The sequence below is a fragment of the Caloenas nicobarica genome, chromosome 10 (assembly GCF_036013445.1).
Source record: "Caloenas nicobarica isolate bCalNic1 chromosome 10, bCalNic1.hap1, whole genome shotgun sequence".
Taxonomy (NCBI): domain Eukaryota; kingdom Metazoa; phylum Chordata; class Aves; order Columbiformes; family Columbidae; genus Caloenas; species Caloenas nicobarica.
This window is the reverse complement of record NC_088254.1, coordinates 9,773,609-9,898,802: the sequence shown is the minus strand read 5'-3', so window position 1 is coordinate 9,898,802 and position 125,194 is coordinate 9,773,609. Positions and strand designations below refer to the sequence as shown.

The 125,194-nt window shown below is 39.8% G+C and overlaps 2 protein-coding genes across 2 annotated transcripts; both read right to left on the bottom strand.

Annotated features, from left to right (window-relative positions):
• Positions 1-5,933: 5,933 nt before the first annotated feature.
• On the bottom strand, positions 5,934-16,476 carry PYGO1 (pygopus family PHD finger 1). Its single transcript, XM_065641876.1, has 3 exons — positions 16,362-16,476; positions 11,771-11,856; positions 5,934-10,046 (listed from the first exon to the last, which is right to left on the bottom strand). Exons 1-3 carry the CDS (start codon positions 16,408-16,410, stop codon positions 8,925-8,927), a joined length of 1,257 nt encoding a protein of 418 aa, XP_065497948.1. The 5' UTR covers positions 16,411-16,476; the 3' UTR covers positions 5,934-8,924.
• An 18,341-nt stretch (positions 16,477-34,817) lies between these two features.
• On the bottom strand, positions 34,818-119,379 carry PRTG (protogenin). The gene is given in 20 exon segments (XM_065642016.1): positions 34,818-35,216; positions 36,317-36,421; positions 37,415-37,580; positions 38,494-38,614; positions 39,840-40,022; positions 43,636-43,806; positions 44,571-44,698; positions 46,389-46,575; positions 47,120-47,215; positions 71,943-72,131; positions 73,329-73,634; positions 74,644-74,808; positions 78,693-78,940; positions 79,575-79,734; positions 80,315-80,473; positions 81,594-81,731; positions 82,021-82,154; positions 83,157-83,301; positions 118,107-118,409; positions 119,292-119,379. Coding segments are annotated over 20 exon segments (3,591 nt in total).
• Positions 119,380-125,194: the final 5,815 nt, after the last annotated feature.

Sequence of the window (125,194 nt, the reverse complement as noted above, 5' to 3'; positions counted from 1 at the left end):
GGCAGTTCAGCAGCTTGTGTGCCAGGATGAACTTTTGACTTGCTAAAACTTGGCGAGATTAGTTGACAGAAAACCTGGCTGTAGGTCCTGGCCCACTGACTTACCGAGACCTGGTGGATGGAAGGGCCCGAGCTGGTGTTCATGGCTCACTTAGGCAGAGCAGGAAGGAATGTGGCTCTTGTTATCCAACGATGTCTCCATGAAGAAACAAACTGCTGTTAGTTTGAGAATTTCTGGTAAAAACTAGTAAAAGCTGAAGACTGATTTAGCAAATCACTGAAACTTCCAGATGTTTTCTAAAAATACTCAGGTCATACTGGCAGCTCCATGCTGTTGCCTCCCAATATTGTCTACTTGGCTGTCTTTGCCAAAATGTCAGGAGGTAATTTGCACACTGTTGCTCAACCTTCCTCAAACACACAGTAACACAGTATCTACCAAAATAAAGTCCATTATATATAGAAAGCCACTGCTTCTGGGGAGTGTTAGTTGAAAGGCAAGCCAAACACATTTGGATAAAGATTCGGGTATGTTTAAGTTCCTCAAAAGTAAGTAAGTACTTACAACTACTTGGAAAAAAAACAGAACCAAAAAGTCCAGTTGTCCCACTTTTCTTTCTTTTAAAATATGACTGAGAAAAAAATAAGTTTAATACTGCACACATTAACTGAGATTTCTGGTGTGTATCACTTGATTTAATTTTTGTGTTCTGTTACCTATATTCCAAAGCAATGTCCAAATGGCAGTGTTTAGTATTTAGTATAATACACATAAGCAGATGTATAAGGGGTTTAAAACTTTTTTCAGAGCAAGAAATTCATCGTAATTGGTATGATTTCTGGGTTATTCTCCACCCTCACTCACATCGATATCATCTGGATGAATGCTTGCATGGATTGGAATCTGAGAACTGAATTAAATTCCCCATTCCAAGAGCACTCAAAAGTACAAGAGAAAAGAGATTTAACTTGAAGTCCAAATGCTTTAGGTATTTTTTGGCACGTGACTTTTTTTTTTTAAACTTTGCATGATATGTATTTCAGACTTACAGAAGGAGCTGCGCTATGGGATAAGGAGCCTTGCTGTCAGCTGCAGAAGACTTCTGTAGTTTATAGTTCTGAACCTAGACTTAAACCATGACGTCTCCATAAACAGACTGCTATCACTCAAAGAAACTGTAAGAGAAAATAAATAATAAAAGCTGAGGAAAGATTCTCACTGCGAGAACAAAACTCCTCCTATTTGTTTTAAACCTCTCTAGTGTTACCTTTATTAAATATCCTCTAGTTGTCTGTATTGCAAGACAAACTTCAGGCAAGTGCAAACATGAAGTTCTAAACATCCCTTCTGTGACCTTTCTCTACTCTAAGAGATGGTCTTGTTTCCTAGAAAGACTCTTAGCTTGTTTACGGTTCTTTTACACAGCTTTATCTTCCTTGCTGACCTCCGAAGCTTTCCCAGCTGAAAATGGAGAGGCCAAAACTGCACACCATAGTCAAAATCCTATTTGCCTGCTTCCTAGATGAAGTAATGGAAGAACTGGGGGTAGGAAGAGATAGTGTTTTGTTTAGTTTTAAATCTGGGTGTTCCAATAGCAGCATTGGCTAGAATGATTATAATATAATAGTAACTCAAAATCTCCTACCGCTCCAGAATGCAGCTGTAGTCGTCCAGAATGCACCCTTCAGTTTTGGAGATTTCATTCACAGACAGTAAGAGTCTTAGATTTGTTGAGTGCTGGTCTTCTGCCTTGGTCATCCAGGCGGCATTTTTAGTTTAATCACAGAGAATATACTGGAATGAAGCAGCTTATTATTTATTCCTGCCAGAAAGAACATACTATGTCTACACACTTCACAAGATAGGACACAGTTATGGTCACCTGTATTTGGTATTTTCAAGTCACACAAAATAGCTCCAATACATTAACAACAACAACAACAAAATCTGTTTACTTAAAAGCTAGATCTCCAATGCAAAGGTATGTATTTCATTCATAGAAGACACAGTAAATGTCACTAACACATTTCTAAGTCAAAGTAGCAGATTTAGCTGCTGAAAGACACTAAAGGGATTGAGCAGAGACTTGGAACAACTTTAAAAGTCTTGTATGGATATATATCTGCTGAAACACCACCTATGTCATACACATTGCGAGCTGCTTTGAACAAATACCTGAGCTCTCACTATGACACTTCTGCAAAACACACTAAAAGAGAGGTCCATTCAGGATCTTTCTTCTGTTGGCACTAATTCATCATTCAAAAGTGAAAAAAACTTTCTACTGAAAGGAGATCAAATTTTCCCTGGAAAACTTTATTCTTAAATTCCTATGTCATGTGCTATGAAGGATGGAGATTTATATTTCAGTCATATCTTAATAATATTACTAATAGTCTGAACCTTCCAGTTGCCAGTACATACATACAGCTCTCCCAGGGGTTATTCCACTTCTAATGGCTTCAGAAGTTTTAATATATGGAAGAAAAATAATCCTTTAAACAGTTTACATTTCCTTTAGTTTAATGAACAACCTTTTTTTCCTCCCATCCTAAGTTCTCTCTCATTTCTCCCATCCCTCCATATTTTTTAAGAAGAGCAGGAACATTTTATGAGATGCTATTTATTCCAATGAAGTTTTGCATGTGTGAATTGGGACCAACAATACCAGTTGCTTTTAAAAATTGTTGGCAAGGCACTGATTCGGTATGTGTTAGTTCTGGCAGTTCAACAAACAGGAATAGCTTAGTAATAATTTTATGAATTAGAATAAATAATTCTTTGCATAATCTCAAGTACAGAAATCTCTAAAAAAAAAAAAAAACTCTCTTCAGCCAAATGGTGCCTAAACTTTCTCTCCCATTCTATAAGAAAGAAATCTGGTTTATGGTGCGAGACCCCTTCTAATCTGCTTTGAAGTTACTTCAGATTAATGCCTTTACAGAGCAGCAGACCTCTCCCAAGAGAGACAGGAGCTGTATTTTCTGATCAATATGACCTCATACTGCTTCTTGCAGGATTACATCTAATCCAAATGCATTCCCACGGGCAAAACATTAGAAGAGTTAATCTAGACATTACATCATCTTCATAAAAATCAACAGGCAACTTCCCCGCAAAAATTATCTTTATTTTAAAAGAAACTGAAACCAGACAACAGAAAGCAACGAAGTTACATACAGTGCTGGACAAAATATACCATATACATTTTCCAAGAACACTTGAATCAGATTCTGATATATGTCCTTCTAAAGGTAAAATATCACATTATTAACAAAAAAAAAAAAAAAAAAAAAAAAAAATCAACAATCTTAATCATCTTATATTTTGCATTGTTTGGATGGCAGTAGATTGGTAACTTGCCTTTTTCAACTTGTCTTTAACAATGAAAAGAGAATGCAGACAAAAAAAATTCCAAGTCAGAAGCCCCTAAAGTACAGTGTCTGCTCTAGAGGTCACATACAAAAGCTTGGTGGAGAGATTGTCTTTTAAGCAAAAGTTCCTCAATAACACCATATTATTTCACATTTCAGAAAAAGCTATCAAGAAAGGAGACAAAAAAAATATTTAAAATTAAATTATCTGAAGTTCAGATTTAGACCATCCTTTAGATGATGAGACAAGTGTCTAGGAATAGACACAACACCTCTTGTTACTCCAATCGCAAACGGTATCCAATACAGCAATTCCTAAGTCACAGTGCACAAACCTCAGAGTAAAAAGGTTGAGTTGGATCAAAAAATATTTTGAGACAGACAAGACTGTTTGAACATGAAAAAGAAAATCAATGACATATGGCAAACAATACTAAAATAGGTTTTCCCTATGGTGTTGGGATAAGCCGTTTCTGAACCAGGAAACTAAGGGCGACATTGAATACTCGAAGCTATAGGCAGCATCTCTAAGGGGCTGAACATCATTCAGAGCTCGTTACCTCGGGACTGATGACACACAACACTAGGGCACTAAAAGGACCCTTTATTTCCATATAAAGCATAAGCCAACAAGAAATCAGAGGACTTCCATACAGAAAAGTGAATGTGCATAACTCAAATTGTAGTGTAAGATAGTTATATTGCCTTAAGAGTTCTGCTAAGTACACTTAATTTTCCAGTTTTAAGGAAGAGTCTATTCTAATATAGAAAGCTTCAGACAAAACTCAGTAATTGCAAAATAACTTTAGAATACAGTTCTACATACTCCTGCATGTATCTAATCACATCCAAGAGATTAAAAGAATCACATTTTGTAAACCAAGTAAAGAGCGTTAGAATAGAATTTTCACACCCTTGAGCTTATTACCAAATGTTCACCCATTTGTCAGTGGATAATATTAAGAAATTCATACTAACAGTTATGGCAACAAGATTATAATGCACATAAGTGATGAGTGTTCAGAAAGGTAGTCAGTTTTAATTGCCATGAATTGCTACCATCTGTCATACCTCCTTCTATGCAAGATACCACGCCAGCTACCAATCCATAAACAATAATATTTCACATACTTCATAGAGTAGCTTAAACCACATCATGATATGAAATAATTGGTATTACATAGTAATTTAATCCCTGGCCACAGGGTTAATGTTGGACAAAGTCTGGAAACTTTTTTCCAATTTGAATTACATACATAAACTTTGCCACACACCACAGCACCAATGCATGTATTACTTCGGACATGCTCCAATTTAAAATCGAAACAAAAAAGTTGTTGCAAAAATACATGTCACCAATGTGGAACACATTCAAGATTGTATAAAAAGTACTGAACTGATATCCCAAAACAGGTATATTTAAGCAGTACATAAGGAAAGATTAGTTTTAATATGAAACAGTCATTTAAGTCACATACAACATGATAAGAAGCATCACTTCCTTTTTTAAAAATGTTACACCAATACTTCTACTGCCAGGCAATGTTTATTTATAAAATGAAAGGGATATATTTAATGCAGGTGTATTCTTGTATTAAGTTGGAATAAAGACAAATGTTAAAGGGGTGCTACATATGAACACCATTGATTTTGTAAAAATCTCAAACCATAAAAACCATTTCACTTGCAAATATCATAGGTCCCAAACTTCACACACTTTGCAATGTTATTGGCTGTGTGCGTGCGGTTCCACTGACTTTGTTAATTCTCACATGCTTCAAGTTAAGCCTGCAAAATGTGATTACAAAACTGGATCTCAGATGAAAAACTTCAGAGGTCGCAAAGTATATTCTTCTTTGAGCAGCCTCAAAATTACATTTTTGTTTTAAATCAAGCAAACTTTATTACTTTTCTCTAGTCTCTTTCATCTGAAGATCTCAAATAATAAATAGGCCTCTAAACACCCTTGGGAAGTTAAGTGTTAGTCCGATCTTCTGACAGAAGAGATTGAGGCAGTTAACCTGCTTGTCTCAAGTTGTACAAGGGATTACTAAAACAGCCAGAAACAGGATTTTTGATATCTACCCTCTAGCGGCTAGCCTATATGCAGCACTGTCACCTACCCTAACACCAATAAAACAAGTATATTAAAGAGAAAATTACATATTTTCTCATTTAACACTTGTCTCTGGAAAAAATAAACAAATAAACACAAAACTAAGTATTAAGGACAGTTCAATCCAGTTTATACCTATTTATTTTAGCCTAGGGGAAAGAAATTTTTAAAAAAATAAATTTAAAAAGGACATTTTGGGCAATATAGGCTGCATTTCTGACCACAACAAGGAGCTATTTAAAAAGGACACAGGCATTTCCCACAAAAATGTTAAGGTTTGTAAGATTTACAAAATCTTTGCAATATTTTTTGTGTGCAGCACCAGTACAGCCTAAATCACTAATAATGAAAGAAGCACATGATAGTTCAATACAAATTGTTTCATGTAGAGTACTACAAAAAACCTCACCTATTCTAATCAGCCCTCCCTCCCGCCCACCCTTCTATAACTAATTTCTAATTCTAACCAGCTGACATTTTCCTAGTACCTTACTAACAAAACATGGTGGTTGTTTTTCCTGTGCATACTTGAAGTACTACTAGTCAATACATGCAGAGAAAAACAAAGTATAACCCTCTCTCAGGATAAAGATTCCAGGTATGCCAAGTGTATCAGTAGGGCAAGCATGTTGGCTGGATGACTTTCGGAGATCCTAATCAGTCATAACTCTATGATCAGCATGATAACAAGTTTGGTTTTGTTGTTCTTTTGGTTTTATTTGATACAATTGGCATTTGCTAATGTCTTGAATTCGTAGGTTAATAAACACAGAAAATGTACTGGGTTACAAACCCAACATAGTACCAGTTTAGGAAAACAGAACTAAATTGTTAAGAGTACCTTTCGCAAACATACAATTTAAGGCCTTATAAAATAATACTCCAGTTGATTTTAAGTTTGTAAAAATCACTGTATTTAAATTCTAGTATCTTCCTAGCTAATACAGAAAACACTTGCCTAACTTCATGTAGGGTTGAGGAAGAGATTAAGAAATACATGGCTATTTTAAATACAATGTCTGCTCCAAAATGTTAGAATATTAATTGGACTTTTACGAACAGCTGCCCCAAACATCATCTCACAACAGGAATGGCGTGTGAGAATGGGAAAGGTATTGTCAACAGCACGCTTGAATACCAATATCATCATTGCAGGTTTTGTTGAATTTTCACTGAGCAAAATTTTGTATTTAATTTACACATTGCTGTGGGTCTGAACCAGCTCCACTACCTTTACAGTGCAAATTGTTGCAGAGATTAAATTGATTCCCAGAGGAACAAATCTATCTAAACAAGGTTTGGTTTAATTTCTACTTTAGATACCAAAAGCAAGTTCTAACAGTCAGTCATTAGGAAAACTACTGAAGAATAAATCTCTCTAACAGAGGTTGTGCTTAGTTGGGTTTTTTCGTTGTTTGTTTTTAAATATGACACCTCTAACAAAACAAGTTTGAGTTTAGTCTCTGTACTAAATAAAGCAAATAGTCATGAAGACAAAAGCCCTGAATCTGCCTTATGCTTTCTTTACATCTCCATACAGGAAATCCAATAAATATTGTGTCATTTAGACCTTGGACATTATTTCCTTTTTCCTGATGAAAGGCAAGACAAACAAGGCAGGCAATACTGCACTTCTCCAGTAAAAGAGTATATAAAACTTTTAACTTCTAAAATAAAATAGGGACAGTTATGTAGATCTGCACAGTATCTTACAGACCACAGTAGAGCCCGTTTAAAGCAAAACACAATGGTGAACTAGCAAACAGGCCTTTTCACTCATGAGCATAGCTTACCATAAGAACTCTCTCTTTATATAGATGACTCGATTCTATATAGGCTCCTACATCACTCTTCACCACAGATCTGAACAATTTATCACAATAAGGAACATGACTAGAATCTGTAATGCTTGACATATGATTTAACTGCTGACAGTCTAGAAGTTTCCAGCACAGTGGTATTACAAGCAGAGTCTGCTAGTACAGTGCTACCTTTTTTTTTTTTTTTAAGTTAAAACAGCACTTCTTTCTACAGAAACGCTCGTTTTCAGTTGCATATGCAACTTTATCGCCCTGCTAAGGCTGAAGTCTTCAAGGCTAGATGTTTCCCCACATTAAAAAAATGGGGGGGGTGCATATTTGAGATCAAGATTAAGATCAAATTACCCATATTAAAATAGAATGCTTAGCATCACACATGAAGTTCTAATGCTATTCATACTTGTCAGTAGGATATCATTTCGCAAAGAAGCTAAACTTCTGATTCCTTGCTCCTAATGCCAGCTAAACACACCTGATGTGTGTTCTTCACCCTAGGTTTTCCATCCCCTCACCGCAAGACTTGCTGAGGCAGTTGTAGGAATTCAGTTTTAAGACTTTGCTGGCCAAATTATCTTGCAATTCACAGCCCGTGCTGAGCACATCCCACTGCCTTGCACCCTCCTTCATGCCAAGTGGACTGTGCAAGCTCAGAATAACAGAGCATGCTCCAGCTGAAAGCCCTAGAAGATGGGCAGGACTTTCCCTGCACTAGTTCATTCATGACTCTCCGGCAGCACTGAGGCAGGAGACTAGAACCATCAATGAGAAAGGATGAGAGGGGTGCATGATTGCACAACCATGACAGATGCAGAGACTGTATCCTGATGTATGTGCTTTGGTATTCTCTAGATTTAAAGCCCTGGACTTCACAAACTTGCTGTGTTCTTTTTCCAATGTAATCATATTTGTAACTATTTCCAAATACTGCAAGACCTAGCAAGAGTCTTCAGCAAGTATTTGCTGAGAAGTCAAAAGAGATCATTGCCTTTTCAAGTAAACACAAATGTGTAAAAGTTGGCAGGTTTCCCTGTGAGTTACTAAGCATGAAGTCATCAATTTTTGAATAGTGTGTTAATGCTTTACTTCAAAAATAGGAAAAAGCACATATGATTTACCCTAAAATAAAACTATTAGTACTGCACATTCCTCCATGTCATCCCTACTAAATTAAAGGAAAGGATAGCAAGAACATCAGTAATGGACATTGACCCAAAAAAATAAAACGTAATGAGTATTTGCAGATATAGTACAATTAAAGCCAAGAACTAAATGCCAGTGTTAGCAAACATATTAACACTAGCAAACTACAGGCTATTCATACAGGCACATTTTTGCCTTCGATAAAATTATCAATGCATATCCTACTTCTGATAAATTGTCAGTTATGTTTTACAGTTTAGTGAGAAACAAAAAAAAATTCCATCCTGTAAAACATGTGCACACATAAAACTACGAGTACAAAAGCTAAATTGGCAGTTTATGAACAAAAACAGACTAGGGAAAAAAAAGATGACAGCAATCAAACACAATTGATTGTCTGCAGAAAGTGAAGTACCCAATTTGTAACCAAATCTTCATAGCAAGTATTTCAACCACTACCACCAATTCTCGTTGTTAGCCATCTGTATTCAATGCAGGTGGCCCTGCAGTCTCTCTTGTGCGCATTAACTGGACATCTTTGTCAGCCATGCAAGTATCACAGCCCCATACTGCTGATGCTTCTGCTGTAAGAAGGCCATAAGCTGACTCAGTCATGCCTGTACAGATCCGATGAAACCATTTTTGACAAGAGGCTTCACACAGGATGGCATCCTGGTCATCATTAACTTCATGTGTACAAATTCCACATGGATAGACAGGTTCAGAGGACGAGTGACCATGACGACTGGGATGAAGGGGTGTTTTGCTGCTCTTTTCAGAGTTGCATCCTTCAGCATTACCTCGAGGCTGGCGGGACTTACTCTGAGTCCCATTTGAATGACCAGCATTAGTGTTATCAGCACTGTTAGAATGGCTATTATCCTGATTTACCACATTGTTTCGAGTAACATTTTTGAGGTCACTATTCCCTTGACTCACAATGTCCTCTGTCCTGTGATGATGCTGATGAGCAACAGTGTTCTGGTTGGATGCTTTACTTGCACCTTGACTAAAGTCTTGCTTTTGTGCTGATGGTTTTGTCTGATTGTAAGTGTTTGGTGGAGGAACAAAAGAATGGTTTGACTCTAGCTGAGAATTTGGAAAATTTGGATTGTTTCCAGGAGCAAAGTTAGATGGCACATCAGGGTGAGGCATCTGACCAGAATGGCCAAAGTTCTCACCAGGATTTGGTCTGAAATGCTGACCAGGCATATTGACATTTTGATTTATCTGACCACTACTATAAGGCGGTTGATTCCCAAAACCTGGGTTATCATGTGGACCGAAGCTGAAAGAGTGGGGTCGACTAAAACCCATTCCCATGGGGTTTTGAGGAAGGGGATGTGGTTGGTTTCTGAGGGAGTAAGAACCACCATATGGCGAGGACACTCTGGGCAGCATGTGAGGTGGCATTCTGAAAGTGCTATAGCCTCCAAAGCCAGGATAACCAGGATTACTAAAATATGGATTTCCTGAAGGAAGTGGTTTATAAGACACAGTATTATAGTTGTCATCAAATGGATTTGCAGCTACAAGGTGGTCAGAGCTTGGATTCGGTGGTGGAGCATATTCAGATGGAGGAGGAAATGATGATCCCTAAAAATATTTTAAATACAACATTTACATTAGTTTTAGTATTTCCCTGCAAGACAGACCAACCTCAAAGGTCCTGAATTAGCAGTACTACTGCTAAAAGAACTGTTCAGCTGTTGTGTAAAGCTTACCCACTGTACTCTGCCAGGCTGTCTGAAATTTCAGTACAGAGGCAAGAGAGGGGTTTGGCCTCCAGATAATATGGTGATTTATAGTTATCTCAGTGTTTTAAAAATTGTGCAGTTGCACAACCATGTATCTGAAAATACTACTTGGTATGTGACTTCTGTTTCTTAACATTTCACGTAAGAGAAGCAACAGTACGGAAAGCAATGCGTCACTTCAACACATGCAAAAAATATTTCCAAATGTTGAAGAGCAGATTTGAAGCATTTCCTTAATTTCATTTTGGGTTCATTTTACACAAGATACATCTCTTAAGATACCTCATTTCTATCAGGATGTACAAACGTAATGTTACTACAACTCTAAAAAAAGATATATAGGAGTCTGCATCTAGGAATTTGCTATATTCTGTGCACCAAACAGAGGTGTCCCTTATGAACATTCAGTGATTGTGGACAGTCTGCAAAGCATAGTCAGTAGGTACAAAATACAAGGATTTCTGGTTACAGAGCATAATCAAGTGTTTAATGGAGCCCAGAGGCTGTTTAAATGTCATCAGAGTGGCTATACAATTGAATTTCATTCTAGACTAGCCTGTGGGGAACACCTAGCTGGTTTACCCTCACACTAACTGTGCTCACAGAAAGCATTTCCTCCTAAATACTAAAAAACTAAGACTGAACATTTCCCTCCCACCCTCTCCAAAATAAAATTTAATAAATAAATAAATAAAAATTTCTGCTGTGGTGCAAGTTTTGAACTTGGTGAGGAAAGAGAGGAAACTAATCTGCATGCCCTCTACAGTTATCACCATTTCAGAACACACTCCATCAAGAAACAGGTCTGAAACCCTTAAATCAACTGAATATTTCTCAGAGTAGGTTTCACCATGACTACTTCTAAACAAAACAAAAATTAAGAAAGCAGATCCACATCTTAATAGGATCTGTTTGACCTGCATAAATAAAGCTACTCTCACTGGGCAGTACGGAATTAATAGATTCTCTCAAAGCTGAGTGAACACGCAAAGGAGAATTCTGCACTACAGATATCTAATTGCTTTAGATGTTTTGTATTCAGGCTTCCTTTTCTGGAAACAGAAACTGTAAAGAAATGCCAAATTGCAGGGATTCACTGGAAAGGAGCCGAACCTGCCTCAGAGCTTTTGCTTGAAAAATCACTTGGGGAATGTGCCAAGCATTAACAAACTGTACTGATCCATTAGCCCACAAACCTACACATACAGGAATAAAAGTAAGAAGAAAAGTAGTCTCATGGCAACTACTCATGCTGTGCAGATTTCTACCAATGGCTACAAAGTAACTAAAATAAAGTCTGTCTCAGAATCAAATCCATATGGTAAAATACAAGTTGTTGCGGTCTCACTGTGCACCTCTCTTTATAGGTCTTTGGCAACCCACAGAGATTAAAATAATTTCAGTGACAATAACTACTATTATGAAGATTTTAAATTCATAGTACAACTGAAATATTTTGTATGCAATTGCTATTTGTGAGAACAGACATACTCTGAACAACAAGGGATAACCATACTGAGTGCACTATTTATTAAGAAATCAAAAGAACTAAAGAGAATTTACCTGTGTATTTGCTTTGCGCTTTTTCTTATCAGGGCTTCCGAGCTGAACTCCTGGTCCTCCTAACCCATCCAATCCACTGTCACCACCTACAAAATTTCAATCAGTGCAATACTGCATTAGTTTTCTTACAGACTGTATTTTAAGTTTGCCCCTGTCTGTCATAGCAACAGGTATCTGTTACAAATAGTGAACTTGGATTAAACTCTGGTGCCTTACATTGCGAGTCCTTAAGGAGCAAACATCTGGAGGTGAAAGTTAGCATGCCTCACACAGAGCTGTCTTGCTCTATTACCACTTTAACATCCAATTCATGCTCACTACAGTTGGAATAAACATCTTCATATCCGTCCCTTGTTTCTTAACATCTTCACCAGTTACAAGTATTTCTTGTTTGCATGATGCATAAAACTTTCAAAAGAGCTGCTTAAAATCATGGCTAAGTTTCACATGCTATTTTACTTACACAGACTCAGCATTTACCAAACTCACTGTACCAATATCCAACAGTACGTTACAAGACACCACAAAGGATAAAGCAAACGCTAGTACATCCATGAATGAAAACCACTGAAAACCTGCCATATTGTTTAGGTAGATCTCCAGTTTATCAGACCTAAATTACACTAAATCCAAGAATTGATCAAACAAAAAGATATCTGCCAAAAATGAGAGAAGTTCTAAGTGAACCTGCCCTACTCGGCAGAAACTTCACAGAATGATTGAGCACGGCCGCTCTGACACAGAAAGAATTCAAGAACATTCATTTTATCGATCACTCAATCAGACTTGACTCTGGGCAATAGAAAGAGATATCTGTACTTCACCTGAGATTCTTTGTGACCTTTCATAACAGTGGGACAAGCTCTCAAAATTGTATAAATCATGGCTTTTCTTTTTAAAACTCTAGCTAGGCCATAGAAAAACAAACCAAGCACCACAAAAGTTCTAGCATATTCCTTATTATCCCAGGTGGTCTACCTTCATGGGGCTCAAGCGGACTTGCCATCACATGGGAGTGCAAAGAAAACTCTGAGCCGAAGTATGAAAATCACTTTTGGGTGATATGAGAGCAACACACATTAAGATACTAACATCATTACATTAAGAAACTGTATGTTAGTTCATTTTTTGCCAGGCTCATTAAGATAACAGCTTATTTGCTCTTAAAAAAAAAAATCTATATAGTAACAGTATAGAACAGTAAGAAGTTGGCAGTACAACCTAAAAATTTTAATGGTATTTGTTTAAAACTAATATTCAGAATATGAGCCAAACTTTATCAAGATGCAAGCATTCAGCTAAACACATAGGCTTATCTTTATTACCAAGGGCAACCTGAAGATAACTGTGAATTATCAATATTATTATGCAAAGAAGCACAATGTATGATGTTACACCGCTCTGTGTTAGACAAGCATTCCCAGCAGACAGTTAAACCAGCTTTAGGACTGTTCAGTAAAGTAACAAAATCTCCTCTCACAGGGAAGAAGCAGACCTACTGTATATAGACTGAAATAACCAGCAGTTATTTGAAATACTTCTGATGAAAGAAAGCCTGACAAATTTTCACTCCTGGCACTTCCTTCCCCCTCCAGCTCCTTTTTTGAGGTCTTAAGGGAATTTACGAGTCCTACCTCAAGAAAGAATCCAGTTTTAACTCTGCTTTAATGATTTACTTTCGGCTTTGGCTACCATTGTTGAAATTTAATTTCAGTTTTCATTATACATAAGGAAGATATGTGAGCATCCCAAATCAACACCTATCAAATTCTAACTCTGAGTTTCGAAGACTAGGGCATGAAGTCACAATCATGTTCTCAAAATAGACTCATACTCAAGCAGAGCCTAAAATAAAAAATAAATTTTAAAAAAAATTTAAAAAGGAGAGGGGGGCCCTTTTTACCATGATTTAGAATTTATATATACTTAGTGTGCTATGAAGTATATTTATATATATATTTAAGTATATATATTTTTATATATTTATATTTATATATATATTTAAGTATATATATTTATATATACTTAGTGTGCTATGAAGCAGTGCCACTGCATCAACTGTAGACACTAAACAATCACACCATAAAGTTTTACATAAAGAATGATTAAAAAAATCTCCCTTATATTCCAACTCTATCAATCATCTTCTTGATAAACTACTTGCCCAAAACTGTCCCTGCACTTCACATTAGCTTCTTCTCCAGCATTCCTACAAGTTTATCATAAATTAAGTGGGAGATTGTACAGTGAAGACCATTCCTCACAACTGAATAAAATACACTGCTATTCATGGCTCTGTACTCTTAATACATAAATTACATTAACCACTGATGGCAAAATATTACAAATACCCAGATTTCTTTTAATAAATTCAACAACAAGCAGCACAGATATCAGTAAATCTGTGGCCAAGTAGACTACTGAGGATCATAGGCAAGTGCTGTTTTACAGTAGCATAAGTTAAAACTTTATAAAATTATATATACATTCCCTCTCCATAATTCTTCAAAAACATAAGCATATGAAGACTAGAGTTCCAGTGATAAGTTCCACCGATTTCTACATGAATTACATGGGTGAAGCCATTCATATGCCCAGGTTTGCAGAAACGAGTCCTACATCCAGAGAGGTACAAAGCTTTTGTATTTTCAGTTCTTGCTGTATGAGGCAAATGATTTAATTTAGCCCTACGAATTTATATTTTCCCTGTGGATTTTATAATTATTTAATTTATACATGAAAGGAAACAGAATGTTAGTCCTAGCATACATCCAAAAAAGAGTGAATACGGGTCATTTTCATGCAGCCAAAATAAACTTTCCCGAAAGTCGCTTTTGGTACCTACCACACAGACTTCCATTAAAAGGTGTACCAAGCATTTTGGAACTTTGCACTAAGGGAGCAAAAAATTATTTCACTGTCCGAGACTAATTTTCCAGGAAAAAATACAATCCTTTTGACTGGGATATCATATATGTAATGCATCTAGAGATAGAAATACATATCTGACAATTATTCCCTTATTAAATAATAGATAAAATGTATTTCAGCCAGTTACATTTGGGAAAAGGAGAAGAGATAAATCCCATATTCTTTTTTACTTCATACATACATAAGATAGACATTTACAGTGTTGGTCAGGAGAACTGCAACTTGTAGTTATTTATGTATTAAGAGATTATGACTTTGCATGTAATTTATGCCATACTTAACATACTGCAAGTACACTATGGAGTATTTTCATACTCACTGACCAATCTGTCTAGGTTTTTACAGGATGGATGCCAGAGCCTTTGTAAACAGTACTTTATCTCAGTACAACATTTTCCCAGGCAACATAAATGGCCGAATAAACTTTTCATTATAGACAGAAAACAAAAAAAGAGTCTAATTTCAACCAGATTTGGTTGAGCCTATTCTGTGGCCCTAATCTAGTTTTGATATTACGCTGTAAGTGCATGGAACTTGGTGTGTAACTCAGGCATGTGAAACTACATGTTTAAATATTTGCAGAATCAGAGCTTGAGAATGAAGGAATCTAACGAATCCCAGTCTCCTTTGTAACACTGCTGCATATTTTCATTCTCTCATTCTCAAGGTTGCAATCCCACTGTTACTAGAACAGTTTTAGAAAAGCAAACTGTAAATCAACGACAATATGCATAGCAGAATCCACACCTTTCCCCACTTACAGACCATAAAAAAAGCTTAAAACATCAAGAACAATAGAATTCCAGGGGCAAAACAGGAGGTGAGGAAAAGAGAAGCAATAAATTGCAGATCTTATAGTTTTGCAATGATTTTCACCCAACTCAGTCACCCTGCTGTCTTTCATAATTTCATTCAGACATGCATTTCTGGTTTTAAGGACCGTGAGGACACAACTACCGCTATGTACACTGATGTGCTACTGCCATTAAAGTCAGTTGCACTGGCAAAGTCAGAAGAGATACCGTATTTCTACCCTTCCCCTTACGCATTTCAAAGCAATACATACTTCAAACCTGACTAGAGCCATACAACGGTGCTATTAACAAAGAATAATATTTCTATAAATGTTTCATTTCCCGAAAAGAGAAAAACAAAACCCCAACTAGAATCGAGCACAAGAGCAAGAAGAGGGGTGGAAGAGCACACACTCAAGTGTAATTTATGGGCTCTGCATCAACACTAACTCGGACATGTGGCACTGCCGACGTATTCCCTTGCACCAACACTATGCACGCTGCATACTAATGGGCAACACACCCAGGAAAACACAAGAGACACAACCACGCGCCCGCCCGCCTCCCCTCGCGGGTCACATCCGCGGGCAGAGCGAGCCCCGAGTTTTGCATTTCAAGGCCCGGAGGCTGCGGGAGCCCGCGGGGCCCGCCCGGGCCCCACCGTGCAAACTTAGCGCGGCTCCCGCCCGCCCGGCCCCGCCGCCAGCCGCAGGGAGGCACCGCGGGCGGCCGGCGGGAGCCCGGCGGGCAGCAGCGGGCGGGTCGGGTCCGGCCGGAGCGCGCACCCCAGGGCACAGCCAGCGCTCCCCAAGGGAGTCAGGGCCTAGCACCGGCCAGCCCCCGGCCCGGCTCAGCGCCCCCCGTACCTCGGGATCTCTTCAGCGCGATGGGGTCCTTCTCCTGTTCCGCTGACATTACAGACAGCAGCGCATGGCTCCCAGGGCGGCAGGAATCAGAGCTCTTTGATGCTGCCACCGCCGCCGCCGGCCCGCACCCCGCCCCCTCCGCCCCCGCCTCCTCCGCCCCCGCCCCCGCCCGCTGCTGCCGTAGCCGCCGCCGCCGCCCCAGCAGCGGAGCTGCCACACTTTGCAAAGTTTGGGCGCGGGAGGGCTCTACGGCGGCCCGCGGCGGGGGCCGGGGGAGGCGGGCCCCGGCGAGCGGAGCGCCGCTGCCCGGGAGCTGCGCGGGGGCCCGCGGAGCGCCGAGCTGCGCCGGGCAGGGCCCCCGGGGGCTGCGGGCGCCCGCCTCGCTCGGCACCCGCCGCCGGGGCTGCCAGGCCCCGCGGCCCCGCACAGCGCCCCCGCCGGCCACCAGCGCCGCTCACCGCGTCGTGACCCGGCCGCCGCTGCCAGCCGGCTCCCGGGCCCCCAGGGGCAGCGGCGGCAGATCCCGCGGCCGCGGGGCGCGTGGCGGAGCTCCCCGCGCTCCCGCCATGAGGGCTGCGGGGCGCGGCCGTTCCCGCGGGGCTGCCAGCCCCGGCCGCGCCCCCCGGCCCGCGCCGCCGCTCGAAACAAAGACGCCGCGCTGGGGCGGGCTCGGCCGCCGCGGGCCTGCGGCCGCCGGGACGCGCTGAGCGAGGCGCCGGCCCCGGGGCGGGCTCGGGGCGGCCGCGCGCGGCGGCTGAGGGGCGGCGAGGCCGGCGCCCCGCGCGCGACCGCCGGGACCGTTAGTGCGCGTGAGGGCGGGGAGCGGGGCGCGAGCCGTCGCCGCCCTGACTGGAAGCGGCGGGAAAGGCGGGAGCGAACGCTGGGCCCGCGCGCGGCTCCCGCCGGTCGCCCCTCGGCCACGGTCACCCCCGCCGGGCGCCGAACGGGCAAGCGCTGCTCAGGTCTCGGCGGGGCTCCCAGGGCTTTTAGCGGCTTCACCGCTCACCTCTCATGCGACACGCGTGTAACACGTTCTTCTCGCCTCCAGGCTGCGGCGCCAGTTCCTCCCGGTCCGCGCAGACGTTTGTGCGAAGTGCCGAAGCGCCGTGCTCCCGCGGCCCACGGGCAGGTAGGTCCACACCGGCCGGAAGACCTTCTTCAAGGAGGGGCTCCCTCCAGCCAGGTGTGACCCTCCCGTCTGGCCTCTGGCCCGAGGGCAGTGCAGAGGAGACCCAGCCCCCTGGGCCCAACTGGTGGCCCTCGCAGTGTCGGTAAACCCTCCTGAACCCTTGAAAAACACATGGTAAGTAAATCACTGCTGGTGTCACTGTAATTTTGTGGAAACACATTCTGCCACAATTTACCATCTTCTGAAGCGGCTGCATTTCAGACTTGTTACAAATGGATTCATCATCCTTGGTCAAAGCTGTTAATCGGCTGTATTAAAAATAATTATCTTTTGAATATGGATTTATCCTCCCGTAACTGCGATAAAAACACACAGCTGTAAAGTGTGGGTTTTGCTTATATACCATACTTCTCAATACCTAGCAGTGCTGTTTTGTTACATACCTTCTTGTCAGATGGATAGTTGGTACCTTTCCAGTATTTGGAAAACTTTTCCTGAGTGGAAAATAAAGTGATGTTTGTGTAAAGATTAAGGCGTTGGTATTACTATAGTTTTGCTTTTACATTTTGCATGTCTAACCAATAAAATGGAGAAAGTCGTTCAATGTTTTTTATGTCGATTGCTGTCCTTCCCTAGACATCGTTTTACTTGTCCACAGTCTCTTTCTTTGCGACAATCCCTGGATGCATGTACCTCAAAGTATTGCATATTGCCAATATTCTCATGGGATCTGCTGGTTAATTTTGTGTGATTTTGCCGAAGAGAAGTATAGCCTGTTATTAGCAAGGTGAGTCTGAAATAGTCTATATTTGGAGGAAGATGTGTCTTATCTGTGAAGAGATTTGCAGTTTCTGTGATGGAGCTCGCTGTAGGCCTAGATGATTCTCCCAGGATCGCAGGAGCTTTTGTGCAAGGCTGCCTTGTAATAGCGTGTAGACTGTAATTATGGATGCGCAGATTCATGTCACTGAGTCTATAAAGGTTCCTAGGGGGAGATTGTCTGCATCAGAAATGTAAGCAGGGAATTCAGATTTAACCCAGTGCTCAAGCTGCAAAAAAATTGTCTGTTTTGCTCTTCATCCAAATTCAGCTTTAAGTTGTACTCAAGTCTTTAGTGAGTGGCCTGTGAGAATCCTGTTGGACCGACTTTACGCTTCTAAACCTACACTGGAAAGTGCTGATGCAGTGTCTGAAGGGAACTAATTCACTTGCTCAGGTGCCTGCACCAGCATCTCAAATGTTCCCAAAATGTCTATGAAAGTTCTTACTATCACACACCATTCACCACCTGATAGCTTCGCTGCTTTTAGTTGTCCTTAAAATTACTCCAACATTTCTTCTTCTCAAAAGTTGGCATTAATTAAGAAAACTTAAGGGTACTGAGTAGCCACCTTCCATCACCTAAGTGAAAGTTACCAAGAAGAGAGAGATGGGCTTTTTACTGACCTGCATAACAGGAAAATGAGATTCGGTGGTCATAATTTGAAATAAGGCTCCAGCTGTCTATGAGGGGGTGAGAAATTATTTTGCAGCTAAGTAAGCTGCAAAGTAAGGACGAGAAACTAAACGAATTGTAGAATCTCCATCCTGTGAGGTTTTCAAGACCCCGGAATAGCCTGGGCCACATTCAGCATTAACCTTGCTTTGTACAGGAGGTTGGACTCAAAGTCCAGACCTCCCAAGGTCTCTTTGAACTGTAATGATTCTATCATTCTGAAATAATTTTCTTCTTTTTAACAATAACCAACCACACAGAAAGCTCTTACGGGAGCTCCTTGCGGGAGTACTGGTTGTGAACAAATACTCCTTCAGTTTAAAACTTTGTAACTCACTCTGACTGGATGAAAAGGCTGGCTTTCCTGGGATAACAGTAACTTCAATCGCATGTGACACATCAGGCCTAAAAATGTTATTAAGTATAGAAGAGCTGGGTTTTGTAACTGCTAGGTTCCTTTCCTTCTGAATTCAGGTTAAAAAGAAGGCTACTAAAAGAGCCTTTCTTTACAAACTGCCAGTAGGTAAAGGAAGTTCTTTTACTAATCGTTGTCAAAGTGTCTGAACATTCAACACTGCACTACGTTATTAGGAGGAAATATCAATGAGACATGGATCCACAACAGAGCATTAACATTTAAAGGGTTTTTACTGCATCTTCTCACATGTACCAGCTGCGTATTTTGGAAGCAGAGAGTAACATAGAAGCCTATTTTGACAACATGTAAACGTATTTCTTTACCATTAACATATTTGCATATAAACACCTCAGGGAAATTTACTGACGTTTAAGGAATTCAAAAAATGAAAAACTGAAAGATTCTGTTTGATTTTATGAGGGCCAAGATTTCATCCCAGAGGATAAAATTAGGAAATAAAAAAAGATAGCATGACACCAGAAGGAAAAAAGCTGGAAGCTGGCTGAACTGCGTAACTCCGCCAGTACCAGGGAAAATCAGAAAAGTTCTCTTCTCATGTAAGCCATGTATGTTGTAAGATAAAGCAAACACAGCTTTAACCTGTCAAGTTATTGTGATTTATCAACTCATCACAGAAGATTTCCTACACAGCGAGACAGAAATGGACCCCTGTGTGATGGACATGGAGCTGGGAGTCCAGCAGACTCACACAGAAGAGCAGTACATCCAGCCTGCTCGGGCAGTGTCAACGTGTGGCACACGCACAGCAAGATCTGGCAGCATCTGTGCAGGTTTTCAGGCTGTGAACACAGAAGCCAAGCAGCCAATCTCCCTTCCGCCTGGCCAGAAGGTGTTGAGCTGGAGAAAAGCAACACATTTAAGGAAATCTGGATTGTGTTAGCCTTAGCTCATAACAGTCTTCCAGCATCAGTAGATTTGATTCCCCCATGTGCTATGAGGGGAAAAAAAAAAAAAAAATCAATAATTGATTTTTCTAAAAAGGCCTCTTTTCATGTTACACAAATTAAAGTGCTAGTTCTACATACTTGTACATGTTTCACGATACTACTGTGATAAATAGGACTATATCAAGGTTGGAGGGAGTTTCTGTAAGGCCTGTGACAACACTAAAAATCTGGTTTTGTTGTTATGCTAGAGTTACACCTCTTCCTCCAGACTCGTTTGTTCTTCCCCTCTGCATCTCCCTTTTTCAAGGTAGTAAAACTAAACACATGCATGTTTGTAAGTTACACAGAGATGTGGGGTTTATGCCTTTTTAGTCTAGCTGTTTATGCAGCTGGTACTCCTCTGGAAAAAATGTGTTAACCAGGTCTCTTCTAGGTCTATCAGATGTAGAGCATCTCTCTGCCAGTCTCAGGGATTGTAACTGGAACAATTTGAGCACAAGTCATTGAAGGTATTTTAGTGCAAACCGCTCACCTACTGGTGAATGCTACATCTGTTAAGGTGATGTAAACCAGGTCTGACGAGCCCACATTGTTTCATTTCTGCTTTTAATCGGCAAAAATTAAGACTGTCTAAACTTCTGCATTAACCATTTGTCAAAAATTAAGACTGTCTAAACTTCTACATTAACCATTCATCCACATATTATAAAGTACAAAACAAAATCTAATTCGTTGTCTGTTCATGTTTCAGTTTTAATCTGGAATGAATATAAAACTGTTCATAGGGAAAAAATGCAGATCAGATTGTTTTATGAGTTAGTCCATTAAAGGATGTAAGATTTTTTTTTTGTAGTCCATTGCATTAGTTTTCTTCCATAAGATGCACGATATATCTTGGAATCAAGCAAAAAGCCTGATAATGATCATGCCTTTGTCTAATCACATAGCAAATAATTGGCTGATGAAACACGTTTTTCTAGGCTTTGCAAGAGAAGTTATTAGTGGACCAATCAAAAAATGTCTCAGAAATGTGCACATAGGGCATTCTATTGTCATATCTATACTGGAACAAAATTTTTAAAGTTCAAAGCAAGCTCTTAGTTCTGAAACTCAGCAAGATGATTTTTTTCCTTTTTTTTTTTTTTTGTGTGTGTACACCTTTTCAACTTCGAGTTAAAATATAGCCATGCTCAAGTATTTCAGGAAAAAAAGCTTCTATGCACTCAGATACTCTTGCCAACAACACGACTTGTAAAGTTGAAACCTACAATTGACCAACAGTTTTAAAATATAGCATTTTAAACTATAACATTTTATAGTCGATATGTAAAAATTAATAAGTATAGTACCTAAGCATTTAAAATACAAAGAAAGACATTGATTATCTAGGAACTTAAGTTTCATTATTGTATTTGTTTATATATACCAAAGCACAAAAGTTTTGACAAGAAATCCAGTATGTGTGTATATACATACATTAAAAAAAAAATCATTTGATCTTCAAGTCACCAAGGAACATATTCCCTTTTACCTCTAGGATAAGTAGAAGGGACCTTTCAGTTCACCACACTAACTTTATCGATATAATACATTTTAAAAGGGACAAATAGGTGTTTAACAAACCTTTGTGGGCTGCTCTGCAAAATGGACTACCTACTCAAAAAAGTGGTTGCCTGTTGAGCAATGTACAGTGAAATGGGGACACTCTGTGGGGAAATTAAAGAAATGCAATTTCTCATGCTTTCTGGATTACCATCTTTAATCCTTTATATTTTCCTGTTTATCATGATTTGATGAAAAGAGAGGCAAGCACTTAATTCCTAGACTTACTCAGTTCTCTCAAGAGTCCTTCCTAGTTTTCTGCAAAGGCCACGCTGATCTTTACAATAATGGATTATAAATCTGCTCTTGGATCCAGACACTGTCAATGACTTTGCTGAGTCAAAGTTACAAAGTTTGTGTGCTGTAAAAACCCAAGGCTGTCCTATGCATCGGTGCATTTGTAAGTAAGTAAATTTAGGCAAAGACTCCTCCGAGATTTGCATTGCAGAAATGTCAAAGTGAAATCTTTGCCTAAAACGAAAGGAGTGGTAATGCTGACTCTAGAGGTAGCAGAGGCTTTTGCAGAAGCAGGTCTCCAGGCTCAGCACGGTTGTGTGGCTGTTCTCTTCTCAGCCCTGTGCCTCTGTAAGAGCCCAGGACAGGCACAGAGCTTCTGAGCCACGTGTATCTGTCTGCTTGCATGAGAGGAAGTCCTCTTTTCTCTTACACACCATGAACAACTTGTTTACAAAGTTTTGCAAGTCACATTCATTTGACAAGATCTGTATATTATAGAAAGTTCCACACACAAAAATGCATTCGTTTCATTTTATGGACTGCTTTTTATAGTTTTGGAGAGTGCAGCTCATAGGGCACTGTCTCTTGGATACTTCAGACCCATTGAATATTGCTGACTGAAGTCCTGAATTTCAAGCTCTAGGACTGCTTGTCCAGTCAAAGTTAAGTACACATGGACAGTGCAGCTCGGAGTGTCAGGCAGAGTCACTAAGAGAATAGCAAAGCCTCCCCTCAGCACCTCCAGAGACTCTTCTGGATTATATGGTACCACTATGTGCAGCTTCTAGCCACACCACAGTTGCTCTAACCCTCGTTACAGTTGAATAAATAACAGCTTTCTGCACTAAGGAAGAGAATCAGTACCTCATTGCGATAATCAAAGAGCACACAAATAAATGGATTTAATCCATGCATTTGTTATTCACTGCCTTCAATTAAAACCAACATGTATTAGTAGTGAGACAAAATACTATCGCTCAACTCATGGTTACAAAACTCCAATTCATATTTAGAGGGCAACCGTTTCTGAAGTTACTGCACCAGTTTCTCTTCAGAAGACTCTGTATTGAGGTTTATGGGGTACATCTGATCTCTCTAGGAAGGACACGGATAGTCAAGAATGGGGACAGATTTTAGCAAGAACGTATCTGTCAAGAGGAACAATTAATTTTACAGCCACCTCAGTCAAATTATATCACTTACCCTTCCCTCCATCCAGATTGGTAGTTGAGTTAATCAACTACAATTGTATTTCTTTGAAATTAAGAGCAGGATGCTCAGAAGCCAGCTATATATTAAATAGCAAACAGGACCAAAATCTTAGTACAAAAATATCATTAACATTTGTATTGGCTGTAGGTGGCATGCTTTTGGTAGCAAGGGGGCTGCAGGGATGGCCTCTGTGAGTACAGATCAGGAGCAATAGATTAATCTTCCCCAAGCTAAGCCTGTTTTGCCTGTGATGGTAATTGGTAAGCAATTTCCCTGTCTTTATCTTGACCCACGAGCTTTTAAATTGTATTTTCTCCCTGTTTTGTTAAGGAGGGGGAGTGAGAAAGCAGCTTGGTGGGCATTTGGCAGCCAAGGTTAACCCACCATAATGTTACAGACCTTCTTACAGTAAGACAATGTATCTGCAGTAATTACCAAACCTTTCCACAATTAACTAGTAACAAGGAAATGTAGTTAATGGACAATCAAGGGAACTGCTACATGACAGTATGTGCTGTGTCTCTTTTTTTTTTTTGGCAACTATAGCTTAGTCCATTTTTAAGGAAAATATTTACTGGAATGCAGTAACAAACCCTCTATTTTGAACAAGCAACTTTGAATAATAGGGGACCTGCTGGGAAGCAGGAACCAACTACTGTCTGAATTTGAGAGTTTGTAGAATATGAAAGGAAAATACAGCTAAAGCAGGAAAAAATATCAAAATGAAATAAAAGATATCACAAACATACCTTTGTTAGAAAATGCAGTAAAAAAACCCCACCACTATGAAATCTCAGAATTCTGCCATCCTTTAAGAGGAAATAATGAATCAAACTTAGTTATCTCTTTCATTTATTGTGCAACAAAACTAGGGAAGAACACAAGAAGAGATAACTAAATATGCTTAAGAACACTGTGACCTAGTTACATAGATGCTGCACTCACCCATTACATCTGAGAGCAGCTTTCCTAATCCCCAGGCTAAAATTCATATGAAATCCAGGATTTCAAGAAAAGAATGTGGAACTAGTTATTTAAAATATATGCACTATCTGTCCGCAAACACCAAACTGGATTAAATTGCTTGACATGCATTATGTCTAGTGGGTACAGTTCAAAATCTGAAATTTACAGACAGACATTTTAGGGTGCTATACATCTGTTCCTATGGGAATCCTGCCATTTAGTTATCTGCAGCTGCATGGCTGGGCTGTAAGTTTTGGTCCAGCGGAGCTACAGAAGAGAATCATCACAAACTCTTAAAACCTTGTTGAATGCTAAACCAAGTGGTGGAGTGCTCCTGTTATTAATAAAAGGCTGTTTCCAGTCAACCCAACTACAAATGGCAACCTTGTCACTTAGTCTGAGACTTCTAAATCATAGACTGTGAAGCAAGCCAGCGCACTCTGCTGGGTGACAGGGTGCTTATCCCATCTCTAGGCAGTGCTCGAAAGCTAACCACAGAGGTAGTCCTGGCTCACTTAAACCTCTGAGCCTTTACAAGGGCAGAAGTGGACTCTTCAGTATTGTCTGTGATTCTGGACTGTGCTACACTGGCTTCTAATATGCAGACCTTCTTCACTGATTTTGTCTTACCATATGTAGATCACAAAGCTAGAGGTACACTATATAAAAAAATAAGAGGGTGCTTCCCTGTTTAATATAGTAATTTTTCTGTAAAGTGTTGTAAAAGCCACTATCAGAAATCTTTCCTATTATGAACTAGAGTTTGTCTTGCTTTTGATTTTGCAGAAGAATTTTAATTGAAATATTTAGAACTCAAGCTTGGAGTTAACTTATCCTTTGAAGTTAGAAATCTTGATCTCAAGGGATTCATTCTGCCTCGACTGTGGGTTTTGTGTAAAGCAAAGCCAGATTGTTTTATTTGGTAAAGACTGAGCAAGCTGTTACTGACTTTTAAATATTCAGGATCTATTCCAAAGCATGACGGTTGCTAACATGAATGACATAATTTTTAATGGCTTTTTAAAAAAATTTTACAGTCTGTGCTGTAAACTACCTTACTTCCAGCTTCAATTGCATGATCTAATATAGGGAAGTCTATAAGCAAGTAGTTCAGTGGGATTGTTTTAAGCTAATATGACTGTAAACTGCAAAAAGTGAGGAGGCAGCGTATATTAAGCTCTGTCACTCATTTTCTGGTGATAAGCTTTCAGCAAATCAGAGGGGTTAATTTCCTAGCCCAGCACACCAAAATGCAAATTGTTAAAGGCTATTGTGAGCTGTAGTATGAGCAACACTTTTCCTGCTTTCATGTGGTGCAACCGCCTGGCAGCCTAGCCAGAAATCTGCTGCTTTACTCATGAAAATCTTTTTTTCCCAGTGTATTGCCATGCAGATAAAAGGAAATTCAAACCCACTCTATTAACATGACCTCTGGGGAGTCCCCAGTCTATTGCCAGTTAAAGCAGAATCCGGTGTTTTGGGCACTGATTTAAAACTTCCCATGGAGTGGTATAATAAGAAGCATATCTTCAGTCACCCACAGAAATTCACTTTCATCCTTCCAAACTGCTGATGATTACAGTATCTAGCATCTCCTAGACCCACCTGGATTTTTTGGTTAACTTCCAGTGACGCTTGAGCCATCTGTCCAGGGAAATCCTGAAGAACTTGGACCACTTTGCAGCACTGCCAGAAAAATATCTTGCAGGCCAGACGAGGATTCATGCCTGATAGTGAGGGCAGAATTCTCTCAGAGAACAGCTGGCACCCAAACGTTTGCCGGCCCCCGGACCTCTATTGCCAGCCAAGGGAGACCCTACAGACTAGGGATATCTGTGCATGGCACATATTTCACTGAGGCACAGCTAGATTCTGAATTATTTGCATTTTCTGTAAGTCTTAATGGTGCATTCCTGTGTAAATAGGATTTAGATTACGGGATATAAATAAACCTTACACTCCACTTTCGGGTAGAAAAAATATGGTACCTCTTTGTCAAATCTGAGCTTCTTTATGTGAAGCTCTAGCATGCAGGTATGTGCAGAGAGGAGGGTTCAAATCCCATCCTCTTCACTGTGTGGGGAGGAAAAGGTGAAGCCAAGTCTTAATACCTTAATTATAGAAAGAGTAGGACACTGCGACATGGACAGCCACAGCATTAGTACCTACAGCTTCCCTCTTACTGACAGAGGGTACACTCTGCTGTCCAGCACCAATCCTGAGACCATGATTGCAGATGAAGGAAAAAGGGGAGACAAATTGGGCTGCACAGTGCCAAAATGTATTAGAAATAAGATATGGCATAGGTTAATCCTACTGATAACAAATGCTTATGCATCCCCCCTAAACAAAAAACGCAACTGGATTTACTTGTAAATATTCAGAGAAATAACTTAAGGAAAAAATGAAAGGAAAGCAGATGTCTTTTTTCATAGATAACAAAATGCAAATTCGGGCTTTAGGTCAAAAGGAGATTCCAAATCTGCAGTTACCAGAGCTCCAGGTTCAGTGGAAAACTGGGCTGTTTTTTGAGATATACATACCTAGTTTAGACCTTGAGGCAGCCAGTTCCTTTAACACATGGTGCTCTGCACAGGATTAGCCGTGAAATACAGGCACAGACTCTGCTTCTTAACAGAGATGCCAGTTTTACCTGCTGAGGAAAAGATGAGGACAGGTAGAGGAATTAGCTCAGGCAGCTTGCTTGCTGGGGGCCAAGCAACCTGCAAAGCACCACAGAAAGCTGGCCTTTGTATTCCAAGGTATTGGTCCTTTTATGCAAAAAACAGATAAGCAAAGACTGTAGATTGCTGTTTCTTTGTTCAGTTTATCAGTGACATCAATGCTGTAATTTCAATTAAGGTGGCCATTCAAATAAGTGGCCCACAGAGCTCACCTCTCTGAAGCTCAGACTTCCAAGTTGGTGGCAGACTGCAGGCATGCAGCACAGGATCAGGTCACAAACTAGGGCTGCTTTAAAGCTTTCCTTTGCAATAATAACTCCTTGAAAGATGGGGCTTTAGTCTTTATTTATTGGTATCGATAATGAGGATTCTGGACTGCAAAATTTAACTGTACTAACCAGCAGTAACATAATCAGGAACTGCAGTTGGTTCCTGTTCTCACCTAGAAAAAGGACAGCATCTCTGGTGGACTACACTGGTAGAGCTCTCGAGCACTGGACAGTCCAAGACTGACCGCTCCATACCTATTAAAATTCTTTATACATGTATTTACTATATTTAAGATTTATTCATTTTTTACAGGTGCTCTGTTAAAATACTTTATTATTTTATCAGCATTGGTCTAATTTTCTCAGTTACCTCTCAATAACAGTATTTCACTGTTCCTATATTTGAACATAAGGAATGAAGCATTTTGGATTAGTTTGTTTTATAAATAGTCACCACAGTTGGTGCTCTAATATTGCCAGGGATAAATGTCGTATAAGCTACCCAGCTAGGCAGAACTGTTCTATAAGCAAACTCTGCAGGTAAGAACAGCTGCGATTCATAAAGAAGCATGATGAGGCTTTTCGGATTTCCTTTGTCTTCTGAGAATTCAAAAGGAAAGAAAGAAATAACGGTTCTACTGTAGAATCCATGCAGTTCGACTCACCAGCATGAAATGCTCCTGGAGCAGAAAGGCTCTGTCTCCTATGGGCGCACATACGAACACTCGTAAGTGACAGGGTGCGTGCCTCTTAGAGAGGGTCAAAATAAGAAGTAAAAATAGATGTATTCAGAAGCAGCCGTTTCCTGGACATAGAAGAAAGTTGGTGAACACTTATTTAAAATCTTCAATTCTTAGTATGGTGATTTCAAAGCTTTGAAATACCTGTGAAATATATTTTCTTTCCTTTTAAGTATATTTGGTGCCAGTGAAGAGTTCCAGTCTTTTAGGGAACGATATAGATGAAAAGCCAAAGTCAAACCTACCTAAGTATTGAGAGAGTTCAGATTCCATTGCCGGTTTGTTTTTATTTCTCCCTAAAGACCCAGTAAATATCAGCAGTAATTACTGTGGTTTCATTTCCAGTAGTGTAAGATATGCATGGGCACCACTATTCTAAATCCAGCTCTGTACCTAACTCTCTAAACCACCTGGCCAATTCTTCAGTTGCTTTCAAGTGGCAATCAGTAATCAACCTGCTAGCAATAGAAACCTTTTAATCCCTTGAGAACATAATTTCCTCAGTAATTTAACTTGACTGACTTTCATCTAGAATGTAGTCCTTTGTAAAAACAGCAGTTTGCCTTTTGACCAACAGCAACTGCATTTTCATAGTCTTGTCATACACTGAAATACCAGGTTCAGCAGTTAGCAGGTGTGAAAAGGCTGGGAAAAAAACTCAGGAGTGCAAGTTTGTCAACAGCTTTCCAGGCTTTTGGGAACAATTGTGCTGAGAACCACATCTCCCACACCCAAGGGAAATAAACCAAACCAGAGATCTTGCATGGGTGTTTGACAGTAGGGGGACACAGATGGAGTTTTTAGGTGGGAAATAATTCCGGGTACATAAATGATACATGAATATGTGTTTGGAAAAGCTCTATGAATTTCAATGATAAGGCATGTGCAATTTACTCTCTACCTCTTTTTACGACTAAGTGCCGACATCTCCCTAGCCACTCAGCCTAAAAGGAGGCACTGTATTATATATCTTCCTTGTTTTGAACCTCTCATCAGAGACATCAAAAATAAAATATTTATCGAGTAGCACTTTTACTAAGGAAAACTTTTATTTCAACTGTGCAATCAATCAGTAATTAGACGGCAGTTTCATAAACATTTGGCATTTAAACTTCTATTACTTTTTGGTATGACCTTGGGGTAAGTATATAAACAACCCTGGAGGGGAAAAATGAACCAACACACTAGGTAATATTTACTAGAATGCTAGAAAAACAAATCCACATTATTAAACAAAATAGTTTTTAAAAGACATTAAAAAGTTACATTCAAATCAGGGCAAACATTAGCTTCCCTCATGCAATGGACTTCACAGAGCTGATCCCCTGAGACAAATATAAAATTAATACAATTCAGCTCCATCCTCCATTAGCCAGTCAGCCATTGCCGCCCTTGGAAGAAGATGGCACATGGAGTGAAAGGATCCAGACCACCACAATATGAGATACATACCTGGCTCCTACACTGGCACTTCATTCACAACTTTGAAAAAACCCAAAAGCCAAACAATCAAAAGCAACATCTGTATAAGTCAGTTTTTCATATACAGTCAGTCTTTACTGAAAACACACCAGGCAGATGCAATGTGGGTATATGCAACCACAAAAAGCTGAAAACTTCCAGAAGGAGCACAGCTCGCAATGGAACTAGACCGCCCAACACAGCAAAATCTTAAGCATGTATTTACATCCCTTTTGTGTCAATTAGGACCAGTCTCAGTCTAAATCTGGAGGAATTCCAAAGAAATAAACTTACTTGCATTTGACTGAAACTGAATTTGTGTTCTTTTCATAAGGGCCTCTATTAACAGAAACCAATTTGGGTTTTGACTTTCGTATTGAAGAATAGTATTCTGTGAAACACATGCTCTAAAATATACAGTTACACAAATAATATATTTTTAATTTGTGTTATTATAGAGAGGCACTCCATATTTCCTGCAAATTCATTCACTTTAGAAATTGCTTGGTACTAGCAGAGCTGCAGTTGCAGCAACTAGTAAGTCTGTAACAATTGTTCAAGCTAAGAACTACCTCTTCAGCAATTACTAGGTATAATTCTGCTTTCAATTTTACCAGAATAACTTCAGTAAATTGATTTATGTGAAATACCACTAGAGTTACACCTGTGCAGCTCTCTCTTCATTTGGTGTAAAAGAGACTTTTGGCTAAACATGGAGTGCCCTACAAAATCTACCAACATTCCCCATGTTAGGCAATGAACTTTTCCCTTCATTAACTTCATTCTGTAACAAATAAAATGAGCAAGAGTTCCTGGTCTTAGGGCTTACACGTTTGCTCAGAGTAACATCTTACTGAGACCTAGCATTCCAAAGTAACTATTCTTGTGTACGCTCAGGTTGCAGCAAATAGTAAGTCATTCAAATTGACTCAGTTTGCAATGACGAAGAGTTAAAGTGACTTGAAATACTCAGTATTTACTACAGGCTAAGACTGGAATGCATGAAGACTTGCAGTGGACCTCTGATGTATGATAACTTGTTATCTTACAAAAATCCATTTGCCAATGGGAGTTTTAACTATGTAATAATGCTGTCCTTTAAAAATAATAATACTGCGAAGACTTAAAAAACAAACAAAAAGCTGATTCGGTCTGTCCAGACCATGCAAACCAAAATAAAAATTAATTCTCCCACTGGCTTAAAAAACAAACAGGATGAGGACTCTGATTGGAATAAGGCAAACAAGATTTAGCTCATAGTCTAAATCAAGCAAATAAAACCAAAGAGGGAATGAACTACGAAGAATAATTAAAACAGGTAAAGAAATCTCTCAATACTCTTTTCTGTTAAAATCTCATAAGTTATACAGAAAATTCACAGCTAATATAGGAAATTATTAAAAGTGATATGTAGATTTTTCAAGTTTCTCTCACAAAAGTAGAGCTATGAAAAAAAAAATCAACTGATAGGCCCTGTTCTACACAGCATACACATTCCCAATTCTCCTGCATAATTCCTGAAAGATGAGTACTGTTTATTTGTTACATATGAAGAAAGGACACAAGTGTAACTGTGGGCAGATTGAGCTTTGGTTTTGGATCCTGGGCCTGCAGAACAGGCATTGCTATCACAACTGAGGGGCAGAGTCCTTCCTTGGAAACACAATGAGCATGATAAGCCAGTTTTCAGACTTCCTCTATAAGTTTTGATGCTTTTCAAGTCACATCAACTGTAATGTTTTTGCTTTCCTTTTAAAGTACAAGGGTTACATATGCACTCATCACACCAGCCATGGTTCTTTAGTTCTTAATACACTTAAACAAAATCAATTCACATAGTGTAACACTAAATTCCACATTTATGTTCATCTTCCAGAACATAATCACTTAAATTCATAATTCATAATTTAAAAATTATTTTTTTTTTCTCCAGGACCCAGTTTCTACAGACATAACCAAGAAAACACACTGGAAAACTTGAAACCATTCTGCCTGCTGTGTTCTGCCGGCTCTTTCTAGGCAAATGGAATGAACAAAGTTTACATATGAAAAACTGATTTCCTCAAGGAAAAACTTTGAGGAAAATATCTGTGATATCATACCTATAATTATGTGTGTTGGCTTCAAGGATATGAAGCATTTAAACTTTGAGCCCAATTTTGCTCTGTTACAATCACGAAGGATTGATTCTGCTATTGAGTTCAATAGAAACAGTATCAATTTCTATGCAATTTTTCTGGAGATTCCTTTGCTTACATTGGTGGAGTTTTCAATCATAAGACAAATGTTCTCTCATGAAATCTTGTGATATATTAGTAATAGGCTGTGAATTTTGAGGGCAATGTATTTTTTGTTCTGTAGTAATCTTGACTATGTGACAAAGGGAAGCACATGAATGTAGACTGGGTTGTGGAGAAACATATTTGGTTAACATAAACACAAAGAAAAAGACAGAATAATTAATGTCTAACTAAGTTTGCCTATATGCTGAGGTAACCTTAAATATCTTTGGTTTTCTTTATTTGCTGACAAAAAGTACCTTAACAAAACATAAAGTGATGAATACAGTTCTGGATGCACTGCTCTCTAATACACTGAGTATTTTCAGCTCTTCAGCTATTGAAGTTAGAGCATCTATATTAGACTTACAACTTCTATATGAAGTCTGTTTCTCTCAAATTATCCATGAGTTAAACTACAGTGTGGGTCTCTGGAAGAAAAGGTTTAGGATTTAAAGTATTTGCCAGTAATGAAGGTCCTAAAATTACATATGATTATCAGTACTTACAGCAAATAAGTCTTTGGAGAAGCAAACAGTTACCCCCTGCATATCAGCTCTTTCTGAATGAAACTAACAAAAGAGGCTACTCTGAAAGATGAAGTGTGAAACTTCATGCTACAGTTACACATTCTTACTCTAGTTTGATTAATTCACACTTTACCTAACTAGAAACTGTACTCTGCTGTACACTAAACATTCTTCCTGATGAGACCAAAAATAAATCTTTGGTGAAAAGGTTTTATTTTTCTTCAGCAAGCAGATAAAAAACTGTTCAAAAATAGTTTTTTTTAATACTGTATTGTTAATCAGCTACATGCTGGAGAAAAAAATTATGCTTCCAAGTCTTTGGAGATATCTGCTGGTATTATTATAACTTTCTTTAAAGGCTGTTGTAACAACAAGGTAGTTAAAATCGCAGAAGCATACAACTCATCTATGCAATCAACCACTACAATCAAGAAGCCCTATTGTTTTTTGTTAGTAACTACTTACACAATAAAACATATTCAGCTTTTCAAACCTACAGTTTTTAACTAGTTCAATTATTTTTGGACAATATGTGGCTTCCTGCTCTTCTACAGAAAAGTCTTTGGTACAAGATTATTTTTAAAGCATTTGAGTCAACACTTATAAACTGGTGAATGTGTACTGTCTGGTTCAGAACTAGCAAACAGTTACAAGGTAAAGAACTACAGTAACTTGAGGCCGATTCATCAACACAAACAGACATAACAGCAAGGCTTACTGACGGCTTCTGACCGCATTGTGATCCAGGAGGAACAACACACAAGTCAGCCTGGCTACCTTAAGGGTGACATCTTGGCCCCAGTAAGGTCAATGGGAGTTCTGACAGACTTCAATAGAGCCAGGAGTTCCTATGGTTGCTTCTTCACAACAGCACATTTTCAACTTTTTTTTTTTTAAGTAAAAACATATGCCTATTTTTTTCCTTTTTTTTCTTTTTTTTTTTTTCTTATTCTGAAGTAAAATAGGGGAAGAGGAGGAGTGGATGGAGAAGAAGATTAGATATATTAATAGATACAGGCAAGTTTATAACATTGGATGATTCCAATCTCCTCCCTCTCTCCCATTAAAAAAAACAAAACATCATACCCTGTCAGTTTGCTCCACGTTTCTGTGAGGCAGCTCAAAAGTAATAAACTGTTCCCTGAGTACAGGAAAAAACAACAACAAACAACCCCAAAAAACACTAGAATAACTTTTAAAGGAGGTAGTATAAAACAGGAATTGCATGGGTTCAAGGCAGTAGCAGTACTCACCTCTTTCAACAGACTCTTCAACTAAAGCTCTGGCTTTTTTATTTCTCATGGTAGCCTAATCAGAGTTTTAGATTGGCATGTGGGTAAAGTCACTCCTTGAGCTAAAATTCCTGGTTAACAGCACACTAGGTGAAGGCAAGGAGCAGGGTTGCATCCAAACCACAGCTCTGAGACATACTGTGATGCTAGCAGTGTTTATCAGCACTGAGAGCTGGGTAAAAATGAATTATAAACTCATGATATGGTTTACTTAAAACATCTAAGAAGCATTTAAGGCATCTTTCTGTACTCCAAAGCAACTTTATGAATACTAAAAAGGCATAAGGCAAATCAGTAATTTCATAACATATAATGCAAGGCACCGTTGCTCAGAAGTACTGCGATACTGGAATACTCAGCATTATTATCTATTCTGTGACTCTTGGGCAGAGCCAAACTGTTTGGAAATGCTGAATACTTCTTCATTTTGCCATGCTTTTTAGCATTAACTGTCAATAAAGGGGCAACATTTGTCACTGTGAAGAACATCCCAGAGCCCTAAGGATATAGCATACATCCTGTCAGCAGTTGCTGGCACAAGTTTCTGGGGGAAAGGCACTGTCCTAGGCTTACTGGGGTTATGAGAGGTACAAGAGACTTCATGTGGCTGTATATGTGGAAGAACCAACTCCAGTTTTCCAGTTTTTAACATCCTCTGTGTCAACCACATTAAATCATTACTTTTTATACTCTGAGGTTTCCTTCTTTTTAAAGACAGAGCTTCAGCTAAACAGTCTTGTTCACCTACCTATACAACTCCCTGATCACTGAGCGCACACACGTGCACACGCAACACACATATATTCTACACACAACTGAAAATGAAGAAAAAAAACCCCAACAAAACACCTCAAAATAAACCAACACTACTAGGAAGTATCATCAGTTCCATAGCTGAGACCAACTAGAACACAAATGAGGTAAAGCAGTCATCATTCAGAGTTCACCTCTCGGCAAACTGAGGTAGATAGTCAGCAAAAGGGCCAACGGCCTTCCCTTTGCTCCAGTGACATATTTTTAAATTTAGTCAGAAATTTTCACTGTCCTTTCACATTTGTTGACCACTGAACATTCAAAATGAGTTTAAAAAAAAAAATCAAAACCAACCAAAACAAACATTCAACAGAAACATGGGATCACCTGCTACATTAGTCAGGCTTTCCACAATAGAACTTTGGCTCCCTGTTCATTGTCCTTCGAACAGACATACACTGCTAGAATGTCTGGCGTGGCCCTAAGGATGGCAGTTTTGCACCGCAGAGTGTATCTGAAGAGGTGAGGTAGGAGTCTGGTCAGCAGCGACTGGCAGAGGAGACTCTGTGCAGTTACTTATGGCAGGGCTCATCATGTTTGTCCCCAAGTCACTGCTTACGAAAGGACTAGTGGCGGGAGGTGTGTCACTTGTCACAGAGGAGAGGTGTATCTCATCATTGGATTCGTGGGAAAATCTTCCAGAGTCACCAGTCCCGTGGCTTCCTTCGCTGTTGGCCGAATGCTCTGTATCAGCAGCAATACTGAAAGGCACCTGGAAATTGGACTGCTGGCCAGGAGAGCTGGGTGAGCCATCCTCACCGATCAGCACAGTGGTGCCCGGCTGATACAGACACACTGCCTGGGCAAATCTTCTCTGAGGCTACATAAAAAGCAAAGAGAAAAAGGTTATTCAGCCTCTGAAAAGCTCAGCCATAATTTGAATTTTTACTGCATTTCCTATCTCCTATTCCACCAGAGTGCCTGCAACAGCATTGGCTTGGAACAGTCTACGCTTTCCTACAGAAGGTTAAAAAGAATCAATCTCGAGTCTTGCTCATACTTTTCTCTTCCATAATAGATGAAATAATCCCTTCTAGCTAAGCATGGCTAATGAAGAATGATTTCACTGGAAAGACCTAAATGGTATTTTAAAAACATACTTGATAGAGCTCTCTCTCTTCCCTTCATACATATTCTTTAAGTATTACTCCTAGGGTGGTAGCAAATATTTTGCTTATAGAGGCATCAGAAATATGCAGCTGTTTCTGGAAATATTTTGGAATACGAATTTACAACATGGGTATCAAGACTTCCTATTCCTTAAACATACAAGAGCACAATACAAGTTACAATTCAATAATCATTAGTTAGATGCCCTGTAGGTGTGAATTTGCATGATAATGTTCAGGATTTGGTTTAACACTTCAGTTTTAAACTGTTTTTTTTCTCATCTAAACACCAAATGTGTCCAGAATAATTTCAGAAGCCAGACAGTTCTACTCAGATTCTCAGTTTCTTCAGTAAATCATTTGGGTAAATAATTTAATTTCCCTCTTTTGGTTTCTCTTCAGCAAACGAAGTTTTAGCTGTCAGGCTAGGAGGGGATTATTTTAATTTTTATTTATAAATACATAATTAATTTGTATTTATATTTATACAAAGTCTCTGCAGATGCAGTACTGTAGATGCTATGCATAAATCCAGTACACAGAAATCCTTTTGCTCACAGCTAAAAGGGCACTGGCAAGAAGCCAAGCAGTTCACTGTAAAGAGTTACAATATCTGGCAACTTGGGACAATGAAACTTCCATAAGACTTCAGTACAAGGTAGAACACCATCAACCTTAACACAACTAAAACCATCCAATTAAAACAGACTACTAACTATGCTTTTCCATAAACAGACAACTATGTATCTTCCTTTGCCAATGCAAGTTATTACAGTAAAGATCGCGCATCTCTGCCCATTAGAGCAATTACCTCCTCAGTCTTTGCCTTCTTAGTATCTTGGAAGAACAGCCACCTTTTCTTGCAGTTAGCCTTTGTGACAGGCCCATAGCTATTAATAATCAGATCAGATCCCCCCTACAAGAGTGGGAGACACACAGACATTTTATTTTAACAAACTAAATTTCTACGATATTTGAAAATATTTTTCTATTCCTACATATTGGCTCCATACTGAAAAGGAAGACAAATTAAGTCACAGTGCTCAGTCACTTTTTGTGGTCTGGTATTCATCTACTGCTCAAGACAAATCAAGACAAGATCCACTAAATCTGGCAAGCCTACAGGCCAGACCCAACAGCTCTAATGCTGCATAAACACAGCAAAATATTCCAGCCACTGCTCTTGCTCTACTACTTTGAATGTGGTCATTCACAGACATAGTGTCTGTGCCTGTACTGGGGTCCATTTCCATTTCCCAGCTCTTGCATGTATCCTCAGGGAGCGGCTCCACTCAAGTTTGCAGCATGTACAGAACACACTTTAAATCAGTGTGTCTGCATGTGAAAGTAGGGCCAGTATGATTTTGTCACATTGAAATCCTGGACTGTAAGGTTCTACACATCCACTGATCCATCCTGCCATCTAGTTCAATTGATAATTTGACCAAATAAGAATTTTTAAATGTAACATTGTCTTACCAGTAAATATGCAGAAAACCAGTATTTTCTTTAATACCTGTTTAGTGTCACACTTGACTAGATTGTGCACAGACACTTACCGAACCAGGTGCTGACAAGGACCCTCTCACCTATCTCCTTGGACTAGCAGAGGCCACCTAGTAGCCCTAAGTCTATGGAGGTTTTAATTGCTTGGTACTGTGCCAGAGCCAAACTCTGCAATCTGCAGAGTACAGTGCAAGACAAGTGCACTGAATCAGATCTCTAGCTGAACTTTAAGATGAGTCTTGAAAATTTGGCCCGGGATTGCCAAACTTGTGCTTATCCCATTTAAAAAAACCTGCTGTGGATTTGCAGTGTATGTATTTTACTCTGGATAAGGACTCAGATGTTATAGCAATGAATTCTAAAGAAAGATTTCTGTTTTGGGAGTGAGTAAAGCTCACAGTACCTTAGCGTCGATGAAGCTGTTTCCCACCATCATTGGCAATAAGGATTCTTCATTCTCTGCAATTCCTTCAGTACTCTTCTCCACCTCATTAGCACTGGCTAATGAGATGCTGGTATGTGACAGCTGGTCAGTGCTTTGCTGCACAGGTTTAGGAGCAGATGTTTTCCTGCACAATGTTAAACAGGAATAAAATTGACCCACAGGAATAAAATATTTAAAAAATCTAGGATAAACTTTAAAGCTATTATTAACCAAATAATATTGGTATATTCTTGGCATTTACATTTTATTATATTATACTCCTAACTCTCATGGAACTTAACTGTTATTGCTTGTGATAGAAATAACATCTGCTTCCAGTTCATCATATACAGTAGGCTACAAGCTTATGTGCAGAAAGGAATTGTCATGATTACTACTATTACTTGGCGGAAGTAAGCAGTAATAATATTAAGACATTTCTACCATGCTACACAGAGACTGTCTCCCAATCCATGTTTTTTTTCTGCATGTATGCTAACATGCCATTGTTACTAAAATATACTTCCAGACAGTTTTAAAATTTATTATTTCAAGGAACTTACATTTGTTCTGATCCCAAAGTTATGGGCAGAGTCACTGGGCCAGTTTTGCCCAATAGCAGTTGATAACACGACAGACAGATGGTGGCTTGCACCACTACAAAGAAAACTGCATCATGGAACTCCTTTATGTCAGAGTTCCTCTTGTCCAGCAACACCAGGGGATTGAAGCCTTGCAAACCAGGTCTGGGCAGGCTGGAGGGTTAAGCAGGAGGAGCAGATGATGTAAAGCGGCATGCTTATCTGACTCAAAAGAGGTTTTTTTATTTGGAAACATGCCTCATACTTAGTTGTCAAAGCACCACTGACTCACTCTGTGGGTTCTTCCTTCTTTTCATTGGAGAAGAGACTCGAGTAGAGTAAGAAGAGCCAACAAAGTGCTTTGTTTTCACTGCTGGTAGGAATAGGTGAAGAGACAGAATACTTCAGAGAACTTAGCACTCTTGGAGAAGGCATGTCCCAAGAATCAGTGCTCAGTCTTGAAGAACATAAACATACCTGGCTTTACTGCGATAAATTAAGATCAGGATGCAGATAAGGATGCAGGTCAAGGCTATGCAAACCCCAACAACAATGCCAGTCATTGATTTCTGGTCCAGATGGTAATAGTCATAATAAGCTATAACAAAAAAAAACCATAGAAAGGCTCAGTAAATACAAAGAGTTACCTGCCGCTCCCTGTCAGGAAATTAATAGGGTTACAGTCACAACCACAGAGGCAAATGCTTCCTTTTAATGAGATTTCCAGATCTTCTCTGTCATACATTTTGACACTTTTGAAAATAAAACTTGTAGACCAAACAGGAGAGTATGCAGTTATGGTATGGGATGGGAAGGACTGCCCCACACCACAGCCGCTTTGGTGAGCTACAACATGGAGCAGAAGAGCTCTCTCCAACCCCTTCCTTACAGGGTGCTACTAGACAACAAAGGGAAAAGGCTTGGAGAAGTCTAGCCACTGTCACCTAGGAGGGTTCACTTTGGTTTATGCTTTGATATCAGATGTCTGTTAACCTAATCCTGAGGGTGTGACTCTATTTGCTTATTCAGGCCTAAAATACAGCTGCATACCAGGAAGGGAGAAAACCTAAGCAAGAAAAATCCCTGTGTTTCAAATCATGATTAAATGTGTAGCAACAAGGAAAGGTTAAAAGGTTCACGTACCTGAATAATTACTAGCTCTTGTCTCCCCAAATAGCTTTAAAATCTGTAACAAGTCACCAAGATAAATCCTCTTCTACATCAGACAAAGATAATGTGTTCCTCCGTTCTTATATGGAGAAACCACTGATGTTACCTTAATTTCCGCAAGGTAGCACATAGTGTTCCCCGAAGCACTGCAGGTGGGGCTGACTTCTTTGGTGAAAAAATATGCTGGTATATCACTGCCTGACAGGTTTATATGGGTTGCTGGAATACCAGGAACCAGCATATTTCAATAGATTTATCTGAGATGTCATCTCCCTGCTGGGTTGTCTGGTTCTAACTGACCCAGTGCTACTGGTATTTCAAGCCAAAATAAAGCCAAATAAAGCCAAATAAAGGACTTAAAGGAAGTGCCTTAAAAGAGTGGCTGCAAAGTTGATATGATGTAAAATTCAAATCAGTTACATATTCTCATTTGAAAGACAAACTTCCATCTTCTGAGCAAAAGACTTAAACCGGTTCTGAGTTGAACAGAGATAAAAATTCCATAATGGTTTCATGTAGAAGAAAACACTACACTGTAAGGATTGCCTCACATAAAGCAGAATGGTTTACTCAGAAAGCTTAATAACCTAAAACAAACAGGAATCTTTTTTCCTTGTACGTGTGACAGCAGTAATCAAAACATTGCTACTGACTTGAGGAATCTCCCAAATCCAAGCGTTTAGGTCTCTGATTAGACTCCAATGTCTCCTTTGGCAGGACAGCAAGTTCTACTGCATTTGAGAAGGGTCCTTCTCCCACTTCATTGGAAGCTGCTATTTTGACCAAGTAGACATTTCCCACTACAAGGTTTTCCAGCAAAGCCATGGTCATTGCTCCTATGAAAAGATTCGATAAACAGTTCCAGTTAGACAAAATCTCTGGGATTTAGACATTAGGGCCTACACTTTCTTTCCAATACCGTCTCTAAATCCCGTTTGAGGACTGCAATCACTTCTGTACATTCTAACCTGCATATACAGGGTACAGAATGAACACTGGGGTTGCCTGCTCGTCCCTTTTGTCTTTTCTCTCTATACTGCCTGAACACAGCACACTGTGAGGTGCCAATATAGTTCAAAACCAAGAGTAAAGTATTGGCTACGAAACACAGCATACTAATCCTAAATCTAGCACTAGCTGCATTTCAGCTTTTATGTTGTGATTGCACCTGTGAGGAGATGCTCCAAACATTAAACAGACTTCCAGGCAGAGAAAGAGAAATGTTAGACCTCTCTCACACACTAATCTATGCCCCTCTCCTGCATCCACTGTACCATGAATGTGAATGAAAATTGTCATAACAAAATAATTCGGGTTCAGTTTATCAAATTTCAGTCTAGTTGGTAAAATGAACAGGACAGATTTGGAACAGTACATTATAGCACACTTTTAAAATAAAATTAAACCCTATTAAGATCGGCATAGGCTTCCTTGATTACTGTGCATCTAAGTTGTGCTACTAAAAATATTACAGAAAAATGTCTTTCTAACATGCTAAGGATTCATTTCTTAAAGTCCCTGGAGGCAGGAAAAACAGATTAAGAACATAAATAGGATTCACTTGCATCGTCCTTCGACAGGCAAAACTCCTATTAAAGTCAATGAGAGCTTTGCCTGTCCAGGGACTGCAGACTGCTGCTTAAAATTCAATTCCTTTCTAAGATGCCTGTGTCTCTTCCTACCACAGAAATCTACTGCCTTTCTTTCCCTAAATAGTGGCAGTTACAAGACCAAATCTGTCCCTTGTTCTCTTTCACGTATTCCATTCACTTTCTCAGATTTAAGTCTAAATTTCAACCTTTCGAATCAGTTTCAGAAGTCAGAATTTATAGTATCATGGGAGCGTATAAAATATAAGGTCATGTTCATAGAAAATATTATACATTTGGCAAAAGGGAAACTACTTCAAAAGCTATTTCAGCTCTTCCATAAAAAACACCCATTTGAAGTAAAATGTGAGGTATCTGTAACCAAAGGAGCTGCAATGTTTAGCATCAGCAAGGGCAAAAGGTCACGTTTCAATATTACAGGCTCTTTCCCACCAGCTCCTTTCAAATCTGCTGCATTGCTAAAGTCAAGTAAGCACTTTGTAATGATTTACTGCACACCAAGTGTGTAAAGGCTGTAACTTCTGATCCACTTGAAGAGAACTAGGGAAATGGGGGGAGGTGGCTGGAAGATACATCACAAATCAGCAACAAACGTTTTCTAATTCTGCCATGGCTATCACAAGCTCAGTCAAATTACAGGGTTTAGTTTTTTAGGTTGGTGCATTGGTAGAAACTTTCATGCATAAGCTAAAGCCCATGCTAGGGCTTTTATAGGTGGGGGTAAGATCGGTTTGTGAGGTTTTTTTGCCTTGGTTTGCTGATGGTGGTGGTGGTTTGGGGGTTTGGGTTTTTTTTTTACTTTTTTATTGGGGGAGTGTCTTTGGAGGTATGGGAAAGGAATGGGGTTAAGATTTCACAAATCTTCTATACAAGTTTAGTATCAAGCAAAAGAAGGTGATTTATTGCATAGGGTTAGCTGATCTTATCGGAATAAATGCATTAAAACCCCCAAACCCTGCTTCTACCTCAAATTACCTATGAAAGGACTGTCATGGGACTATCACAGTATTTGCCCAATTTTACCTCTACATACTCATTTTCTTTCAACAGCCTTTTCATTTCTGCTTTAACAAAGAGCATTATAGACTGTCCTAATGTGTCAGGATGCCCAAATTCTACGCCACACCTCAAACCCTAGTATTTCTGTCAAAATACAAAATTAGTGACTCTAACATTAATGGGCATAGTAATACACTGAGATTTATAGCTGTCCATTTGCTCATTCCCTCCAATGCTTTCACTTGGGAACACATGAAAACGTTTACTGTTATTGCCACCCCGTCATCCAAAATATCTACGGTAAAATACTATTTGAGACATGGTTCAGTTTCACAGTCAGGGCTGAGCTTAAGTGTATATCTGAAAGCAATTCAGCCACTTTGCTGCATACAACACATACAGTGTTTCATCAGCAAAATGTCAAGATATATTCTTCATATATAAGCCCTCTGTGCATTTAAATCTTCTGGGTTACTAGTGAGTAAAAATTAATATTAAATTTGTCCTTTAATATTACAACTTTACATCACTGTTTCTTTTAACAGTTTAATGGGACATCTTTATACCACTGTTTCTTTCAACAGTTTTAATAGTGAAAAAACCATGGGCTCAATCTTTCCTCTATAGTTAGACCTCATTGATATTTCAGATCAGTTATTTTTCACATATTTTCCTTAAGATAAGTAGTCACTTCATCACAGTTGACCATTCTATTTGAGGCCAGCTCAACAAATACCATTCTGCTCCAGCAAAGACAAAGTGGCACTGGCACCTTTCAAGATGGCTGTTGGTCCTAGGTCCTCTCTTCAGAAGCAGCATGAACAACTGCCATCTTTGAACTAAAACAGTTCGCCCTCACTGATGGTAGAGCAAATTGTCCTCTGTGAGTGCACTCATTAAGCTTTATGAATTTTCTACACATAAAATGTAAAGCCTCACTCTCTGCTGACAACCAAGCTTGCAGCCATGAAACAACTTGGAACAACAAAATAGTAACTCTTCCTGGGCAATCCTCTTAAATAAGCTACTCAAGCACATGACTTTACTCTGGAACACTGAGCTTCCCTCTCTGGTTTAATACATGTTTAGAACATTATCTGTTCTGAACTGCCTCTCTCTATTTTGAATACCAACTGAACCATAAATGCCTTTTTCCTTTTTTTCTGGCTATAGTAGAAAGCTGTTCTTGATGCACCTCTTCAAATCATAGTATTATTCTGGAAAGTGCCTATAAAAACATAGGGTATATTTGCATCTAATCACAAAGATGTGACTGCAGTTCCTATCACTCTACCTGAGTTACTGCTAGATTAGCTAGCTGGGGCTCAGCAGTAGAGTAGAGCCAGAGAGTTAAATTGAATATGCAGAGGAATTTACTGGGGGTAGAGGAAAGTTCATTAAGTAAACTGAGCTAACTGGATTGGCAGTGATCAAAATAAACATAGAAACCTACACAGCCACGTTTATAAATTTATTTCTGGAGAGCAAGGCATCTTAGAGACTTCGGATTTCGAAGAATGCATTTACAAAACAAAACCATCACAATCACGCTTGCAACAGAACTAAGATGGATATAATTGATTTATGAGACATTTTGGTTCACATGCACACATTGAGCTCCAAAAAACACAGACAGCCCCTCCCCTCTCACCTTCTAAGTATTAGTTGTTTTTTAATACATTTTCATCACAACCACGGGAATATTTCTAAACTAATTGTAACTTTTATGTGAAAATCTGTATGAATTTCTTTCTTGTTGTAGTCCAAGGGAGCTGAAAGTAACAAAGCATCTTAGAAGTAGCATCATTGTCTGGTTCATAGGTTTATAACTTTAGTTTACCTTCTCTGTGCAACACTTGCCATTCCCCGGCAACCCAAGACTTCCTGGATGCATAGAGGATGGTATATCGTGTAACAACTGTTTCAGGACCATCAGGTGGCTTCCAGGAAACCAAAGCTGTATCATCCTCTATCAAAGTCACCTTCACTCCTACTGGAGGGCCAGATGGTGCTGTGAGAACAGTAACACAATGCTATTAGGATAACCTAATTTACATGCAATTAAATTGCTCAGAAAGAAACTCATGAGCAGACCTAATGACTACTGCTACATCCCAGATAAACAACATATAAACAAACACATGCTCGCTGCTCCTCAAGAGAAACTCTCCTGTTAACTCTGATCTGGTGAATAGCTTAGATCTTGTAAAAGCAAATTTCATCTTTTTCCTTCAACTCCAGAAGGAAACTGCTACTGACAAAAAAATCACATAATTACTCTGCAAAGAGGTACATCCCAAAGATTGCAATGCTGAGAACATGAAACTGAAGTTTTTGATTTTCACTGACCAAGCTGACAGAAAAGCAAACCAGCAGCTATGGCAGGATATGTTTAATATTCTTATGGTTTCTAAAATTTCTGGGGTTTAAAATATGTTTCCATAATATCTATGAATCAGCCCTGTCTTTTCAATACATATTTTAAATTTCTTACTCAAGTTAATTTCATTCAGCGGTTGCTAATGGTGTAAGTATATCACATTTTACATAAAAGTCATTGCTGATTTTAGCTAGATTTTGAAAAAGAATTTCACAGTTCCAAAACATGGATTTTCCTGACAGTATTTTTCTCTCACCAAGAGCAGCAATATCTGTATCTCGGAGGAAAGTATTTCTGTCTCCTATAAACAGTTAAAATTAATAAACATTTTTTCAGGCCATTTGGTTTACAGAGCTTTGTTTTTAGAACCACGTGGTCCTCTCCTGGTACCCTACCTTCTGGAAGGGTTGTATGGTAGACTACTGGACTCCAGGGACTGGAGAGCTGGTCCACGTGCAGCCGAACTGCAAATTCATACATGGTTTTTGGCTCAAGACCTTGGACTAACATGTGAGTCTCTGACCTGTACAGATGAAGGAATAAAATTAATTTAACAGCAGCAGTTGACTTGAAGATCCCAAAGTCAAATGATATCTCTTAGTCACTGTGAGTAGATTCTCACTGTCAGTTCAACACAAGACAAACCAGTTCAAGTCCAGATATGTGGTCAATCCACGCTGTCTACCTGAAAATGTAGTTGTACAAACACTGGAGGTCTTGGGAAGATATTGTATCTGCTGTCAGTTGACTTGAGCTCAAGTTTTTATAAAGGTTATTTGGAAAACTGATGCACAAGCAAGTCCAAGAATATTATGTCCCAGATCACCAGTAGGTATCCTAAACTCAGCTCTTTCCACATTTGTCCATAGGACACTACACTTCAAGCTGAAGTAATACTTAAACCACAACCAGCACCACAGCTAAAAAGGCACATGCTGTTGGCTGCGTTAGCTTTTCCTGGATCTGATTCTCAGTCCCCAGAACAGACAAAGGCTATGTGTGCAACTTTCACTTACGGCCTCCATCACCTCATGTTTAGAGGCTCTCTGTAGAATATGAATGTTCCCTACTCATCTTGTAGTCATATTTGGCAATTTATTAGTTGCAAAAATGTATTATATTAATTGTAATATTGCAATTTACTATTTAATCACAAAGTTAATTGTAGATATTCTGCTTTGTTTTGATTCTGGGGGCAAGGGGAAATTCCAGGTGATAATACCCAAGTCAAGATCAAATCTCAGTTTAAAATAGCATTAGTCTACAGATATTGCTTTATTAAATCTCATTTAGTATTTTCATCTTCCATATTGCAAAGGCAGTCACCAATATTTGCAATGGTTTCATCCTATCACAAAAAGCAGCATTCATTGCTATGCTCCATATTGCACGCTAAGAATTTTACATGGTGATCATACTGTGTCTAATCATTAAGTCAGGAGTTGTACAGCAGGGGAGGTGTTCTTTGAAGAGAAAACCATTGATATTAGGATGGAAACTATCTTTTAAGACAGCATTTTTCTTATTTAGAAGGCTTGAGTAAACCCAGGTATTGAGGGAGCTACACACACACATGGATTCCCTCAACAGCACCATGGCCCCCAGCACAGGCAGTTGCAACGGAGCAAAGTCTTCTGCTCCCAGTACCACCTGGACAGAGAGTTGAACCCCAACGGCCAGGCAGAATTTCTTCCGTGTTCTACCATTCTGTGGCTCATGCCTTGCTTCTCTGAAAAGCAAGCTGTAGTTCCTACTCAGCTTTCTCCTGGCAGAGCGCCACACACTCAGGAATGTGGCATTCCCACAATAACATGCTCGACCCCTCAAAATTCAAAAATTCTTGTTTCCAGTCTTAAAATCAGACACTGGATCAAGTCCTATCCTTGCCCAGAAATGCAATCTATAAAATAGGTAATCTCTTTTGTTTGATGGAAGAAGAGCTTAAGATTAAATTCAACTCAGCTAGAAAGCCATTAAAAATTCAAGAACTCGTCCAGGGATTCAACACAGGTAGAAAATGAAGCTGTTCTATGAACACAGCTTAAATAACCCAAGAAACAGAACTAGCAGTCACTGGGCAAAACACACAGTCCTCTAAGGTAGAGAAAAGTCTTTACAGTAAAAGGCAATTAAGAGAGGGCAGGAAGAGTAGAAACTGAGTGGGAAGGATCTGTAAATGGCAAACCAAGACTCATTAGTAGTGCTACACTCACGTTTGAAGGTAGAGAACCAGAGAAGCATTCTGCAGCCCCACTGGGTTGCAGCGGATCGTGTAGTTAATGACTTGCGCAGATGTAAAGGCGGGCTTTCCCCAGTGAAGGTAGATAGATGATGAAGTGTTAGCTTTGGCATAGAGGTGGTGAGGGGGTGGCGGCGGTGGCACCATGCGATCACGGACAGCTGTTTAAAACAAAAAAGGAGCACGGATTATTTAACAAACTGTATACAGATACTGTCAAGATTAAGAGATGGGTCTGAGCCCACAGGTTGATTCAAATCTGTCCCTGCCCAGCACTACCTGGTATTCAGACCCAGAAATGTGGTTCAAGCTATTAAAGATCCCTCCTAACCCAATACATGTCATATATTCCTTCCGTAGTCCCACTTGTTTAGTCAAAAACAGTCAAAACTACAAACAGGGACAAGGGAGATAGATCTTATGAGAGAGAAATCTGTCGTAAGATACACGATACATCACTGGTTAGATGATGCAGACAACCCAATAGAGGAGGAAAATGTGCTTGGTAGCTATCTTGTTTCCCCAGCTGCAGTTCATGAGCACAGGAGACTGAGTTGCCGGATGACTGGGAAAGTATTTGTGATCTTTCTAGTTCTCTGTTTTACACTGAATTAATTGATTATTTATAGGTTAAAAACACAGAGCTGCTGGGATCGTGCAACAGCTCAGCTCTTAATAAATTCTTCATGCACCTACAACACTTACAGACACATCCTGGAGTGCTGACAGTTTGGTCTGCCTGATAACCTTCTTCCATGTTGTTATATGCCAGCAGCCTCACATGATACTTCCTTCTAGGATCTGCACAAAGAGAAAAGGGATAATTAGACTCCAGAAAAAAATATGCATTTGCAGAGTTCAACAGATAGCCAGGTAACTTGGTTCTTCTGCAAGTTTGGTTCAAAACTTGTCTGCTGCAATTAGCAGAGTGATGAACGGGCTGGATGCCTGGAAGCCCATCTTTTCTCCAGTTCTGTGAACTTCCCTCGATCTTTTCCCAGACTGCACTAGAATCAGTCACATATCTCCCACTCTTGCTTCCAACAGCCTGAAACTGAAGTTTGTAACAGAAATCAGTGGGAGTAGGATAAATATCACATTTCTATCTGTAAGAAAATCACACCTTCACAGCTACATAGATTTAATAGCATTATTTAGCATATTGAAAGTGCTTTCAGTCTACAGTAAAGATTAGTTAAAAAAAACAGCACGAGGTTCACAGAAACCAACATTTATTTCTAACTAAGCAGGCTGTAATGAAGCTGGGCAACCAAAGCACATGCAAAAAGACGGGACCGAGCAAAGAAATGGGAAATGTTTTCATTCCAGGTTCTGAGACAAGATACACTGTGAAACAACAGTGACTGTTACTAATACCTTTGACTTGCAGCTTCTGCTTCTACATGTTTTCTTGAAAGCTGGCTCTGGCTTTCTGAGAGGGTCACTGCTCCTAGGTGAAAGGGCCTCCCTATTTCCCTTTCTCTGGCCATGTCTTTGGGTACCCATATTGCAGTTTGCTGCTTCTCTCAGCTCTGTTAACAATACAATGGCCTCGATCCAAGTGAAAAATCACTAAATAAATGCGTTAGAAAGGGGCCTGGAGCTTCCTGCAGGTGGCGACGGCATGGGGTACCCACAGTGGTGAGGAGTGCAAACCACCGGGATGGCTGCACGGCTTCTCTACAGCCTGCTCCTTCCCAATGCTGTTTGCAACAAACCCCTTCCATACAATGACAACTTGCAAGGTCCTTGCTACTAGTACATATGAGCTTCTCAGCTAAACTTCACCCCAGTACTGATATAGATATTAGGACATTTTCCTCTTCTCTTGTCATGAACCTATTTCTTTCTATTAAGATTTTCAGAAGGTCTAGACAGATGTTATACAACTGTGCTGATCTTGTTTCTTTCTTTTTTCCTTACCCTAAAATACCATATTATCCCTTCTCAAAATACGCTCTCCTCTTTCCCATTTTAGCTGAGATTTGACACGGCCTCTCTCATGATATAAACAGCAACACAAACCCCTGATATTTCCTCGTGACAAACAGGACTGTTTTTCACATCAGGTCGTTAGCTCCCTCTGCAGCCTCTGCACCAGCAATACAATCTTAACAACTCTTGATTTGATCTTTCCATAAAGACGGCATGGTAATTTTATAACAACACATTTTGTCAAATCTTTTCATATTTATTTTGCAACACACAATCTTTTTGTGCTGTAGTTGCCAATATCATCTTTAAATGAGATATCACTAGGTAGAGTTTACATCTCTGTGTATGCTTATTTTTAAAATACCATTTTACCAAAATCTACGTATAGGTGTAAAGGCAAAGGGGCTCTTCAATTTGGATTAAAGTATTTCTTTGATGTGTTTAACACTAATGGTAGAATAGGCAAGAGAAGCCCATTCACATCTTTCAAATAGACTTTAACATCACAAGTAGACAATATAAATAACAAAATGTCAAAAAATGAGGTTGTTTTAAACTAGAGTAAAATTCTCATTTGCTTTGAAGATTTTTTCACTTTACAATATCACTATCACGAATGACATCAGCTGTTCCTAGCCGACAAGTTACAACCAGAGAAAAGATGGACAAAAACACATGGGCTAACCTTAAGCATGTGATAAAAGAAAATATAGAATTTTAATACTGCAAATTCAGAAAGATAGTAAGATATTACATGTAAATCATTACAATCTCTTAAAAATTTGTAAGAAACAAATGACACGTGAAGGGAAGGTGCATTTAAAAAACACTGAGCCCAAACAAAAAGGTAACTGCACTTCAGAAATACCAAGTGATTTGAATACACCAAAATCAACTTATGGTGATCTACTGAGGTTAATTACAGCATGCAGCTCAGGAAAGCAGAAATATATACCTTCCCGGGCTTCTTAACCTGTGGTAGGAATACATACATTTAGCATATAACTGAAATATTCAAAAACGAAGCCAAAATTTTAAAAAGAGGCTATCAAGACATCTTTAAGATCTCATTAGGATTATGCTTTGGAGGTTGTTGTTATAATAACCACCTCTCCCACCCATTCTTAGAAAAAATTTCAATTCAGGTACTATTTAGCAGACCCTCGAACAGATTCCACCAAAACAGGCAGCGTTTAGCCAGCCAAGTGTCACCATCTATCTTTTTCTTTCCAAGTTCCTGCAGAAGAGACCCCTGCTGCATTTCCGCAAGAGACAGGATGACAGACACGACAATTTATCATCCTGCCGAGCACCTTCAAAAACACTGTGCCCTTTGAAAGTGGTCACCCAGAACTGATCATCTTCACTGTGAAATGAAGAATAGCTAAGGTCTAGTGCCCTGCTGAGCTGAATGAGGAGCCTGTGAGGTCTGTTTATCATCACCGCCTTTTTTTTTTTTAAAAAAAAAAAAAAAACCAAACGCAAAACTGAATTCCTCATTAACACTTGATTGGGGAGGACAGGAAGAATAATGGGATGTGGAAGAAAGGCAAAAAAGTAACTTCCATGAAAAAAAAAATTAAAATGTCTTTGAAGAAAACTACAAATTAAAATTCTTATTTTTATGTGTCTTTACCACTCTGCATTTAGAAAAAGCGCAATATTGAATAGCATTCATCTTAGTCTTGTGTAATGCAAGAAGTTTCAAAAAGAATTCTCCGTATATAGAACCACCTGTTTAAAAATAAAATCTCTCAACTAGTCACTACCATTTAAAAACCAAAGTTATCTGCACTTCAGGACATTGTGGTTCGATTGGTGGCAAGACTAGTTCAATCCAAAAGCGATGTGAGAATTTTTAAGCTGTCCCGCATTACTGCTTCTATGGTTGAAAAACCATCTGCTGGTATCTGTAACTGAAAGAGCATCTGAGGAGGGCTGCATTATATACTGACCTAGAAAAGCCTAAATGTTATAGTAATCTAAAAAGAATAATATAAAAGAATTTTAAAGACAGAGTACTGAACAGTGAAAGAAATTTAGGTGAAACTCACTTCACAGATTACATGTGTAACATTAGCCAAGACCAGTTCAAAGTACCTGCTGGGATGCTGTTGCATGTTGATCATGCTTCGCCATATGCCAAACAAGATAATCAACAGCCCAAGATCTGCCTCCAGTTCCAACAGATACTTGCACACTATTTGTTTTATGAAGTACCCTCTGTTTAGAATATTTTTAACAATTGTTAAGTTTCTTTTACAGGCTTATGATTTGATTTACTCTTCAAAGGCAATCCCAGTACAAATTTGGCATAAAGACTTTTATCTACCAGTTCATCAGCTGGATCGAACATTCAAAGCCAGACACTGTTAAAGAAAAAACAAGCTTCAGGAGCTTTCTTATCTTTAACCAGCATAGATATCCTGAATAGTTTACACATAAATCATTGATAAATGATTGGGGATAGCATGGCCACCTGGGGGCCTGACAGTCTCAAATTCAGTGTCTGCCATCCATGCACATTATACAGCAACAAGAGGCTTGAGGGGCTCAGAAATCAGGGAAGCAAGTATTGAGACCATCAGTCATGCTCATAACAGACCCAGGAGTAACACATCCTTCCACAGAAGATCACTGCTGTTCAGAAACAAATTAGGTACAGTGATTTACTCAACCCATTCAACACATAAATTCAGTTTAAGTAAAAAAACCCTCACATCAAGATTTCACACCTGCATTTTCAAAATTTCTCTCAACAGCCTGGTAACACTGAGTCATTTCAATTAATTCTCTTGCAATTACCAGAATTTGTGTGGTGGTTGAAGGCTTGTTCCCAGACATAAGGTGAACAGGAACAATTTTGTAGCCTGTTTACCAAATGGCTGGATTTTAAGTTAATTTCTTTCTGTTGAATGTGGTTTGGGGTTTTTTTGGTTGGTTGGTTTGGTTTTAGTGCTGCTGGCATTAGATTGTTGTAAAATTGTCACAGTGCCTATAGCTTTTTAATAGGCATTTTTATTGTTACTACTTAAATCAGCTGGTAGACAGAAAAACTGCATTATTTGTACAAATCAAGAGGCCAGAACTGATGTTGATATAAACATGCTAGAGCTAATTCATAAATTTTATTACAAGAGTGCCTCTGGAGTACACAGAGACTGTCTTTTCAAAGACATTATAGGCTGGATGTGATGAGCTTGCAATAGCTTCACAGAGTACAATGGATCTGCCTCACACACCCTTTTCATAGAACCAAAACCTGTCAGTCTTAAAAACACATGAATAATAGTTCAGCCAGAGGCACAAATTTTGCCTCTGGTAATTACACTCCTATAAAATAACAGTAGGAAAAAGCTAAATATGACTTACATTAATTCAAATTATCAAAATAGATACTGTCCCAAAAATCGCTGTTTTACAGTTCACGTAGGATCAGCATAATTTTCCCCTGGCAGTTTTTGTAGGTAGGTCACTGCTCCCTGCTGATACTCCTCTGGAATCCCATATCCTGTCATTCACTCTCCCATAAACATCTGCAGTGAGCCCTGCAGATTCAAACCTGATGGGTCTTTCGGCAGCAGGACACGTGGGGGAGCCTTCTCTTTGTTTTGCGAGTCTGTGAATGGGTTTTACACCCTCTAGTAAACTACAGCAACGCTAAGTACTGCAAGTACGAGCAAAAAAATTAAGTTAAACTATCATTTAAAACACAGATTGTAACCTGGAAAAAACATGAAACATTACAGTAGCTGAAGCCTCGCAAGAGTTCAGATGACAATTTTTTACTTGTTTATTTTACTGTCTCACTACATCCCTGAGATATAATCTTAGAGATTATGTTCAGCTTCTCAGGAAGCAGATAGTAAGCTCAGAGAAGTTACTGGTGTTAACGCTGTAAAAACAGATTCTTCCAGAAAAATATTCCAGTGCACTCAGATGTTCCAGTCCTGCTTTTGTGACAAGTCGTTTCATTTCCCAGCATGGAGAGAGAACCATAGCTGCTTATCTGTCTGGATGCAAGAAACTGTGAGGAACTGCAAAACTATTATGAAGAATTGAGGCTTGATTTATTAGCAGTTCTGTTACTCTACAGCTCATTACAGCATCCATGTTTTATTGCACCAGTTCAAAGTTATTCAGTATTCTTTACTACTGCCATCAGCCTTGCTTCTACGTAAGTCTTCCATATCCCTTTCAGTAAGGGCAGAAGTTGCTACTACAAAGCAGCTGTCAGTCAGAAGTACTCATCCATTTTCTTTTCCAAAATGTAACATTTTAATACATTCAAGTTTTATCTATTTACTAGTTACACATGGATTAAACATGCAGAGCCCAGTTTTAAAAGCTTAGGAAAATATAAATAGTCTAGTAAATACCCACACAATGGTAGACACAAGCAAGTACAGAGTTGATATTTTCTCGTGACAGAACTAGGTTTAGTTGGTGTATTCAATGGAATTCCACTGAGTTACTGGTTCAGACTTAGTTCTGCAGTTCTTCTAAAACATTCAGACAAATACACAAAAACATATAAAACAATCTGCCATTGTTCCACAACAGAATAAATGGCGCTTCTGTTGACCCTTACTGGCCTCTGAAATACATCCACTGAAGACCTAGGTTTTGCTGGGATGATTGTCCTCTGTTTTGAAGACACTTCCCTAGTGATGCAGGTGACACAGGGAGAGGAAGGAACATCTCTCCAGTCGATGTGGTTAGTTCCATCTGGTAGAGTTATACTTCATTACTGCCAGATGGTGTCCTCATGCACTTCCAAGGAACACAGCTGGAAAAACTAGCGGCAAAGATTAAATGCCTATATTAGCGGTTAAACAAAATGTGCTTCTAGTCACTTTGCAGCTGGTGAAGTACTTTCTCATGCAACTACCTTATTCTAAAATGACCAAGATTGCACAGACTGAACTTTCAGGAAAAGTTACTAAACCCAATAATGTCACTTCCATATTCACAATGGAACAAAAGTCCCATTCTCAATACATTCTATTAGATAATTAAAACCCCCTGAACTTAAAGCAGCACAAAACTAACAGCACGGCAAATGAAAAGTCCTAATCCATCCTCCCTTCTCAAAAGAATACAGAGAAATGCATGCAGCCTGATTACACTTTAACACCATCTTCAAATTAGTTTTCTGCAAAAGACTGAACTGCATTTGTGCCATTCAGATTTTGATAATTTGCCTTCATACAATTCTTCTCAAATTTACAGCATTAAAGATAAGTCTAAAACTTGTAACAGGAGGTTCCACAACCACATTGTATGCACGAGACTGCACATTGTATGCACTCTGGGTAACTGTTCTTGCAGCTGAAGCTTATATTGAACACAAAACGAAGAGTCGTAAATCAAGAGTGTTATATAGCTGTGTTTGCTGGTATCAACACAGCCAAAATTTTGGCTTTCTGGAAAATGCTTCATAGAAAGCATCTATTTACGGGCTACTTAGCCAAGGTTACAAGAGAGTGTAATATTGCAACCCCTAAAAGCCCTGTCATTGTTTCCTTCAGCTGCTGCATGTTTGTGAAGCTCTGAAGGCCTTGAAAGGAGCCAGAGCAGAGCCAACAGGTCAGGGCTAGATAAAATTAAGAAAGAATCCGAGGTCAGACCATGAAAGGATTTTTTTCCCTCCCTCTACCCCTCCAGAACAGTGAGTCCACCTCTAGCAGCCTTTCATTCAGTCCTGATAAGAAGAGACAGCACTCCACAATCTGGATTTCAGACTTTTTAAGCCCTCTTTGGGGAGAGGAAAAGATAAGGAAGCCGAAAGAAAACGGACATTTTACTATCATTTACTGTTGACTCATTAAGTCCGGATACTTAGTACACTTTCATACCAGTTTTGAACATCCCAATTCTCAGCACTTTAAAATGAAAATATCGAAAAAAATAAAAGTACTGGGGGCTTTGTTCTTGTTTCTAAAAGCATCAGGATTACGCAGAGTTTCTAGAGAAAAAAAATAAAGTTCAGTGGCTTGATGTTCTGAGTTGAATTCAGTGACTAGAAACCTGGAAACAATTTCTTAAGCTACATCCAGTATGTGATTCTTGCAGCTGGGGAAGGGGATAAGAAAAATATTTCAGTTTTATTCTAGCTTACGTACAAAATGCAAGTAAGTCTTTTTTCCTTTCAATTAAAGGTATCCAAACCACACTACACTCAGAAGGCTGAAAAACTAGTTGTTCTAAGGACAAAACTTCTGTGGCCAAATGTCCATTTTTAGTCTTTTGTGCTGCTGGATTTTTTTGTGTAACCTACAGGTCCATTGTTGGGTAGTGGTCCGTCTGGGTAGCTCATTGGTCTGGTTTGCCAGGGTGACTGCGCTGCCCCCAAGCCCGTCCCTTCAACACAATAAACTCCAGATAATTATTCAAAGAAGAGGCCAGCAGCATGGGCTGCTCTGACATCGGGTCATGGCCTCTGACATCGAATCTGGGGCTAGCCAAAGTCTGCTCCAAGCAACAGAGGGCCAGGGGAATTATTAAGGGGGAAGGGTGGGAAAGGAAGAGCACTGAGAAATACTATCCTTAAAAATGTACTTTTGAAGCAAAGTAATGTAAATACAGCAGAAACTTATTAGGAAAATAAGCAAAAACATTTCAAACATACTAGACAAAAGGGACAGAGAAAAGCGCATCAAGCCAAACAGTAACATAACGCCAGGAAGCAGAAGGATTATACAGATTCAGGTCTGTTTCTCTCAGAAGCAGGTATTCCCTCACAGATTTTCAGTACTGGATTTTATTTTGCTTTTCTAAACGCACTTTTACCTTGCTTTAGTACACATGATTAAGCAAAGAAACAGTCTAGCAATCCGGTTCTATTATGGTTTTTAAAATCTTGTCAAGGCGCTGGGTATGTAATTTCTAAGTCTTATTACTAGCTTCAGATAATTTAATTCCATTTTTAAAGGAGCTGGAATTTCAATTGATCACCAATTTTAAATAACAACTTTATAGTACCAGATTAAAATAGTTTGAGAGGTTACAAATCACCAACATTTTACATCTCATGGTTTCTTTTTCAATTGAAAGGTAACTTTAAACAGTTAGATGGAACAAAGACAGTCTGTGACACTTATGTTTTTCTTTGCAAACCAAATAACTGAAGTAGAAACTAAGCAATTTGTTCTTTGTACAACATTGTAAAAGTTTATTTTGGTAGAAACTAGAACACATGACATATGTGAACTGATCCTGCTACACTGTCTGGCTTTCCACGGCTTTGGATGGCTCTCGCTTATTTGTCTAAATCTGAAAAGGGTCTGTATCCCCTTTGTAGCTTTGCGCTATCCCCTTAGAGGGCCCCAGGACAAACAACACCTCACACCCCCTTGCAGTAAAAACATCACCTCTCCTACTGCCCACCATCAGCAATAGCAGCTTTATACAAAAAAAAAGTGTGGGGGGAGGGCTAGTGGGGCAGGATGAATTCCCAGCATCCAGCATTTTGGCCTTTTGGAGACCATGGAAACACGAGAACTACCCAAATGTCTCTAATCTTTTTAAAAGAAGTGAAGCAAATCTCAAGGATTTTAATTTTGCTCCATTTCCTTACAGTCGTTGAACATTACCACTATGCCTGCAACATTTTCAATCCGTCCCAGTGTTTCTCTTGCACTTCAGAGAACTGTTAAATTGCACAAGCAAAAAGCTCTCTTCCAATATTATTCTAACAACACACTCTCTAACTAGCAGACACCCTTATGTTAACTAGCCTGGCTCACCGTTTTCAAAGTGAGCCCTCAAAAGCTAACTTGAAAGCAATACCAGAGGCCTGGACAAACACCTAATTTTGATCTTTTGTGCTCGTCTTTTCTTCTGAGAGACCTTTTCTTTTGTTGCTGCCCAGTGGAAAGCACATAGCTCATTGGTCCTGCTTTGAAAGATGAGAGCACTGCCCCTCAGTCCACCCCTCAGAGCACAATCACTTTAATGGAATTATGTAGAGAGGCCATCTCTGGAAGAAGAAAGGGAGGGTGAGGGGGGAGGAAAAGAGTGTCCGAAGAAGCCAGCAGAGCCTTAATTATCGCCAGTCACTAACACAGATATGTCCACTGAGAATTCACACAGTGGTCCAAACAGAATGTGCCACCCCATACAACAGGTTCCCTTACAGACAGCAGCTGACCCACGCACGAGTGACAGAAAACAGTGAGATAAACATTACGGCAGAGGCTGGGGGCGTGGTGGGGGGTGGTGGTGTGTGGAATAAAATCCAAAACTCGCACACCACACAAATGCAGCTACAAGCATGCCTCAGAACAGGAGTGTGCTATAAAAGGTTCTTTGCCATAAGGTGGAAGACATTGAAAAGATGCTCTCCCCAGTGAAGACCAACATTTCTGGGTTGCAGACAGGAAGGAAGTTCAGACGATTTGCCTGACCTTCATGCTAAGAGGAATGCTTCCAGCAAATGCAGCTAAACACAATGCAATAAGCACTTGGTTTAACATCTGTTTAGGTACCAAGCTCTATCGTACACACACAGTGACTGCCCGACATCCAGCATCACCTTACAAACAACACATTTTTACACAATGACAAAGGCAATCTGTTCACAGCTCCCAAACTTTCCCCTGAAGCTATGAGATAAATTTTCTTTCAGAACCAACATTTTCTACTGGTCTGTCATGGCCTCCCCATGCCATTTTGACCCTTTTGTGCAGCAAAATGAAAACACTATCTATCATTACTTGCACCACAGTGACTTAGGAGGAGGTGCACTTTTTCATTGCAAAAACATCTGTGCTCTGGTGACTCCTCTCAGATCTCAAGCTTTAGGAGCCGTGCTCTTGCAAGCATGACTGCAAGATGCAAAAGTTTCAGGTAGGGCAACTGATGGTCAGTCTGGCTCTCTCCTTGAGAGGGTGACAAGGAACTGCACTAAAACACATTCAAATTGCTAGGTGTAAAACAAGTCAGCTGTGACAGCAAAACAAACAAAATACATGCAGGCAGAAACCACCACTATATTTTTCTTAAGTCAAATATTGGCTGCACAGCCTATATCCAGCTGCATCTATAACTAGGGCCCAAACTTCAGCAGGACATTCTGTTATTGCAGGTGTCAAGGGCCACGTGTGCTCCCGCACACACAACACTCCGTTTGATTTGTCAGACACCAGGTTGTGGTGGTTTCACCTCCTAGACAGATAGATCTGCGCTCTGTGTCCATGGGCTTGCTGGCACGCACAGTTCTGTGAGCACTGAGCTATTATTATACAGACACTTTGCAGATGTAAATAAAGCAGATGCAGATGTAAAAGAAGGTCAAAATTTGGCATTCATTTTTTGAATACAGGATGGAGGAGCAAGATAGCCTAGAAGACTGGTAAGTTTTATAGTGAATTTGCTAAACTGACACATTTGTCACAGACTGCCAGTTGGTCTGATATACATTTACTGCTTCTAATATGACAACTCTCATAGTTCATTTGCTGGAGTTAAATTCAAATGCACTAAAAAGCATTAAAATAAAAGGCTGGCATCAAGCTTCATTTGTACACTACTTTGCATTAAAAGTATTGCACTTGTGAAGAGTTCAACTCAAATGCCTTAGCTCAGCAGGTAATTTCACCCGAAGCGTGGTGGCATAAGGACACAGGTCTCATTCCTCTGCCACGAAACGCACTGCGGTAGCTCCTCCATACATGAACATGTCTGTTAACTTTTCCCTCGCTATCTTCTTAGACACCTCATTCTCTACAGCCTCTCTGACTGGTTGCGTATCTTTGACATTTAGAAAGGGTATTCATTTTAATTACATTTAGATTATGCTGAACAACCTCCCTAGTGGTTTGGCACAGCAGTGTTATTTTTAGCCTTCACATTTTCATACAGCACATCCTGGATTTCTAAAACATGCCCTGAAGAAAATTTCCATTTGTAATTATAATAATATAAGTATACAGAAACCTACAACATCCTTGGCTCAAATATGCGCTGCTGTTATATTCAACAGCACCCTGGCATGAGCTATTCATAATGAGTTTTGTGGTAGGAATATGCTCAAAAAGGTTTATTAAAAGAACACAGTAAGTGACAGCTTGTCACCAGGCGATGAAGCCTGATATACTACATACTTATATTTCTTCTGGAATGCTTACGCTAAGCTTAAATTAGGTACAAATATCCACCTAGAAGGCCAGGAAAATTTGTTTCTCTGTAAAAATTTTCCTAGCTTTTCATCTCCACACTGATGCCACTTAAAACCACATTTCCATGGTATCTTCTGTTCATCTCTTTCCAGGACAGGACTCTGCTCTTCTAAGATAATTTACCAGAAGGATTACTCAGTCTATACAAGTGGCAGCAGTTGTGCAAGTTAATGTTGTTGTTGTTGCTTTTAGTTAAATAGTCTTCAAATAAACCATTAACATGTGTTTAATTAAGACCAAATTTCTGGAACAGTATTCTTGAAAGCACCACAGACAGATCTTGCAGGTGGTGTAAGAGAGGTCAACATGTGCATTCTGAATTTGGACCTAGTATTCTTAGGAGTTTAGAGTAATTCTCTGAGCTGGGTTCTGAGTACTAACACCCTTTACAAAAATCTTGTTTAATGACCGTACAAAGATGCATCTAAAGAAGAGTAGCTTGAAAGATTTCAGGCTTCCTGAAACTTCCAAAAAGCTTTTGCTCTTCTGGCTGACAACACAGCACCTATTATTTCTTTCACATTTTGTGGTGTTTTGGAAAGACAAAAGTGTATTTTTCCCTCACTTGGAAATGGATTACAACATGTTTTTAAAGCAAATACAACTTACTACAAGTAAACACTACTGTACTTTAAAGGATGCTCAGAATAGCACAGAATAGCAATAACAACATGGAAAAGTAAGTTATAACTTATCAGAATCTGGAATAGAATTTCACAGGTTGAGTCCCTTTTTCCAATAATGCTTCTTATGTGTGTATTTTCTGTAATTATATACACGGGAATGTGGTCTGGCTTAATTTTTTTCTTCAAAATTATTTTAACTTTTTTTTTTAAATAAACCACTTCTCACAGGAAGCAATGGTGTTTTCATCAAAATGTTTCACCATGGACCAGTTGTAATTTAAATCTTTTGCCATACCTGATGTATTTTTGAATTAGTTTTGTGAAAAAAAAGCATTGAACACATGTCAAAGTGTATTAACAAAATGAAAGATACAGAGTAAAAGACTGGTAGACTATTCATAAGGAAGGTTATTTTTGTTATCTTTCCTAATGCATTCAAGATTTAAATGCAAGCTATATTACTATCTAGATTGAAAAAGGGAGAACAAAATTACCTTGATGTAATTCCTCTGCATATGAAGTTTATACAACACTTAGAAAATGGAAAGCAGTCTGACTGATTGATTACTTCAGTAAAATAAACACGCAGCTACTTAACTCTTAGCTAGCTATCTTCCTTTGTACAATTAAAAGGGTTTCTCATCATTAATCCAGTTTTACAAATGCTAAGTTGAGCCTGCAGTTTGATGAGCATTTCAAACCAGCATTAGCCACCGCTGCTGCTGAAAGCAGCCACCCTGCTTCCCCGCACCCTCCAGCCCCTCACTCCCGCCACAACCTTCCTTTGCCGAGTTATTTTTCATTCCAGCCAACTTCCCGCCCTGTCCCTGGGCAACCACACAAGTGTTAATGCAAGCACAGAAGAGAAGCAGCACAAATTAGTACAGACAGGTACACAAGGAATGGGGGGTGTTTTCTTCCCAAAGCGCCAGCTTTTGCTACTTTACTGTGCTGTGAGTTGCACTTTGATGAACTCTGAGAACTCAGCAACGTGCCGAGGCACCAGAGCGAACTCTTGGCAGAACCACCTGGCTGTTCCCAGCGCCGGCGCGCTGGTTAGGACACAACGCAGCCACCGTGAGTCTGCTTCATCTTATGTATCCTGGTGAAATCATGAACCTCAAACCTATCGACAGAAAAACTCCAATGATAGAAGAGCCATGTCATGAATTTATCAATAAAAGCAGCGTCCCTCGAGGGGGAGCTGTTATCTAATAGACTGAATGCAAAGCTGGAAATCTGGAAATTTACAGGTCAGCTCTGTCACCAATTTCAGGGATATCATATCGTACTTAGTTTAAAACATCAGTACCCGAGCAACTCCACGAAAAAGTCCCTTCTCTTCCTCATGTTTCAGGTACCCAGTTTGTAAGAAGGGGCAGTGAACACTCATCCACCAGTGAAACTCATTGGAATGGTTACAAAGTGCTGAAATACCACAGCATGTATTATTAGCAGAAATAACAAAGAAAAGTGGAACTATGATTTCCGTCACAGCGCTCCGGGCAGCATGCTTCAGCTGCCTTGCGCAGGGGCGCAAGGGACAACACAGGGTCTGGGGTCCCACAGGGGAGACTCCTCCTGGCTTCAACAAAGGGGAAGATGACCCTTCACAGACAGATCCTCCACCAGTGAGGCTCAAGAAAAAGAGAGAGAAATAGGCACTGCTGGCCTGGCTGGAGTACCCTGGACTTGTGCCTGCATTCTGAATCATGCTGAGCAATTCACTTTTCTGTCCTACAACTTGACTGTGCTTTGGTGCTTTTCTTCAGGTATTTTAATAGGTTGATTGGACACCTGACTGGGCTGTCATTTCTGAAGGACAGGGATGATTACCACTGCATATATGATAGGGCTTTTCCAGCCACAGCCTGTGAATACCTGTCTGCTCTGCTTGGATAACATACAAAGATTTAATACATGCAAGCCAGTCCTGAGCAAAGTTTTCCAGCACAAATAACTGGTAGGGAGTGCTACAGCTATGGGTTGTCCAAGGCAAGTGGTTGTCACTGAGGCAACAAGAACTGATGGGAAACTAAGAGAAATTAGGTATGGGCAAGTGAGAAGGAGTAAGAAGGCAGACAAAAGACATAAATAGGGAAAAAAGGCTAGATTAGCCCAATATTAACAATTATCATGAAAATAAAAATGAATACAAAAGACTAATGCAGTAAGAGGTATGCTTCTGGTAGAGAAGTGCTGGACTAGACTAAGGCAAAGAGCCAGAAGATACCCTCTTTTCCTCCCAACAGTCTCTATATACACATGCAAATGCAAACACATAGATACAGAGCAACAGGCTGTGAGCACATCTCTCCCTGTGGCTTAAATATGCAAAGGAGAAAGTGGGAATTGGTAGGTAAATGGACAGCAGGCACGGTACAGCAACACCTACCCATCTGCCAGACACACCGTCCTACCCCACTGCTTCTGAACATCTCCAGTCAACTGCCTTAAAAAAAGCACTGGGAGCTGATATACAGGCCACATTTTCAGGTTGTATTTGCATACCATGTTTTATGTCTCCTCCTTTGTCTGAATATACAGATGTGTCAGCTGTACAAAGAGCCACAGCATGCACAACTGGATGCACCAAGAGGCAGAAAACTCTTGATCTACTGATCAAGAATATATTTCCCTGTCCCAGCTTCTACTAATGTGTCCAGTAACAAGTATTTTTGTTTTATAATGACAATCAGCTTGAATCAGGGTACAATATTCAGCTACAATAATGGTAAAAAACACTGTGGAAGTGAGTATAAATGCTGAAATACACTTTTAATGCAAAACCAATTTCTACTAAACTTTTTTTCCATATGTAAAAAAAATCACAGGTTTGGAAGAGAAGTTTCACAGCAAGAGCTGCTTCTTCCAACACAACTTTGCTTTTTTTTCCCCACTTTCCACATACCACCCCTTCATTTGCCACAAAAGTGTGACTCCAGGTGGCCTGGAAAAAAAAAAAAAAAATTGGCTTTTCCACAATTGTATCTTTTCCCAAAATAGAAAAATGTTTCTGTTAGAAATAATGCCTTCATGGCAAATATATAACCAAGGCGTTACTCAAGGCAGGAAAGCTACCAGAAAACATACCAGCTTAGCTTTAGAAGTGCATTTACTTATCACTAACACAGAATTTGCAAAGAGCCCCTACTATTACCTTTCCCATACAGCTATCACAAGTGGTGACATGACCCAAAAAAAGTTAATGAAAAAAACCTCAGGAGAAATGAGATTATAAGTTTGATCACAACATCTGGATTGTTGTTACATAAAGGAAGGAAAAAAAAAAAAAAGGAAAAAATTCAGAAATGTAGCTATCCCTGTACAGAAAATGTTTTCTTCTGTCCACTCTGAAGTCTCTTTCATGTGCTAATGGTGGCATTTTTTTAAACTCTTCCCCTTTGACTTACTCAGACCTTTAAGGACCTCACACATCTAATGGTTCCTCACATTCACCAAGAACAATCAAGAGAGGTCTGGGGGTTGACATGCAGTATGATTAATGGACAATGTTGATTTAATTTCCTATAACAGGAGTTTTCTCTAAGCTTTCTCCAAGGAGCAGTTTCTTTGCAATCCAGGACTTAAGTATTTTACTAATGAAGTCCAATAAATAGCAAATTAAATAATGCTGTCTCCCAGAGACAAATCCTCTCATTTCAGGAAAAAAAAACCCAAATCACACAAAAAACCAAAACCACCACAAAATGACAACCACCATATTCACAGTTCTGTTTAAATCTAAAAAAGGTTGTCTAGCAGAAATGTACATAGTTGTTGGGGGCTTTTTCATTTTTGTTTAGTTTGGTTTATTTAGTTGTTTTGTTTAAGAAACTGGAGCAATTCCCTGGTCATTCCTGCCATTGTTAACTGCTTGCTCTTTTTTACTCTTCAAACAGTGGTACATATTTGTCACTTTTACATTATAGCTATTAAAATAAATATTATTACATTTTCATTGTAATACTTAGAAACATTTGAAAAGCAACTTTGAGGGGATTTAAAATAATTTATAACTTTCTTGATGTAGAGAGTGATCAGTATGTCCTTTTCATGAAGCAAATTTTAACCTTCAGCTCCAGCAAACGAACAATGAAACACTATTTGCATCCATCCTAACTGTTACTCAATCAACATGACACAATTTCCCAACTGAATTCCCACACAGGTTTAGCTTTAAATTGTGGAATTTCTACCCCAAGAATGCAGAGCAGCAGAGAGCATTTCCTGCAAGATTCTAATCGCTTTCCCACCACTGAAAATTCTACCTTTAAATACTTTGAAGATGACATATTTTGCTTTATTATAGGCCAGCTAGTTGTCTTGCCAGAGTGCAAAAAGTCTCCTCGTCCTGCTCCAAGCCTTTGCAGCACCCTTGATTCCAGTTCTTTGAGTTGTGACATAGTTTAATGTCCTGAGAGAAACAACTGCATCTGACTCAGTTATGAGGATAGTTGATAAAGAGACAAACAAGTCTCAAAGCCAGGCAAGAACCCTCCATGCTACTCAAGAGGGCTCAGGGAACATCATCTCTCCTGCTGCCTTACCAAATCTTTACATTTTACCTTTACAATTGCTACAAGGCATTGACCCATGAAATAATGAAACTTCTCTTGTCCTGACAGCACCCACGATCTCTTTAGAGAGCCAGGCTTAACTGGCCTTTGCACCCTGTTTTGAATGTACTGTACTTCAAAAAAAACAAACTTTATTCTGCATTTGGGCATCTCCTCCCTCACCATGTCCTTCCCCTTTAAAGAGCCACTAGCTTGGGAAGTTAAAATGAATTACTGCAAAAGTCAAGGCATGTTTAAATGAGGATGTCAGGACTATTTTCCCAGATAAATGAGTTCAAAATGGAACAGTTCAGAGAGCATGTTCAAGAAGGTTACAAAAAAAATATATTAGGCAATCCTTCCAACACACAATCTCCCTGTTTCTGAAATATCTTAACTGTCTAAGAGAGCAAGAATGCTCTTTCTGCCCCAAGATTAAGTGCTTAATGTGTAGACTAATAATATTCCATGAGTTTTAGAGCCATTTCATGACTCTGTGGTTAATTCAAAGAAAGCCTAGAGATTCTGCTTAGTAAGTGTCTGTCATACGCAATGTTTTAATCAACACCAAAACCAGTTATGCTGCTAATGCAGATGTTACAGACCGCAGTATTCCAGCACCTACTGAAGCTGATTACTGGCTAAACCTATTGAGAGGCTTGATGGTGTAACTTAAAATTGACAAATACATTAAACATCAATTAAAGCCTTCCATTACAAATGAACTGTATGAAAATAACATTTGCTTTCAGAAAACCAAAACACGTGCAGAAGCAAATGTGATGTGATTTTAAAAAAAAAAAATAAATCAAATTTCTTTAACAAATGCAAAGTTAAATGCTGTCAGAAAGAATATTGCAAAGTAACAGTATTTTAACAACAAACATTGGAGTGAAAATATGTAAATATGTAATTATGATACAAAGCAGCAATCGTGAACAGTGCAAGAGAAATGACGGCAGAACTACCCAGGAAGCAAGGCACTACCTTTTACAGATGTGGCACTTGAACTGTGCAACAAGCACGCAACATTAGCAGCTGATAGTTAACTGGCCTCTCCTCAGCAAATCTGCTCAGAACAAGCTGATATTTATCTAGGATTCCCACTCAGTCGTGTCTAAGAGTGCTTAAACAAAGCTGAGCCACAGATACAGTTGTAATGGATGCCATGCCAATAAGCTCTAACAAAGGAACACATAGCTAAACATGAGATTCAGTTTTGCTCAGTGAGATTTCAGTTTGCAACCTGAGTGAAACCATTTTTCATGTGAACAGAGCAGTTTAGTATTTTTCTTCCGTAAGGGAGGCAGAAGCAAGTGGGTGAGACTGTGAATCAGTTTGTTTGGTCACTCATGTCAGTATATCTGCACTGAGCAGCCTCCTGATATTCCCTGCTCGCTTGTCCTGTACACGTCAAGCTGCACATGAGCCAATGAGTACATGATCAAAAACGCTGCACAAGACAGAGGTTTGATTCCTTCCATGCCTCTGCCACCCAACCTAGCTCTTCCACAAGCAAAACCAGAAAATCTGAATCTAAAAGGAACTCTCTGCTACGAACAAATCTAAAAGAACTTACTAGCACTGACATACATTTGAAACAAAACATGACATGATAGTCTGTAAATTCCAACAACAAAACAGAACAGAAACCAGTTCGATGTCTATTTACACTTACAGCCTGTAAAATGCAGTATGGTTTCTTACATAAAAGAGGTAAAAGCTTATCAAAGCAGCATTTGCTTTGATGTTTTGCAGGTAAAAAAAGTTACAGGGTAATAAAGACCTCTCCCTTCTCTCTTTTAACCTGTAAGAGTTCTTCCCTCTCCTCTTTTAAACCTTGAAAGAAAAAAAAAAAAGGAAAAAATTATATACAGATATGCCACATCTGCATTTGGAGGACAGGCCCATTTAGAGCGGTGAGAGGTCTGCTTTTCATGAGTACAAAGTAAGGAACGTGTCTCTTGTTCACTGACATGTAGGGGAAGCGCACTGTCATACCAGAGCTTGGGGTTGCTAAGTACAAATATACATAAACTGCCATGTCTGAGAAACAGAGGTCACAGTTAGCTGAGGAAGAGGCTGCTTTTAAACATGGCCACTCTACTTCTAGGGCTTTTGGGTTTATTACTGTGCAATATGACCAATTCCTCCTCCCCTCTCTCAGCAAATCCCTTATGCTTTAGCTGATAAGTAGCAGAAGCAAGCCTGTTGCACACAATCAGAACTGACAGATAAGAGGTTTAGTTTAAGGATGTAATCAGCATGAGTAAACACTAGACTGACCCAGCTGTAAACAGTGGAAATAAATCATAATATTTGTGCTGGTCACCTACTGAGCTATTAGACACTTTTCACTACGTAACAATGGCTGCAGTATATAGAGCATAGTGTTCTCATCTCCTTTTCCAAGCAAGAAAGCTGAGCTGTTAGTTGATCTTTATTAAGAACTAAAGTAATTTCTGATTTTTTTTTTTCTAAACAGAGCTGCAGTTTGTTCAAATCAACGTTTCATTAACTGTGAATGTCTGACCTGATATAAAATATCTCAAGTAGAAATAAAGTATGTCTGTAATACTAGATTATATTTTATTTAATGGCATTTGAGAGCAGTTAACTACGAAGTAAAAAAAATCTGAGTGTTGAGAGAGACGACTTGTGTTTCTTTCACATCATTTTATGAAACTGTGGCAATGCCTGGCTCTTTGAATTTGTATGGGAATCCCAAACTATATTTCCATAATAAGTTCTAACCAAAAAGCAATATTAATTCCCACATACATAATTTTGGATATCCCAGAATGTTCAGATACAAGCATGTGGAGATTACATTTTGACACCAACAAAATCTGGGATAAAACTGAAATTATTGCCCTAGCTATCAGAAATAGTTACATTAACACATGTAATGCTCTTACAGTACTCCTCCTCAATATTACAGCATTTGCAATTCTTAATGAGAAAGCTGTCAAAGATGTCATTAAGTTTTTTAAATTCACATTTTTCTAGCACGTCCACTTGCAATATGGTGTAAACGAAACCACTATGTCATATCTGACCATCACATCAACTGCTTTACGAAACTTCATAAGCACTTTCATAGAATTATTACAAGAGACATTCAGGTGACATGCATCAGGCAGTTTAATTGGAGAAATTCTTTGCATTGACTCGTCTTACACACCTTTATTCAGTTTCCATAGACTGTAGAATCACCTTGTCATCTTTGCTGCCCTGGACTGAGGCTTAACTATGATCACAGTTGTAATGTGATATAAATAGATCGAGGGGAAATCAAACAACTGAAGGCCAAGTCTCTGGGGGAATGCGAAGTGCAGCAGGCAGTGGGCTAATTCTTCAGCACAAGCACCCTTTTCAGAGGAGAGTGCCACGCAGGGTCACAAAATGTGTTTTGGTGTCATTTAGACTTTGACGAATTCTACACTTGGAAATACAGTCCAAGTCAGGGGGAGGAATGCACGTTCCCTTATTTCTCTCTGCAACTGGAAAGAGGTAGGACACAGAAGAGTTTTCAGGCAGGCAAGTTCTCCTGATTAAGACCAAACAAAGTTTTTGGAATAAATTGCACAAATGAGTCTGACAGAATCCAATTATTTTTCCAGAAGAACTAGATCGGGGCGGGGAAAATGCCACCAGGTAACGTAACACTGGAGAGCACCAGGAAGAACAGCAAGGGGTTGTGATGCGCCTCATATTAAACAGCTTGAATGACGCCAGCAGCCAGCAAGCGCCCCAAGCCCCGGGGAGCCGGGATGCTGCTGGGGGCTGCAGCTCCCAGTGCAGGACACCCCACTGGGCAGGCTCTCCTGAGGAGGGGCCTTCACCCGGGAAAGGCCAAGGTACATGGGATCCCATGCTCCAGGCGTTTTCAAAGCCAACAGACCAGTTTTTCCATTCCCTAAGGTGTCTGCCTGAAAATGGTTATTTACTGCGATATCATCTTGTGTGCAACCGAAACAAAAGAGCACCCAAGGTGCACTCATCTCTGCCACTGCCTCCTTGCCTCGGGGTTTCGTGTGCATTTATAGTGAGACCCTACGTTAGTCTTGTCACCACAGTGCAACTTTCTGAAATCCTCACTGTAACTACAATCACTCAAGTGGGCACAGCTCTAGAACACATTGCATTCCGTCATCACCAGTGGCATTCATCTGATTAGGAAAAATACTCCTTGTTACTAGCATAAGAACTGAAACATTTAAAAAAAAAATTCAGAGGAAGAGACTTCCAGGCAGCTTGAAGAACAGCATTATTATCTTACAGCATCAGGACTAATCATATTTTCTTGAGTTTGTGAACCAAGAAGCTGAGTTTGATTTTATTCTCCCTAGATGTAGGTGCCAGAATGAGATTCCTATCAGCATTACAATCTAGTTTCTGGCTCAAATAAACCAGATAAGATCAAAATGGGTTCTTCTGAGTCACTGCCCTTCTTGTATAGGTTCTAACTTCCTACCAGTCATATAGCTGCAAACATAGTGAGCTGTGACAGGCAAACAGTCCACCTAGCACAGCAGTGAGTACCAACAACACCAAGGCAGAGATGCATATTCACATGCTTAAAATACTCTTTGAAAAAAATAATTTGAAGTCCTTTAAAGGGGGAGATGAGCTTCTCCGGACACTTCCTTTGTTTTATCTTGCAAGCTTTGCCAATTCCCCTCCTGTTAAATGGTAAGAAGATTCCCAAACAACATTTTCTACCAACAAAACTCATTTCAACTTCTGAACACACATGTTCTGAAACATTACAGAAACAGAACCTGTACCAGCATACTCATCGAGTCTCACAATGAAAGACCTTCTGTTAGGGAAAACTTTCTCAAGCAGAAGGAAGCAAAGGAGGAATTAAAAATAGAGGCAAAAATGCATGGTATGCACCCAAGAGTCTGCTCCTGTGGCAAATTCAACTGATAATGGAATTTTACACTGGACTAGCAAATGGCCTGATATTGAAAAATAAATGCCAAGACCTTTAACACAAACAAATGTCTATGTGAAACTGTGGATATTTATTTTGCGAATGGCAGCCCTGACTCTGATCAGATCATTTAATTCTACTTACATGGTGACTATTGTGCTAAATAATCCAGTTTAAAAATACACAAAAGTAACTGGCTAGACCTACACCGGCGTAAAAGAGGTCAGTTCTCAAAAAACACAGTAAGAATCAAGAGATTAAAACATACAGAAAACATTCACATTGCTCTATTTCATGTTCAATGATTGTAACATATTTTACACTAGCATTGCTGATTCTGCTTTACCTACCACACTTGTCCCCCCCATCAAGAGTCCTACAGACATTTGCAAGTTATTTACACTAATTATATCAATGCGATCAACAATCAACGCAATCAACAGTGTTTATAATACCAATGCTAATGTTCTCTTTGATTAGAAAATATTACGAATTCTGATTTTGGGATGCACTTCAATTGCCACAGAGTAAGTGAACCTTCTTTAAATACACAGATTTTGCACAATTGGCAGTCGTACCAACATTTGCAGAAAGTTCCATGGAGAGACGTATTGACTTGCTGCAAATGTCACTAGAAATCTATCTGCAGTTTATCAACTATGCAAGAGAACAGGGAATGGTAGAGCAGCCTTAGGTCATGACAAACTAGGACATGAAGAGGGAATGCTTGGAAGCCACATAATTTCTGTGGTGATAGACAATGCATGAGAAACTACTCCATCTTTGCCACTGGGAAGCACCTAATACTATTAGCTTATTCTTCCAAAATAGGAACAACCTTTTCTTTTGACCATGCTATCCAACATTTATGAAACCAAAAATCTTAAAACACACTTTTGCCCTTCAGGTTTCACACCTGCAGTATTCGACTAATTCCTGTAGCTCATAATGAAGACATTTATTTTAAAGAGGCTGTCAATAAATCAGTAGTTTAGTGTCCTCAGGAGAGGCAAATGGATGACAGAACATTAGTCCTCAAAGCCTCCATCTAGTTCATGAAGATACAGTTTATCATAGTCACAAAACAGTGGCTTGCCTTGTTTTATCTCAAATTCTACCAGGTAGGACCACTTCCTGATAAGTAATATTTAAAATTTGAAATGCAAAAATAACCTGGTTCCAATGATTTAGATTATTCACAAGAAATAAACAGAAAAGCAAATCAGTCCTTTCTTAATGCATGGATGTTGCTACAGTCTTTGTGGGTTTACATATTGCATTAATTTTACCTGTTATAATTCTCCACATGCGCAGCTGCCACAGGCAGAAGAAGGTTGTTTTCTAAGACATAATTTAGCGCAGGTAAGTATTTCAAACAGGCAGCTTCTCAACAGGCAAACACAGTAGTCAGACAGGCACTGTCACTATGAGAAGTCTATGTGAACTTCCCAGGCTTCAACACATGTAATCATCCTAGCAATGGAAAATCATGACCTAATCACACTTCCTGTGCCAAGTGAGTATTTAGTAGCTGTAGCAATGAATGCCCTTTTCTGTAAATGCTACAAAGCAAACAAAGCTAAGAAACCAGCAAAGAAACTTACACAGGAAAACTTCCCATGTTTGATGTACACTTCAAATAACTCAATACATCCCATTAAAAATAAAAAACCACGACTTCTACTGAAGTTATTTGAAAAAAATACTCTTCAGCGGGTCTAACCTATGGCAGTATAAATTACACGTGTGAAAAACACAAGTGATGGCAATCAGATGATAGGGAACGTATCATGTTTTGGTCACCATATTCAGCTACTTAGATTATGATAAGGCATAAACACTCAACACATCACGTGCACCATGACTGAACGGTTAACTCAAGCACAGGAATTCTTCCATGCCTATACCTCTTGTAATTCAGTTAACAATGTGACCATGTGAAAGCTGTCATTTCCCAAACTCACTTTGCTTGTTTTCTCCTCTGTCTACGTGCTTACTGGAAAGAAAAACCAATAAAACCACACAATAAATATACATTCTAACAACATTCTGTAAAATAATATTTTAATCCGAGGAGGATTAGTGTACTGAGAAAAGCCATACGATGTGGATCACACAGTTAATAAGTTTGCATGTGTCTGAAATTACTGCTTTGTAACTGCATAATGAGAAGACCAAAAAAATGCATTGATGTCCTAGGACACACAGACACCACATCCTTTCAGACCACTGCTCTTTTGTCTCACAGCTCTGTTAAACAGTCAGCTGCTCTGGCTAGAAATGGTCACAGATGGTCAGTTGTCCACTTAACAGACCAGGATGCTCTCCTCAGATCTCCTCTAAAGTAGTACCTCAACTGTATGCAGCAGATGAGAATATCTCACCATGGTCAAGAGGCCATTTGACCTAGATAAGACTGCAGGTCAATTTTGATAATTTAATCAAGATTAATTCTCTGTACTACCCCTAAGTAAACTTTCTCAACGCACTTCAAACACAAAGTGTCAAGTTCAGTATTACTTTCGCTGATTACGTTATAGATCATATCTTTCTATGAAAAAAATTCTCAGTTATATATGTAAACAGAAGCACCTTCCACCCAGGGATAATATCAACACATCTGTACTCATAGGCATTGCAAAAGCTACATGAAGGAACAGAGTCAGGTGATCAATGGAAAGACTCCAATGGGACTCAGCAAGCTCTGTGCCCTAATCCTTGTGCTCAGTTCTGAAAATATTTACCAGTACTCCTTAAAAATATTAACATGATAATAACATGCACAAGAGCTACTTGCTACTATGTGGAGCGAGCAGTGCTTGTTGTGCAGTATAACTGAGATGAAGGCTACAAATAAAAGAGAAATAGGCTAGAAATACCAGAGAAAAATCTTTGGTATTTTGTATTAATCTTTCACTGTTACTAGATCAGGTATAAATAGACAAAAGCTGAAAAAAAATTAGTATTAAACTGAATATTAAAAAGATATCATCTACTGGCAGTATTTACTAACTAAGTTCTGTATCTTATGATAAGTAGTTCAGTGTCCTTCTTCCAACTTACACAATATTTACAAGATCTGGTTACCTGAGTGTTTTCCAACACATATTTTGGGAGAGGATTATTCCATCAGCAGCATAACTCAAGCTTGCAAAGCTTATTGCTGGGAAAATAGCTGGCCAAACCTAACGTCCTTGCCTTACAGGTCTAATGATTTAAGCCCTCTAAGACATCCTTTGACTTCACTGTATTCCAGAACAGTTAAGAAATATTTTATATACTCACCTAAACCACTGACAGTATACTCAAGATCACTGGCATCCAGCAGAATTGGCCCATTCTCCTGTTGGCCTTCTTCCTTGTAATACAGCTTGTACCCTTGAATAGCTGCCGTGTCCTCAGAGTCCTGCTGCCACTGTACTGTAATGGTTGTACAGTTCATCGGCTCCAAACGCAGCTCAGGAGACTTTGGTGCTGGTTTTAGAGAAATATATATAATATTCTTATATTCTAGGAATAACTACTTTTCGCACAAACATCTGGAAGCCCATCAGTCCAAAGTTCGCTCAGGACTTCGATTCTAGCTCATTTGTGTACTCACATAATTATTTCCTTATTGTGATGTCTGACTCCCTATAAGATAATCTAACAACTTGATTTAGGATAAATCAGAACAGAAACTTTTTAAAAATTCTGCATCTTAATTAATTAAATGTATAAGGTGGTTATTTTCAAAGAAAAACAAAATCACTCCCAAAGATAGTTATAAAACTACCTCCTGTTTTAAAGTAAGCCAGAGCAAATGTGATTAACAATAACATCACAATTCATCAAGTGCTAATAATTGGCTGTAGTAGTCAAACCTCAATGAAATCCAAAGTGGATGGATGAGGATTACAGGTAAGAAACAAAGTTACAAATTCAAATCTACATCTTTTTCAAGCCATTCATGCAAAGCTGAATGCTCTTCTGCATGACATTACTAATGTAATCCAAAGCTCAATTATAACGATTTAAATTAGACTTCAAATATCAAGTCAATTTGCATATTCAAAACATGTATTTTGTTTGTAATACAGACATACATGCATCAACTCACATCATTTATGTACCTGTACACACTGCTAATGTATGGTGTCCTGCTTTGCAGAAAGGTATTTTACACAGAACAACAATGGGGATTGTGACTGGGGTTGTTGGATTTTTTAATTCAAATTTTATAGAACAGAAAAAAACTGTGTTATCATTGGAAACAAGTCTACAAGCTAAAACATTTGAGCAGCTCACAAACATGGATTAAAGTTTCCTGCCACTGTGTCAAATATGTGAACATCAACATATGGAAACAATCAAAGATTGACACCAAAATAATATATCAGCTTTTCCTTCGCCTGTCACATAAGGCCTTTCATAAGACAGATTAGTTCCTCTTCAACTTTTGATCCTGAAACTATGTATTAACTGCACATAATTTATTAAAGGGATCAGAAGGTTTTGCAGACTATGCACAGAATCATGGCTAGCACACTATTTTCTAGATCATGAGAACAAGAACACGTAATGGGAGAACCCATTTCACATCCTTGCACTACCTATCAGAAAAATGTGTAGCCTTCAGATGAAGCCTGCAATTAACCCCATCTCTAGGCTGCTGGTAACATTAAGAACTACCTTTCACACTTGTAGCTTTGGGAGTCCGGTGGGAAGTCCACAAGGATGCCTCTCCCCAGCCAATCCTTGTTGCAGCCGTGATACGAACCAAATAGACACTGTCAGGCCTCAGGCCTTCGAGGAGGTACTCATCTGAAGTCCCTGGGAGCTCCAAGACTTGGATTTTGGTCTCCGTGCTGAGGCGGAAAGACAGACGGTATAGGACCACCTGACCTCTCCTGTACTTCGCAGGAATTGGCAGCCAAGAGATGAGAATATCTGTAGGACTCCTGCTTGTCAGGCTAATTTCAGGAGCTCTTAAGGGAACTAAAAAGGAGAAGATAAAGCTTTTCAGCTCAGAGAAAAGAGAGAGAGAAAATTCTCAGCTGACACCTTAGTCTATGATGAGGTACCAGGAATGTAACAGTAAATAATCCAAGAAGTTTTGTAGATTCTTGTTTATTTTAAGGATAACTTGACACTATTCATACTTCTCACCTTCTGCATGCAGTATAGCCTTAGCAAGCTCCTTTCTATAAGGCCCTCAACATTTTCTTCTCTTATTGCTGCCAGCAGTAATCAAAGGCAATCAGCACCTTATGATTCTGACAAACTGACTGTCAGGGTTAGATGCAGCAGCTTAAACGGAGAGGCCAGACAAGCTGTACTGCTGAAGACTCAGTGCATGCTCTCTTCCACCAACCACGTAATGAGGGTAGTAACTCCTGGCAAAGAGATAGGCAGACAAGTGGAACTGGCAATGTTCCATGCTGCCAAAGCTTAACCCTGTCAGAATTTATTAATCAGTTGTAATTAGCTATACTAAAGTTTGCTGTTGCCATGATGTTCAGATTAGTTAAATCACTGCACAGAAGTCAGTCATTAGGGTCATTTATGAAATTCTGATTCTACTAACATGCACATAGACAAAAATAAATGGTATAGCAAATTTTTATTTCAAATTTTCCTTTAAAATTTGCTAAAGATGCAGTGAGTGTGCAGTTTGATTCATGTTTCAGATGCCCAAGAGAGAGTCAGAGAGACTAAATCCTAGGCTATCATCGAATTCTTAACACTGAGGGAGTTCTTAAAGATCTAGAATAGCTATTTATATGATTTAATGAAATGTCTTTCAATGTAGAAAAAGACACAGTGTAATATACAATGTCGCCCTGTCAGAATGTTATTTTGTTCTCATTCCTTTCATTGCACATATCCAGAAGTTTCTCTGATACCAATGGAAATTTGGGATGCTCAAGAGGCGTTGGCGCTGGATTGCACATTTCTATTCAGTGCAAATAAAAATGTTCATCAAAATCACTGGTATTTGTCTTACCATCTTCAAGAGTGTGCTGAGTCACATGATCTGACATCTGACTGGCTCCCAGAGGCATATAAGCTACAATATAGAAGGTGTAGTTGCTGGCTGGTTCTAAGTCATCAATAATGTAATGGGTTGTATCATTTCCAATGACCACTTGGTACTCTTCGTTATTTAAACCTGGCAAAAAACAAGGGTTAGACAAACAAAAATTCCTGACAATCCCTAATCATCACAGTATCTTGGCTTTAAGATCTTACAAAGTCATTTCATGTTCTTCCCCAGCCCACCTCTATTTTTTCAACTCTACTAAGTAAAAGCTCTTTTATGCATAGGAGTAACTGTGTCTTGCTGATTATAGTGTTTTAGGATTTTCCTGAATAAGGGATGCTGAATGCAGTTCTATACCCTATTTAGAATTAGTCACAACAAACTGTGCCCAATGTACAGTAACACAACAGCCAAGTTCTAATAGCCTTATCATTCATACCAGGCTTCTAAATCTATTTGTTTAGAGTCAGCGAGGTTTTTTTTCAAAACCTATTTACAGAGCCTTTCTATAGCAGACTGCAAGGAATGCAAGAGCTCCACTCCATCGAAAACAAAACAAACACCACCACCACCACCCCCACAAAGAAACAAATAGAAAGAATTTCTGGATCTCATTTTAGCCCTGTGAATTGTACTACATTTGATTGACATGGTTTTTCTTTAATTTGGAGAAAGGCCAATAAGAACAGGCCAGAACGAGCTTCAAAAATGTTTAGCTCCTTAGTGAGTTGTTAAAAAAATTCTCAGCAATTCACATTAAAATATGCATAGCAATGCATGCAGCAGTCCTTGTCTTTGTTGGGCTTTATTCCTATAGAGGAAGGCTATGAAGCGCAATAAGTGTGGTGAAAGCTGCTGTGTTAACGAACAATTCACACCAAGTGCACGTCAACTTAATCAAAACTCTGTAAGACCCAGCTCCTCCTCTTCACAACTGAATTTATAAACAAAACGAAAGGCAAATTCCACCATTAAGTTTTCCCACATTTATGAATTAACTTGATAGCATTTTAATTAGACAAGATTACGAGCATCTCACAACAGACTAGTTAATGGCTTGTTAATTAGGAATTGCAAGGCACGATTTCTGACCTGCTAAACAAGATCCTTGAGCTCAAATTAAAAGGACTTGTTCTCTCATTGAATGGATTGCTAGGCCTCACGCAGAGGCCCTAATGAAACAGCCATAATAGAGAACAAGGCTTGCCTTCCACCACAATCAGTGTTCCCTTTGTGCCTTTTCTAAATCGCTAACAAGGAATTAACACACTCCAACATGCACGCTCATCAGACCCTTATTCTTCTTGCTACTATGGCCCCGATTTGAATGTAAAATATTCTGCTTAAAGAAACAAAAAACAAAAACACAAAAAAAACACCTGTTAGTTTTTTCAGCTAACTTGATTAAAACACTAACTTTTCTTTTTTCCTTTTTTTTTTTAATAGGGAAGAGGACCAGAACCTATTTTTACAGTGGAACATCAGAATACCTGAGTTGTGAAATTAAACAATGAGTGATCGTATCTTTTGGATTCAAAGTACCTACCACATTGTGAAATCTACAGAAGAAACTCTACAGATCTGCATATGATTAGTGTATTATCCAGTTTTCCTTTAAAGTTTAAAGTTTATGGAATCATAAGCATCAATAAAACTTAGGAGACTTAGCAAGCACTGGTTTTCTTTAGCAATAAAATGTTCTCACACTGACAAATGTGGTTCCTAACATAAGAGAGCAATGTATGAACATAGATGTATCAGTAAAAAGTTATACACGAGAAGCTTTAAGCAACTAAGATATACTCTAGTTAAGTCAGATACATCTAAGATAATTTTTAATCTTCATTAGGGTCTGAAGGTTAACTGGAGAAAGGCAGGCTTGAAAGGTATAATGAAAGCAATACATCCACGCAAACTATTTACATTAATACATATGTATCCAGATTTCTTACAAAGTAAATAAGGTGTTGAAAATGTCAAGAGTCTACGTTAGCATCTCTATGGCCTGGTATGGCGTGAATGGCATCAAAAGACTTTTCTTAATATTTAATTTGCATTTGTTTAAATATAGTTGCTTCTAAGTTTACATTAGAGAGATGGCTGATGTGATACTTTCTCACAAAGGCATTTGCTAGGTTTTTAATAATGCTTCTGATATGTGGGCAACATCCACAGAAAGGTTTACAGACTATCACTTAGAAAACAACTATTTTTACAGAAGTGCAGTCCACTAGCCTTTGAAGCTCAACATTTTTTCTACAAAATGAGACCAAAGTGTTTTTATGTCCTGATGCAGATCTTCTGGTACTACCCAATCACATTACCAAAGAAAAAATTCATGCACATCACCTACATTTGATTCCCACCTCTTTTATTACTCCTCTTAACACAGCCCTCCCCACATCCCCTGTGTGCATGTCTTTAGTAATGTGAACGGATACACAACAGCACTATATTAAATAAAGTACATATCATGAGACAGTCTAGAATGATGAAAAAAATGGGTATTTGAGAAAGCCAGTTCAAATAAATCAGAGGGTTTTTTTGGTTGTTGCTTCTGTTTGGAGTTTGGTTTGTGTCTTAAACCAAGACAAGCTACAATCTCATTTCACAAGACGTAACCTTTGGATAAGCAAGCAAATGAAGCAGGGATTGCAAAACGATTTTGCAGAAAACACATTTCAGAAGTCACCTCTTTTCACTACTGTGCAGGAATATTTCCTGCACAAATACACACTTCCCTAAGGACAGTTTTCCAGTTTTCTTTGAAGTTACCCAGTCTCTGCTCTCTACACTAGCACCGGACATTCAATTATCCAGATAACTTATCTACTGTGACTTTATTCGTATTAGCTTTAAGAGGGGGTTGTGAGCATAATACCTCAGTGACTGAAAGTGTAGGGGCTACTTTCCCACACCTCTTGTCCTCATTATCTTTTAAAACTCTTTCCTTCCTTCCTTCAGACAAAATTCTCTTGTGTCCTGAAATATCCCACTTGCAAAGGCAGCTATTTCTGCATCAGTATTAGAGTAATTAAGTCGTTCTTCCTGTCCTCTGCTTAGCAGATGGCAGACTGATATTCCACACAAAGCTGAGCATCTGCACTCCTATCCTTGAATAAAACACTTACTGAATAGAAATGGAAAAAGAAATCACTCCTACAGAACAGAGCTGCATAGCATAGTTTAAGCCATGCACCTAAGAAATTTTCAAGTCATCTGGCAATCACTTCTGCTTATGAAAAATGCCTATTTTCTGTCACCTTAAAGATTACCTTAAAGCAATTACGTAATACTAAGGGGTTTTTAATGTCTAGTTACTAATTTTTATTCTAACTATCCATTCCCTTTTGTATAGGAATTTATTTATCATTTCAGAGACTAGAATAAACCATTCATGGCTATCTCAGCATGTTTTAGAGTTTGAGTACACTTTTCTCATTATAGGACACCAAGGGGTGAAAGGAGAACGGATTTTACCATTCAGCCAATATTTGTTCTAAGATAAGACAGTTAAGGCAATAAAGTATCGATTATTCTACTCCAAAATATATGAAGGCCAGTAAAGTCACTAGAATTTGGGAATCTAGACAAAAGAGCCGTCTGGTGAAAAGTTCAACTCTGTAAGCCTCCAGGATTCTGCTGTATGTTCTGTCCTTCCTTGCCAAGCACACACACAGAAAAGAGTAGGCAGAAGCTCCTGCTGAGGACAGAGGGAAACCCAGATAGTTGTATGGAGGTCCCAAGTTTTAAGGCCTACTCGTAACTTCAAAATGGGCTTACTGCAGTGATCAGACAAGGGTGAGTTGGATGAACACTCAGTCCCGCAAATGAGATGATGCGGCAAAAGCATCTTCCTGAAGCAGGCCTGTTGATTACAATATGCATTTATTTGCTTGTATGCTCCGATGCAGCCCTGGTTATGAACCATTCAAATTTGACACTCTTTGCAGGAACATCCAAGTTCTTACCACATATGAGTAGTTAAATAGTATTTTAACCAATCTGCTTACCTTCTGCTTTCATGTAATGCACGGAGTATGCAATCACTTTGTCTGAATTATACAGCGGCCTCTCCCAGGCTAGCAGGATTGCTGAGCTTGACATCGTTTCAGCATGGACATTGTAAGGTGCACTGGGTCTGTCTTCTGACATAACTACAGTAAGCCTGGCCCTGGAGAGAATAGATCCCTGGCTGTTCTCAGCCATGCACTGATAAATGGCATCGTCTTCAGGAATGATTTGGTTAATCACCAATTTACTGAATACAAAAGGAAGAAAAAGGTAGAAAAAAGTTCACATCATGGATAAACTTAGCTCTGCATAATGCAACAACAGTTACGTTTGCTTCATGAGTTTCATATAATCATGTGCCACAAACTCTTCTATTAGAAATGGATGTGCAGGTGTGAAATTTAGCAACTTACATGTTCCTCAAAATCTGCTATGTTTATGTTTATGCCTGCAAAGCCTAGCACAGAGAAAACAAATCTGTATATCTATTCCCCTCCCGCAAAAACTACAACTTTAGGGTTGTAATTTCTTAACCAACTCTTTGATATGAGCTGCTCACGATACAGCAGTAGTGAAATGGAGTGTCATACAACTAGCAAGATTCTGGTCTCTGCTACACTACAGTAAATCTAGAGCAACTCTGTGGTGAAATCACTTCAGTTTCCCCTCCAGATACGGCAGCAATCACAAAAGCTTTGCTGAGGATTTTAGGTATTGAATAATCTGCATTCCTTCTGCCAAGGAAATGTCTATAACTACATTTAACGTCCAATTTCATGCTTACTTGAGTTATATCTTGCTTGGCTATATTTAGTTTGTGGAATTTCATCCTTTGGTGGCACATCCCTAGCACAGCTCTCATACAGCAACTATAATCTTACCTGTTGTACATTTTTATTCTACCATTGGAGTGTATTCTTCTTCCATTTTTTAACCATGAAATTTTGGGGGCAGGATTTCCTTCTGCCTGACAAGCAAAACGAGCAGTACCCGCTCTCGGCCTTGTTAAACTTTCTGGCCATTCCACAAATGAAGGTGGAGCTACGGATAAGTAACAAGGGGGAAAAAAAAAAAAGCTCCAACAAATGCAAGGACAGTCAGAATAATAATGAATTTTCCACACAGGCCACTCAAATACATATACATATCTATGCAGAAAGCATGTTCCACGTAAACAAAGAACGTTTGTTTAAAGATACATAATATCTGCACAGATAGCAACATTTCTACACATTTTTATTACTGCATTTATGAATACAAACAAATCAAACTCCAGCTTCTGACATACTGCTCATGAGGCATACATATGTATTACATATTTCTGCTTCGTTATGGGATTCTTTTCTGTGTCGAAAGCCTGTCTTCCCAGAGCAAACATTGCACCTGGGTATCTCCAAGTGCAAATGAACTGTTAGTTTATAACTGAAATGTTGAGTATCTGACACTTCTCATCTAAGTCAACAGACAGAAGGCAGCCACAGTTCTGTGATCTGTTTAATCTCTGCAGTCTTCCTACAGCCCTTGGTGTGCTATGTTTGAGATAAAAATTCAGCCCAGCACATAGCACAGCTCAAGACAGACATAAGTTGTTAAAACAGTGTGGAAGTCAAAGCAGGCTCACCCAGCACAGAGAGAGTTGCCATTGCTACCGTGAAGTTTCGTGTGCCTGGAATAGTGGCTCGACAGACGTACACGCCTGCATGTTGCACCTTTACATCAGAGATCATGAGGTTCCCATTTCCAAGGACACGGGTATTGAAGACGTCAATGGACTTATGGTCTATTAGAGAGAGCGGGAGAAGTGTGGTTACAAGGCTGTTTAACATATCTGAACAACTAAATAGGGTTGCCTAGGCAGTAATAGCATAGATTAGAGTTTAAAAGTCAAAAAATGCAAAGGGTAATCACAGATGAGCTTTCAGAGGTTTCTCCATTCAGATGGTTTAGTCTCACCATTTGCTAAGTGGTTTATATCTGAAATTCACTACCGGGGCTAAAAAACTAATGCCATTTTCCCAGTTAGCCTCCCCAGTTGCCTTGCACTGTGATTCATTTCATCACTACCAACATCCACCTCCTCTTTACAAACAGGGATCATCTATCTCCTCCTGAATTATGCTGGGGATAAAATAGGTATATTTGATTACCATATATTTTCTTCTGATTTTAGGCCAAATGCTCTATGACTGTTAGGTAAGTTTTTCCTTAATTATTTGTCTATAAGAGCCACTGAATCAATGAGGAAATATATGTTAATTTCTCCAGCTTTTAGAAATGTATGAAAACTTTTTATGCTTCTACAGATTCAGTCCTGACTTTCACATTTAGGTACATGTCAGAATAAAACCAGAGGTATTTTTCATGGAAAAGTGTGATGTGCTGATGAATATTGTTATTCTTATTGCATCCCCTCTGTTATTCTTATTGCATCCCCTTCTAGGCAGACTACTCAGGGTTTGACTGTACCTACCCATAGTCCAAATGGCCCATTAACACAAGGTCCAAACCACACTTACATACTGCTCTTCTTAGAAGTAGAGAGGGAGAAACATTTACAGGATTGTTTCATAGGATGCAATCACTCCAACCCACCCTAGCTCACCATTGATTCTGCTCTGAGTGTCAGATCCCTGGAGGTCACCACCCTTCCTGGGACTCTGCGCACACTGCGCTGGGGGTAGAGTGGGACTGAGAGCAGCCGCAGGGACCCCAAAGCCTCAGAAAACCTCAGGGCTTCTCAACAGCAGTATGGAAGTGTTTCACTTATCTTACCCTAACCTACTAATTGTTACCGACTACATGAAGCCTCAAAACAGTAACCTAATTGCTGAAATCCTTTCTTTCCAGTTTCACTTCCTCTCCACAGGCTGAAGGTCGTATGCTGTAATTTTAAGACCTACCTAGCCGGCTCCATGAGATGATTGGCTTTGGATTCCCTGTGGCTACACACTCCAGTACGACAGTTTGATGAAGAGATGCTGTAATGTTTTGAGGACCAGCTATTATAGATGGCTTGTGAAAAGGCTTCAAGTCTGAGGCTTTGAAGGGGAGAAAAAGAAAAAAGTGAGAACAAGTAAATAAAAATTCAATTAAATATTAAATAAAACATAACATTTTAAGGATGCTTAAAATTAAATTTACACCAAAGTCTTATTTCAGTAATTGTGGAAACTTCCACTAAACAGTACTTTAGCCACAAGATACAAGCAAGCAAAATGATTATTTGGGTGAGTGGTTCAGAGGACAGTTACAGCTCTTCAACACATGTTTTTGCTATAATGTGAAAAATAATATAATGCCATTGAAAAAATCTCACACGGTGAGTACCTGGAATAACACTCAGTACTGCCTCAGTGCTTTTACGTCTATTGGCTATTGTTGTGGCAACACATCGATAATTCCCAGCATCCTTCTGTTCAACACCATAGATTTGAAGAACTCCTGTAGGTAGAGCAGTTATCCTTCACAAAAACAAATAAAAAAAAATGAAATGTAGATAAATGTTCAGCCAGCAAATATCACCATGGAATTAACTTTGATTTACAAACAGTCATTGCTACACTGACTTGGGAATGGCAGGCTGGAGACTCAAAAACATTCTCCATACATGACTCACCTCCCCACATTTCTGAACTACAGATGAGATTCCACCCAGCACCATGACTAGAGCAGAGGAATTTCCTTTCAAAAAGCAGATCTTTCTCGCCCTCAGAAGCAACCATCCCAACATTCTTTAGCCAGCTACTACATTCATACTAGTCAGGTTGGCTGATTTTTGGCAGCAACTTCCGATATACTGGTGTAACTGCTACATGGTTCCCCAAAACCCACCTATGCTTTCAACTTTTATGTTTTTCTTTTTGCCTTGCTTTGCACGCTGGGCATCTTAGACAAGTTCAACAAAAATTTACATGTCAAGAAGGATGGGAACAGGTTAACGAATACAATCTGGAGAGGGAAAGAACCTAGCCTGTGTGCTTCAAGTTAATCAATTCAAGAGAAGTCCCCCTATGCATAATTTCCCTAGCATAAAGTGTTTTAACTCAGTTTTCTGTACATGTAATTCTTTATTGGCCCTCTAAAGAAAAACAGATTCAGCATTAATTCTTCTGCAAAAGCAATTCTGCTAGTTGAAACCACCCCCACAGCCAAAGTCCATCTATTCTGTATCCCACAGCAATTCCCATTCCTGAGGATGACTCGCACACAAACTTCTCCAATGACAATTCATAGGTCAATGACTACGGTGTAGACAATAGTGGGTGATTCTGGTCTGCACTCAGAACACCTACTTAAAATTCAGTAACAACATAATTATTACTAGTTATTTTAATTGTTGATATACTATATGCAGGGAACCTTTTTATGTAATGCCATTGCAAATATTCAGATTTTCTTCTTGTAGGAGGCTCAAAATTGTCACAGAAAATAAGTGACATTCTAAAACATGTAACTGTACATACCTGTCCATGACTAAAGGTAAAGATGTTCGATTCACTTCCCACGTCACAGTGGCAGGAGGGTTTGCTGTTATTTTACAGGCAAATCGAGCTACTCCGCCTTCTTGGACCTCAGTTGAAAGTGGCTGGACTTCAAATGCAGAAATAGCTAGAAATAAGAGAACATCAAATTTAGAGGACTAAAGTGAGGAAAAATTCCTGGCTAAACCAAACACCAGATCATAGATCAACTTGCAAAAATACCTAGAAATACTTGACAGTTCCTGACAGTCATATTTTAGTCCTCTAATAGTATTCGCTTCAGTAAAAGCATTTGGAGGGTAGTACAAGTTCATGTTTGATAAGAAAAAAATCAAAAAGATCTCAACATGAGTTTAATCATGTGAGAACACTTTCATCCCAACAGTCCAAGTGGTCACTGAGCGGATGTCTGATGCACAGAGCATCAATATAATTTCAAGCATTTACAATTTAAGGAGTTCACAAAATCGAGCCAATTTAAGTGGCAGATCAATAAATACCTTGTAGCTAACAGACACCTAAGAAAGTGATCAGTAGTTGGATTTCTTTGCTCAGAGAATAAAAACCAAAGGAAAACCCTCTAATTAATTGCTCTATTTACTGCTACTTATAACATGATTAACAGAAAAAAAACAACTCTTCAGAGGCAACTACTTTTGGATAACTCACAACACAAATCACTCTGCACACATGTCCACCCCCTGTAACTGGACAGGGAACAATCTCTGCACAAACTCAACAGCACTGATTTGTTTTTAAGAAAGTCAGATTTCAAACAAATTTCTGTTCTTATAAAAATTATACAGAAACATGATTTTAATAGATAAACCAAAATTAGTAAGTTACCCATTGCTTAACACACAAGTTTTATGTTGAAAGAATTCCTCTGTTTCACTTGTTTATTAACTGAAATGTTTTCTTCATCCTATTTACTCTAACATTTTCAATAATACCCTTCTGCACAAAGGACACATACAGTACTGATGCACACCAAGCATTCCAAAGAATGCTTCCCACCTCCCATCATTTTAATGCTACTGCATAGCATCGATAGATTAATATTGGAGTGTGAAGGAAATGTGACATGACCTGGTTGCTTTGCCCTTCATGCACAAATTTACTTCTAACATGGGCCTAACTACATAACTTAAAGATTCCTATTACTACTATACCTACCTCATCACCCAGGTCAGAAGAAATGTCTTTTTCGCACTGCATTCCTGTAGTTGCATTAGCACTGCAGGAATGCACATTCCTAATCATACCAGCAGAGTTAAAGTGTTGCAGCTTTGTGAATGGACCTCCCAAAGACTGTGATTAAAGAGACAACCAAACCACCTTGTACAGCAAAATTACCTGAAAGCAGTTGTGGCCACATGATGCAAATACCATGGCGGGTGGCAAGTAGGTCTGGCACCTAAACATGATCCAGACTCCCAGGGTGCAAGCAGAGATGCTCCTGGTATCCATTTTTACAACCAGTCCCATGCTTTTGGCAGTGGGTGCCCACAGCCCCAGCACACTCTGCAGCCTGTTCCCCACACACCTTTGCCACGGACAGAACTAGCCTCTCTTGCCAGCAGAATTTAAACCAGTTCCCTATGTTCCACTTTTTGTTCCTTCCCTATGCTCCACTTTTTGTTCTTTCACTTTTGAGCAGTACCGGGTCCAAGAACAAACAAAAAATCCACACAACTTGCATGAAGATGTTACAACAGAAGTCTTACAAATTTAAAACTTGTTGTGGGGGGAGACACAAAAACAGTTCTCTCCTTAAACAGATTTTCTTTTGATTGCTAAGGAACCATCAGAAGAAAAGTGAGACTTATTAGTTCTTTTCCTACCTACACAAGTTCAGCTTCACAGAACAGAAGGACTCAATGCAAGTCAAATAACATGCACATATACCATGTTGTTCCCATAACTCTAAACTTTCTGGATTTGCTTTCTACTAAATTTGACGCAGTCCAACTCTCCTGCAGTTTACCACTACAGAAGGGAAGGGGGAGAAGCATCCAGGCTTGTCTTGCTTCTTCCCTTCCCTCCTTCTCTGTTCTAACTCCTCCCTACACAGAAAACACGTGTGTTCACCTGCAGTCAGAATATTTCCTTAGTGCTGTCCTTAACAGAGTTTCTAACGAAAACGTAGTGCTTTGCATTCTTCATTTACTCACAGAAAGCATGATGTAGCAAACTAGGCAAGCCTGCTTAGCTTTCAAAATAAAATTTCTAGGAATGTAATAAAGGCATAGATAACAAGAACACCACAATTCAATCTAACACGAGTTTCAGAGCCATCGTGCAGCACAGCTGCACCACACAGCCAGTGGCATAAAAAAGGACCATTTTAACAAGGCAGAAAGGTAATTATACGTGGTTTTAGAAACAAAAAATCTCCACTTATCTCTCATCTAAAATTATACATTGTTTGTCAGCTTAGTTCAATACTTTCTCCTTCTGTATCTTGTTTCTGTACGCAAATCTCTGGTTTCTTCTTAATTCTGACTTTATTTGTTCCAGTAAAATCTGGTTTTACAAGTCTATTGCTGTCTCGTGAAACCTGACCTCTTTGTAACAGGCTTGTTTTCAAGGCAAGCGCTGATACCAACTCAGAACCCCAAGAAAAAGTCATTAAGGCAGCACTGTTAAGAGGCCAGAGCTCTATAAAATGGATAAGAAACAAAGTCTCAAGAGACATACGTTGTTCCTGAAAACAACCCTGCAAAACGCAATAAATGTAAGTGCCTTTTTATTTGAGTTTTCCCCCTCTTCTCTGGTCTATTTAATCATTTTGTTCCCAGATTTATAGCCAAAAGAAAACAATTAATGTTACTCCAAGAACCTGATGCTCCCACCTTTCTTAACTTGCAAGATACCAAATGCTGCTTACAGAAGAAGAAAACAATAGCTAGAAACAATAGCTAGAAACTGTATTTACTATCATAAATGCCTGCAATTTATGTGATGGGAACATGTTTTTGTATAGTTACTTTTGAGTACTAATATCTTTGATGGCATAAAACACACAGGTCTGTCCAATAAACTTATCTAAACAAAGTATAAGTCCCAGTATGAGTTCCCTCATTTACCATTGAGGCAAATATCCACAGGCTCAAAAAACAAATGATTACTTGCTGTCACACACTGATTAAATATTAGAGAAACCTTGCTGGTGTCTCCTGCACTATACACAGACTGAATACTCTTCTGCACGAAGAAAAAAAAAAAAAAAGAAGCGTACCTAAACAGGTTTACATAGATTTAACTACTAAGGTATGAAAAAGTAAAATTTAAGCAGCTCATCTCTCACATAGTTCTGGGGTTTTGTTGTTTGTTTTTTAAATACAGCAGCAGTCCTTCACTCACTTTAATAAAAGATAAAAATAAAATAAATAAAAACCAACCACACACACAGAGAAAAAAAAAAAACAAAACCAAAAAAGAAACACAACACCCACGCACTTCATTCACTCCTGAAATAAAGTCCTGAGGCTCGTTCAAACTCAAGGCCAGGTTACTTGCTCCCTTACATGCTGCACTTTATACTCACACACTTCATGTCATTAAGTGATTTTCTGAATGAGTTTTCTTAAAAGGCAAAAGAAATTCCAACAACCTACGTGTTTATTATTGTTAAAGCTTGCGGGTTTCATCACAGCTGACACTAGCCCAAGACTGGACTGCAACTGTGTAATAAAGAAACTGAAAGAATTGAAAATAAAACCCCGGAACTGAAATTACTCCCTGAACTGAAACAGTAGCACAGACGGGGGTTTCATCCAACCAGAATGCAGCAAATATTGAGAAACTCTACAGCACGTGACACCAACCACTTAAGTGTTTCTCAAGAGATAATGGCCACTCAGACAGATGAACCACTCAGGTGGAAATAACAGAAGTGCATAATGCAATTTGGAGAACTTAGGTGTTAATGCTGCTGATAATTACGTAACAGCCCTAACCCTTCCAATGAAACCAATAATATTTTCTTCCTCTCCCCAATTCTCAGGCAAAGAGGTTTTCACTTGAGAAAAATAAACTCGCATGTTAAAAAAAAAGCTATGGCTTTTTCCAAATAAATGGATTTCGGAACAGCACGATAAATTTAATACCAAATTGTCTCTTTTTGATCTAGTTTTCATTATGCTCTCTCTCTGAAACAGTGCTTAAAAATGCAACAAATATACATGCGTATTAGGTTTTAGTACCGAAGCCAACTTGTACATACTTTCCTTGAGTTTAGTGTGACTTCTGAGTCCTTGAAGGAGCAAGGCTTAAAACAGGTTATGAAAGGAGTTCTGCAAGACTGCAGACACATAGCTATTCTCCTCATTTCTGATGAAGTGGTTGGAGTACAAAGAGCTGGAGCTGTTATCAAGTGATCTAATGGGTGGATCTTTGCTGAGTTTCCCAGGAGATGCTAGTAAAAATTAAATAAAGTATTTGGGAGCTCAAGTTCTGTTTAGTACACGCAGTTCAGATGTGAATGTCACACAAATGGAGCAATATGGGTAAAGTTTTTGTAACTGTAAGTAGAAAGGGATTACGTGAAAGGGCATTGTGTATGTGCTACCACAAGGACAGTGATTTCTTATATTCACCCTTACCATTTTAATCAAGTGTTAGAATTATTATTTTTTAAATGTGAGGCATAAAAATCAGATATTTCAGGAGAACAGAGAAACTGATCTGCAAGTGAAGATTAAAAGTCCTGGGACCTGATTAGCCCTGGAAAAGGAAACTGAAGAGAGATGTGACAGTCTTACAAATACATAAAGGAGATATTAGTGAGGACAGGGAGTGGTGACTCTCATTAGCCAGTAAGAACAGAAGAAGCAGGAAGAGGCTTTAGCTCTAGCAGGGGAAGTTCAGGTGAGGTTGCTAAAGGGAAATGTATTAGCAAGGAGCAGGCAAGTACAGGAGGTGATACAACTCCTAGCAAAAGGGGTGCCTGGACTGTCACCTACCTGCCCGAGGGCAATAAGGCTGCTCCTGCCACTTTTTCACACCAAATGCTACAGTAAAGATCCTTTCACAAATAAATTAATTTTGTCCTTCAGAAATATCTAGAATCTGTTTGTGTTTGTTTTTCTCCCAGGCAAAAAGGCAATCCAGAGTAGATTTGTACAAAGAAGCTCTTCGGTTTTCCAGCATTCTGCCTCCCTCTCCCACCTACACCTCTCCCCGACTGCCTTCTCTTTCATTCTTCTTTGCTCTTCAGAGCTTTATCAGTGTTGCACATTTTACACTGATAGGCCCCCAAATCTGTGGACTTAAGATAATGAAGCTGGTACATAAACAAAAACCCCCTCATGTCAGTCACCAGATGATCCCCAAGGCCTAACAGACAGCTGAGGTGTCCATTTGTACACTTGCTATTCCACAGCCAACACACCTCAATAGCTTTATCGATACCCTTATACATCTCCATTCTTTTCAAGCCAAGTGAGTGAACAAACTTATTTCAGAGAAAAAAAGTGGCAAGATGATCAACAGGTACAAGAGGCAGCCTCTGCTGCCTCAACAGCTGTTCAACTGCATCGGAAAGCAGAGGAAGCCCTAGTCATTTTTAAGAACAAAACATCAATCTACTTATTTAAAATGATACATTCAGGATTTGAAAATGAATTGAATTGGAGACAAGTTTTACAGCAACACAAACCTAAATTGTTCAGTCCAAAAAAACCTAATCAGTATAGATGGCAGTCTACAAATGAGTGCTGCTTTTTTAGAAACACATCCATTCAAAGAGTACAAATACAAAGTGCATGGGAAAATCCAAGTCTTTCAAAGTAAAATATGATTGCCGTTTTTTCTTTTTAATTATTAAGCAGGTTATAAGCCATTATGTTTCAATTTAAAATTGTTTTAATTAAAAATAATCCTAAAGCCAACTCTGACATACAACATACAATGATCATAGTTCCATACTGAAGTATGGAACCCTAAACATACAAGGAAAATCTCTCCAGATAACTGTAAAGTCTCATAAAAAAGGATTTCTAGGATGCAGGTAGATGACACCTCTTGAGGCATATAAAATGACATGTTTTTACTAGGCTGCTAAGGAAGCAGCTTATACATGAATTCATGCAGCAGCACACAGTCTGTAAATGTCACCCAAGAGGACGTGTATTTTGTTCAAGGAGTTGGGAACATGCTCCTAGTTCACTAAGAAATGTGGCTACAAGTCTGATTTAAACTATAACTTACATTCTAGATATGAGACAAACATCTCCTTTGCATTATTATTTAAAGGCAATATAATATCCTCCCAATTAAGTCACCAAGGTAGCAAGAATCTCTCAACTGATTCTGAACATCTTCAGTTACCACTAAATATGAATATGAAATAGTGGATACGTTCATACAAAGTATGAGCATCCAAGAACTTTAAATTCTAGCAGGGACTGCTTTAAGGTTCTTGATCTAACCTGTCCTTACAATTCACTGTGTCATGATGTACTTAAAAAAAATAAAATAAAAAAATAAAAAAAATCAGTAATCACTAGACTGCTAGACCAAGACCAAACACTTGGACCAGCATAATTTCCTTGTAGTCTCCTGCCTGAATCTCTCTATAGTCTCTTTTTTTCCTAATTAAATTGTGAATTTTTTGGCACAGGGACTACATTTTTTTCTGCATTTGCTCAGTTACAGGCAAATGTTGTCTTCTTCAGCTTACAACAATCTTAAATCTATTAACAAGGAAGCTGGATTTTTCCTTCTCTCAGGTTCCCTTCCCATTTTTTTCCCACATATCCTTTTCAAGTTTCTTTTTGTTAATGCATGTATTATTCAGCAGGACTACCATACTGAACATAGGTGCTACAGTTGATGAAAGGAATTTTAATGCTCAGTTTTTCCTTATAGATTCCTGTTGACTTTTTTGGTCCAAATTATATCTGTTTTCAGCAGCACACCATGGACAATTTTAAGTCCACATCACTGGCACTGTCTGTTCTGCAAAAACTCAGACTATGCAGCATTGTGGGTCAGTGGGGACCTGAGCAGGAGCAAGACTATAAGAGAAAATTTGCAAAGTGTCAGCCTGGCTTTACTCAATGAATAAACCTCCTCTGTTTAAAGAAAATACAATTTAAAAGAAAATAGAAGAGAAAGAGGAGAATAAATTAAAAGAAGTATTATAACTATGTCCCTGTTTGGATTACTGTAGTTAATTGGACCACTTACACAGAAAAAGTTCTTGCTTTGCAAGTAAGTACAAGTAGATCTGAAATTGTAAGTCATTCTGGAAAGTAACCAGACAATAATCTACTCTTATCACAGTGGAAGCATTGCTACAGCTGCAGCAGCAGGAGACAAGATCAAGTGGAAATTGAATTTTACTGATATACTGTGATCAGATGAAGACAGTAGCACCATACTAAAGAACATCTTCACATAATTATGAGCCAAACATTTGAGAAACAAACCATCCGATACCCTCTTCATCAAGCTGGACAAAATCCGACATAACCGGAAGAAAACAAATGTGCGCACACACAATGAAGGAAGAGACTAGTTTTTGGATTTTGCTTCTTGCAAAGTGTTCTCCTTCAACCGGTCCTTCTCTAACTCCAAGGATCATTCTCAATTTTATCTTATCTTGCTTTTCTTTGAAATGCAACAGTGTATGCTAACCTGGGACCAAAACATTGGTCCTCCAGTCTTCTTGACCACAGGAAGCATCAGAAAGATTTGCTCCTGCACTATGAATGTCTGGTAGTTTAGCTCATAAATGCAAGAATCTGCAAAGACTTTCTCTTCCTTCAGTCTCACCCATTGTCTGTACAGATATCTCCCTCCTCTTGCTGGCTTTCATTTAAGGCAAACAACTGAGTCTGAGACTCAGAACTGAGTTCCATTTGTAAGAGGAAGTGATATCATCCAGAACACATTTGGCCCTTTCAGGCACAAAGGAAAAGTGTCAGTTCATTCTGTTATAAAAGAATAAAGAAGAAAAGATTGTAATTCAAACAACATACTGATAATGGCAGTCTTGTAAATTACCAGAGATTTAACTGTTCTGATAAACTGGAAGTGTGGCTTTTTCCCTAAAGCCAGCTCTTATTTTTAATTTCTGCCAGAGTGGTTGGAAAAATAAGCTTAACTAAAATACACTTTTTCCATATATTTGTATTTTAAAATAAATATTCTGAAATTGCATAGTTTTGTACTACTGTTGCTTAAAATGTTAGTTTAATATACTTACTTTTAATTCATAACCAAAGATGTATACAGTGTCAAAAGCTTGATACTTAACTCAGTTAGAACAAAATAAGTAGTTTTTTCCCATAAAGTCAGGAGGATCACAAGATAAATAAATAAATAAATAAATAAATAAATAAAATCATCAAATAAATCATACAGCCTGCTGATATCACTGCCAAGATGTTAAAAAATCATAATGAAAATCCTGGATAATACTATATGAGTTCCTTATTTAGGCTAGAATTTCAAAATTGTATTTTATTTCTCTGTATATATCCCTGGCAGTAAATGCTATCACACATTGACATATTAATGACCTAAGACAGCCTAACAAAAGGCAACTGATAGCAATAGTCCTCTCCTTCTCCCTAAAATCTGAAAACATGGAGAGGACTGCAGTGTCCATAAACTCATCCTGTGCCTCTCTTCAAATTCATTAATTCCTAAATTAGGGCTCTCGAGATGACTATTCTTCTCACTTGCATGCTTAGAAACACCGGTAGGACAAAAAAAGAGGAGAATAATGACCAGTCCTGTTGCAACTACTACCACACACTGCACATGCTGCATACTTGCAGGAGAGAACAGCAGAATGTTACCCATTACCCTTATCTAGTACACAGGGAAATCTTGTTGGTGTTGACTCTTCAACACCAGTATCCCCAGATTTCATTGTCCTTGAACCAAGCTGAGCCCAACCACACCTCCAGTCCCAGAAAGGCAGTGTGAACCTATAACTCCAACTGCCTTTCTTAACATTTCAAACAAGCTTTTCCAGACAATTGCACTTCCAGAGATAACACAGATTATAAAGGATTATTGAATCAGTTCATCACAATTTTAAAATCCATACAGATATATAGACAAATATATAGTATAGCTGGGACAGTTAGGGAAACCAGACTCTTTACACCATCCCACTTCACCTCACTGATATCTTGGAAATAGCTTTGCTAGAATGGCACCTTGTATTGTCTAATCCCAAATTAAACTAAATGCTTTTGATGTGTAACAAGGAGATTGCTGTTACTAATCCCTGGATTTTAATGAGGTACTAACACTAAACTGTTAGACATGGCTTTAAAAATCAGTATTCGTGTGAATTGTCTGGAAATGTGGTCATTCCTGTTAAAGGGTATTCGTTTTACCTCTGTTTTGTTTTCCAGCTTCATATTTTAGCTTTAATTTCTGCTTCTCCTTTGATCAAGATGGTTACTAAGAACTCAGAAAGAAGACAGGAGGCAGACCCAAGATTACATGACAGAAACAAGCTAGTTTGCCACTAGTGAGTATGACATTTAACTTCCCAACATGAAAAATAATTTTCCTGGAAAACACCAAAAATTACCCCAAAAAACGACCTAATTCAGATATTACATCACAGAAAAAAAGTATTTTAAGGAAGAAAGAAAAAAAATGTGAGAGAGATGGAATGGAGCAAACAGTAGTGTTACATAAATAAAAGGACGCTTCAAACCACAGTACCCTGTCAGTTTAGAAGCCCTTATAGCCAGGTATAGTTTTCACTACTAACATTGCTACAAAGTAAGGCTTGGTTGGCACCTAAGTTAGTGTTCCTACATCCAGATATATTTCAGAACTTTTCAGATTCTTCGTTAACATATTTCTCCGGAAACATCTAAACATGCAGGTCAATAGCTAGCAGAGAATCTCTTCACAAGACAAAAAAGTCCATGTATCTACAGAAGAACTACTGTGCTAGCAGGATGAAAATTCTACAGAAAAATTTAACTGTGCATTTAGCCCTAAATCTATATTGTCAATATCTCAGCAAAATCAGGAGGTTATCCTCAAGAACAGTTTTGAAAAACACATCTATAATCACCACAAGAAGCAGGGAAACTTCCTTAAAATAAATGTTTATAAATCTGAGGAAGAAAAATCTTGCCATTACTCACTAAGCAAAAAGTGTAAGTTTAAATCCATCAAAAGTTTTTCCATAAAAAAATACTAGTTCGAGACAAAAATGTAATTCTGAGTATGGTAACAAGTCATGCTTCCATTAGTCTACACCAAAAAGAAAAGCAGTGATGGAAGTGCAAATAAACCTCCCTTTTCAAAATAACTCTCTCTACGTTGTTCAGGAATATACAGAACAAAAACCCCACAGCCTGCTGTGTATACTGGAAATATCAGCAAGCAGGATACCATCTAGCCTATCACCATGCTATTTGTGAAACAAGTTACATTGTGTATTTTCACAGATATTTCTTGAGTTAAATATATTTCCAGAATAAACCTAATACACCCATTTTCTCTTCATAAAATGAAAACAAAAAGATAAAGAAATGTTCCTCTGTGACTCTACCAATATCAAGAAATTCTTAGATTGTGATAGTATGAACACCATAGCAGCAGTTTTGAAGATGACAGTTCAGAATTGTATTGAAAAGGAGTCCAGTCTCAGACAATTAGAGCATTACGATTAAATATTAGGGAGGTTAAAGAAGACTGAAACTGCTGCATTGATTTGCCACTATCAATAATTGATATGGGACACTTATTAATCTGTCTATCCCAAAGATTTTTCTTAACCATTTGCCATTTAGAATCCCCTAGCAGACATTTTAACATTTTAAAGAAGGTGGATTGGAATTACAGTTTGTACAGAATATAATCATATTCTATAGTGATCATTATTATTCTGATGCTTTGGAAAACCCCATGGAGTGGGAAATTACAGAGCTTCATTTTTAGGAGCCACCATCTTAGCATTACAATTTGGGTTCCTCTTCCCTTCCTACCATCAAAGAATAGATTTTCTCAAACTGGGATAACATTTTTGGGAGCTACTAGCATAGCTTATTGGCATCCACACACTTTACATTCACAAATCCAGAGAGTTTGAGAGCCAGACGTTTAAGACTGCTGACACACATTTCTTCATTTCTTCCAACCTGCTGATACCTGTTGACCAGTAAGTCTTATTCTTGATTTCAACAGGCTTTGAGTCAGGGCCTTACCTTAGAGACCTGTTATTGTGCCTCCTCAGTTCTCTAGATGATGTGTGCATTAGTCCAGAATTCTGGCATATATTGTTTTGTTGGGATCAGAAGGATGGAAGAAGAAAGTCTGGAAGGGAAGGCAGTTGTTCTGGTTTGTTCTACTAAACTTTACAAAGTTGTTTGTTTTTTTTTTTTTTAAATGACTGCAAAATATGCCTACACATGAAGACACAAACCTAAACAATAAAAAAATGGACGAACAAACAAGATTTTTTTTTTAAGGTTCAAATATTGCAAAACACTGACAAGAGTAGAAACCCCATTTCTACAGCATGGAAGACATGGAAGCACAGAGAATGAGCCAGGTTTGGCCACGAAATCTGACATGCCCTATAGACAAAACTGATCCTTCACACCATGTGCTCCTCACATTTCAGCTCACAGAATAGTATTTACAGGTTGTAGGCAAGGAGCAAATCTTTCTGAGGCATTAGTCTGAAAGACCCTCTCAAAAAAAAATCACATTTTGAGTTTTGAAGGGACCACAAGCTGCTCTGCACATCAGGTTAATCACAGAAAGCTTTCACTGATAAATACCAAGGAGACCCCAGATGAGGTAATGAGTGAGGATTTGGGCCATCTGTCCTTTCTGCTATTCTCAATTCATTACCTCTGCTCTGGACAAAACTTCTCCAGGGCCCTGATTGCTAAGCTAAACGGTGAGGTCCGTTGCAGAGCTTACTGCAGTTTCACCTCCAACAAACTGCCAGTCAATTATATTGGGAAAGAGTCTGCTCTGCTAAAACTTATGGTCACCTTGCTGCAAAAATGTTCACTTCTAGCCTACTACATACTTAGTTCTGCCACTAAAACTAAACAAAGAGAAAGAGGTGCAATAGAGAAAGGAATGGAAAAAGTAAGGAACAATGGTATGTTTTAATTTTTCCTTTCCTCTCTCATATTCTTGCCAACTTGCTGACAGATATCTAAGAAGTATAATTTTTAGATAATGATCTCCAAACTAAGATGCAGATCACTAAGAATTACTCTTCAGTCTCTGGTAAGAAGGGAGAAAAGGAAATAAATAATTAGCTTAATATATAAACCCCACACTTTTAAAATACAATGCAAAACTGATTATTTATACATTAAAATCTTTGCACAGCAATGTCCATGATTGCCTCCCCCACCAAAAAAAAAAAAAAGGTAGCATTTGCCCAGTCACAAACTAGCCACTACTTTTCTGGTACCAAAGAATGCTATAATCTAAAGGCAATGAAATGGAGAAGCGAAGAGGTCAACAGCCTGAGCACCCTTGAACAAAAGTTCCCTTGGAGATGTCAGCTGCAATCTCATTTGTTTCCTCTAACACTTTCGGGTCCCCCTGCTCCTTTCTTTAAAGCTCCTAATTCAGTGGCTGACAAATGATCACTCTAAGAATCTCTGTACAGAAATAACCAAGTCTGAATACATCCACTGAAGTTCACTAAGCTCTCCACCATTTGGGTTGGGACTAGATTCTGCAAAAGTGATTCTGGCCACACACGCATAGAGAGACAGTTTTCACCACTGGCTTCTCAAAGTTAGGACCAGTCTGAAGTTTCATATGTAGTATTTTCTCTTCCTGAAAGCCTGGAATTTGAGTAGACTATTCTGGACTAGGTTTTTAGGCAAATGTACCCATTTATTCTTTCTTACCTACAGTATCCTTTTATTCCTTCTTTCTTACAGCATCCTCAGAAAGCAGGAAAAGTATATTGTCTTCTCCACATACAGAATGGAAACTACTGTGAGCAGGTTTCTGATATATCCCAGTGCAGAAAGTCATGAGAAAGACTCAAAAGGCTGCATGTTGAACACAGTTGACAGGAAAGGAGAGGAAATTTGACAAGATAAGGACACTGTCACATCCCGTGTCCACCCCCTCCACCAAAAAAAAAAAAAACACACCTGAGAATAGCCTTTTCCTTGTACATCCTGACTTTCCCAAGGTTGTTTTTGTTAAAAACAAAACAAAACTTTCTTCCCCTCTTGCAAGAGCTCTTTAGAAGTGCAAGGTCTGGAGACAAGGTCTCAAAGACAGAGTGTCATCTTTGGCTGCTTCAGAGAAAAAAAAGCAGAAAAAAGAACAAATGAGGCACGTGGTTCTGGAACAGCCTCCCTTTGGTGAGACAGTTTTGGAAACGCAACCCCTTCCTACACACATGGACATCACTGAAGACAGAAGCAAGCCCTACCACTTCCATTTAACTACTGTCGCAGAAATTTCAGCCCCGTAAATGTTTGTTTTCTGGGCACAGGACACATCATATGGCACACCAGACTCTCAACATTTAAACATGTGCCTGGCTGTCTAAGCTTTCCTTCATGGGTAAAACTGTGAATTCCAAATTATTATAATACACAATACACCAGGAGTCTCTATGACACTGATCCATTTTTTCAAGCATAAATGCAATAATTTCATCTGAGGATATATTGTACTTTATGAAAAATGCTCTTTCCTTTTGCAGCAGCATGTGTTCACCATGGATTTTGGAAAGTGTTAACCTTAGCAACAGAAAGAGTTCATAATTAGCACGCCTGCTGTATGTTAAGGAAAAACATGAAAATAGTTTAAGAAAATTGGTTCCGTAAAAGTGGATAACCACCCTTCAAAAAGTTCTCTTAAATGCAGAAACATACATGCAGGAACATGAAAGTACAATTTGGCAGAGTGACTATGAGATTGTACTGTTTCCTCCTCACTTCTTCAGACCACTGCAACAGAGAGGAAGCTTGTTATTCATTACGTATTAACATAATTGTGACAATAAATGGGATCCTTGGCAGCACCAATGCACTGGAGAAAATAGCAGGAGGATCCTAACTGACATACTATCAACCCATGAGCATCTTATTTTACTGTTCACACTCTGGCCCATCAGGTGCTCTTTGAGCCACAGAGATGATGATTCAGGAGAACTGCAATGCAGAGGCAAGCATCAAAATTCCCAATCTGTGAAGGAATAAAGTACAGGACAACACACCCAGGTCTTTCTACTTTACCATGGTCAAAGCGACAATGGTGCTTTCTGCCTCTTGCAGCTATGTGTAAGCTATTCACATAACCACACATATTGTCTTACTACACCTCAACCTTTTAATAAGTGGCAAAAAATATACCACTACCACCCTTCCCAATGAAACCAGTCATACATATCACCTCGGGAGTTCTCTACTAGCACCATTTTAAAGGAAATAAAAGATTGAGGCTTAGAAGTATGTGGTTCTATATAATCAACAGTTTATTGATGGTGTAACCGACATATCCTACTGAATCATGTAAACAAGCACGAGAGATTTGATCTTTTCGCTTTTGAAGGCATCCCAGCTGGGGTTTTCCCTTCTCAGTCTATCTATCATCCACACAACAGTGTGTGGCCACAGAAGTGCACAATAAATGCTAATGCATTTATCAAGGAATTCCTCTCTGCTCTTCTGCAGACAAGAATGTAGGTAATAGTACAGAAAAGGCACACAGTAAGCCACATTAACCAGCTTCAAAGCTGTTCTACTTGTGTGGTTGCATGCATTCAGGAGAAAGAACACACCACTTTCTCCCTTGCAAAAAGGACTGCTTTCCTTCAGCAGTTTGCCAAGTGATTGCCTTCTAGTATATGCTTAATCCTATGGAGGCCTTTCTTTGGAGTTGTTGCCATTCTGTGAAGAATTAGTTCTGCTTAATACCCCAACTGCTGCATGGGGAACATCCGACACAGTTTTGCACTTCATGACATGAAGAGAAGGATCAGAACACAAGCAGGATTGTGCAACAAAAGACACATCCCTTCACAACTATTCTGATTTCGCATTCAAAAAAAAAAAAAAAAAAGGAAAGTTAAAGATTGATTGCTATGACTCTAAGGCTCCACGAAGAACACTCAAAAAAGAACCAAAAAACCATAATAATCACTTGGTGCAACACAAAAAAGAATTTCAGCACTGTGCAGCAAGAGTCTCCAGCACTGTAAGCACTAATTCATTCTGATCAATTAATTTCACTGCAGATGCCAGCCGAAGGGTAAGACCTCTATTTATCAGTCATGTACCTTTAAAAATAAATAAATGCTATTCCTGGCTAACATAAAACAAGACCCCAATAGAATGCAATACCCGCTCTCCACCTCACCCTGCCCAGCTCATCAATCAGAGAAAGCACCACAGAACACATCCCAGGACAGGAGCGGGGCCCCACACATTCCTCTGCCACGCCGCCCACCACTGCGCCTTCCCTCACATCTTGGGGGGAGGTGGAGGAAGATGTTTCATTTCATACAATGGCAAACTGACACCATCCACGTATGAATGAGTGTAAGTTGATATGGTGGTGCTGTAAGCCTTCAGACTGTCAGAAATGCTATCCCTGAGAGACAGAAGCACTCTCCATTTTTTGCTTTTTTGTTTCAGAATCAGCATCCCAGGATGAAAGACACAATTTCACTGCAAGATGCTGAGGAGAGGTGCTGGGAATTCAAGCCCTTCAGCCCCCTCTCCAAATGTCAACATTTCAGTGTTCCCATGGGGAAAGAAGAGATGCCTCCACTCTCAAGGGCCAAACGCCCTTGCAGCTCATTTTCCTGTCACCAAATGCCCCCAACTACATTACACAGCCCACAGATCTTTCCCCAATAACTGTCTTGCTACACAGGACAATAACTAACAGCAAAATTCTGAATGTCTTAACGTTTGAGAGCAGCAGGGAGAAAAACAGAAACAAACTTCACACACACAAAAAGGCACTGTCAGTACTGCTTGTTTATTGAAGCTACTTAAATCCTCTAATTAGATGTTCATCTGAAAATTTCTGGTGGTAGAGGAGAGGAAAGAGTTTATAAGTCTTGCACCTTTCACATAAAACAAATCAAAAGTGTGGCTTCCAAACAAAAATCATATTGCCTTCAACTCATAGAAATCCCTATATTTTTCCCCAATTACATTTCTCTCACTTCCATATGTGTCTGGAAAATATCCTGCAAATTTATGCTGAACACAGCATAAAATCCCTCATATCAAAGGCAAACAGAAGTAACCAAAAAAAATTTGTCTTTAGAGTAAGTCACCTTGCTACGGCTATTGACTGCTTGGGTGGGAGGCAATAGTTGGATTTCCGGTTTGCCCAGTCATAGTGCAAGCAAATAACCCTGTGCTACTAAGTTGGTAATAGCCCTGGTCATTAGATTACTTATATTCTCTAATACACAATGATAACCCATCTTCCTTTTCCAAGATTTTCAAAAGCTTGTTATTTCTCTCCAACTCAAGGCTATTAATCAAAGCCACTGGAAAGGTGCTGAAGGAAGTGTTACCTGGAGCACAGGGAAGCTGGTACCTCCAACTTAGACATCGTACTCCATCCTGAACCAAGCAAGCTCTGAGAAAGGGGACTGATCCCTGGGAAATGCAACTGCAGACATGAAAGGAATACCACCAGGTCTCCATGAAAGGAGGAGGCCTACTCAACAGGTGTTGTACTTATCCCAGATTTCTGACACGTTTGTAGATATGTCTAACAGAAAAGAGTTAAGCAAGGTTAGATTATCTCAGATTTCCTTTCTCTCTTGTGCTATTAAGATAGTTAAGCCGCTCATTTGTCTCAAAAAATATAAAATTCTCCCTTTTGCCTCAAAAAGAGGAAGAGAAAAGAATACAACAGACCAGTCCTCACTGTATTTTATTCTAAATTATGCACTTGTACTTCCATCAGTAGAAGCATAACACCTTGGCCTGAAGCCAATCAGAAATCCCTCATAATACGTTCAATAAGCCAAATCAAAACAATACATAGCTTATGAGAGTGAAGTAAAGAAACTTGAAGGTCATATTTCATCTGCTGCAGCTCATCATGTTCATTCAAACAGAGGCAGAAGGTTAACTGGCGGGATCTGCTCTTTAACACCTCTTATTTCCAGTGGAAGGAGCTAAGTAACAATGTTCTTTTCTCATTACTTCATGAAGAAGATCAGCAAAAAAATCCTAATGCTAAGGGAATACAGCACAGCTGAAGGCAAGATGGACAGAATAGCCTGGCAACACCATGACAAGCAAACACACCTCCTTAGTGAAACTCAAAGTTGATTTTTGGATGCATTAATTATCAAATTGAAAACATGATTCAAGTTTCATAAAGCATGTGTCCTGGTTTTGGCTGGGATAGAGTTAATTTTCTCCCTAGTAGCTGGTACATTGGTGTGTTTTGGATTTAGAATGAAAATAATGTTGATAATACACTGATGTTCTAATTGTTGCTAATTGTTGTCAAGGCCTTTTCAGCTTCTCATGCCATGCGAGGTGCACAAGATGGGAGGGGGCACAGCCAGGACAGCTGACCCAAACTGGCCAAAGGGATATTCCATACCATATAATATCACGCTCTGTATGTATTTTGGGTGAAGAAGGAGAAAGGGGAGGACATTGGGACTGATGGCATTTGACTTCGCAAGGAACTGTCACGTGTGATGGAGCCCAGCTGTCCTGAAGGTGGCTGAACACCTGCCTGCTGATAGGAAGCAGTAAATGAATTCACTGTTTTGCTTTGCTTGTGTGTGCGGCTTTTGCTTTACCTGTTAAACTGTCTTTACCTCAACCCACCAGTTTGCTCACTTTTACCCTTCCAATTCTCTCCCTTACCCCACTGGAGGTGTGTGAGTGAGCTGCTGTGTGGTGTTTAGTTGCCAGCTGGGTTAAACCAGAACAGAATGGAAACACTTCCCTCTTGTTTTAAAAAAAAGGGATTCTCAATGGACAAATGCACTCTTGTGCATTTGGAAAATGCTGGGTTTGTACAACAAACTTTTGTTCATCGGGTGAAAATGGGGACTGGAGAGAAAATATTTGGTTCTACCCTCAGCTTTACAGCTGTTCGTGTTGTCTGTAAGAAAGTAATTTGTTAGTTTGATTCTGTAGAATCCATTCTCTTCTCAGGTTTTTCCATATCTAAAACAGAAGTAACACACTAATCTTTTACTTACTCCAGGCTTTTCTGGGTTGCTTAACACCATATATGAGAAGTAGTAGGAGCACTACAATTCATATATCATATACATCGAAACTAAGAGTGAGAGTAATAGAAATGAATACTCTTTACCCTCTGTTGTATCAACTAATCACAAAAATCTATGGATTTGTTGGCAAAAAAAATGGTGGGGGGGACGAATCATAGAAAGGAGGGGCAAAACAACAGAAAACCCACAAAACAAAACAGCCCTATTGCACTGATGGAATTGAAACGATCTGTCCCCCTTCATGAGCACCACACTGTGCTGATAAACTAAATCTCTCTTTGATTGAAGGCCAAATTAAAACAGAGCAATGCAGGAACTCTTCTGACCCAAAAGTAATCCACTCAATCATATAATGCATCCCTTTCCTTTTAGTAAAATGAATAGCCCTCCATAGAACCTTTTTCTTCCTTGACAAGTCCTTGACAGAAGAATGTGAATCTGGACAGCTAAATGAATCAATCACCAGCTGCTAGTCTAGGGCCAAGATGGTGAGCCGAGGGGCCTGCCAGAGTTCAGTGACCACTGGTCAAAGCAGGACAAAGCCTTCACCTCTATGAATAGCCTGCTTCTGGGATCCAAAGGTCACTCGGCTGCCTTGGAAACGGTCCCCTTTGGTTATTTAAAGTTCTCAGGCTATTCTGCCACAGATATTATTGTTTCAGGTGGTCACCATCTTTCCTCTTCACAAGTTTGTGAAAGGCCGGGCAACCATTATTTAGGTAAACGCAAGACAATGGCAAACATGGCAGCAACTAAATAGTGAAGAAAGGAACACTTAAAATAAGTACAAATCATGCTTTACATTTCCTCATAATTCCAGCTTCTGAACATGCCCATGTAAAACACCCTCAGAGAAAGGTCTTGGCACACAAAGGGCCAGATTCCCAACTGGACCCAGGTGCATACCTTGCACTGAAGGCACGTATTGAATACTTTACTGCGTTTGAGATTCTTTACATAAATATGTCAGAAAAAGAACAAAAAAAAGAGTATCGGGGCTTTTCTCTGGTCATGACTGCTGGGCTGTATTTCCAGAAAGCTGCCCTATAGCCCAAGGTTAGACCTGTAGCCTAACAAGTAGGTGGCACTCTAGGCTATGTGCTTGAGAAAAGAGACAGACCAGACAAAGGAGGAGGTGAAACCCACAGGTGCTAACTCCTCTGCAGCACTGGAGCCCACAGTCCTCCCTAGCACCTACCTAACAATATGCACCACAAAAAAGCTCTTTAGAATTATCAAGTTAAAGCTATTGTTAAATACACGCTTAGACACTAGCCCATGTTTTGGTTGAATCAAAAAGTTCTGATAAACTTATCGCTGGCCCTTGTTATGAGTCTTTTTCCTGACACCTTGCCTATATAAAACTCTAATACTTTCAAGCATATTCATTTCATTTTTTGCTGCATTACCAACATAACTAGATAAATGAAGCTAATCTCTAAACTTTCCCACTAACACAGTATTCAGTATATCTCTGCCTCTTACATGTGTGTATACACAAAGAAGTTGAAAATTTCCAAACCCAAATGCTCATAAGTTAGGAAACTGAAGAAATGAAGCTGCTTATGTAACTGATTTGCTCTGTTTATATACACGCTGTAGGAAACAATCCAACCACACAATCACACTTCTCCCACTATTCACAGTACCAATTGAATGGTGCTCACATAATGAGCATCTATTCAATATTTTGTTTTCTCTTCTCTCTTCAGTGTGTGGCCTCATTCCTTATTTATTACACTCTATTAAGCGCTGCCCCAAAGGCAGTTATTAACTTCCCTATGGTCTTTTCTGCAGGGTTCTGCACTACAGTTCTTCACAAATGTTAATGCATCTACTCTTGCAACACCTTGAGATGACGTTTTATTATTACTTTAATTTTAACTGTTGGGTATGGACAAATAGTTGGATGGTGGCCCAAAATATTAACTAAATTTAGGTGTCAAAGATACGACGTCGATCCTTCACAGCACCCTATGTGTTGCAACCATGGCTCCCCCACTTCGTTGCACCTGCAATTGATCAAACCTCAGAAGCTCATATCAAACATCAAGACCATAAAAAACATGTAGTTACAGCCTTCTCACAGAAAGTAGGGACAAGCTGACTTATGTCATGTATTGTGGAAGCTTCTGGCTGAAGTAGTGATACAATTTAAATCCTCCAAAGCTCCCCTGACTGTGAGGTTGTTCTTTGTCTTTCTGAAATTCCCAAGGGAAGTCCAGGACTCCTGGGTCCACATTCCATGTCCTGAAAGATCAGCTGCTCCAGTGGGCACACTCTCTTGAGTCAGCCTTTGCCAGCCCCTTGCTCCTTTCCCACTCCCAACTTGTACCCACAGCAATCTCCAAACCGAGCCAGCCCCAAGCCTCACTCCACAAAGCTTTTCCTTAGTACTTGCTGCTTCTCACCAATGCATTTCTCTCTTCCCCTTCCTGACCTTTAGACACATGAGACCACTCACACCTCTACGTCACCCACTTCTCCCAAACTCCCTCACCAGGTAATTAGACCATTGTTTTCACGTACTTCAGCTTTCAATGCCAGCCGGTTTCTCCAGCGTTAGATCACATTTTAGCTCCTCATTAATTCAGAACAGGAAAAAAAGGCAAGTCCACAGCTGCCTAGGACTGCTTAGAGGGAAAGCCCAGCCCAGTGTTCACAAGAAACATGCTCAGCACAAACAGCATCTTCAGTGTCTATACCTAGTCAAGCTAAGTCTGTGTTGAACATATGCACAAAAAAAAACCCCAAACAAACAAAAAAAGCTTAAGATTTTTCCTCAAAACTTACAGGACAACCAAATTTGCAAATATGGTCATAGCAAGTGCTACTTCCAGAGACAAAGACCACTTCCCTAACAAATCCCATGTCTCTGTATCTCTAAGTAGACGTTCCCATGCTATCCTAGTGACAAACAAAAAATACAGAAAAAGCAGTTTTACCTTAGATTTGTTCTATGGAACAGGCTAAACAGTCCTGCAGAAGTATATTCTATAGGCAAAGAGATGGGTATTAACACAGCAAATTTCCATCCAAAAGGTTAACATGTCAGAAGCTTAGCAACTGCAGTTCTGCAATATAAATATTTGGTAAATTTAACAGCAGAGTGCCACCAGCTCCTTTAGAATAAGATTATCACTTGCACAAAGCAGAGCAGAAGTCTATCACTGGTATTTTTTGCAAGAGTTATGATCAAAAGCATCAACAGGCTTCATTCCTACTATGTAAAAATAAAGTTTGGCAGCCAATTCTCTTTCTTGAGGTGAGCGATGGGAAGACTTTTTACCTCTTCCCAGAAAATAATGTGTTTTGTGGGGGTTTTTTCCCATTGATACAACTCCAGGCTCTGGTATTCCTTCAGTAGCAGTCCTGCTAGGAGGACTATAGCCAAGCCCCACTAACAATTTGAACCTATTTCACCTTACCTAGCACAAACATTTTGATGACTTTAAATCAAAGTTACACTGGAGTGAAGTTACCTTCACACTGCTGTTTCTTGAGATGGTCAGAGCTAATCTACCAGTTAGTAGCCACTAAAAGGTGAAGACAAACTCTTCCCAGATAGTCCCAAATCCCCACTACTCTTGCCTACTTACTTCCAGCCAGCTCTACCACTTGTCAGATAACACAGACAGCCATTTCAAACCACCACAGCTAACCGCATTAGTTAGATAAGTTTTTTTTTTCTGCCAGGTTATCAATCAGACGAGCACCACAGACTGCACAAGGGATACAGCATTAACTGCATCAAATTCTAGATTTCCAAAATTTCAGAACTACTATCAGCCAATTTATGTTTAAAGCATGATTTATTGTTCTCTTTTTGCAAATCAGTGGACTGATTAAGCTTCCTTATATTCCATTGCAGTTTGGTTTTCAATAGCTTCATGTTATGTCATCAGTGGACTTCAAGATCTAGTACACACCAAAAATCCCACAGGCTACTACTAATGAAAGGCATTAAAGAAAATGTCAGCATTATAAACGTTCATCTAAACACAAAGCATGGATTTTTGAATGTGCTTCATTCTCTCAGTAGGATCTGCTTCCAGTATCAACAATATCACCTCTAGTGCATAAAGTATATGATGCCTTTGACACAGCTCTAAAAGGAAAGAAATACTGTTTCTAAACTGAAGTGTAATAAAATTCTTCATGAGAAATGTTTATAATATTCTTAAAATTGACTATTTTCAATAAAATTTGACTAGAAAAGAGCCTAATATAATACCATGAATCTCATAATGATACCTATTAGCAGACTAGATATATCACCTTTTGTGCAGAGAAATAGTTTCCTACAGTCATTTTATGATAGATAAGTATAGGGATTTTTCTAGTGTGCATATTTTTTATTATTATTGTTTACTTATCTTAAATAAAGTCATGCAAAACCAGTAATTATATTGGGGGTGAGGGGAGAATAAAGCACTGTGTGGATTTCAGGGATTCACCATCTGAAAGCTTTTATTCTTCCACAGTGAAGGGAAGTTATGACCTTTGACATGTGTCCATGGTGCCAAAGAAACTGCTCATAAATGTGTGTCAGTAAAGAAGCAGAAATCAATAAATTCATTTAATCCAGTGAACTATTATGTAGTGAGCCACAATATATTTTAAAGAGCCAACTGCTTTACTCTCTCAAAAGCCTAAATTTCATGCAATGGATTTTTGGATATTCAATTTTTAGAAGGTTTTACAATCTGAATATTATCTTTGGCCCATTAATAAATATTTTAGTCAGTTATGCCAAAATGTGCTAGTACACTCATTCCTGTTCCAAAGATCCCTGATACAGCTGGATTCAGGTAGCACAACAGGAACACTAGCAGGTGGGCAGATATCCTATGAACAACCTCTCCCATTATTAGAGATAGCTATCCACAGGAATCAAACACAGGCAGATATTAAAAGTGCAATTTCTTTCCACACTGAGTGCTCAAGAGCAGAATGAATGATTGTTCATCATTCCAAACATAGTAATTTTGAAAGACCAAATGAAGCACTGCTCTAGAAAGCATTTTGTCATCAACCATATATTTTATGTGAATCAACAATAAGCAACACCAGGTAAAGATGATGACCACTAAAAACAAGTACTAAATGACATGTGCTGGGAATGTCATAAAACTCCTATCAATGCTACCAAGAATTCCACAGTTAATTCCTTTTACTCTGTATCAATGCTTACCTCTTCTATTGTTTAGTGTATTCAAGAATTCCAAACACTAGAAAACATATTTATTGCTAGAAATAAAGTTCACACCCTTAAAAAGAAAAAAAAAATTAGTAACTAGTATAAAAAAAATTATACTAATGAGAAACAAAAGCTGAGCAAAACATCCTCATACCCAAATATAACGTCTCTCCTTCTTAAATAAACAACATACTAATTCTGAGAGCATATGCTAATGCCCCTGAATATGAACTCACATGTACTGGTTCCATGAGCCACTGTGCACAGAGAACTGTGGATTTGCATTATGATCATTTTTACAATAGTTTGGTCGTGTGATAAAATTGAGCTGCCTTCCTGGCACAGACAGGCTGAACAAATAAAAGCAGTATCCACTTTCAGCCTCTATTGAAGATCAATGATAAATCTGCTTGCAAACTGTGGGCCATGGGGTTGTATGCATACATAAGCATTAAAAGCAAGATGGAAAAAGAGCTGGTCATATGCTCACTTATGCTTTTGGCGAGGTGGTGGGAGAAGGAAGTTTCGCCCTTACAATTTGGGACAGGCTATGTACAGAGTTTCTCTCTCCTCAGGCAAAACGACAATCATGCCAGAACTCCCAGAGAATATTTCCAGTTAACATCAATTTGCCGGATGTCACAGACAAGTTTAATGAACAAAATGATAAATGTCTGTCAATGGCTTCATAAAGTCAATGAATTCTCGTTACAAAGAACATACATAATGCACAGCTCTGCCTGAGGCATGTTACAATTATTAGAGGTTTACTAGAGATCTTGATGTGGACAGTCAAATGGTAATTTAACAATTTACACTAGTTAATTTGCTGATAAGTTACCTAAACAATTATTAATATGTTGAAGATTCTACAAGCAGGAGTAAGGAAAAAAATTGTTAAACTCTTTTGCACGTTCAAAGACCTTAAGACTAGTTTTAAATTTCTTTGAAAATATAATGGCTTATTTGATAACTTCCAGTTGTAACAAGTTGTAAAACAAAAACCAATACTGTGTAATACTGAGCTGCTTTTATTATACATTGTAATGGCTATCAAAACAGCTTTTTCTTGATCATAATTATTATCTGATTTAGAAGTGACAGACAGACCACGTGAGACCAGATATTTCACTCCTGTTGAATCATTTTTACCTCATCTAAATTTGGGGTCAAAACTGACCTCGAAGTATCTTATGACATTTCTCTCCTCTGCCACAGCTGTGAAAATAAGCTCCACTGGAAAGTCATCAGACAGGAATACGAAACAGGGGTCACCAGAAGCAGTTTTGCAAATCCAAAACAATGATATAGCATATATGTGACAATTTATAAAGAGGAAAAGGAAAAATAAAACTGACTACATACAGCAAAAACAGCCTGCACCTGACATGAGAAAGAGAAAAGAGTGGGAACATGGTAGAGGACACCAATGATGAGAAAAATTTGAATATTAGAACAGATCAGCAAATAAATTAAAAGCTTTCCTATTTATGCTTTTTTCCTCTCAATTTTAAGGTGTACAGGAAGTCTCTCTCAATACAACTTAGAAGAACTGACAATCCCACTTTGTAAGCAGGCTGATAGATGACTTTTATGGTTTTAGTGCAAGAAGAGAAGGCTGACCATTGCTACCTCGCATGAGAAAATCGCTGCAAAGATTGAGACATAGAAGAGCGAGTTATTTTTCTAATCCTACTTTCTCTTGTCTTTGATCTGAAATGGTTCAAAGGAGATTTTCAAAAAATCAAACCTCAAAACCCTCTTGACTGGAAGATTCAGAGAGATCTTTCACACAGAATCACAGAATGTTAGGGATTGGAAGGGACCTCAAAAGATCATCTAGTCCAATCCCCTTTGGTGTAATGCAAGATTTTAAAAGTGAGTCGCATGTATCTAGCAAGGTGTCCAAAGGTGAGCTAGTATACATGTGGTAAAATTACACTGATATATTAAAAATCCAACATTTTTTCTACTTTGATAACTCTATCAATTTGCCAGTGATACCATTAAGACATGAGGGTTTTGCAGGAGAAATTCTGATCTACTGAAATGAAAACGAACAATGTAATCAATCAATGTGAACAGGATTATTATCTGAAGATGCTAAAAAGCAAATCTGAAGATACACAGTTGCTTCTGTTCACAGAATCCCCTCCAGTTTCCAACATTCACAATCACTATATACAAGCTGTAAAGACTTAGTTCAACTGCCCCCTAGCTATGTATTAAAAGAACACGAGATGACATGTTTAATGCTTGTAGTAACTTTTACGTACCCCTTCCCCCTGGTCAGTCATGTGATTATTTCTTTCAAAACTGTCTCTCATACGCAAATAATTTCAAAATGGAACTACTGCACCTCAGAGGTAAAGAGCAAATTTCCATTGCACATCCTTCTAGGACAAGGCAATCATTGCTATTATGAAATTCAAAATCATAATTTTAGCATGTTCTGAGGCTAGAGAACTAGGACAATGTAAGTTTTGCTGTTTTGCCATCAGTGTACCATTCAGTGTAGCCTGTAGCTAGAGACAAACTCTTTTCTCCTTTCTAAAATACTGTATTCATCCCACCTAAAGCTGCCATCCAGAAACACCTGCCAATTTGGGCAGAACTGTAAACTTGCACAGAATAGAATCTGTTGCCCATTCCAACATCTGCTTAAACGTAGGCTTGACAAAGATGTTCCACATCTGAATACAGATACAGGGAAATGCAATGTTTTGAGATAAACACCATCCTACCGCCAGTCCCTTTATATCTGCCAGTACGTAGGCAGTTTTCTTTCTAAGATTCTATAGACAGGAATGAACGAAGACTCTCTCTGCACTTAGATTCGTCCTCTTCACAACAGAGTTCTGTCAGAATTCAGAAACAACAATTTTACTCCTTGCTGTCCAGGAGAATTTTACCAGAGCTCTTACAGCAGGAACCTCTTTCAAACACAAGTCCTGTCAAAGGCTGGAGGGGTGATTACCTCAGTAGTATTCTACCACTGAAAAAATTGGTAAAATAGAAGTCAAAGTGTAACTGTAAGGTCCTAAGAGGAATAGTGTTGATCATTATTGCTTATGCAAGGGACTGTTGAGATTTTGATTATTTTCTTTTAAATAGTGACTTAGCTAAGTATATGGCTCAGCTGCATTTTCTCATGTAGCAATGTCCCTTAAAAATGGCCACTGAGAGGACAGTTTAGTGTCTACTGAGGCATCCAAGGCAGGACTTCCATACTTGCAGATCATTAAATATTTTTGTACAATAGAAGCCTTGCTCTTTGGATTTTCAGTTTTCTAAGATTTTTTTTGCTTTGCCTTTTTTTTTTTTCTTCCCTTAAATCATGTGTTTCTGTTATACAAAGTAAAATCACAAAACCTGGCTGTTTCTTGCACACCCATTAGCTTAAACTAATGCCGAGATTTGGTGACAGGAAGAAATATCCCAGGTGAAAACATTAAAGTTGCATTTCTTTTCTATTTTTCTTTCATTTCTCAAGATCACCTGAGATATTTTCATCAAACAAATCACCTACAACCACAGAGATGTAGGATATGGGCGGCACCCTTGTGCCTTCATGCTTTTTTCCTTTATCAACAATCCTAGACAGTAAGGACAGGTTTCTAGAAGGAGCTGGGACAGAGCGCGTCACATGTTCTGTGAACCTCGCGAGCCCCCACATCCATGACTGCAGGAAATTCTACTTAATGAGGTTTCTACTTGTTTTCTAGTTTTATAACAAAAGTTCTTGTCTGTTCTCAGTTTTGCTAGAACTTTACAATCAGTGCATTTCCATTTATTTCTTATTCCAGAAGTCATTCCTTTCCTCAAAATTTTGCTTACGTACAGAAACAACTTAATAAGATCATTTTCAAATAATTTATGGGAGTAAGTGTGTATTCTTAATACTTTTGTCAGAAGAGGAAATCAATTTATACAGGTATAAATCTAAGAACCACGATTACAGAACGTTAAATAACTGAACTCCTTGCTGACTCTCTCCCTCCCCAGCAGTGAAATCCCCAGTAAGCCTTCCAGAGATGGTGGAGGAGTATTTTGGTATATTGCAACTCTTGCCTCAAATTAATTATTAAATTCTGATAACAGCTTTGGATATAAAGCTTGTTGTCAACACTCCTATGTCTTTTATAACATGTTCATTTTCAGTATTTCATTTTTCCCATTGCATTCTGCTGCTCTGACATCCAGTAAGTGAGAAGGTACTCACTGAATACTATCACAATTGCTACAATGAAGTGTTCAGGCTAGAAGCAAACATAACTTCCTCAAGCTTAACTACTGAAAACCACACAGTCTTCCCATCAGTCAAACTCAGGCAATACCTTGATCACAGTGGGAGTTTTATTATAAAAGCTCTTCAGTGTTAACAGTAACCCTGAAATCTTTACTCCATAAAATACAAAGATTGAACATTCTGTCATTTTGGGGTTGTGATAATATGAAACAAAGTGAACTTCATGAGCACGCAGCAGATCTACGTGCATCTGAGAGGAATGATACCTAGATCCTGTTCCCCTAAGCTGCAGATGCACTGATGTGTCAGAAACCTCCTACCAGATGCCCAACAGAGACAGGCAATTGAGAAACAAGCATTTTGGAACAGGACCTCGAGATGATAACTGTGTTATCCAGATGTCACTTAGTTTATTTTGCCTTTGTGAGAATTCGCGTAATTAAAAAAAAACTTCAACTCACCTAAGGAGATCACATTCGATTTCATTGGAAAAAAAACAACAAACAAACAAAACTGACCAGAATTACTGTTGAGAGTTATGAAACAAATTAAAAGCAGTAAAGAAAATCTGTCTGGTACTGCCTATTTACATTTTCGTCTAACATATTAGGAAGGCCATCTCCCTCCAAAACTTTTAGATACAGAAAAAACAACACAGAAGAGGAGGTTACAATAATTTCATAAAGAAGTAAGTCACAGACAAACTCTCCACACTCCAGTGATTTCACAACCATCTCCTTCCTATGTCCGCTGTTTATCTCCATCTATTAAAACAGTAACAACTTCATCCATGCAAACAAAAAAATGCTTCCACTGTAGATGTAGTTTTGGAAGGCTGACAGACGGATTTCTTAACTCCCAACACAAATCGCCTAGTGCATTTTTTCCCCTCTTCTAACTCAACAGCTGAGACTCAACTTTAAAATGTAGATAGTGCTTAAAATGCTGCTGCTTAAAAGCTACATAGAGGTTGAACCTAGTAACTAATGTTGACCATACAACCCACACTTACTCAACAAAATGTGGAGACTTGACATTGTTGATTACTTTTTCACTTAGGTGGTGATTACCAGTTATAAAGACTGGAAGTAATCAATCCCAATTTAACAGCTGGGCCTATTGATGAAACGAAAAAAAAACAATGCAAAACTAAACAAAATATTATACCCACAATTTTGGAGATAAGATGTGGAAAAATACAAAATCCCAAGGAAAACACACAAAAAGTAAGCACGAGTTTGTCCAACAATGGAAATGACTGTATTTCTGTAGGAAAATGCTTAGTAACTTTTAAATTCTTCCTCTGAGATTCTCTTTTGTCATTGCCTTAAATTGTTCTGCACACCATCAATAGCCACAGCTGTTAAATTGTGAAGACGTGACAACAAGTCTCTAGGCAAACAACTGCTCAGAGTGAGATCCTTTTCTTTGGGATAATCAGAGCTGGCTGACAAAAGGGGGCCTTACTGAATGCCCTTTCAACAATTTCTACACCAAGAAATGCAGAGAGAGAGGGAGGGGGAAGAAAGGGAGCACTGGGGGTGAGTACCACACTGCAAGAATAGAGCAGCATCTTTTGCTGCCATACATTGCTTTGGAAGTAGAAATCTCAATAGTTAAGTGCACATACCATATGTAGAAATTGCACCAGGTAAGAACTGAGCGCCTCTAGTCGCAGCTCTGAACAGCTTCTAGCATGATACCATGCTTTCCTTCAACATTTCTCACATAGGTGAAGGTTTTATTAGCTACAGAGCACACTGCCAGTAAGACTGAGCATTCCTTTAGAAAAAATCTGGTAAAAACTTTATGCATTGTAAAGTTATAGTGATGAAAACTAGTAAACACTGTAACAGCTTTGGCCGTACTAGCTAGGAGGAAAAGCAAGGGCATGAAATGCCTCCGTTTGGCGTTATGCTTGACACAAATTTGAGACTGAGGTGTTGAGGAAACCCATAAAAAGCTCACTTCTCCAGTAATGTAGTTTTGGAAACATACACTGTTCATGTGCACTAAGTAAGGTTTCATACATTTTTTTTCTCCTGGCAACAATATAAAAGACCATCCTTTAGTCTGTGGAAGAACTATTACAAGTGCAGACCAATCACACCACTGAAAGAATAGGGAATGCTCTACAGAAGGAAAAAAAAAAGTAACTAGTGATTATGTCTTAAAAGGATGTTGACAATTTCTTCTGTAAAGGTGTTGTAGGAGGTCAGGTCAAAATATGTCCAGCAGAGTTCTAGAGGAAAGTCCTACAAAAAAAAAAGAGTTAAGAAGAAAAATATTTCCCAGTTTTCTTATTTTTTCAGTGTACCTCAGATAAAGAAAAAGAAATCTTACTGCTCTTCTTCACTGTTATCACTGTTATCAACTGACATTGCCGACTAAGACGTTAAATGTCTTAAATACTGGAATTCTAAATGCACCAAAGATCAGCCATGTGCACTCTTGGCTTAGAAATGGATTGTCCTCTCAGGACATTCAAATCAATTAATGAGAGCAATAGCAACAAGGCAGCACCTATAAAAACCTAAAACAAGAGCTTCCTCATACTGTCTGTAACCACACCAGTTCTACAGCAATAAGACTTTGCTACTTCTTTTAATACAAGACCATTGCCTGCAACAGCCATTTGCCTTCCACTTCCACCTCAGCCAAAAAACATTTCTGCACCCCAACCCTACCCCTCCATCTCAGAATTTGTTCCTCTCTCCATTACTGCTTCAAATAATTAAAAATACCCTTGAGCTCTATATGCATTTGGAAGATATCCTACTTGACAGATTCCATACAAAATGAAAACAATACTGTTAGATCACAGCTATTAATCCCTTCATATAAGGCAAGATACTAAAATTAATTTAGAAATTTAGCAGAGGGGGAAAATATTTGTCTACACACGTGTTCCATAAAGGCAGTAGTTTGATGAATACTGATTTTTGGAACAGCCAAAGTTTCAGTAGCCTCCCTCTGTCCCCACTACGTTCTCCCACCTCCACACCATTCCTCTCAGTTACACCAGCCCAATCCCGCATCAGGGAACTCATTTGGGTTAAACATAATCTTTCGTTTTAATTCTATTATTTTAACCCAGATCGGTTCCCCGTTCAGTTAGCAACACAGGCAGCTGTGCCCACACGAGGAAGGGCACAATGCAAAAGTGGGAACCAACAGCTGGAACTGCTAAAGAAAACATGATTACCACAGTACAGAATAAGGCTCAGCTGGATGCACTCTTAAGTGTAAATATTTGAAAGCAGAGCAAAACGTGTTATTAGGATATCGAAACATAAATATTGCCAATTATTTGCATGACAGTGGGACCAGAAGCCACATCACCACCACAGCAGGTAAGCGAAACTACACCCTTCACAAAGTATAGCCTGCTACATGTAATAGGCCCAGCATTTCACAAACGGGCCTGCAGTGTGCACACACAGCTTCCCTCCAGAAAGATGTTCCCAGAATCTTCTTTCCGCTTGTACACCCTTTCACTCCTGTGATATGTAGAAACCTGTACACAAACATTTGGGCTTATGTTTCCTGTAACTCACAAACATTAAAATCAATTCAGTCAAGTTACGAAAGGAGAAAGGGTTATCTGGGAATGCTCCTACCCAGCTGTATATATCCTATCTGACCATCTGAAGACTGCAATTACCACTTTTTGTGAAAAGGAAATAAACAACGAGCATCCTGTCCAATCAGTGCCCAAAGCCCATGTTACTTGCCTCAGAACATGATCCACCTTCTCCATTTTATCTTAATACTATCTTATTGGAAGTCTGGCTTTATTTTTAGACAGAACCTTAGTTAACTGTGGCTAAATAGTCATAATTTAAAAATGCAGGAATGCAAAAATCTCAGCTTGTTTATTTTTGGCTGATTCGAAGTTGCACCAAAAGTGCTTAGACTTTCTCCACAGTCTACATTCCTTTTATTTTTTGTTAAAAAGAGACCTCTCTTAGTAGCAGTGACAGCAGTAAGCTGAATTTTGAGTAAGTCATACTCTTCACCGATGAGCATTTTACCCTTACATGTTGCCTCACAAAGCACCACACTGGAACCTCCTCCTCCTCTCCCCCTCCCCCCCTCTCCAATCAACTACCCTGCTTTGGAAGCAACTACAAGCATGTACTAAAACTAGTATTTATTTTTACCTAAGCAATATCTCAGCCCCACCGTTTCCTTTTAAAAAGTAGGGGGATCTCGCTGAAAAAAAGCCTTAAATTAGTCAAATTCTTTTGTGCATGGATGAACAACAGGAAAGCAAAGCCTTGGGGCCTCTGGGGAGGAACCCTGTCCCTGCAGACCTACTCTGATGTGCTTGGGAGATAAGGCTCCATAGTGACACTTAAGGAAAGGCCTGCTCACATTTGAATTTCTGCATTCCTCAAGAACAATTCATGGCAATCACTAACTTTGCAGAGGAGCTACATGAAAGCTTTGGCCAATGAATGAGGGTCATCTGCTCTTTATCACAAGGGTAAACCTCATCCTGGCCAGTTTCTAACCTTTTAACCCTGTGAATTCTTAATTTGCACATGAATAATGGAATTCTTGCCAAGAGTGCAACCTTCAGCTTCCAGTTCCTAACTTTAGAAACCAAGACCTGATCTCCTTGTGTGTTCAAATCTTAAACTCTTGGACACATTAAAGTTTTTGATTTCCAAATGCAACACTAAACATCACAATTCTGAAGCAAAAGATAAGCTTACTGGCAAAAGCTCTGACCAGGCAACGTAAAAGAACATCCTTGCACCCTGCTGCTACCAGAAACTGAAGAGAGCATTTGCTTTTTTCCCCCCGAAGAAAGAAGGACCATTTAATGCCTATTCTCCACCCGTTTAATATGTATAGTTCCTTCTGTACCCAGATCACAAGGTAATTTGCCTTAGCAGCAATCAACAACTACTTCTAAACAAAATCTCCCACAAGACTTTATTTCACTTAAAACATCTGCAAAGTTCAATCAGCTCATGATAGCAGGCATAAACACCGTAAAAATGAGATATAAAACTAATTTTGCACTTGTTTTATGGGGTTCAAAACGTAACAATACAAATTACAGCCTTATTTCACAGCTTTACAGCGAAGATGACATTCTGAAACCATTCAGATTGCAATATGACTAAAAAAGAGACTGCTACACAGGATAACTTCATGTTTGGCTGCTAGTTAACCACTTAATCGCTAAGTCAACAACACCTACTGTGATCATTATGGATCCACTATCTCTTCCAGTTTTCTCCAACAGCCATAGTATTCAAAGAAGAAAAGAAACCTTTTGTCACAGTTTTACAGGGAAGGGGAAGAAAAAAAAAAAAGTCTGCAAGAGTCTCACTCCACAGCGTGCCATCTATTGGTTCTCAATTCCTCCTCAGTGAAAACTTTTCATTATCAAAAACAAAACAAAATTAGACCATCTTTCTGGTGAACTAACATGCATGCTAGAAACAAACATTTCTAAAAGTACTGTCTGAATAAAACCACAAGTGTATGACTATGCTGTATGACTACAGTGCTCCTTACTATGCCAGAAGTTCTCTGATATTGAGCACAGAGCTCATCCTGCAATGTCTCAGACTTAAAAAGGCCCTGAAGTTTCCACAGTCCTACACAATGAATCCTTCAGCCACTGCTTTGCTTTATTTTTTTAACAACAAAATTCCTCTCCTCTAAAGAAAGGTTTTCTTCAGTCTGTTTATTAATGGTGCTGACTCTCTGAAACCTAATGACGTGAATGTAAATGTCAACAATATTAATACTTCATTTTTCATCATTTTATCAAAAGTATCCAAGAACTGCTTGGTCTATTAATTCTGCATGTAAGATGCCATGACACAAAGTAATAACTAGCCTGTTTTTTGAAATCAAGAGTTCACAGATCAGCCTCTTACAGCATGTGAAAAACTCATCACTTATTTGGAGCCACCTCCCTTCAGGCTGGTTTTCAACTGCCCAACACTCCTGCTCACTCAACAAGGTATTTCACATCTTCCTGGGGTATTTTATGGACAATTTTTGTAACAAGTTCAGAAGCACACCAAAAAAACCCTAACAAACGTTAACATTCAGAGATTTTGTAATGTAAGCTAACGTACCACTTGTATTAACTAGTTTCAGACTGAATTTGGTAAAACTTGCAATCTACAACTAACATCAATTTTCCACAGAGGTATCAGCACCACAGTTTTGTGCAGCTTGCTACTAAGAACAGGGTTGAAGAGGTCAAAGGAAGCCTTTTCCTATTAGATTAAGTTAATCAGTTAAGTCCTATTACAGAGGAAACATGAGAAGACTACATAAACTGTGTACTCGCTGTATTATACTTTCTTTGGAATGACTCCATGCACTTTTGTAAAGCAAAAAAGATAGTGCTGTAGAAGCAGCCTACTGGCGAGGCTCTGCACTGGCATGGAAAAAGGCATGGCATTCCGTTCCTAACACACACCCCTTGCTCAATACGTTTAAAGATGCTAGGAAAACAGAAAGCAACATACGCTCAGGGTCAGGCTGTTAAAGCCATAAAGGCACTTACACACAGCTATTTCCTTCACCATTCATGCAGTAGTAGGGAGTCACCCGAGAAACGTGACTGTCACTTCCTAGAGGAACCAATTAACAGGCGCTTAACGGTTGGCTCCAGAGGACCCCGAAGCAGTTCCAAAAGGGGCAGCACCCGCATCTGCTCGGCTTAACACACGTGTCAGAAAGGAAAGGGCTTGGTAATTTAACCCTCATAGTTGCCCAGAAAACCTTTCCCTTCTTTTCCAGAGACAGCCAGCTCTGCCCTGCCCCAAGATGGCACAACACAACATCAAGCTACTGAACAAGGAATAATAATTTTTTAAATCAGATTCATAGATAACCCTTGTAAGGCTACATGAACAGCACTTGAGAAACAAGACCCAGGACTTTTGCAGCAGGTTGCCAGCAGGACTCTGCATCACCACCTGCTGTGGAGATCAGGGACCCACAAGAGCCACTCACACAAGGTACCACTGCCCAAAAGGTCTCACAGGTGGCTGTGCCACTCCTGCCACATCAGGTACCCAAAAAGGGGCCACTACAAGTTTCGCTTATAATCTTTACACATTTAAAGAAAAGTTAAGGTTCTGCACAATTGACTTGCTCTTTGCTTTTGTAATTTGCCTTTTCAGGTACACAATCAGAAACGATAGGTTGTTGTGTGCTGTTCAGAGAATTGCTGTCACAAACTCAAGAGCAGGTTAATGAACAATAGCAGCAACTTACTTGCCAGTGTGAGGTGGCTTTTTTGACTGAGAATGGCCCCGTACTTGTTCAGCGCCAAGCACTGGTAAAATCCTTCATCAGACAGCTCTCCTTTCTTTCCTTCCACCTCACTGATATATAACGAGCCATTGGATAAAGTGTAGATCCGTTCATTTTCAGATACTTTGCCTCCATTTTTCAGCCATGTAATAGTTATAGGAGCTTCGCCACGGGCCTGGCAGTCTAAAACCACCGGATCCTTCCTTGAGACAGTAACATCCTGAGGCTCCTTCACAAAAAACAGTTCACTAAAGCACCATACTCCTAAGAGAGAGAAGAAAACATTTTTGCCTGTAAGCATAGACGTGCAAGTTACCAAGCACACTTGTGAGCTGCGAGTTACCGTGCTGAACCCACAGCATGAGGTAAAACTATCATTATTACAGGCTCCGAGGTCCCTCAGCCCTCCAAACTCAGAAAACTGGGAAAACTCCGGTACTGATTTCCAACGGAACAAAGCCATCAAGCTGTACAAAACCCGGGCGTTTGTTTCCCAGCTCCCAAACGCATCGTGTCAAGGAGCGGGAGCCCCAGAGCCTGAGCACCGGCGGGGCCGGCACCGCGGCGCGGCTCGGGAGGCGCTGGGGGAGCCCCGCTGGCCCCGGCCGGGCGGCGGGGCCGCCACACAGGTGCGACCGGTACCGCACTCGAGCCGGGGCGCCCGAGCCGCTCGCTAATTTTACAAGCTTGCCAACGGAGCCGGAGCGGAGCGGGTCGTAAAAGGCTAATTTTACAAGAAACCGTTAGTGAAAGCCCCTCGCCGGCGGGCGGAGGGCAGCAAACCGCCCCTCACAACCCCCCGGCCCGGCTCGCGACAGCGCGAGCGCGGGGCTGATTAACGGCCGCTCACCGCCCGGCGCGCGGCTGGGGACGCACCCGCGGCGCGCGGCCGGGAGCGAAGCCCCGCGGCCCGCTCGCGCCCCCTGTCGGCGGGGCGGGCGCGCGGGAGCTCCTCCACGGCACGAACAAAGCGCGGGGCCGGGGCCGGGGCCGGGGCCGGGGCCGGGGCCGGAGCCGGCTGCCGCTCCCGCTCCCGCCGCTCCCGCCGCTCCCGCCGGTGCCGGATAAATAAAACCACGTGCGGCGGAGCGGGGCCGGGGCGCGAGCGGACAATGGCGTTCGGGGCGCGGGGGCGGCCGGACTCACCTGGCAGCGGGAGAAGCAGCGCCCGCAGCAGCGCCCGCAGCAGCGCCCGGCGGCGGAGCGGCGCCATTCAGCGGGAGGCGGCTGGCATGCCCCGCCGGCCGCCGCGAGAGAGACCGGTCAGCGGGCGAGGGGAGGAGACAGGGGACGGCCGGAGCGGCCCCGGCGCGCCCGTCCCAGCCCCGCTCTCCGCATCTCGTCTCTATTGGCCTTTGGGGAGGAGAGGGGCGAGGGGCAGGGCCGGAGGGAGGGCCGCCGCTGGACGGGGCGGGCCCCGGGACCGCTGCGGACAATACTCCGGGGCGGGGGGCTGCAGGACCCGCGGGCCCCGCGCACGAGGAGCGACGGGGTCCGGCGCCATCCGAGCCCGAACACCCCCCCGCCCCGCTCCCCCGGGGTGAGCACCGGCGATGCCCCGGAGACGCGGTCTCTCCCGGCCGGCGGCGCCTTGGACAGCGCCGGGACCCGACGGCAGGTCCCACCGGGACAGCCCCGAGCCAGCCCGGCCCTGCCGACCCCGGCATTTGGCGGGCCGGAGCTGCCGGCCGTGCCTGCCCCCAGGGTGTAGGGTGCCCTGGACACCACAAACTGCAGCGCTCTCCTCTCCAGCACAGCGAGCAGCTGCAAAAACGCGCACTTAGCCAGACCCGGCTTTACCAAAGGGTGGTACCAAAACTAGAGATGCCCACCCGAGCATCCAGCCAGTGGACCCTGCAGTGCCCAGTGCAGGTGCAGCAATGGCCGGGTTTGGCCATTTGGTGAAACCTGCTTTCCCACACCTGCAGACCAAGTTTTGAATATGAGGACGGGAATGGATCAGAAATGGAGTGCCATTATGTCAATGGTTCTCACTGACCCCTTCATACAACACTGATAAAACCACTTCGAGATGGCCCTGGGGGACAGGGCTCTGCTGCTGGGGATGAGCTGCCCTTAATTTGTGTCTAGCAGGAAGCAGCCACGAATTTACATCTGCCTTGAGTCCAAAATAGAGCTTGCCAAAGTGCAACCTAAACTGCAAACAACAGCCTATGGCTGATATCATCAAATCAAATGCTGCCACTATCATTTAAGCTTTCAGCTTCACCCATGATTTTCCTCCGTGCTTGCAGCTACTGATTTCTAAGCTCTCTTTTGTCTGTTCAGAGTTCTGGTTTCAAAAGTTACCATGTAGGAAGGCATCTTCTTACTCAGCAGATTTGCCCCCAGTTTGCATTCATTATAAGAGCTGCTGACTTCAGTGACAGGCAAGTTTTTACTGCTTTTTGTTCCTGCCAGCACCACAGAGCTCACAGAGCCAGGAGCTGGCAGCCAAACTCGGTCTCTTCTGCTGCATCATCACCGGGACTGGCTACAATCTCAGTCAGTGACCCCTCCTTACTTGTCAAAAACACACAATCAGAAGAATTGAGCTTGTTTGATCTTAGCACAAGTTTTTGGGAAAACTAACTAGGAAAGATTTGCTTTACATGCAAATCAATTACCCAAAAGGCATCCAGGCAGTTTCACAGTCACTTTGCAGAGCAGAACTGCATATGCACCACTTTGGTGTCCGAAGCAGAGTAAATACAGAAACAGGGTGCACTTGTCTCAGTATTTTTGAATTTTCCATAGTATTTTACTTTATCCAGTCACAAAAGTGTGAACTATGGAAAAAAGTATCACAAGAAATTTTGTTTAGATTATTTTTAATATTAATGATTAAACATTCTTTCTTGTGTCAAACTCACAGCTTGCAACTATAGCTCATGCTGGTACTGTAGTGTCTCCTGCTAAACTCTGCTTATCAGAGTGAGCTGAATCTGAGATTTCCTAGATGACCTCAGCACCTCTAGAAAACAAACACACCAATGGGGAATGCATTACCCAGTAACATTTCTATGCCATCTGCTTGGGTCAATCGGTGCAGAGGCTGAACCTGTCTGTGGTTAGATGAAACGTTATTTTCCCGCAGCCATTTGCTCTGCGCAGCAGGGTGCTGCTTCCCAGTGGCACGAGCAGGCGGCTGTGCTGGCTGTACTGCCCAGCACTGGTCACTACCCCTCTCAGCCCAGGAGGGACACCTCCTTGCCCAGTTCACCAGCCCTTTTTGAAGCAAGAGGTGGTCCCGGTGCACCAAGGGACCAAAAAAGTCAACAGAGAGAGAGAGAGAGAGAGAGAGAGAGAGAGAGAGAGGGAGCACGCGCAAGTTGCAGTCCTACTTGTGGGTTGGTTTGCATCAGCTGTATCATCTCTGCTCACTGCTATATTCTGCTGTGGCGGGGAAGTGGCTTTACCGTCTCCCTGGACTACGCTGTGCCAGCAGGAGGTTTCGACTTGAGATCAAATGCAATATTTGTCTTAAATGGCTTAATGAAGAACAGTGCTTCACACTGGAGTGCTCCTTGTGCCTGGGTATGGGCAGCTGCAAACACCAGTATTTCCATTTCCACATTTCTGTTGAGCAAAACAAATAGTAAATTCCTTACTAGAATGAAGCAGTCCTATAACCAGATGAGCATAAACTCTCCCTTCTTAATTTGTCAGAAGTCATTATTTCAACACATTTTCCAGTAATTAACTGGATTAGAGATAGTGCAGATTTGCGATAACGTATCTAAATTCATACTTCATTGCGAGCTCATAAACCCATTGAACCACAGTTTAAAGGCACTGCCAGCCATAACTTTGTCAAATACACCATGTTAGTAAATACAGAGCCAATAGATACAATTACCTACTTGACTAACCGTCTCACAGAACCATTATCTTGAGAAAGCCAATACAGCAGTCCAGGGTAAGTACAAGATATTGCCAGCCAACATAAACAAAGCTATGCCTACTTTGCTGAATGGCAGCAATTTTTCTTTTGTCACCAACAAAGACTTTTTTGCTTAACTCAGTCTGTGTTTTTGGTGTATGTTGGAAACTATGGAAGTTTCCCCAGTTTTTGTGGTTCTTTTCAGACCCATATAAACCCTTTCCTATGTTTTCTCTTAGATGTTGAGGTCTACAAACAAGCTGCACACATCTTTCAAAGAAATAATAACTCATAATATTTCAGCAGTCAGCCCCTCAGTGCCTTAAACCCCAAGTCAGTAGTAAGAGCTCTCTTTGAAGTGCTACCAACAGCTGGAATAACAGCATGCTGTCCAGGTTGCTGTCTCTAAATAACCCAATTTACCTTATGCTGCATTTCAGCCTCAGTCTCTGCCCTGGCAAAACCAGTTTTTATGTTTCATGAAAAGAAAGACTTTAAAAATCAGATTGACATGAACAGATCTAGCTCAGGGCTTTGCTCCTCTGGCTGTGTGTGTGTGGGCAACTGTCAATCCATCCAGTACTGCTAAACTGGGATGTAGCCATAAAATCCAGCATTTTGATCCCATTATGAACCAGCAAGGAGAGAGAGGGACTTTCCAAAGGTGAATGAAGTCTCATGACAATGATGTGTATACACTTTGTCTGAGGTGTTACCAACATTTCTAGACAGGGAATAGGCAGGACTCTTCCTTGGGATGGAATGTAGCAGCCTCAGGAAAAAGAAAGAAGCTGAAAATTCACCTGTAAATGGAGCTTCCCAAGGTGAACTCTGCATTTATGAGATTTCTGCAGCCACAAGCCCAGGTGGAGAACGTGGTTTCTTTTCAGGTTAGAATAAGAGGTTTTTTGTGTTAGACTGTTTGCTTCTAGTTTCAACCGGAAATAATTCAGTTTGATCTGTGGTCATTTTTGCACTGAGCTTTTTGGCATACCTGAGAAAAAGAATAGCATCACATTAGCTCTCTCATCCCTGTGGTGTGGGAAAAGCCATCACAGCAGCACAGGTGGTGTTTGGCATGGCCACGAACTGCCCAAGCAGGGTGCCCACATGCTGCCACATCCCATGTGACCCAATAAGCTCAGAGCTGGGAAAGTGGCTTTGCCCGCATGATCCGTTCCCCCAATTTAGCTTTGCACAGCTCTGCTCTAACACCATAACATCATGGGACAGAAAAGGATAGGGATGAGTACCTGTGGGTGGGGAAACAGGAGAGATGCAGAGAGAGCTGCTTACAGCAGTTTAAGTGTCCCCATTGCCACATGTGCAATCACAACACCATCCTGAATTAGCTGCAGCATTTAAGAGATCATAGCAGGGTCCTGGAGCCCAAATCTATTTTCAAACCAACATATAATCATCATCCCAGTCCCCCCACTGCTCCTAGCCCCACAGGCTCAATCCCTCCCTGCTGCCAGTGCCGGGTCTCAGCTCATCCTCCACCTCTGCTGACAGGTCACTGAAGGAGCTGCTGAGTGTCACTGCAGGCATGGTGAAAGCTGTAGCTACAGGCACCCAGGGCAGAGGAGAGGGCACAATCACCATGGGCAGCTTAGCATGGCTGCAGTGGTATTGAAGCTGCGGTCATTTTTCAGGGCAGGCTGAGAGCAGTGGTAATTGCCGGAACCCTATTAACTGCAGGGGAATTACAGCAATTTACACCGGCTCAGCTCTGCCTTCAGCCAGCAGAGTCCTCAAAACCCAGCGAAGGGGCTGCCACGTCGCTGCACTCCTGGCAGGGTGTCATTAACCCTTCTGCTCAGGGAAGCCCCTTTTTTCTTTACAGTTCTTGCTCGGTTTTTGATCTGGTGTCACTTTAGGCATGTTTAGACACTTTCTTGTTGCTCATGCCAAGCTCCAGACCCAATTACAACTGTATTCACCGATTTACAATATGTTAAGCTAACTCTATTAAGACCCGCCATACAAATGTTTACTTTCAGCACATTTGGTCACTTAGTGGATTCTTGCTTCATTTTGAACCTGTGTACAGTTACCATCTCCACTGCCTTCTCTAAGGAGATTCACTCCTTCCATGAGCAGATGGGCAAACACACCTTGGGCTGAGCCCTTGGGATGCTAATGAACTTTCTCTCCAGGGAGCCTTCCTGTACAGGGAAAGCACACCTCTCTGACAAAGGGATTTTAACACAGATCTCATCTGGTTATAAACCAAAAAACACTGAAGTGGAAGGAGTACCATTATTTGCCACGTTAGCTTTTTTTTTTTTTTCCTTCCAGCCACCTTCCACAATAGTGCTCCACTAGCCCAAAGCAGTGAGTGCACCTTGGCTGGGCTGTTTCACAGTGCCTCAGAGGCAGCCTATGCACATTTACACCCACTTCTGAAGGCTCAGAACACCAGAATGAAGAGGGACCCTGCCAAGAATTTCAACAGGAGAAAGAGGACACCCCAACATCCTCCCCCGCTGCTGGAGGTAACCACAGGCAGTTGGGAGGAGTAACCTCACAGGGATCTGGCACAGCTGGAAGGTGTGAAAAATGCCTAAGTATTTTTGGTCAGTCACTGCTGTTTCCTAGATGCAAGCCATCAGGTATTCCTGGTACTTTTAACAGACCACACAGCTGTGGCTACAGAGAGCACACACCTGCGGACATACCTGATCCCAGATGCACTCTTGCCCTTCCATGCAGTGTGTAGCTTCAGTGTGGAACTTGAGTTTACCACAGCTCTGTGCTCTCTCTTCTCACCCTCATGCCACAGCTGATGCTCCTCTGCCTGCAGTGAGCTCCTCTGGAAACCTAACCTGCCAGAAGACTCTTCCTTTTTTTCAGTACAGCTTGTTTTCTCTGGTTTATCTCCTTAACCTGGCTCTTTATAGTGTAAAATGAATGGTGAAACACCAAGGGTTGCAACACGCAGCTGAAGGTATGGCAACCGCCTGGGACAGTGTCTGCCCTGAGTCATATCAGCCAAACCACCGTGAACATTCCCCCGGCCAGGGCAGCCTGCATGCCTCTGCAATGCCACCTTGGGCTCTTGCACGAGGTGCTGAGCACCATTTACTTCCTCTGGCCTCAAGGATGCTCCGCTCTGTTGGGAGGCAAGCCCTCGGGCCTCAGCTGGCTTGAGACCAAAATGACA

What these genes read in the sequence shown, in the direction of transcription:
- PYGO1 (XM_065641876.1), bottom strand. Translation starts at nt 16,410, where the DNA reads ATGTCAGCGGAACAGGAGAAGGACCCCATCGCGCTGAAGAGATCCCGA. An exon ending in CGCGCTGAAGAGATCCCGAG is followed by an intron (nt 11,857 to 16,361) that starts GTACGGGGGGCG and finishes GAAATTTTGTAG; the next exon opens with GTGGTGACAGTGGATTGGAT. An exon ending in AGCGCAAAGCAAATACACAG is followed by an intron (nt 10,047 to 11,770) that starts GTAAATTCTCTT and finishes AAATATTTTTAG; the next exon opens with GGATCATCATTTCCTCCTCC.